The sequence below is a fragment of the Motacilla alba genome, chromosome 10 (genome assembly GCF_015832195.1).
Source record: "Motacilla alba alba isolate MOTALB_02 chromosome 10, Motacilla_alba_V1.0_pri, whole genome shotgun sequence".
Lineage (NCBI taxonomy): Eukaryota > Metazoa > Chordata > Aves > Passeriformes > Motacillidae > Motacilla > Motacilla alba.
In genome coordinates this window covers 1412459-1534354 of record NC_052025.1, presented here as the reverse complement: position 1 = coordinate 1534354, position 121896 = coordinate 1412459, and the positions used below count along the sequence as shown (strand labels likewise).

General features: G+C 38.9%; 1 protein-coding gene across 3 annotated transcripts; it reads left to right on the top strand.

The window, feature by feature from the left end:
- The first annotated feature begins 1885 nt into the window (after positions 1-1885).
- Positions 1886-76546, top strand: VPS13C (vacuolar protein sorting 13 homolog C). 3 transcript variants are annotated; one of them, XM_038146791.1, is made up of 85 exons: positions 1886-2183; positions 3490-3533; positions 4468-4510; positions 5273-5368; positions 6089-6190; positions 8558-8620; positions 10255-10320; positions 12044-12153; positions 12955-13014; positions 13577-13636; positions 14390-14470; positions 15105-15162; positions 15445-15572; positions 16442-16548; positions 17191-17362; positions 17860-17922; positions 18585-18720; positions 19243-19337; positions 19943-20085; positions 21256-21448; positions 21604-21718; positions 22077-22213; positions 22909-23035; positions 23625-23742; positions 24092-24221; positions 24481-24559; positions 25280-25419; positions 25972-26125; positions 26528-26604; positions 26782-26841; positions 27454-27607; positions 27764-27880; positions 28831-28934; positions 29235-29402; positions 30161-30465; positions 30713-30860; positions 31557-31665; positions 32110-32243; positions 32535-32691; positions 33344-33423; positions 34229-34288; positions 35343-35508; positions 36597-36713; positions 37226-37329; positions 37751-37918; positions 38364-38668; positions 39061-39205; positions 40341-40497; positions 41291-41421; positions 42399-42568; positions 43120-43358; positions 43573-43802; positions 44556-44648; positions 45194-45559; positions 46711-46800; positions 47217-47372; positions 48390-48654; positions 49463-49620; positions 50030-50151; positions 50396-50690; positions 52079-52468; positions 53171-53275; positions 53798-53962; positions 54312-54440; positions 55011-55144; positions 55420-55546; positions 56484-56719; positions 57040-57190; positions 58240-58380; positions 59869-59950; positions 60040-60109; positions 60532-60643; positions 60967-61080; positions 61529-61665; positions 61934-62015; positions 62228-62341; positions 62593-62668; positions 63229-63392; positions 64210-64255; positions 65276-65399; positions 66023-66137; positions 72010-72101; positions 73062-73185; positions 73435-73521; positions 74889-76546. In XM_038146791.1, the coding sequence occupies exons 1-85, from the start codon at positions 2084-2086 to the stop codon at positions 74976-74978; spliced, it is 11277 nt and encodes a 3758-aa protein (XP_038002719.1). In that variant the 5' UTR covers positions 1886-2083; the 3' UTR covers positions 74979-76546. The 3 variants fall into 3 exon arrangements, with proteins under 3 accessions (XP_038002719.1, XP_038002720.1, XP_038002721.1); XM_038146792.1 differs by lacking the exons at positions 8558-8620; positions 10255-10320; XM_038146793.1 differs by lacking the exons at positions 72010-72101; positions 73062-73185; positions 73435-73521; positions 74889-76546 and adding an exon at positions 67013-71335.
- The last annotated feature ends 45350 nt before the right edge of the window (positions 76547-121896 follow it).

The window sequence follows — 121896 nt, the reverse complement described above, 5'->3', positions numbered from 1 at the left end:
CACAATCTTGTATTTATATTTTTTTTAGTAAATTAGTGCAGTGATGGAATCATCAGATCCTCTTATTTAACAGAGCGCTGCAATAGTATAAAAGAAGCCTTTATACAGCAACTAAAACATGTTTTTGATGACTTTCACCTGAGTAAAACTAATTACTCAATTCTATTGATCAAGCCAATCATTAGGAAAAGGCAAGTAGAGTGCCTGGGGTTTTCCCCAGGCAGAATTAACATTATCTGTGTGTTCAATGAATGGTGGGCAAATACTGATACTTCTGTTTGTCCTGGATCTGTTCTCCTAGATACAGAATCCTTACGTCATACAACTGTGGATGAGGGGGCTTTGGGGTTTTTAAAAATCACAAATGAAAATTCATTACCTAATAGAATGGCAGCAGAAGGTTTATTCCAAATTTCCTGACTTGTTTTCTTCCATTGTCTCTTCCCTGTGGTGGGAAAAGCCAAGACTGTACAAAACAAATAAACAAATAAATTGAACATAAAGGTAGGCATATATATATATATATACATATACACACACACACACACACACACACACATATATATATGTGTATATATATAGTAATAAGGTATGCCCTTTGCCTCTTAACACTGTAAAAAGTGATAAAACCATTTGTGCTGCTTGCATGCTCTGGACTGCACTCTGTGGCTTACCACATATGGTTTGGTAAACTGAAAATGCATTTGATACATGCATTTTGATGAGGCTGAGTGTCCACAATTCAAATAAAGTCAAAAGGGTTCCTAGCCAAGCTCTCTGGATTTACCTTAGCTGCAGCAAGAGGGAGCTTGCTGAAACTCAGGCTGTAACTGAACCTGAGTGGTAACAACTGCTGATTGACCTTTCCTTTGTCAAATATTTTCCTTCAGCTTTGTGGTTTTGTAAATTCTGCTTGCACTAAGGTCCACAATATATTTGAATGCTGTTTAAAGCAATATTTGTCCGACCGTGATCATATTTGTGCGATGTTGATGTATTTTCACATACATTTGAGGGCGAATCCTATTGCTAATATTGTTTTCTGCTCTCTGGAATACATTTTTAGACTGAATGTCGAGCTACAAAGTGCTGTGTTTCCATGAATAATTGAGCTCCTATGAGTTCAGAATGACTTTATGGAACAGTTTGAGATTTGCACCCCAGAGACTTAAAAATTTGTTCCAGGGTTGATATTGCTACCTGCAGGCTCACCGCATGGAGTAGCCTGTTCTTACGAACATTCTCTGCAGTGCTGTTACCTCTAAAACATCTGGGCTTTGAGGTTTTTTTTCCCTCATTTGTTTACTTCCCCTGTGAGCTTCCTGCACTGCTAGATTAACCGTTTGAGCAGTTTTAAAATCAGAAATAGATTTCTAAGGCACTGTAAGCACACCCAGGTTCCGTCAATCCCAGGTGAACTGACGTGAACAACTCGCCCTGGGATGGCACCGGCAGCGGCAGGGCCCCGAACGCGGCGCCGCTGCCCCACACAGGCGGACGGGCGGCACCCGCCTGAGGGGGACCTGAGGGCCGCCGGGCCGCCCGCCTTCCCCGCACCCCGCCAGTCTAACCCGCACGGCTCCCCGGGGCTGCTGAGGAGCCGAGGCGCGATGCCGGTGACGGGACGGTGCCTGCGGGCGAGAAGCTGGGGCGCGGTGCCAGTGACAGGACGGCGCCCGCCGCCGCCGCCGCCGCCTGACGCGGTCTCTTCGCCCCGCGAAGCGCCGGGCGAGCCGCGCCCGCAGCCACGGGTGCGCGCCGCACGGGGGCGCCACGTGCCGCCGCCTCGACCCCGCCCCGCTCCGCGCGCTCGTTGGGCGCCGCGGCTCCGAGCGCCGGCGGCGGGCTCGGGCTCCCCCACGGCCGCCCGGGGTCCGCCCGCGCCCGGCGCTGCCGCCGCCCGCCGCTCCGAGTCCCCCCGCGCCCCCCACCTCCGCACCCCGGCAGGCGCCGGGCTGCGCCCCGCCCCGTCAGCTGACTGCCGGGGGCGCGCCCGCGCTGGGTCACGCCGCGCTCGCCGCCCCCTCCCCTGCGCTCCGCTCCCCTCCCAGCCGGCGGCCGCGGCTGAGGGGCCGCCTACGCCATGGTGCTGGAATCAGTGGTGGCGGATCTGCTGAACCGCTTCCTGGGCGACTATGTGGAGAACCTGAACAAGTCTCAGCTCAAGCTGGGCATATGGGGGGGTAAGGAGCCCCTGCTTTCCGCCGTTCCCGGTCCGCCAGGCCGCGGAGTCACCGGGGATAGGGTCTCGCTGGCCGCGGTTACCCTGTGAGGGGTTCGCGGGCCGCGGGACCGCCGACCCCTCTGAGGGGCGGGCGGTGGGTCTGCGGTCCCCTGAGAGCAGAAGGCGAGTTCCGGGGCCGCGGCCCTCCGAGACGGCCGGTCGGTGTGTGGCTCCCGTGGAGGAGCGGCGGTCCTCGTGTGCCCGTCGTCCCTGGCGCCCCCTCCCTCGCGTCGGTCTGTGGGGCCGGGGCATGGGCGCGCTGGCCTCGGAGCGCTTCGAGGGAGGAAACCGCCGGCACCGATAAACCCCCTGTGTTTTCTCCTGTTCCTTCTCCGGGTGCTGGGTGGAAGCACGATGGTGCTGTGGGATCTGTGGGCGGGCTCATGGCGCAGTGCCCCGGGTGGCGGGGGCGCTGGGTGCCGGTGCAGCTGATGGGGTGCTTGGGGAGCTGTGTATTTCAGTTATCGGTGTAAATAATGTGTGTTAAGCAGCCGGGATAGTGCAGGTGCGTGGAACAGCTGTTCTTGGTGAATGTATCGAAACATTTCCGTTCGCTACGCTGTAGTCATGCAGAAAACCAGCTGAAGTGCTGCCTAGGGAAGCTGGCTGGTTTAGGTACCTTCCGTAGCTAGCTCATCACCTTATTTTTGCTCGTCATGGTTGTACGTATTTTAGCATTTATGCAATATTAATACCTATGCTTCTAATGGAATGTAGCTCTAAGGAATCTGACATTAAAGCACAAGGAGGTATATTATATGGGCTTTCCTCGGGTATAATTCTGTGCCAGTGTTTCATTTGGAAATCCTATTAGGTTGTCTGCATCAGGAAAAGTTAATGTGTTTGTGAAAACAGGCATGTGTTTTTGTGGCTCTGTAATTCATGATTTTTCTTTGATGTGAAATCATGAAAAACAATATACCATTTTCCAAGTCTACCCTACGTTGATAGAACTGCAGTTGTCATTCACACTAAGTGAGTAATAAGAAAGACTTCCAGTTCTTGTGGGTGTATTTAACAGAGTAGAAACATGTTGACATCTAAGATGGTGATGTTTTTATCATCTCTTCCAACTGAAATTTCTTTCTATAACCCATGTTTAGTGGCTCTTACAAATTACATGTTTATCGTGCTATTCTGTAACTGGAATAAGGTTTTCAGGTTTTATTCGTAAGTACTTGGTAGGATTGTGGTTGTGTTCCTTTTTCTAACATAAGTAATACTTGAAGTAATCTTTTCTGTACTTCTCACTTTCTTCTAAACAGGTAATGTGGCACTTGACAATTTACAGATAAAGGAGAATGCATTAGTAAGTATCCTAATAACTTTGAATTGGTTTTGTGGGTTTAAAGACTGAGATTTAGGATAAAATGTTGCTCACTGTAATCTCACAAAAGGATGCACTTAGTTCTTTTTTACTGGTTCTTGGAAGTAAGTTCTTGGTTAACTGCTTCTAATTTTGCTCATTTTACTGGGACAGAGAAGGAAAAGCTGGGGTTGAACAACAAGAAGTAACTTGCATTAAGTTCCCCTACTCTTCCATGGAAAAACAAATGACGTGGCTAATTTTCATGTTCTTTAATTTGGCTAATGAACATCTGTACTGCTGAGAGAATCTTGCTCCAAAATTTAGTGTTTCAGCTTCACTAAAGAGAAGTGTTACTCTTCTGTGCATGGGAAACACATTGGATCTTTATACATTCCTGATGGCTTTGTTGTACTTCAAATCTATTGCTACAAATATCTTCATGTCTAGTAGATAAGAAAGGAAAGAAGGGTTACTTTGTACTCACCTTTCCTCCTTAAGGGGATTGGTTCAGATTCCGGCATTTCTGATGTAGAAGAATGCAAAGTCATGTATGTGACTGACCAGAGCCGAGGGTGAGCTGAGACCAGCCTAGAACATAAAGTGAGGGATGGTTCTGACAGCCTTACAATTGCAGTGTGTTAGATTTCCATGCAAAAGTAATTACGAGAAGGTCAGTATTGAACACCACTTTTAGAGAAGTAGCCTACACTTGCTTGAAAAAGAAGGGATCAAAGAAATATTATATGGTCCAGTTCTTCTTTTTTCCTCCAGCTGGCCTGTCTACTGCTGTCTTGTTTTCCTTCTAAGATTTTCCTGTAGAAAAGAAGTAATTTTTAATTTCTGTATGTAAATATAGTACTTTGCAAATGCAATTCAAATTTATTTGATTTTTACTACTTCTTTTGTTTAATACTTTATTTTTTGTCATTTACAGAGTGAACTGGATGTACCTTTTAGAATAAAAGTTGGTCAGATAGGTAAGTTTTAGTTCCAACACAACTATTGCAATGGAAATTTTAATATAGGCTGTAAGGTCAGTCTTGTCCCTGAATTTCTTTTATCAAGCTTTCTTAAGTGTAATTATACACACTGTTGAAACTGGCATAGAAATTCAACATGACTGCCATCGATGCTACCTGGCAAACCCTGTTTGTGTAACTTTACAGATTGATGTGAAAAGCACGTCTGAGAGGTTCTTCCTGGAGACATGAATGATCAAGGGAGCTGTTCAGTGTAGACAGACTATGTGTTGTTCTTTAAAGGACTGATTAGGACTATGAAGAATTTAAGTTAAATTCCTGAAACTGAGGAATATGCCAAAGGTTTAGGAACTCTTAGATTTTTTTTTTTTGTAAATTCCTTTCCCTGGTAGTCAGCATTTCTTTTTCACATGAAACATTTGTTGAAGATATATATATATGTGTATATTTTTTCTTCTACTTCCTGGGAAAATCATATTCATCCCAGTGAATTGAACTTCAGTCATGATCTCAGGTTTTGATTTGAAGTATTCTGACCCAGAGTGACTTTTTGCTTAAAATCATGGCTTATGTTTCCTGTGTATGTATTTTATCACTTCAAGGGCTTTATAAAATGTTCATGCCCGTGTGGTTTCTCCTAACCTTCCATTAGGTGTTTAGGACATCAAGATATAGGACTAGTGCTCTTTAATGCTGGAGGTGTTCTTTGGAGCACTGTGGAGATGTTTGTTTTGATGTAACTGTATCTGCTTTGTTTAGATAAACTTACTCTGAAGATTCCTTGGAAGAATCTCTATGGGGAGGCAGTTGTTGCAACTCTAGAAGGCTTGTATCTTCTGATAGTTCCAGGAGCAAGTATGTAAGCTTCTCAGCAACAGTTAAATAATGGAAGAGAAAAATATCCGATGAGTCTATAATAGCAACTAGTTCATGTGAGCCACCATTTTTACATTCTGCTCCCTCAGGGAAGTTTCTGCACATATGCTGGAAAGTTAGTAGAAGAAGGGTGGGAGAAAACAGCACCTGTTCCTTTTATGGTGGTCCTTGGTTGTATGCATTCCAAGTTCAATTAAAAAGCCAGGTTTCCTCTAAAATGTGCTTATCCTGAACATAGGTTTGTGGCGTGGTTTAGATCTTTAGCTGTTTATCTGCTGCTAAATGATAACAGTCAAAGGTAATAATTCCATTTGTACTGTTTGTAGGGAGAGGGAAGAGGGTCAAAGAACTTTATTAGTTTTCTCTGAAATCAGAACCTCTGGTATGATGAGAAAACTTAAAAGTTCCTGGAGCATGAAATATATGTATAGAAGAACTTAAAAAAATCTGTCTTATATTGCACAGACCACTCTTAGGAGTCTGAATTTCCATGGAAAAATTCTTCCTGTGAAATAGTGCATAACTGTGTAAAAAGAGCAGTTTTGAAGGCTGGCTGCAGTGTTCAGCAATGAAAAAAGAATAGCCTTTCTCTCAAACAAAGTGTTTTGCAACATGATATTGTATATGGTGTACATTGCTTGGTAATGCATTTATGTAACTTGAGATTTAGGATTAATGCTCTCCCAACTTGGCTTACAGGTGTTAAGTATGATGCAGAGAAGGAAGAAAAATACTTGCAGGATAACAAACAAAAGGAGCTGGCAAGAATCGAGGAAGCCTTGCAGAAAGCAGCAGAAAAAGGTACTGAGTTAATAATGCAAATATCCATTGGAATTTGAGGACTTAAGCTGTGCTGTGAAGGAAAAGTCCTGGTTTCAATTGACTTAACAAATTTTGTTTCTTTCAAGAGTCTAGCTGATCTTACTACAGTGCTTTGAAAAGTCTTTTTACTCTAAAGCTTGAAAGAAATGTTATTTGTTTGTTTACCATTCATTTATGCAGTCAGCTTCCATGGGAAATGGGAATTTATTCATCTGGTATGTCCTTTTTTTTTTTTTTCCCTTGGTGCTTTAGGGGAACAGGACCATACAGAACAATAGAAAGTAGATTGCATGGGGGTAACGTTATCTTGCTTTAGCACCATAATAATAGCTGTTTAACTGTGTGTTTTGGAGGTGCATGTGGTAGGTTGTTCTTTGATGAAAGGAACCTTTAAGGGGAAAGGTAAGGCTTGTAAACTTTTACTGCAATGATAATGCTTTTGTTCCAGTTTCTGCTGTGCTTTTATGATGTACTGAGTTTGGATTGGTTTGGGAAATGAAACTTGTGAGCAGGAAATAATTCATGACACAACCAAACAACTGAGCACAAACATAGGAACCTTAAACTTTTACTCTAGGTCATAAAAAGTGGTAAGCTCAAGTGTAACTCAAGAATTAAGCTCTCAATTAAGTCCTGTTAACTTGTTCCGTGGTGGTGATTTTTTTTTTTTTTTTTTTGCTGTTTGCTTGTATTGTTGTAACCCCTACCTTTAATAAAATTATGGTATGGGTTGGGCTTGTTTGGACAGAAACCAAGCTCAGAACCAGGGACAGGTAACTACATGTGTTGGAGGAAAAAGTTATCACTGAAGATCTTGTCTGAATTGAGACCTATTTGTTGGCTTGTTTAGTGGTTCTTAAGATGCATTTCTATGACACTTGTAATGCTGCAAGTCATGGAAAAGTTACTGGGAAAGAGATGATGCTTTCAACACTTGGAAAAAAGGTAGTTTGGTTGTAATGCCTTTGCTCATTTAATTCTCCAGTTACTGGAGAGTCTGTGGCCTTTTTCCTGCTCTGCTGGTTTGAGAGGTAAATGTGCAGTTTCCTTCAAATGGCAATCTGGCTGCAATGAAGAAAGGAGCTCTGCTTTATTTCTTGTCTTTAATATGCCAGAAGATATATGAGGGCTAAGACAACTCCAGTGAATGAATTTTGCAGCCATTACTTGATCCTGGGGTGAAGGACTGTTGGTAGAGGTTTAACCTCAGTGATGTAGCACGTGGATCCTGTACAGCAGCAGTGTTTCAGCCAATGCTCCTTGCACCGGTAGCAATAGGATGAAAGGATAGTGTCATAAGATGAACTTAACCTAATGGGTACTGCTTGAGGAGTTCCAGTTCTGGAGCTTCATGTATTTAAGAATGCGTCTGTGTGCCACTGGCAGTTTTCTTTTTCAGTATAAACTTACTACATCCAGTGTTTGTAATGCTTTTGAAAAAAAAGCATCAGAGAAAAATGATACTTCAGTAGCTCAGCTGGTTATATAAAGAATGAGAATTAGATTTAGTCGTATTTTGCAGTTTTAAACTTTAGGCCTTGAGAAGGAAAAGCAAGAGGAACATTTAAATTGGACTATTTTCTACTCTAACTTGAGAAGTTCTGTTATCCTATGATCATATTTCAGTGGTAGCCGTTTGTGTTTGTGGTGATGTACTAGAATATTGTACTCAAGAGGACTTGTCTAAGTTCTGCATGAGCAGATCCTTTGCTTTTGCTAGATATAGAAATCTTGGAGCCCGTGTTGCCCTACTGAACCAAGAAAGTCCAAGAAATTCAGCTCTCTCTCTAGGCTTTTAAGAGCACACAATAGCTGCTGAAAAGCTAGGAAATATCTTGAACAGAAAGTTGTCAGGGTTCATGATTTTTTTTCTGATTAATACTTGATTTATATTAACATGTTTAGAATCTTAATTCAGTGCTTGGATTTAAGAGTATAAATAGGCCTAGAGATAATTTCTTTCGATGTGCTATTCAAACACTGAGCAAAATGGTCATGGCACTGTGTTGGTAGTGTGAGGGGGAAGTGGAAACTGCTGACACAAGCTGATGAAACTATTTTCTTTTTCTAAGCTGTTACAATCTGTCTCTGTCAGACCTCATAACATAGAGACCAGAGGCTGCAGGTCTTCTGCTGGTTACAAGAAATAATGTAAATTGCATGATTTCTCTATGTAGGTAATCACTGAAACTAGATATTCTGAAGTGAATTGGGCTGTCAGATATTGTAATGGAAATACTGCCGTGTCATACAGATTTGGTGAACTTTAATATTAAAATCACGAGTTGATTTCCTTCTTTTAAACCAAATGCATTTTTTTGGTTATTTGCTGCCATGTGGACCAAGGCACACATTCACAAGATTCCTTGTATGGGTTGGAGAGTCTGGTTTACAAGGACACCAAGCCTGGTGGGTATGCATGGTTAGTTACATTTTATACATGCATGATGAGCAGGCAGTTTAGGTTTTTAAAAGTCCCCCTCTCCAAAGCAGCCAAATGTAGAAGTGAGAAAACAATACTTGTTTGGTAGACATCCACACATTGGTGGTTATAGAAATCAGATTTTAATGAATGTGGATTCAAGTGGAATCTTGCAATTACTTAGTCCCCTTTTAATTGAGTGACTGTTTCAGAAGATTAGGAGACCACTTAGATTTCCATCAGTCATGTTGAGCTCAAGAATGTTATAAAATGCTGACAATATTCTGCTATAATTTTACAACACCATCTTTAGCTGTTTGGAGACCCTTACCCTTACTTAATGTGTCTGGGCTTAAGATAAAGGAAGTCCAGGCTGTCTTGAAGCCCCATGGACAGACAAAATGAACTATAGCAGATTGAAGGCATTAGCATGCTTTCCCCTGCTTCTCTTTATTTGCATTGCTCTCAAGTTAGGCAAGGAAACATCTTCCCTTGAAATTCAGGGGAACTATTGTTTTTTGGACATGCTTTATTTTTGACTTCTGAAACCTGATTTTCAGGAATTTACACTTGGCCAAAGTTTCTTGCTTGAGCTGTTATCTGAGCACAGGTTTAAAGTGAGCTTAAAAACAGACATTTAGTTTCCCCATAGTAGTGGATGTGGGTGAGGAAGAGGAACATTGTGTTTCCTTAGTTTTGTCATACATGGGAGTGAAAGCCTGAGACCTACGAATTCAGTAGTGAGTGAAGGAAGCCGTCCTTTTAAAGTAACCTTGACAAAGGATTACTCATAGTGTTAAAAGGAACTATGCAAAATAAAATGTTTCTATTTGTCTAGTTTTCCCTTTTTATTATTTTTATAGTGACCACCCTATCACCTTACCTGCAAGACAGGTTGAAATCTTGGCAGGCAATTTCCCTCCTCTGTTTGAACAGGCTTGCAAATGAGATCACGGTGTTCCCCATGGTTAGGTTAGGTACACTGTTATACTTGCTTCCTTCTTGCTTTGTGGGATACACCCTTCTCATGCTCCAACCCCATAAAGATAAGCACAGGCAGCACTATTGCTGAATTATTTTTACTGGGATGGCCAGAGGAGGAAAAGAAACAGTGCAGCTCACCAAACTGGTTTTCTTCAGAATTGTGGAAAAGTACGAGCATCATTTAAATAATGAAATGGTTGTGATTGTGTGGGTTGTAAAATGTGTGTAAATAATGGAATTTCATTTCATGTACAGCTTTTAGAATCATCATTTTTGTATGCCTAGTTTTGTGGTTACTGGATTTGTTCTTTCAGAGTGCTTTCATACCATCCTGTTGATTATCGTGAGAATGCTATTGAAAAGTGCTCTTTGGGTTTCCACATACATCTGTATCTTAAATTGAAAACTATGTCCTTGTGTGGTAGAAGCCTCTTCTAGGTGTATATTTTATGCTATGAGAAGTAGCTGATTGCTTAACACAGCTGCAATCCTTGAAAAGCTTTTAATGAGACCTTCTAAGCCATTATGCTTTAAGACATGCTAAACCTTCTTCCATATTTTCTTATGCTTTCTTGCATTTCTGCTTTACTAACTTGAATTTTATCCTTTTTCCAAAAAATTGCTTGCATTACAAAAGGACGTAAGCGTAAAAAGTACAAAAAGCATTTTAAGAGACCCTTTAGAGGTCGTGATCACTCAAAAGGTGGGTAACAGTTATGGCTTTTAACTTAAAGGCTTGTTTTTGCTTTCAGTTTGGATTAGTTTTTAATAGCCTTGGCTGTCCATCCCATGAGACCCTTTTCCTCCTTTTTGAAAGAGCGGTTGTAAATTGGAGAGAGCTCTTTTTGCTGTTTAACTGTTCTCTGGGTTCAGTGAGACTGAAGAGAGTCTTTGTTCCTCTTTACTTGGAGAGTTGTGCTTGTTCCTTTAATTTGAGCTATCTGTAGTATTTACAGCAGAACTGTAAACTAGTGGCCCTTCATGGTGACTGTTGGAAAAACTGCATGTGCAAGTTACATCTGTCTGAGTTTTGTAAGATTCCAGTAATAGGTAAAGAAATCCTGAAACTGGTGCTATAGCAGTAAACAGTCTTTTTTATCACCTTCTAGCTCTGTTCTAAGTAGCTGATTTGTGCTATGACATATTTAAACAAGAATTAAGTTGATGTTGTTCCTCAAGGGGATAATCATTGTCTATAAACGCCAAGCCAAGCAGGATTCAGCTTTAGCATGTGTCTAAGGGTTGCCATGCCCCAGTGGTTGTATTGTTGTGTATTTGGTCTTGGAGGAAGCTGCAGCTGTACAGACTTGCAGTTGGAGAGGAAACCTTGTGGGCACCCAAGATAAGCTCTGCAAGGTGTCACTCAAATTGCTGCTGGTAGCTGCATCTGGCTGCAAAAGTGTTAAGGGGTTCCTTGCACTTAAAGGTCATGAAGCTTTGATAAGGACTTCTCCCTTTTTTTTCTTGTCAGTTAATCGGAGGAAATGTGTGTTGCATGTGAAAGTGATACAGTGTTTCTGTTTTTTCTGAGTTCCTGATGAATTTTTTTCAATTGAAATCTGATGCTCTCATGACTGAAACTGTTATATCATGTTCAATAGTGAAGTCTTCATTTTTTAAGCAGATTTCCTGAACCTCTGAAAGCTTTTAAGGAAAATTCCTCATTCTTTTAGCAGGATGTACAAAGTTAGATACCTGCTTTGCTCGCTGTGCATTGCATGTGTAAAAAGTTAGAAACAGTTCAAGTAAGCTGAGTCAAAACCTGTAGTCCTTATTTTTCTCTATAGCCGTGACTATTTCTTCAACTTGAGCCGTCTGTAGCATTTCCAACAAAAATGTAAGAGCTTGGTAGGCTGGTCAGTGGCATTTGCTGGAATAGCCACGTTGTAGGGACAGTACTGGACACAGCAGTAAAGGCAGCTAGAGGACAAGCAGCTCACTGATCCAGCCATACTTTAAATGCTGAAACACAGCCTGAGGTGGTAGAGCCATATCACTCTAGTGAAATAATGAGGGATTGTAAATATTACTCCTTGCATGTATTATTCGAGGGTATTTTGTGTTAAATTAGTCTGTGTTACACATTTGCTTCTTGAAACCCCTCACTGAGGGTACTTTTAAGAGAGAAGCTTTTACTGTAGAAGGAGTATGTTAATCCAGAACTTGCTGTGTGCCAAACTGTTTTGACTGAAACTTAGACATGTATTTTCTTGTGGTTAAGTTGTGCACAGGCAGCTAATATCACATCTTCAGAATATAAATGTGCAGAAAAGGAAAAAAATACAAATATGAAATCTGAATAAGTGAAAATTGTAATGTTAATTTAGAGGAAATATTAAATTTACATTGCTGTAGTTGTTGGTGTAATGAAATTCCAGATGCAATTATTTCGCTAAATACTGACTTTTTAAAAATTCTTGTTCTAGACAAACCAAAGGAGGAGAAGAAGGATACTTTCTTAGAAAAGCTTGCAACTCAAGTTATAAAAAATGTGCAAGTCAAAATCACAGGCATTCATGTTAAATACGAAGATGATGTAAGTAACTGGGACATCTTGTCTTCATTTTAAATTGACTTCAATGCAGTTCTGATTCTCTTGTCCATAGAGAAACTGTATTTGCCACCTTAAAAAAGCTGCTGTGGTTTCTTCTGCACCTCTTCAGATAACTTGCCCCAGATATGACTGAATGCCAGAAATATGTATAAATGATGAAACAGATGTTGTCTTTCCCCTTGTCCAGTGCTGCCTTGCTCACTAAATGTGGGCAGTGTCTGTTCTCACAAATCGCTGCGTGCAGTGGATCCACAGTTTTTCAGTGTCCTGGGGAGAGTCCAGAATGGCAGAAGCTGAAGGGTTTACAGAGGGTCTGAAGACAAACTGTTGAAAACACCTAACTGTTAAACAAGAATGTTTGTTTATATGAGCCAAACTGGTATTTCTAGTTTTACCTTCCTTTAGTAAAACAATTAAGCAGTTTGTTGTGAGACAGCTGAGTTTAAAAGAAAAGCACTGGATAACAGGGTATTTCTCAAACTTTTCTTTGGGACTGTTCTCAGAGACACTAAAGTTAAAGAGGTCTTAGAAGTGCATATCGTGAGGTGATATAGCTGACTGAGATGTGGTACTGTAATTTTTTTTTCCTGTATGATGATGTTAGAATCCAAAAGAAAATTTTCAGTTAGTTTTGCTCTATCTTAGTGGGTTCCAGTAATGTTTCAGTTAGATTTACTAAGCAAATTAAGTTGCTCAGAGCAGGTTAGGATTTCAGTCAACTTTAAAGGCTACATTTGTCTGCAGCAAGAGAAATAAATACCTGTTATTTTTCTATTTTTGTAGATCACAGACCCACAGTGCCCGATTTCCTTGGGAATGACGTTGGGCGAGCTTAGTTTACTGGTAATGTGTGTGTGAATGCATGTTCTTGTGTGTTCAGTTTGCTTGTCTTTGGAGTAGCAGAAAGGAAAAGGAACATAGTAGGAGGATACAGTGACAATGTGAATACAGCTGGAGCTGAAGACAATCTTTTCATGCAGATAGACTGCAGTTTGAGCAAGCAGAAGGGAAGAGGATTGAGGAACATAACACTTTCTGAGACTTGGTGATTTGTTCTCATGATCTGAGTGACCTTTGAAACTGGGCAGGTTATATCCAAGCATAGTAAATGAGGGCAAACATTGCATCATGATGATCAGGAATTTGGTGTTTTGCCAGGCCTTTTGAGAAATGGGGAGTGAAAATTTCAGCTAACCTCTCTTTGCTTTAGCTGTTAAGCATTTTATGGGGAGGATGAGGAGTTGAATATAAAAGTACGAAAGTAAACTGACAGATTTTTCCATGTTATCTTGATGTGTGTGTATGCAGAAAAACTGGATGCATTTGTTGCTTGGAAGCATAGGATAAACCCACAAATATGTTAGCTAAGATGCACAAAAATGCTTTTATCACTTTGAACTTTTAGACAACAAACGAGAACTGGACACCTTCCATTCTGAATGAAGCTGCAAAAATAATATACAAGGTAATGTGTTGTGGGTTTTTTTCCTACACAAGTGAAGGAAGCAACTGATCTTGGAGACTAGTAAACCTGGGGCTCTAAATAAAGTTGGAAAAATAGTTTGCTTTTTGAATTCTCCTGCTTTTCTTTATTTTTGATGTATGTTTATGCACAAGTAGAGCACAATTAACTGTTTTTATGTAAGGCATAAAGTTAAACATACTCCATAGTTTAAATAATTTATCCTAAATGTGAATGCTGATCCCCTTGTTCAATGCACTATACAGCAAGCCTGCGTGGAAACTGTGATTTCAAACAGGTTGTCAAATTGCCATTTCCTGATCTAATTTGTACTCCTAGTGTAACTGGGATTCTGGGAGCTGAGCAGTCTCTCTGTTCTCCCTGCCCACCTCCTGAACCACCCCCAAGCCTGTGCAGAAAGGAGTACACAGAGATCTAAGGAATTATAGGAACATTCTAAGAAGGGTTTAATAGTCTTGGCTTCTTCATTAGGCCAAATATCAGCTTTTTGCACTCTTGCCCCTGTAATCTAGGGTCGTGTTTAACAGATGTGCATAAACGTGTGCTTCAAGAACTTGCAATTCAACTATCATTTCAAAATAGTATTGTCAGATTAAATACATCTCAATCCTAATGGTTCATTTGCTGTCTTATCTGCTTTCATATGTTTTGTGTTTTGACAAATGGAAAGCTAAATTTGTGGAATGGGTTGAATACAGAGTATGCAGTTTGTTGCATGTTTTCTTTTCTGTGCAGCTTTTGTGCCTGGACAGCCTCAGTGCTTATTGGAACATACACAGCAAAATGTATTATCATGGCTCCCGTGAACAAATACTGGTAATGTAGAAGAAGAAAATGCATTGATACTATATTCTCTGGCTCTTGTAGTATTCAAAGCTACACCACACTGATTTCTACCCCACTCCTCACACTTACGGCTACTGTATTCAGGGTCACATGTTAATCCATTGCACTATTGTTAATAGTATTTTCTGAACCTCATTTGTTATCAACCCCTGTAGGGTTTAGATATTATATATTTTTCAGCTATTATGTTTATAAAGGTGTTCTGTGTGTCCTTGTACAATACTACTATTTCCCTTTTTTTGTGCTCATCTTTTTTGGATACCTTTGTTTTTGTTTCATTTTGCCCTTAACAAATAATGTACTTAACCCAGTGAGCTTGGTTCTAACATCAAAGATCGAATCAAAACTGTGAAGTGCTTAAAACCATCCAGCTGTCTAAGAACAGCCAAGTTCATTTGGCATTGCCTGTCTGTGGATGTTTTCCTTTTTTTTTTTTTCTCTGAATCTCAGTCTGAAGTGAAAACACAAATTGATACACAGCTTGAATTAACTGCAAAAGTCTGCAAAGTACACATAAACTTAAGTTAGTCTACTCCAAATTTTGAGAACTCTAAACAAGTGATGCTCTTCAGCAATTGTTAGACAGTATCGTATGCTTTTACAGGACCAGCTGAAAAGAGGAATTCCCTGTCATGGTCACCAGCCTGAAGACTACCAGTACAGTAAGTGAGCTAGGAATGAGTGAATCTAAACTGGTCTGAGCATGTTAGTTTACAACAGCCTGATCTGATTAGGCCATACTATCTTCATTTTAGAAAACCGTAATGTAATAGAACATATTAGGGCTTGTATGCTTTTTGACTATTGCAGCACTGTCTTAATTGTCACTGGTAAGAATTGCATCCTGATTCTGTGGGACTTGAGCATGCATGTTATCTATTGATGTGGTTGATCTATTCCTTGTTATATTCAAGTAAAAGATCTCTCATTTTTTTATCTTCAAGTTTTCAGACCAGTGTCAGCCTCTGCAAGACTCTATATCAACCCATATGCAGAAGTAGAACTGAAAACTCCTAAGATTGATTGTAATGTAGAAGTACAGAGAATTGTCATTGAATTTACTAAGCCACAGGCAAGTTGGTTTGGTATTTATCACCCATTTCACTTTGTGATGAACTATAGTGTTTTTTCACTGGAAAACATTCTTAGGGATTTGTGTGCTTATATGCCTGTAGAATTTCTAACCTGTTTAGCAGTATCTGTGGGAGAAGTGTCGGATCTTTTCGCCTCTGTGTCACAATCACTATCTGATGATTGTTGTACTCTGACACTCTTATCTGTGGACCCTCTCGGAGCCACCTGATCTGTATTCAGCCTTTCCAGCAGTATTCTTTTCACCTAGAGAATGCAATCATGAGTAGCCCTTATTTTATTAAACTATAATCCAGTGTTACAACTGCAGAGATGCCAAAGTATGAGCAAGGGTGGGATTAATGGAGTGTCCTGTTTTTGGTAACAAAGCCTGCTGAAGTATCAAGGAACTAATTTAGATGGCTCCCCAGCATTTTTGTGCTTTCATTTATTGAGAGATAACTTGCAGTTAGTTGGCTGAAGAGCTTTTTAGCTCTTACTGATGTCTAAGTGTATATATATATTGAATTCAGAACTGTGCTGGTAAGGTGCACTAATGTAAATGCAGCTCTAAAATGAGGGCAATTGCATTGACAAACAAATAAGGTTGGTTTGAGAAAGCCTGGGAGTTTGTGCTGAGCAGGCCGGTAAAACTACAAACTTGTTCTTGGAGGGAAGCAGGGGTTCAAAGTGGTGTCCTTTGAGAAGAATGGGTGCAGTTGGTCCACTTTCAGGTACTAATGATAATGCATGGACTTAAATTTCTGTGCAGTTTGAGGAACACTGAAGGCCATGGTATACATGCAGTTGGAGTAGTGCTTGCAAACAAAACCTGAACCTCTGCTAAGAAACTTGTTTTCCTGTGTTTAGTACCTCAGCATGATAGACCTGCTGGAGTCCATAGATTACATGGTTCGCAATGCACCGTACAGAAGATTTAGGCCAAATGTATCTCTCCATAAAAATGCCAGGGAATGGTAAGCTGTGTACATTCATGCATTCTTTGGGAGATGCTGGAGTCTTCTCCAGTCTCTTCATTCTCCTTTGTGATTAAAAGTAGTTTTAAAACTAGATCACGTGCTGATATAACTTCCACAGAGCTTTGCTTAGCCCTTAGATTCAAGTGATAAAAGAACCAGTGATGAAAATCTCATTTGCTAAGCTGAAGTCCCCAAAATTCGAACAAAATGCCAATGCTCTCACTAGAGGTTTAAATGTAGCTTTAAAAAGGCTGAAGAAAAAACTTGGCAGATTTTATACAAGGGAAACATGTATGTCAGCTCTAGATTTGAACTGATACGCTTTTTGTTGGCTTTTTTCAAAGTACTAACTGATGCTGATTATCAAAGTGCTTAAGTGCACTTAGTGCTGTAACAGCCCAAATTTGCAAATGTGCAGAAGTCAATAATGAAGGTTTGTAGCTCTTCACTCATTAAATGTAAGCCCTCTGTCCATTTATCAAAAGTGATGTTGAGAACATTGAAATTATTATAAGCCAAATTACTCAAATCACAAGTGGTGAACAAAGTGTTTGCATACTAATAAACTGCCTCTGCAACCTGTAAGTTGTAACGCGCAAGTTAAATGGGAAGATCTTCACAAATATGGAATTATTGTAGGTGGAAATATGCGGGTAACAGTGTTCTCGAAGTTCACATCAGAAGACGTACTCGAATGTGGTCATGGAGTAACATAAAACAGCACAGGCAGCTTCTGAAGAGTTACAAAAATGTGTACAAGAACAAGCTAACACAGAGTAAACTGTCAGAAGAAACACAGAGGCAAATCCAGGTATGAGTCTTTTCTCTTTGGAGGAATTATGTTTTGGTCCCTCTATGAAATAATTCTTTAGCTATAATTGAGAGTGATCCAGATTGATGGTTTAACAAGAATACAAGAGGTCTGTGAAAATACCTTCTTAATCTGAAGTTCTGTGTAACCTATTGTGGAAAACAAAATAAAATACTAGTGCCATTTAATTGAGTTTTAACTTTAGTTAAACTTTAGTGCCATTAAAAACAATCTATCTTTGGTTGAGGATTAATGAGCATGGATACTTTTAATGAAGTGCAAGAATAATCTAGTTAAGAAAAAAAACTAGACTGTCTAACATCAGTTTTATCTTTTGGTGAACTTTGCAGCTGGGGGTGGAATATACCTGTGATAGAAATGAACAGACATAGAAATCATTCGGAGTGTAAATATAAAGGAGCTGGTAGAACATTTATAGTGGAGAGCCTTTCCTACATGTGTTTAGCAGGAAATAATTTGATCATACATTTTTGTAGGACCTAGAAAGAAAACTTGATGTCTTCAATACAATCTTAGCAAGACAACAAGCACAAGTTGAGGTAAGGAGTAATTTCTGTTCAGTAATATTGTAGCACTTCAAACAGGATGGTTTTGTCATGATAGTATTTTTAAAAAATTGTGCTGATGTGTATGGTAGGATAGGTAGGTTGGAAGACAAGTTTCCTGTCCCTCCAGGACATGAGTAAACTGATTTCCAAATTGGAAACCAGTTCAAAAACAAGTTCAAAAGTTTTAAATGGTACAAGATTGGTCCTCAGGTTTGTTACTACTAGGTTAAGAAATCTACTAGATTTAGGAATGTAAATGCTTTTTGTACTCTCTTAAATACTGTCTTTTTGTATGGTTCCTACCTTTTTGTAGTCTAAATGCTGGTGAAATGTGTAGAAAAAACTGTCCAAAGTAAAAATAAGGCTTCCTTGTGTCTGTGCATGCACAGATACACAGAGACATGTCCCTCACCCTGGTTCTCTTTTTGGCTCTGTCTGGTGAGTCAAAGAGCTCTTAATTCCTTGTGGTGTGGTGTTGCTGTCTCTCAGTTAAATGCATGTTCAACATGCACACATACATGGATTATTTACAGAAAAATAGTAATACTATAAACTATGTACTAAATTATATAAATTATAAGTATACTATAAATAGTAATACTATAAATTATAAATTATGTATTGTCCAATTTGTTTTAATTTTTGGTTTGTAGACAATAAGGTCAGGACAAAAACTACTGAAGAAGAAGGGCACTGAAGCAGAAAAGAAAAGTGGAGGATGGTTTAGTGGTTTCTGGGGTAAAAGAGAATCTAGGATTAAAGAAGATGAAGAATCACTCGTACCTGAAAGTAAGTGTAGATTGTAATGCACTAGAGAGATTTACATCTTCTTATACATTAAAATCTGTGCAGGAGAGGCTATGGCATAAGCAGTGCATTTTATGGCACCTCTTACTGAATATTGAGCTGGCAAATAAGGCATTCTTCTAAATTGGCCATAAGCTTTTCAGAACCTTGGTGAGGAGAAAAACATGGCACTTAAGAGCTATAGTGATAATTGGCAACAATTGGAATACTCTGTTTCTGGTGATTTGCTGTCTGGATCAGAGGTTTGATCTACTAAAATTCCTGGAATCTGTTTTCATCATGAGGTGCTATGGATACTTTTGTAATAAAAATCGAATTGATTTCTGTGCCACATCTGTACCACCATATATGAAGACTCTTTTGTGAATTATTTCACAATCTGGAATTGAGTGCAATATGAAGAATCAATGGAAAGTCACCACAGCTGAAGCAGGAGGAGACAGATGTGAAGAGAAGTAATTATTATTTACTAAGGTGCAAATTATGTGGGTTTTTTGTTTTCAGCTATTGATGAACTAATGACACCAGAGGAGAAAGCTAAACTTTATACTGCTATTGGATATAGTGACAGCTCCCATCACCTTTCATTACCAAAGCAGGTAAGCAACCTACGGGATGGTTTAAAAAAACAAACCACACAACAAATTAAAGATGCCTTCAGCTCTCTCACTACCCTGAAGAAAGATGAAGGCTTCAAATTCAGGTAGGAAATATTATTTGATCCTTCTGAAGTTGCTGATGTATGCAGTCATAAAATGGTACATATATTGGGAAGTCAGAACCCTCTCTTGGCAAGGCCAAGACTTGACATTTAGCAGAAAGAAAATAAAGGCATAAAAGCCATGTTTTCTGAAATGTAGTTATTTATTTGGGTTATTATGATTTTGGTTCATCTAGTGAGTCCTCTTCTGAATGTAGTTTAGCTATGCTTGCTTCAGGGTTTTAAAAAAAAATCCTTAATGCTGACAAGAATGAGACTATATTTGTTCTGCATTTATTGAACAACACTATTTTATGTTAAGAAATGATTGGTAAACATTAAATAAAGTAAAGAATCTGTACTTTGCTTTCTGCATAGAGATGAGTTTCTAATCTTAGTTGACTGGAAAAACTTAGACACATTTTAGTTTGTTAAAATGAGGAGTTCTGAATTTTTTTTCTTATTGAGATGACTAACTTCCGTTTCCTCTGTTCTTCTCACTAGTATGTTGCCCATGTTGTGACACTGAAGCTGTTAAGCACTTCTCTTACAATTAAAGAAGACAAGAATGTGGCAGAAACTCTAAAAGTACAGATAATTGATCTGAGTACCAAAATATCACAGCGCCCAGGAGCACAAGCCCTTAAGTAATTGGATTGGTATTTTCTTTTTGTAGAAACATCATTGCCCCCCTCACCCCACTCCCCAGCTTCTTAACCTTTCTTGGGTAGTGCTTGTTGTATATGGCCTTGTAAATTTGTTGGCATTCTGTAATTGTACTCTGTTGTAAATAATATAATTTGGTGAATAACATAGAATGGAAGGAAGAAGGGAATGCTGTCTGCTAGTCTTCATGAACAATGGCAACCTTGTTCTTGAATGTAAGTGTTGAAGTGCTGAATATGACTTTTGGGAAGTGATAGCTAAGCCATGTGAAATGTGTGGCCAACACACTCCAGCCATGCTAGTGAATGTGTTACTCCTACCTACAGAAATGAAAAATTATGTGTTTGTGCTGTAGGTAGGAGATCAGCTGGAGCCCAAGATACTGAGACCTTCCTGTGTTTTAAGAGAGGCCACACCAGAAATACTGAACAAAAATTATTGGATTACACAGTCAGTGACTAAGATTGCCAGTGTCTGGAAAATGAATCTGTGCACTTTTTACTTTCATTTGCAGTTCCTTCAGTTCAGGCTTGATACGTAAGATCACCAGCTCAGCCACTGACACTTGAAATATTTTTGCTGAAAACCATTCTGGGGGTTTTCAAGGTGCAGCTTGCATGCTGCACAGAAACAAAGAACTTTGACATTAATTTACATAAATGCATGCCATAAAATTTAGTTGTCAAGACTGAAGCAGTAGAACAGGTCGTCTTATAAGTGTTATGTTTCTGACAAAAAATATAGTTCAGTTATCTCAACAGAGCCAGGCACATGACACTGGTTATGGCCAAATACATTGCCTCCCAAAGTTAGGGATTTCAATGGTGGAGGCACAGAACCTGAAAATCAGTTTCTATTGTAGTAGGTACTTCTAAGGATGTGTGAAGCTGGTGTGGTTTGGTGGTGTTCAATGGCTTTCTTCAAAGGTGTTTTCCTACAGACTCCACTTAACACTACTGTCAGGGCAGTTCTCAGTACAGAATTTCCATTTGCACCAAAAGAAGTCTGTAACTGCTTTTTACATCCATACACAGTAGTAAACATTCCTACATGTTTTATTTATGTAACATAAATATTCTGCCTTTCTTTTCTCTTGCAGCCGATTCTGACCCTTGCCCAATTAAGTATTTTTAACTATTCATTTTCTTTAGGGTTGAAGCAAAGCTTGAAAACTGGTATGTTACAGGCCTGAGACAAGAAAACATTGTACCATCTCTTGTGGCTTCCATAGGGGATAGCAAATCTTCTCTGCTTAAGATTGAGTTTGATGTTAACCCAGAGGACAGTACAGCTGACCAGAGCCTTACTATTGAATCGCAGCCTGTGGAAGTAAAATATGATGCAGTGAGTAGTATCCAAAACTCTCAGGTGTTTCTGAGTCCTTTTTCTCTGCTCTTACTCTCTTGGCTCTGGCCAGATCTGATTTTGAGTTTTTGTTGAGTGACTTATATGTGTAATGATATATAATGCTAAATCTTGTCCTTTTTTTTTTTTTTAAGAGAACAATAAATGCAATGGTAGAATTCTTTCAGACAAGTAAGGGAATGGATCTTGAAAGATTAACGACAGCCACATTAATGAAACTGGAGGAAATCAAGGAAAGAACTGCTACAGGTGAGATAGTAACAAATCTCAGTGAAGGTGAACCCTTAAAACATTTCCATGTGATTGCCCAAACACTTGGCTTATGTTTTGATTGATGACTAAATAGTAGGATTGGCATTTTTCCTTGAGTTGGTGTCCTCATTTCAGCTGGGATAGTGTTAATTACTTCTCATTTCATTGCTTGGAGAGTCTGTGAGTGTTTTGTGGGAAGGAGCATTGAGTTTAGTAAGAGGCCAGTAGAATGCTATCAAAGTCTTGATTCAAGAGGCTTTATCTTTCAGGTAACATCTTTTTATATGCTGACTGCCCCAACTGTTTCACTTGTGAGTAGCATTGACATTTCCATGGCCTTTCCTTTTTGTTTAAGGATTAGCTCATATTATCGAAATGAGGAAAGTCCTCGACTTGAAGATCAATCTGAAACCTTCCTACCTTGTGGTTCCACGGACGGGTTTCTACCATGAAAATTCAGATTTGCTGATTTTGGACTTTGGTACATTTCAGGTATATAAATGGCATTTCTTATAACCTCAGGGGAAGCAAATATTCTCTTTTAACATAGCTGTCATCTGGAAGCATCTTGCTCTCAGAAGGCAGGGTGATCATCTGTGTCAAGATATTTTTATCTTAGCATATTTCTAACCAAATAGATTTGGGTCAGCAGTTTGATCAGAGTTGTTAGGGTATCTATGATGTACTTGTACTAGTTATTCCTCCCCAGGAAACATGTTCATGTTACAATCATGATTGTAATACCTTATCATTTAGTATCTTTCATTTCTTCAGCAGAATACATGAACTTTTATTTCCTTTTTTGTAAAATTATAGCTTTTTATTAATAAAAGAGAAGATAATTTTTCTCTTGAATTTTGAAAATTAATTCTTTCTCTAAAATGGAAAGATTGCAATCATTTTACTTGATTTAATGACTGATTAAATATTTATTTTAGTTCTATTCTCTAAGTGAAATTATAGATTAGTGAAAAAAGTTTTAATAGCTTGAATTAAGTGTAACAATTAAGAAGTAACAACAAAAAAATCTACTTAGCTAGAGTAAGTGAAATGATTTAATATATTTCTCTGTAAGAGTCCAAATGTATATTATTAACCCCTATGAATTATCTTTTCATCTTCGCTAGAATGAATAGCACATGTCTGTTTTAAAGATATAACTTTTATTTTGTTTTTCATGTGTTTAGCTGAACAGCATAAATCAAGACACTAGTGAAGCCTCTAACTTTTCATCTTTAGAGGAGATTATGGACAAAGCATATGACAAATTTGATGTGAAAATTAAAAATGTGCAACTTCTTTTTGGAAGAAAAGGTAACAAAACAACATAGCTGCTGTTTATGCAAAAGATTGTCAAAGGCTACCTACCTGTAATAAATAGATATGTTTTTCAAAGAAAAAAAGACAAACTAAAATCAGTAGTTAATGAAAAGATAGGTTATAATACACGTTGGGTGCCAAACTTTGAAAAAATTGGTTAGTTTCTGCTCATTTTTTGTTTGGACCTGTTCATCACTTCAATGGTAGCAATGAATGTATAAAAAGAACTATTATGTTTTCCATCATACACAGGAAAAGCACAGCTGTGATTTGCCTTAGTTCTTTACTTTAGTTTGTGTAATCAACAGAATGCTAGGTTGCTCTTCTATCTTTTATCAGTCTGTCCATTTGTTTTTCTAGAGGTCAATGTACATACATCTTTCATTGGGTTTAGTGCTGCTAAGGCAGTAGTGTTCACAAATGGGATTAAAAGCTCTTTAAATACTTGACCTTAGTTGTTTTAGGTTTCTTTAGTTGGTTTTTTGACCCTCCTAGTGATGCCATTTGATTACTTTAATGATACCTTAATTAAAGCAATTAGCAAGTGATTTTTTTTTAATCCAAATTTACTGGACATTTTCAGGTGAAGACTGGAAGAAGGCTCGTTTTCAACATCCATCAACTTTACACATTTTGCAGCCTATGGATATTCATGTACAGTTGGCAAAATCAATGGTGGAAAGAGATTCCAGGATGGCAAAGTAATGTATTAATGTTGAAAAGACTCGTTCAGAATTGCTTTGTACATAGAGAAAAGAAAGCTGCCTTTTCCCTAAAGGTTCAGTTGCACTTTGTAATTTGAATGTATTAACTAAGAACCCAAAAAAGGTTACTAGTGTTGGCAAAATCTTTTTAATCTTTTTTGGGTGGTGGTTCCCTGAAGCCTTTGCTGGTTACTGACTACTGCTTAAGTCCAAGTCCTGTTTTAATGCAGAATCCATGGCTTTACTGTGATGTCATCTATATATAGGAGTATCCATATTGTTAAGATTTAAATGAGGAATTGGTACCTTTTGTATAGGAGTTTAATCAGTTGGTCTTTTTAAAAAGGTTTAAAGTGTCAGGTGGACTTCCTTTGGTGCACGTCAGACTCTCTGACCAGAAAATCAAGGCAATCTCTGATCTGATTGATAGCATTCCACTGCCTCAGAAGTCATCTGTGTCAGTTCCAAGCACAAAGGTAAGCTGACTACAGCTAAAAAAACTTTAATAAAACCCCAAACAAGCAAAAAAACCATCATTAGTGTCTTCATTGAATTACCATCAGAACATTCTGGGCTTCCTTAAACAAAGGTGGAGCCTTTGTCATTGTCCTGACCTTGCCAGACAATGTGGGGAAGGCATTGGAACATTGACCATCAGTAAAAAATATGAACATACCAAGTTATATAAACTTTAAAGTACTGTGTTGGTTATTTTGCTCTTTTCTTTCCCTCCAGGTACCAGCTATTCCCACAATTCCTGTTGTTGGTAAAGGGCTGCTTAGTACCCCCCAGTTGTTAGCAGAAATAGTGTCAGGTAAGAGGCTACAGATGTGCCTTTCTAAAGGTAGCAGGCCATAACTTAGGGAATAGCTAATGTTTTCGTGCTGTTCTTGATGTTGAAACAGGTAAGGACAACAGAGATGAGCATGGTGGGTCATATCTACCCTCAAGTGCATAAGGAGAGTTAATTAAGATGCTGATATTACCTCAAAAGAATAAACTTACTTTTTCTAAAAAGCAAACCCACTTCTTAAAAAAAAATTGTTATTATGCATAAGCAACCTCTTCAAATGAGTGAACTGTAAATACTTACTGTATTAGGTTGTCCTGACTGTTTCACATTAGCAAAGCTCTCATTTTTCTGGAAAGGCAGATCTAGAATAACACATTACTGAGAAATTACTGTTTTGACTCTGGATTTGAGCATGTGTTTTCATGGCTGTTCTAGACAAAAACTTCCTATAGTGGAACCTGGACACTTGTTTCCTGGAGTTTCTCTTATTATTACTTTCTTATGTGTTCTTTAAAGTCTAATGATGCCTTTAGACTCTAGTGCTGTCTATAATGGGCCTTTAATTTTGCTCACTTCTCATCCAGTGAGTAACAGAGCAATATAGATCTAAAGTTTATTTTATCAAGTTAGATTTCGAGTGATCATGCTGTTAAAAATGCAGTTGGAATGGGAAAGAGAAGGCGGGATACTTAGCCCTGTTTCTGGGAAAAGTTTACTGACAAAGTCGTTTTGCTTCTGTAGACTCTGAAGAAGAATATTTTGATTTTGAGGAAAGCTCTGAACCAACTGAGAGTTCAGTAATTAAAGGAGCAGAAATAAGAAAAGAGGAGCCAGCTCAGGAGGAACTGACAGATCTTCACCTCAAGTTTGAAATTAAAGAAGTATGTCTGTAATTCTGTTTTCCCCTGCCTAAAGAATACTTAAAAAAATATCCAATATATTTTTACCAGTATTCTCCAGATTAGTGGATGCAGAAACATAATCACCAAGCAAAAAAACCCTCACATATGCACATACATATTTCTATGCATATGAGATATTTCTTGTCTGTATAGGATGCATATAAATAAAACATGATGCATACACACAGATGTATTAAAAAAAAGAAGAAAAAGTCCCTTATGGGAGTATTTTTACTAGAAAAAAATTAGTACCAACTCATAACTAGTGGGTAGGGAGTGGGAATTTTGCACTAGAGAAATAAAGTCAGTCCTAGGCAGGTCTCTTGCAAAGAGAAAATCCCCAAATATTTTTTTAATTTATATCTTTCACCATCAATCACTTCTCCTTTCTACTGTATACTCTAAAATCTGTAATAAAAACAGTGCTTCCAACAAAGCAGGGAGGGCATTAATCTTGCACTTGTGTTGTTGGTTCAAATGGTGAGAATACTGCATGTGAAAAGATGGCATAACTATTTCTTGTTCATCCAGGTTTTAGTAGAACTCACCAAACAAAAGAAAATTGAGGAAACAGTACTTGTATTTGATGTAATGCATCTTGGGACTGAAGCTACTGTCAAAACCTACAATTTAGCAGCTGTATCTTATTTGAAGAAAATAAGCTTGGATTACTATGGCATTGGAGGTAATAAGCAGTGGCAGAGAAGTGGACTTGTGTGTGTGTGTAGCAATTAGCTGGAGCTCTCCTGTGCCTTGTGCTCTCTGAAATGCAAATGTTGTTCCAGTTTCCCAGTTAATGTGCAGCTGTCCATTGCAGTCTAGTGCCACTGATGCAGTTGTAAGCTCTGGACTCTCACCAAAATGCTTATGGGATAAATAAATGGCTTAGAGCTCAGTCTTTGGATGGAGAAGGGATTTGCCATTTTGGATTTAGCAAAGAGAAACCAGTGACTCGTATTTAGTGGTGCAGTGTGTTGTAGCAAATGGTACTGAAAGTTAATCCCTACCTTTAAGGCACAAATTGTTTGGTTCTCTGAAAGAACAGAAATGATCCTTATTCTTATTTATCTCATGTGGTGTTTTACAGATAAAAAAGCACCCATTCATCTAATTAGTTCCTCAGACAAGCCTGGCTTAGACCTTCTGAAGGTGGAATATGTCAAGGTATACACAAAGCCTTTTAAAATTATTTTAAAAGCATTTCTACATCTTCTTAGTATATAGTCTATATATAGTCCTAAACCTACTATTTCAGACCTAGTTGGATTATTTTTTGTCATCTGAAGAGGACAGTGACTGGTTGAAATTAATATTAATCTTCATGCAAATCATTATTTTCAGGCTGACAGAAATGGGCCACAGTTTCAGACAATTTTTAACAACACTGAACAGATGATTCAAGTGAGTGTTTACAGATTTTATTGCTTATTTCCTTTTGGTTTGTTTGCTCAGAACAGAGGAATTAATAAGACTTGTTTTGGTTTCCTGTTTTCCTGCCTTCCAGCAGGAGATTTCAGGAGTTAAAACATCATTGAAAAGTTTTATGCCACTTTAGAGCAGAATGTTTGTCTGTTGAACTGCTGAAAAAGTGTCTGTCTAGCTCATGTGGCACGCACTTACCTTTTGGACTCCTTAGTGGATCTTTTGAGGATCACCCATATTCTAAATATCTAGATGTCAGCCACCTGCCATAGTACTGATATTGCAGGAGCATTCAAGCCCAAAGCTATGTTTGACAAAATTAATTTTGCATCGCTCTTTTTTTGTACTGTGGAGGTCATAGGTTAGCAGTTACAGCTGTAAGAGCTGGGTTGTTGCTGGGTTCCCCTATTTTCTAATCTTACCCCATTCTGCTTTACAGAAAGCTTTTTCCTTTATGAACTGTTGCTGGCCACACGTAGCTTTTTTGTTTCGAAGGAATGGTTCTGTTGCACTGGGTGCTTTTGCACCTCAGTCTGACTCTGAGACCTCTAAGTGACTGATTGATCATATGGAGTCTCATGTTTTCAACAGGTAACATTTTCATCACTCAACCTCCTGTTGCATACTGAGGCCCTTATGTCTGCTGTCAGTTTTCTAACAGCTGTTAGTCCATCAGGCAGTGAAAAAAGTGGAGAGACACCATCCAAAGAAAAAAAGCAAGAAGATGACTCTAGATTGAAGAAAGGTACAGTTATGACTATCCAAATGACAGTTCTAGAAGGATTTTTTGCATACTGGCAAAGCAAATCTAGAGAAACACTATTAGCTTTGTAGAAATAAAGATGAAAGTGAAAATATGAGTCATAGGTGCCTTGAAAATCCCACCTTCTCTTATTTCTAGTGTCTAAACCTTCCAAGGATAAGGATGTGTTTGACTTCAAGCTTTTTGCCAAGCTGGATGCCTTCTGTTTAAATATTTGTGATGAAAAAAAGAACATTGCAGAGATCAAGATACAAGGTATTACATTCTTTATTAGAAATCACTGCTCTGGTAATTTAGTTTCAAAGCAATTGCTAATCATTGGACTAAAGGAAAAGGTGTAAATATGCAGCATCTGTTTTTATTTGTTTGCTTATTTATTGTTATCTGTGCAAGAATGGCTTGTTGTCTTGTTTTCAAAGTCAGCCTTCAAGTCTGTCATAATGTTTTGGTCTCCAGCTAGAAAGATGTGCTATGTTATTACTCAAATGATTAGGTTCATTCTTTCAAGGAGTTTGATTATGGGTGGCTTTTCATGTTGTACTAAGATATTTTTATGGTATACCGTAAAGTTATTTAGGATAAATAATTCTGTAGGATAAGAAAACGCCTTCAAAATGTTTTCTTTAGTTTTTACCCTATGGGTTTGTTTGGGTTCCTTGTTTTAGTTTTGCTTTCTAAATTGGTTTTACCCCTTGGAAGGGCTATCAGTAATTCTTTGGGGGAGTTTCACTTCTGTCTGTCTTTAGCTGCCATCCTCATAGTTGCTAACACTCTCATGAATATTTAAGAGTGTGGGATATGCAAGATTAGCAGTGCAGTTCATGAAGTCTTTTGCTTGTGCCCATCTCTAAATCATATAATGTATTCACACAAGATTATGTATGCAAAAATATTGGATTCAAATAGTTCAGTACAGTAACATGTTTCCTGATAGAAAATCTCAATGCACTCACTCAATAGCTTGCTTACTAAAAAGTGGGTTATTGTTTGAGTATTTTTCTATGAATAGTAGCTCAATTATTTCCAGAGATGATTGGCATTGAGACATGTTTGTATTAGAAGTATTTCTATTTTGCTTTGGTTGAAGCTGTAGTACAGTCAGTAACTTAGTAACTTTTCCTCACTTCCTCTGCTGGTGTCCCCACCCTGAAAATAACTGTTACTTCTGCTGTGCAAGACTCTGTTTCTATTTTTGTACTTTGCAGGTCTTGACTCATCTCTTTGCCTTCAGCCAAGCCACACTGTATTCTTTGCCCGACTTAAGGACATAGTTGTCACAGACGTTGATTCCAGGACGCTCCATAAAAAAGTACTCAACTATAAGATTTTAACTTTTACTTGATTCTTGGTTAGGTTGATGTGTGTAAAAGTGAAATGTAATACACGTTCCACTCTTCTAAAAGTATTTGATTTGTCATGAATAAGTATTTTCAAATAAGATACATCATAAAGAAAAAATGTTCATTTTACAAGAAAGGATGTCTGAAAGGATTAGAAAAACTACTAATCTAACTTGTAGTCTGATAGGCTGATGGTATCTTTAGTTCTTTGTGTTATTACCTTTGTAGAAGCTGCTGATGGCTGATGGGTGCTGTTTCTCTCTTTCTAGGCTGTGTCTATAGTGGGAGATGAAGTTTTCAGTTTCAATCTGACATTAAATCCTCATGCAACTGAGGGAGAAGCCTACACTGACATGTCAAAAGTGGATGGTACTGTGTGCTTGAAAGTGGGCTGCATCCAGCTGGTGTATCTTCACAAATTTCTCATGTCTCTCCTGGTAAGTCTTATTTCCCTTTCTATGTTTCTGCAGCATTCTCAGATTAGTCTTCTGGGCTGGGCTGTCAGTGCAAGTGTTAGGTTTAATTTTCTGAAAGAGAAGGGATGGGTTTAATTTTTCCTGTGTACTGTTAAAAACTTTGGTAAGTAACTGATTTAAATTTCAATTGGGTTGCTTCCCACCCTCACTTTTGGAAATAGAGAAAAACTTGGTGTTCTTGGGGTAGTTTGGTGGTTTTATGTTTACTGCCCTTTCCACCCTAGCAAAATTCTGAGTTCATTGCAGACATATCAGAGCTAACACTAGAGGCAAATCTTTCTGCAAGGTAGGTGTCATGATGCCTGCAGATTAACCAGTGTTAAATATCAGTGTGTTTGAGTACCCTAATGATAGCTTTTTCAATAAAGCACCAGTGGGCTTTCACTCATTCAATAGGTTCTTTAATAGGAATTCAGTAGTATTCAGGGAGGGCAAGAAATGCTTTCAAAATTGTGTAGCTAAAAGCTAATGAGCTAAAGAGTCTTGTAGCTAAGGAAAGAAGGAAAAATAGAGATGAATTTAGAATAAGTGGATTGCACTGGTTAGTACTTCTTGGACCCTCCTTTAGAGGTCATGCAGAAGGCACTCCGTTGTCTTCTCCTGGGGAAAATTCAACAGACTAGCAGCATAATTGGTGGAAGATGGTGAAAAATGAGAAAGTAACCTACAGTAAAAACTATTCACAGACATTTCTCCATTTTCTTCAACTGCTTTTCTAGACCTTCTTGAACAACTTCCAGACAGCCAAGGAGACACTGAGTGCTGCTACAGTCCAAGCTGCAGAAAAGGCTGCTACCAGTGTGAAAGACCTGGCCCAAAGGAGTTTTCGGCTTGCAATGGACATTCACCTGAAAGCACCAGTTATAGTTATCCCCCAGTCCTCCATTTCTCCCAATGCAATAGTAATAGATCTTGGCTTGATTAAGGTTCAGAACCAGTTTGTCTTGGTGTCCTCAGAAGGCAGTTCACTCCCTCCAGTCATTGACAAAATGGATGTGCAGCTGACAAAGCTGAAACTATCGAGGTATGATGACTAATACTCTGTAGAACATTAATGTTCTTGCCTAGAAACCATGGTTGGTGCTAGTGTCAAAGATTTGGTATTAAAATGCCTTTTATCTTAGAGCAGTTAGATCAGTAATAAAATCAGAAACTGTTCTGCTTAGGGAAAGTGTTGGGTGCTGCATTTGAGATTTTAAGGTTTTTGAAAATCTAACATGTGACTTCCAACTTTCCAACTGGTTTCTTTTTTTTCCTTTCTGTGTTTCAAGGATCACTTTGGAGACAGATCTGTCACATCCAGATATTCAGATACTTCACCCTATTAATTTAAGCCTGTCTGTGAAACGGAATCTCTCTGCAGCTTGGTTTCACAAGTTACCAGTGTTGGAGGTCACAGGGTATCTGGATACAATGAATGTAAGTCTTGTGAGAAGGTGGTGATGATACTTACTGTGAGAGCAACCCTTAATGTTATTTCTGGGCACAAAGGGGCAACAAGCTGCTAATTTTTAGTAAGTGTGGAATGGATTCCAGCAAAGAAATAGGATTTAACCCCACCTAGATCAATGTAGTGGTTTGAGGGGATCACATAAATGTTTTTTTGTGACCAGTTCTCTGAACAAGAATTCTTTGAAGTGTTTTTGGTTTTTCTTCTTTAGAAACAGAATCTTCTTGAGAGGAGTTTAAATTAATGCAAACATTTGCTTTAGTAACTCCAGCTTCCTACCTTCGCATCACCCTTGAGTGGGATACTTGTTTCTTGTGGCATTTTATGTACTGTGAAAGAAAGTACCAGGGGCATCTCGGGTGAAACTGAAATGAAAATATTATGAAGGGGCATGTAATTTACAGGAATGTATTAAAAGCACAGGGGCATTAAATGCTGCAGTGTATATTGATCCAGTACTGGAGGTCAAAACCATTAATCTCCTCGGACTTTTACAATAAGTGGTTGAAAGAATTTAATTTTCTTATTGAAGGGATGATTCTGCTGGCAAAACAGCTGTAAATAAGCACTCTTCTTGCCAGGAAACATTGTTCTGCTTTGTTAGCAGGTGATAAGTTCAAGGAACAATGTGTTTTTCCTGAGAATTGTGATCTGCAACTTTTCAGGTTGTGTTAAGTCAAGAGGATTTGAATGTCTGTCTCAAAGTGTTGACGGAAAACCTGGGTGAAGCAGAAGAAACTCGAAAGGATGCAAAATCAGTACTGCAAAAGGAAGGTCAGAGATGGAATTTGTTGTGAATACTAAGTGTGTTTGCTTTAAGGAGTAAGGAAAAGCATTTATTATCTGTAAAAAAAGTTTAGATTTGAGAATATGGTAATAAGCTGGGTCTAATTGATAAACTCTTCAATTTTGCAAGGACAGTGTTCATACTTTGATACTCCAAAAAATTGGAAACATTACAAGACAAAATTTGGTAATTGTATTAGCTAAGTTATCAAGGAACTAGCAAGGTATTGAGATGTCAGAGTCATCTTGTTGCCAGAACATGTTTCTATTTCCTTTTCATGCTCTGAAGTTAAAGGCTCTGCTTATGGAAATATTACTAGCTTATCTTAGGTGAATGTAATCCATTTAAATGAATAAAAGAATTGGATGTGTTTCTTGAGCTAAACAAATGGTGGCAGTTTCAAAAGTTAAGCACTGTATTGAATGTTCCAGGTAAAATGAAAGAACTGGAGAGATCAGTTTTGATACAGGATAAGAGTGTTTCGGAAGGAATGCTGTCTGAAAAGATGAAAATAACATTAAATGAAGATGTAATCAATATGCTGCTTAATTTTGAAATTAAAGAGGTAAGTATCCATCTGTACAATTTAATCTGAACCCAGTACTCATCTGTTCCTTAGAATAGTGAGCTATGAAGTCCATTTTAACAGTTTGACTTGGCAACTAAAAGAAAACAAACGAGGAACAGAGCTGGGGCCAGGGGAAATCTTTAGCAAATTGGTTCTATATGGTCTGTTTATAAAAATGCAAAATGTCTAGCTTAATACTGTGTTTCACATTTAGCCTGTTTATAACTGCCTGCTGTGTCTGAACAGCTTCACTGAAATATTGAACTTATTTCCCTTTCCATATTCAAGGTTGTAATAACCTTGATGAAGCAGGTTCAGAAGGAGAGATATCCATTACATATTCTAACTGTGCTACAGCTTGGGACCAAAACCAAAATTAGAAATCATGAATTGGCTGCAGCAGCGTATCTGAAAAAAATTACAATGAGATGCACTGAAATACATGGTAAGTCTTCTAGGGAACTGAAACAGTCAGTAGAGTGTGTGCAACTGGATTTATAGCCCGAGGATAACATGTCCTAAACCAATAATGGTGGGGGGAAAGGGTAATTTTGATAGAATGAATCTGTTTTACTGCCATTGCTAGAGTTAGAGTTAATGTATTTGAGTGAGTTGAGTATTTTGAGCAGGAATGGTGTTCCTGAGAAGTATTCCAACTGCTCAGTGGGTTTTGATGAGCTTCTGATTCTGTGCTTTATGACCAGTTCTGGCAGCATTGGAAATGCTTCTTTGGTTGGTCAGGTAACAATTCCAAGTGGCAGTGAAGTGATGACTGAAATAGCCATTTAGCCAAAGTAGAAAAGTAAGGTTTTGAGTCTGAAAACATGAAGGTAGGAATGCAAAGAACTTTCAATTTTAAGTCATGCTTCAAGATCAAGATAAGTGAGTTTTTAGTAGTTTAATTGAGAATTACATTTTAGCATTTCACAAAATAATGCTTCATGTGTAGCTTCTCAGTGAAAATAGCTGTTTACTTTCACTGTTTCAACAAGAAAGATGTCTAATTAGTATGTAATAGAGAATTAGCATGGAGACATTGCATAGGTGGAGTAAAGCTTGAGTGGAAACACTTCACATTTTTGTTTCTTTGTTTGCAGACTCAAAAGGAGATCCTCTTTGCATTCTTAATTCCTCAAGCGAGACAGATGACCATCTTTTGAAAATGGAATATATTAAGGTTTCAATACGTTTTCAGTAAAATTACATGGGGAGTAAAGTAAGGCTTCCATACTCAGCCTGTAGATTTGTATCTAAAACTTAACTAGGCCTTCTCCCAAATACCTGTTTTTCAGTTTAATGTTTCATTTAATTCTCCACTGCTTCCATACAGCTCTAGCTTCATAAGTCAATGGTGTTATTGAAATCACTGGCAAGACAAATATTTGTTTGTGTTCTGTGTGTACAGCACAAATGAGTACCTGTGTGAAACTTAAGGTGTGATGGTCTTGGCCTGTGCAAGGGAACAGTGACCCTACAGGTGATAAAACTGACATTTGAAGAGTGATATGTTGGTAGCTTAAAAAAGCCTTTAAAAATTGCATGAATACTTGGGAATCTGATAGGCTGTAGAACCAGTGGGGTCTTCAATACTCTTACCTGGACTGGCATCATTTACATAGTGAAAAATAGATGAATTTGTGCTAGCAAAGTATTAAGCATAAATTGATCCAGTTTAAATAGATTCTGGATGAGACAAATTTTGTAACTAGCCAGTTGAATTTTCACAAAATATGTGCTGTGAAATGTCCCTGAGCAGAACATTGTGAGTAAACCATTCTGGTTACCTTGCTTGTGCATTTTTTGTAGAACTTGTTTGTTCAGGCTTCATCACTTTCCTTTGTTTTCTTTTGCAATTGGAATAATCCTTGTGTGTGGCCTAAATTAAAATAATTCAGTTAATAAAGTTATTCATAATTAATATTATTTATTGGCTAATTCAATCGAGACTGACTGTGTCCCTTTTCTTTTTTTTTCCCCTTTAGGCTGATCCTGATGGACCAGACTTTGTTACTACTTACCAAAGCACCAAGCAAAATATCAGTGTAAGTACTGGATGTACTAAATTTGTTTTCTTAAGCTTTTTGAATCATAGCAGCTGTGTATGTTACTCCCTTTTTTCTTCTCGTTGAGGAGGAAAAAAAAGGGAACAAAAGCAACCCCAAAACCAAAGCCCTGACTCTCATCATTAAAACCTACTGCTTTATAGTTAACTACTTCAAAGACAAATCCAGGTAGAAAAAAATATTTTTTTTACTGAAGTATTTATTATAATAATTTCTTTAAACTAAAAACAATACATTTTTTGCTGGTTAGAAAAATGTCCCCATGAATTTTAACTGAGGCCTTTAGCATGTGCTTTGTTTCTGGGGTGATCCACTTGGCTGAGGGATAAGCCAGGGCCTTGTTTCTGAGCTTGTAACAGTAACAGTGAAATTGAGATGTGAGCTGGAATATCTAAGTAGCATTCTCAGGGGTCTTGAGTGCAATTAGTCCTTTTACTTCTCCTGAAAGCAGCTATTCATGAGTAATTTTCTGTGGCTGCTGTGACTCCTGGAGTAAGCATGCCACTGTGCTTTTAAAATGTTTCCTTTAAAACAGTAGTGGTGGGTCAAGCTGCTTCTTGAGGGCCTTGTGTGGAATAAGTGACTGCTGCTGGGTTTCACTAAGTAATACTGGCAGCAGTAGCTGCTGCTCACACACTCCCTGTTCTGATTGCAAATTCTGAATCTCAGTGGGGTTTTTTTTGTTGTTGTTGTTTTACTATATCTCCTAAAACATCTTGACATGTGGTTCTGAAGTTGTCAGTCAAAGTGCTGAATTGCATCGCAGTGAAATACAGCAGAACTCGAGATAGTGTCCTGAAAAGGCATAACCACATGAGGCATCAGTTTCTAGATTGGCACAGATCCTCTGTAGCTGCTGTAAGCTTCCCTTCCCGAGCTCCCTCATATGTCCTGGAGCTTGTGGAGGTGAAGGGGATGGAGATAGAAGAGTGAAATACTTGTGAAATTGAGTAAGAGGCTTTTTCCTTGCTTCTGTGACAGCAACTCTGAGTTGTTAGGGTATAATGACTTTGCCTCCTTGCCTTCCTTTTAGGTCATCTTTTCATGTTTGGATATAGTACTTCACACAGAGGCTTTGCTTTCCATCATGAGTTTCCTCACCTTCAGTGTTCCATCAGGTGGTCTTCCCAGTACTGAGAAATCATCAGAGCACAAGCCTCAAATGAAAGAACAGGAAAAAGGAAGCACTCTTAGACCAGGTAATGTCATATTAAGCAGGCTGTACTTCTCTTGTTTAACAGCATCTCACCTTCAGTTTCAAAGAATATTATTTCCAATGAGAGCATTGCAGTCTATTTGGTGGAAAACAAAGCATGCACAACTGTAAATGGGGAGAAAATAATCTTATTTTAAAAATGCAAAAACACAGCAGACATTTTTCCTGTTGCTTAATTTTACAAGTTCTCCTTACTCAATATAACTTTTCCCTGGGTGGTGGTCTGATTTTTATAATGAAAGTTGAATAAATGATGTTGCAGTGTGCAGCCTTTCCAAAAGTTTAGTGTCACAACCATGTAGCTTTGCAATCTGAAGGCTCTAAAGAGTGCTTACATTGCTGAAAATAAATACTGCTCTGGGGAAGCAAAGAGAAGTTCTGAACTGAAGGGGTGGTGTGTTTATTTTAAGTATGGGTCTTGTAACCTTGAAGTAGTAAGAGTTTTTGAAAGGAAGCTCCTGAATATTTTGTCAGGTCCTGTGTTGTAGTGTTGTAGTGACATTCAAGGTTTTCTATTCTTAAAACTATTGGGATGACTACAGTGGCTGTTCCATTTTCTGTTTGTGCAGTGTTGCTGCAGCTAATTTGTAGTGGTGCTTGTAGTGTTGTAGTGAAATTCAAGGTTTTCTAATCCTAAAACTATCGGGATGACTACAGTGGCTGTTCCACTTTGTTTGTGCAGTGTTGCTGCAGCTAATTTGCCTAAATTGGCTTTGCTACTTGACACAGAGAGGAGCACTTCTCATGTGATGAGACAGTGTTTCAAATAATGTAGTGTGTACTGCATTCAGCAACTAATGCATGAAAACTAGGTGTTAGTAAGGAGAAAAAGACATCATCTTGATGGCTTTTTGCCTGTGTTGGTTAGTGACAGTTTGTGTGCCTGAAGGAAACTCTTAATAAATGACTTTTTTCATGTTTTGACCAAGGATTATCATATCTTTTAGGGAATGACTGTAGGTTGCTTTTGAATAGTTCATGTATTTACAAAACTACTGGTCTAATGTTTGTTTTAAACAGTGGGCTTGTAATATTTGAACTCCTTGTATGTCTCTTGTGTTTCCTATCCAGTGTCAGGTGATGCAGCCCATGATGATGTCTCTGAATTAAAGCTCACTGCAAAGCTAAATGCATTCAGTATTACAGTGTGTGATCAGACCTGTAGAATTGCAGACATTAGAATCCAAGGTAAGGTGGTTTTTATTTACATATTAGATGAAGCTGGCTGTAGCCAGAAATAGGCTGTTTGCCTCCATTCACTTCTGAAAGGCCAGTGTGTGCACTGCAGGTGTCTCTAACATGTGTTTAAATATATTTTGATTGTATGAAATGATCTGCAAGGAAAAAAATGTTTGACTCAAAACGAAGACGATTTCTAAGTGTAGTAAAATTAAAAGAAGTGAAGGCACTATGTTTTAGATAACACAGACTTCTATTTTTTTAATAGCTAGATCCTAGATAGTGTTGGGGAATTGTATTCTACTCTTAGAATCAAGTTATGTTGGCAACTTGGTCATGGGCAATAAGGCCCTGACTTCTCTCTCAGACTTACATAGCAGAAGGCTTGATTAAGATCTGTTATTTATATTCAGTAGTAAATCATTCTGGGGGCTGGTTTGTTTGTTTGCTTTTTAGCAGAAATGTTTACTTAAAAATTTGTTGAAGTGCATTTATTTCCTTCTTTCTTTTTTTTCATTCAGGAATGGATGCATCTGTGGCTATGAAGCCTAAAGAGATTAAAGTGTTCTCCAGACTTGAGGACATTGTAATTACAAATGTTGATCCAAAAACAATCCATAAAAAGGTAATGTGTTGAGCAGACTGTAAACAGCTGAAAAGACACAGTTTTCCAAGTGATTTAGTGACAGTACTGTAGTTTAATTTACTGTGCAACAGAATGAAATGTACAATGTAACACTGAGCAAAATTTATTGGTTAATTTCCTTCCCCTCAGAGAAGCAAAACATTCTTCCATTTAATGTTTAGTTCTTTTTAGTTATGTTTACACTGGTATGTTTAATTCTGAGTAGCAGGGGTTAAATATAAAATGGGCTCTAGATAAGCAAGTGAGAAGAGGCATGTACTCTAAGATAGATGATTCTGTTTCCTTTTGTGCCTACCACATGTCCAAGTACTGCTGATAAGTTGCTGTGGATCTTTTTGGGGAAATATTTTTTGTTTCAGAAATACCAGGTAGTATTAACTATGTGGACTTAATCTTCTAGGCTGTCTCCATCATGGGAGATGAAGTGTTTAGATTTCACATGTCACTTTATCCAGATGCCACTGCAGGGGAAGCCTATGCTGATATGTCAAGGGTGGATGGTAAAATGTCTCTGAAAGTGGGCTGCATCCAAATAATTTACCTACATAAGTTCTTTATGTCTCTCTTGGTAAGACATTAGTTTAAGTTCTTTTCTTGACATTAAAAGTTCTTTTTATTGAGATAAAATGCAGTTAGCTCTTTCTGACCTGTACCTGGTGGTGAGCTGATGTGTAAGCACATAGAAGTATTTTGCTGAAGAGTTACCACTTAAGTTGCACTGCTTTACAGAAGATTGCCAAGGAGAATGATGAATGGAGCTGATAGCTCCAGAAGTAATGAATGGAGCTGATAGCTTTAATAATATCTTAAAAATTACACAGTTAAACAATGTGTAAGCATATTCATGATTTTAACGTTTTTCTCTTTTGAAACAAGTGTGGTTGAATTAGGAATTTCATATTTAAACACAGGTGTTAATTTTTCTTAAATTTACATTTTGTCTGGAGCTTGCCTTTTTTTGAGAAACTTATGTTTTCTTGGAACTTTTACTTTTTCTCCCTACCTGTGAACAGAACTTCCTAAACAATTTCCAAGCAGCACAAGAAGCCCTGACTGCAGTCACTGTGCAGGCAGCAGAAATGGCTGCTTCCAGCATGAAGGACTTTGCTAAAAAGAGCTTCCGCCTGCTAATGGATGTCAACTTGAAAGCTCCAGTCATAGTTGTTCCTGAATCTTCAGCTTCATGTAATGCCTTGGTAGCTGATCTTGGCTTAATCAGAGTTCAGAATGAATTCAAGCTGGTGTCTTCAGATGAAGCTCCTCTTCCTCCAGTCATTGACAACATGGATGTGCAGCTGACTCACTTGAAATTGTCAAGGTAAATATGGAGCTTTTTCCTCAGTTGAAGTGTCTTTGTAAAGGATAAGTGTCCATGTTCTGTATGCAGCATTCTTCTCTTATTTGAACATGGAAGGCAATGAGAATATACAAAAACCAAGCAAAAAAACCTTGCCAAGCTAAGTTTAGGAGTGCTTTTAGATAGAGTCACAGGTATACAGTCTCTAAACCTTCTTGGGACGAAAGGAATGGTAGCACGGGAACTTGAGTTCATCTGGACTGCATACAAGGGTGTAAGTGCCTATGAACTTATTCTTGAATTAATTTCTTGAATTAATTATGCCTGTAATTTTGCTAGATTAATATGATATTATTTTGTCTTCTGCAACTAGCCAACATTTTTCCTCTGTTACTTCCATTGTCTTTTTTTAGGTGCACCATGTCCACAGATTCACAACCAGATTCTGAAATTCTGCGTCCTGTGAGTTTGACTTTACTGGTCCAGAGAAATTTAGCAGCAGCATGGTATCATAAATGCCCAACAATTGGTATCAAAGGAGACCTAAAACCAATGCAGGTAATATCATGAGTAATTAAAACTATATCAAAAGTTATACAGATTCTCAGAATAGTCCTCAGCTTAGTTAAGGAGCTTGTAGATTCATTTCAGTTTGTCTCCTTTACAGTATGTTGAAAGACTTCCAGCTGGATTGTCCAGTTTATAGATTTGTGAGAGTTTTGATGCTGTATAATGAATAATTTTGGTGTAGCTGCATGCAAATGGAATAAAATGTGGGTTTTTTTTTTCTGGAGGTCCGTTGGCACTATCCATGGACTCAACAGGCAGTAAAGTCATTGACATTATTTATTGAGTTACCATTTAAAAACAGAACTTGCCAATTCAACTTGTTTAATCTATAATTCAGGTTATTTGAATACTTTGTAGATGTATTAGGAATGAAAAGGTTATCTCTAATACACGACAGTTTAAAGTTATCTTTGCAGAGGGAGGGCTCTATTTTTCTTTTCTTGCATTAACCATGTGGATTTTAATGAGTAAAACCAAACTGGGGCACATTTTCCTTGTTCCTGAGCCCTTTTACTTGTTCGTTCCTGTATCTGTGCTGTGGCCAAATATCACACTGGTGAAGAACAGAGAAATAAGAGATTTAAAGGAGTACCAGCAAAATTAATCAAATGTAGGAAAAATATTCTTACACTGTGTGCTATGGGCTAAGTGACTGCATCTTGTCACTTAGTACTGCTTGCTTTTTTTGTGATTCTGTAATGTAATGATTGGATACTTATTCATTAAATTGAAGGCCTACTGAATGGCAGTTGCTTTAGTGTATACAATGCAAATCTAGGCTTTAATGTTTTCTGGTCATGTTTTTGGGTTATTGAATTGTTGAGAAGTGCTTATGTTTATCAATTACCCATATTTTAAATAGGCAAAGATCCTTTACATATCTAGAAAGTGTTTATCATATGGACTGTTACTTTTTGTTGTAACTCCTGTTTATAAAAAGTAAAAATTATATAGGAGAAATGGGCAAATAATTTTGATAGTTTTGGACAGGATGATTGTGGCAGGATGATTGATCCAGTTTGTTTCTGCTGGAAGCAGCCCATTGTTTCTCCTCAATGCTTGCATACTGTGTTGAAAGAAATGTTGTCAGCAAAAATGAACTTGTGGCTTTATCACTTCACAGATTGCACTCAGTGAAGATGATCTAACTGTTATCATGAAAATTTTACTTGAAAACCTTGGAGGGGCTTCTTCCCAGCCTAATACTGTGCAAGAGAATATTGAGGATATGCAGATAACTAAAAAAGGGAAAGCTCCACATGAATCTGGTGGCTCTGAGGGTATGTTCAATTCAAAGGCTGAATATGTCTAGGCAGAGGGCTGTTTGCAAATTCAAATATCATCTTTTTCTGAAGCACTAGAAATTGTTTTAACTGTTACAAATATATTGTATATGCGAAAAGTTATAAATAATAATGTGTGCACTTACATGGAGTGCGAGCTCCTGATGGTCAGAAGATTTTGTGGTGTGTTTTTTGTGATTAATTTCTCATATGATGGTATTCTTCATTTTATATCAATCACTCTTCTGACTGCATGTGGTTAAAAGAGAAAAAATAATCTACCCAAGAATGTCAGTGCACAATTATAACAATTGAGGAAAATATTAGCATTCAAATTGCTAAGTAGTGTGTCAGTGTAAACAGTGCGTGTCTCTGGATGAAATATTGTTAACACTTTGCCAAAATCTATTTCTTCCCCAAACTTAACATTTGCACTGTCAAAAAATTGCTCTTTAACCAATAGTTGAATTGGTACTTTGAATTGTTCTTCATTCAAGTGAACGAAGAACTTGACTAAACTAAGGACAGCTTCTTTTAAGGTTCTAAACCACTCTGTGCTAGATAATTTTAATATACATTGGATAGAACAAAATTAAAGTGTGAATTATTTTGAGTAGTCTTTTGGATTTAGAGCTTTCCCTCTTTTTGTGATTTTCTGATCTTAACTTAGAAAACACTAAACACCAAACTAACAAACCAAAAAAAAAAAAGGCAGCCAACAACAAAAAACCCCCAAACCAGCAAGCCCAGTGTTCAAAAGAAATGTAAAATATCTTCTTTTCACTGACAGGTACCCTTGTTGATTCTGGACAAAAATGTGTTTCTGCAGTTCAGTCTTCTGTGGAATGTTACACATTGCTTAAATTTGACTTCAATTTTGAGTCCCTTTCTGTAACTCTCTACAACAGTGACACAACTCAGGTTTGTGACAAAGCTTTTATCACACAGATGGGTGGGCAGCCAAGGCTTCTCACATGGACAGAACTCGGGTCAGAAAAATGAAGTGAAATCAGCTGCATTGGCTTTGTAATGCTTTCCTAACGGAGCTTTGAGCTTTCTTGGGCAGACAGTGTCCTTAAGAAGAACGTGTGTACATTTCTGAAAGTCACACTGAAAATATTACTAAACCACACAACCACCCAGCATTTGATTTGGTCATTCAAACTTTTATTCCAGTTACCCAAAATAAAAATGAATATTTCAAAAGCAGGAGTTATTAGTTCAGACAAAGCTAGTTCTATGCATGATGCCTCTAGAATTAGTAAGCAGATCCAAGCTGTATATGGCCCATAATTTCCTCTTGCATATCCCTGACTGTGAGCAATCATGGCCATCCTCTCTGTGCTGAAAACAGAAGAGAAAGATGTGAAATATTGTCTTGTTTTTATGACTTAATGAAGTCTGCTTTGTGTAGATGTGAAGGAGCTTGCTTTATACACCTTTATTCATACTGAATGTTATTTGTGTATAATTTTTAAGATGTTCTTGTGCAATGAGCATCACACATCACAGGGAAGAAGGACACTGTAATGGGATTTTATTTTAATTTCACTGTCATATAATTCCCACTTATTGCTGAGGCGCTCCTGCAGATGAGTTAGTGTTATGAGAGTGGAGGGATCCTTTGGTAAGGGATCTAGAGTTCAAACAGGTTATCCTTCAGTGAAGCATTCTGAGCAACTGCTGGCAGTGTGGTGCAGAAACAGCTCCACTGCAGCACAGCAGGTTTTTTGTTTCCTCAGTGAATTTCTTGAGCTCATTTGTATGAGTGGGGGACTGATGACAGCAAAAGGCTCGTCAGATCCTTCAGTTCATGATGATGCACATGGCTAGCAGCAAGGGAAGTGTCTCACTGTTTTGTTCTGTGGTAACTAACCCTGCACTCTATCCTTCTGTAGGAATCTCTGCTTTCAGTGCACAGTGACAAACTGCGCCTTGGTGAGCTCCGGCTGCATCTCATGGCATCAGCAGGGGAGATGTTCTCAGATGGCTCCATGGATATCACTGTTAAACTCAAAGCGTGTACCTTGGATGATCTCAGAGAAGGAATTCAGAATGTGACTGCAAGGTAGGTTTGAATGCATCAGAAATGAAAAAACTCCAGCTTATGAGGAAGGCTGTTTCCTTGTTTTATACTTTGCTTCACATGGAATTGATAAAACTCAGTAGTGCTGTCAGTTGTGGCCTGTAATACTCTGTGCTTAAGCAATTAACAATTTTAGTAATGTTCAAGAAGTTTCTACTCTTTTATGTTGATTTCTCAAGTTATCTAAAACAAAAAGAAATCTTGGAGGCTAGCATTTTACAGCTAGCTGGAGGACAGCTGAAGAGAGAGCACCCAGCCTCGTCCAGAGACTTGTGTGCACAGAAACTTCAGTGTGGTTGTTATTTGCTGCATGCATACTTTCAAAGTGTAGCACACTAGTCTTAAATTGAAATTACTCTTCTGCTACAAAAGCCTCTACCCTGTTATTTCTAGAAGAAATACTGCTTCCCTGTTGAGTAATTCTTCTTTATAAAGGGCATGGGGAGAAAAAATGGCAATACTTCTTCATTTTTGTTTTCCTAGATCTATGTGTTAGGATGTTTGAGATGTTTCTTTTTGAACTTGTTTTCCAGAATGATAGACAAGAAAGATGACACAAATGACATTTCTATGATTGATATAAGATATAAGCAGGATAAAAATGGAACTGAAGTTGTTGCTGTCCTCGACAAGCTGTACATATGTGCTAGTATGGAATTTTTGTTGACAGTAGCACATTTTTTCATTAAGTCAATGCCAGTATCTTCAACTGAAGGATCTGCACAATTCCAGTTAAAGCAAGTTGCTTCTGGGAAATCCAAGGCAGATACAGGTCTGTAAAACCAGTTTCCACGCACCTCCATTTCCCTCCTTTGCAGGTTTCATTCTGAAAATTGCCCATCCAAAAGTTTTCAAGATGCTGTCTTGGCATCAGATTTAAGAAATTATTTATTCTTCAGGATGTGTAGATTGTCCACAGTGAGAGTGAGAGAGTTCCTCTTTCTGGTTTTTTGTATTCAAGGTGGTTTTTTAACTTGTTTTCACAGAGATATCTGTACGGCCAAACATGACAGTAAAAGCTGTGATTATGGATCCAGAAATTGTATTTGTTGCTAATTTGACCAGTGCTGATGCCCCTGCCTTAAAAGTGTCCTTCCAGTGTGACTTTTCTCTGACATCAGACAAGCTTGCACAAAGGATGACTGCTCAAGTGAAGGCCTTCAAAGTGTTGGCCTGTGCTTTTCTCAAAGAAAAACAAGGCAAGAATGTTACTACGGTAAGGAAACCAGTGCTTCATGATGACAAAAATAATTAGAATGGGTGGCAGGCATGTCCCTTAGCTGGCATATCTACAGCACTCGCAACTCTCAGTTTTCATATCAATGATTATTCAGAAGAGACGAGGGGCCTGTGCCATTTAAAGGTGAATCTTTTATCAGTAGGTGCTGGACTTGAGCACTTAGAGCTCTGTCTAAAACCTGTGCTGTGCATTTTTAAATGACATTAAAATTTTCTTAGTGAAGAAACTGTATGGGGGGTTTAGAAGCCCAAGGCCTTTTGCAGTGTTTTTCACTGCCTGTTGGTTTCCTGTTGCAGTAGAGCCCTGAGCAGCCTTTTGTCTGGAACTTCATTGGCATGTTCCTGCCAAGGGAGCGCTGAGCCACAAAGGTGGCCTGTGTGCTTCATCTCACATGTACTTATCTTCCCTTACACATTTAGATTTTTTAAGGATTCAGGGTTTTTTTACCATTTTATCACTGTCTGTGTGCTGGGCTTTTGTTTTATCTGGTTTTTAAGCATTATGTCAGAAGCTTTTATTTCACTGGCTTTTAACCTTGTAGTACAAAACGGTGCTTGTGTGAATTGGGATGTGAGATTGTTGCACTATATGGAATGTTTTTACTCTGAAACGTGTTGTTGCTTCATGGGATCAATGCCCCTTTGGCCTGTGGAGTGAAAAAAATACAAGACCTTATGAAAAGGTTCGATTTAAGGAGTCACCTTAATAATCAAATTGTTTTTCACTCAGGTGTTACGACCATGCTCTCTGGTCATGGAAAATATGGTGCACACTTCGGGGTTACACACTGTGGCAGTTACAATAGAGGAACTAACTATTAAGGTAAGATTATTAAAATTGTCTTTGTTTCTCAAAGCAGCTATGTTTCTCAAGCTGTAGCTTGGTTTTTGTTGTTGTGTGGGGTTTTAAAAAAATTATTTTTAAATTGTTATTATTTTTTAAATTTTTAAATTTTTATTTCATTTGCATATTATTTCCCTTTTTTATTTCCCCATTAGTTTAATTCCAGAAATACGCATTTTAGAACTGCTCTGTGTTGGAAAAAGTCATTGTGTATTTGTCATTTTGACAGTCCCTTGACTAGCAAGGAATAAGTTAAATATTTCAGATTCTAGGATTCCTCCTACCACTTCCCTCCAAAGTTACAAAATAACTCTTCCCCCCTGCTGGTGCCACCACTTTTTTTGGGATATTTTGCAGGAAAGGAAAAGAAGAGGAGGTCCATGAACAGATTATTTTCTTTGGAAATTGAATTTGATTTGATTTGATATTTGGAAGTTGCGTGTCTTAAAAGACTTTTCATGTTTGCTATTTCCATTTATCATAGGTTTTGTATTTTAATTGAAGACTTCTTTTCTTTTTTCAAGATATCACCAATAATTTTGAATACTGTTGTGACCATTATGGCTGCCCTAAAACCCAAAACAACAGAGGAGGATTCTAGAGGAGCAACAGAAGTTTCTGAGAACTTGTGGCAAGTGAAGCCTGTGGATGAGTGCAATGCTTGGTTTCTTGGTGTTGACATAGCCACAGAAGCAACAGAAGCTTTCAAGGACCGTGAACAAATTCTGAAGCAAGAGAAATTTGATATTGTAGTGAAATCAGTTCAGATGACCTTGGAATGTGGCCTGGGCCATCGAACTGTCCCTTTATTGTTAGTGGAATCTACATTTTCAGGTGTTCTTAAAAACTGGTCCTCGCTGATGGAGGTCACAGCTGATATGTCACTGGAGGTATGTGGGATCAAACTCTTAGCAGTTTAAAACTCTTCTGCAGAGTCCCTGAGTTCAAGTAACTTTTAAATATACTTTATATGTGCTGAATTAATAATAGGTTTAAATTGAAATGCTCTCAGAAGTTCTTCAGTCAGGCAAGTAACCATAATGTGCTTTGTACAGAAAGTTGAATGTCAATAGATTTTAAAGGCAGTTTAAATGTGAAATAATCTAGTCCTGTGTTTCTGTATCATTTTTGCATATTCAAGTTCTGCTGTGTGAACAATGAGCTTGGCTTATTTGAATAGTCACATTTAACTCTTATTGCCCCCCATTTTGTTTGTTTCTCCAGCATTGTGTTTATTGGTAAGGTAGAAGTTACACTCTTTTTGCAAAATCAGATACCACTCTGAGATGGTAGAAGTCTCTTATGGAGACAGCATGTTAAAATTTCATACAACCAGATGTGCAGCTGCTCTATGCAATGCATTTACTACCCCTTGTCGTTTTACAAAATGCCTTCATTTTTCATTCTGTTCTTGGATATACAAGTAGCCTTCTTCCATTGCCATGTGTGCATATCACGGTGGAGTTTTGATGCTTAATTGTGTACCTCTGGGGGAAGTCACTGTGGTTCCAGCAGGGACGAGCAAAATAGCTGAAAGAAAGCATCCACGACTCTGGAGTCCACAGCTTCTATTCAGATTTGCAGTGATGGAAGCAAATGAAAAACTTGGTGTTGGCTATGAGTTAGAGGAATCATTCCTGCAGACCAGATTCAGACTATAATTGGCTCATACTAACTGTTATTTCAAAGCACTAAAAAGTACTTGTGGCATTGCAGTTCCTGGTCTCAAAGCCATTCTCTCAAACCATGTGAGGGCAGATAAGAGAGTTGATTATGTTAATTGGAAATGTTAAAAAGATAGGGTGTTACCAGGATGCTTGGTTGCTCTCAAAGCAAGCCAGGGAATGAACTCTTGAAAGATGGTGTAATTTGAGAAAAATATATTATATATTACACTTCTGTGTATTAGTTTTTAAAACTATTAAAAGTTAATAGTAGACCTCCAAAACATGAAATGAATATTTGTTGTTTTCTTATTAATGTTTTTCATAATAATTGCTTTGTATTTAAATACCTTATTTAATTTTGATTATTTCTTTAGGTTCATTATTACAATGAAACCTATGCGGTGTGGGAGCCGCTTATTGAACGAGTTGAAGGAGGAAGGAAGCAATGGAATTTAAAGCTGGAGGTATGTAAAGATACTTGACATTATGTGAAATGGTTTGAATAGGCAGCTGTTTTTAAATTTCTTTAAAGTTTTGTGGGGGATTGACCTTTTGAATGCTGTTGCTTGAAGGAGTTATGCAGTTTTACATGAGAAAAAAAAAAGTTTCTTTAGAGATCTTAAGGTTTTTCTGAATAATGTGAATTACCAGTGCATGGACACAATGAAGCATGTAACCATGCAGAGAAGAGAAAGTAACTTGCCTCCTGTGTTGGTATAAAATTTCCATGTTTGTGTAAAGCATCTGAGATTTACCAGGCAGAGTAGATATTACTTTACTTGCACAATTGTCACGTGTAAGTCAAGTGGTTTTTTCCTGTTTTAACACAGGAGAAGGTACCCTATAGGTTTGTAATTGTCTAATGGAATTTTTCTTTTAGATGAAGACTAACCCTGTCCAGGAGAGAAGTCTGCTGCCTGGGGATGATTTCATTGTTATTCCTGAGCCACAAACAGCAATTAACATCTCTTCAATGGACACAATGAATATAACAATATCCAAATGTTGTCTTGCTGTTTTCAGTAACTTAGCCAAGGTAACCCCAGCAGGCAGCAGGTGCTCAGTTATGTGCTTCCATAGGAAATTCTCAATTATCTTTATTTTAAGAACTATATTGACTGCCAGTCAATGGCTCTTCTGCAGCTCTGACAAATGTTGCTTGGAAGGGCTGAGGAGTTTTACTCAGCTCCTTTAGGCTCAGCAAAAAGGTGGGGTTATCTTTTGAAAGTAGCTTCTGTGTTAGAACAACAAATGTGCCTATGCAGGACTTAAAGAATTGTCATATGTGCAGGTTAAATGAACATGAAATGCTCTAATAAACCCAGCTGTTTCCTACAATGCTCCTTCTGAAATATTAAAACAGAAATTTACTTCCTTTCCCTATTTTCTGTTAAATTAAATACAAAGAAAATTGTGCATTTTAGGGTTGGCCTTTAAACTGCAGGAGTAGACTGTCCCATGTGTTAAAAATATTTTACCCCTATAGTTGGTGTGCTTATGAATAGTCGAGAATGCTTTTCCCTCCTGTTTTTTCTGGGGTGAGGAAATTTTGGTCACTAAATCAAGCTGTTTTTACAGAAACACTTGACTTTGACTTTTGCCCATTTATTTTTTAATTCTGAATGAACAGCAGTTCTCTAATTACTTGCTTACACTGTAAGTCTGTATTGGCAGTCAGTTACTGTGGCTTCTGTGTTACCAAACAAAAGTTTGTAAGTACAAGTTGTGATTGAATTTGGAGCTTGTACGTGTTCCATCTCCTTGTGACTGCTGTGTCCAGATCTTACAACCTAAGATTTGGAAAAATTCCCCGTGAGGAGCATGAAGGCTTACTGTAGCATGAACATTAGCTGCAAATCGCAGAATAAAATTAGATTTCCCTGGAAATAATCTGTACTTGCCTGAAATACTAGTATACAAAACATAGGTCTTGCTGTATATAATTCCTTCCCTCTTTAATAAGGTAGTTGCTGGGAACTGTCTTTTAACGCCCTTATAGGTATGTTGTTGTGGCTATTTATGTGTGACATATTGTCTATGTTTTTATTTACAGGCGTTTTCAGAAGCGACTGCATCCACCTTTGGCTATTCCTTTAAAGAGACAGCACCTATCATAGTGAAAAATGCCCTGGGTGTTTCTCTCAAAGTGCTTCCTAGCTCTAATTTTCGGATAGTGGGTTCAGTTGAGAAAGAAAATGTGAATGAAATAGAAACTGGTCAGAGCATGGAGCTGGAATACTCTGTTTTTGAAGCACCCCAGCGAGGAAGGTTGTCTGCATTGCACCGACAGGAAAGCTCTGTCTTCTCTTTAAATTTAGGTATTATGCCAAGGAGTGCTGTTTGTTTTGACAGGCTGTGCATGGGAAGATGGGAGTTAAATTCAATGTGGTAGAAATTCAGGTCAAGTGTGTTGTGTTGGAATTAACTTTGAATATTGATGCCAATTAAAAAAACACCACAAAACAGGTACTGGGCTTCTTAAAAAGACAGAAAATTCCTCTGCTCCAGTTTTTCAGTGAAAAGAGTGATATTTTTCTCCTGCTCCTTGGGAGAGCTGGAAGGAATTCTCGTGGAGTCATTGATAGACCATCTTAGAGGCTCCAGTGACATAGGCCTGTGTGTTCCAGCTCCTGTTAAACAGGATTGCCATTTCTCCTATCACTGCTTTTATTTGGCTTTCTGTAGTTACCCAGCTACTTGAGACCAGTTATGATTCTGTGTTTTTAGCTTTGCCAGGAACTATTCCTAAGAAAACAGGTTACAATAGCCACTGGTATGTAATCATCTGAATTTTTCCCATCCCATCACATGCCATATGAAGGTACTTGGCCGTGATACAAGGCTTGTTCTGTGTTCCTTAACTCAGCCAACAAATACCTATGATAACTGCTTGCAGTATTTCCCATGCTGTGTATAAATCATAATGTAAAGTTGTGGAGTTGAGGAGTGTTTGGACCCCGAAGTTTTCCTTCAGTGGTACTCGAGTACCTCTTAAGGGCCTTTTGCCAGAGGATACTTTGGTTCCGGATGTTGCTGAGTTTTGAGTAGCTTAAGCACTGATTAAATAGGAAGTGGTAGTGTGAATTGTGTTGCTAATAAAGACTTTTGTCTGTTTTTATGAATCAGAACTTCAGGGATACAAGGAGGCACTGAGCATTCCCGTGGCCAAGCCAGGCCGCCGCCTGTACAGCGTCAGAGACGGCGCCGACCGCCCGGACTCCGTCGTGGTGCAGATCGATGCCACGGAGGGAAATAAAGTCATTACTGTGCGCTCCCCTCTGCAGGTAAAATCCAACCCCCCAGCCCCTGAAAACACTGCTCTTCCATGAGTCACCTTCCTTTTCCTCCAAAATGTTACTTAATGGCCAGTTACTTAAGTATTTTACTCTGTTTGTTATGTGAATTTTCCTTTGGTTTTCCCTTTCCTGTTTGGCTTTCTAATATCCTCAGCATTGGGGATGCTTTTTATGCTACGTGACATTTTAAGTACGTTTTTTAATTTGTGGGACTTTAAAAGAGTTTTCTCATATAATTGTGTATTAAGACAGCTCGAGTCTGTTTCCTAGAGGAATATGGTTAAATCTACTAATGTTGGTTTTCCTTGTTGTTACTGATAATTTTTCCTTTAGAAATTTGCACCATAGGAATTTGTACCATAGAAATGTAATGAAAAATTACTCATTGTGATTTCAGATCAAGAACCATTTCTCAATTCCATTTGTGATCTACCAGCTGGCTAAAGGCTCCAAGTTGCTGAAGCCAATTGGCATATCCAAGCCAGAAGAAGAGTTTCATGTTCCTTTGCAATCATACAGGTACATTTTCTCTGCTCTGTAGGGCCAGTCTCTATGACATTGATGTGCAAATATAGCATTAGTTTTGAAACCTTAATTTGCATGTGGAAGTTGTCCTGACTGGACTAAAACTCCAAAGTGCTGTCTTTGTTAGGTGATTAGTGTGCTGCCAAAGCACTTCAGAATGTTAGCCATGACTTTAAAGTGGATGAAGTTAGGTGTCGGTGCAAAGCCATGGTGTACACCTCCTGCTGTTTTCCTACAGGTGCCATCTGTATGTCCAACCAACAGGAATATTTGAGGGTCAGTTCAAGGAGTCTACAACTTACATTGCCTGGAGGGAAGAGCTGCACAGGAGCAATGAAGTCAAGTGCTTGTTACAGTGCCCAGCCACTGAGACCAATTTCTTGCCTCTAATAATCAGCTCAACAGCTGTACCTGATCAACTAAATTTTATTTCAAGTTCTGTAGAGGAGTTGGATCCTGCCTACATTATCCACCTTTGCCCTACACTGACTGTGAGGAATCTTCTACCATACTCCTTGAAATTTTTACTTGAGGTAAGCTACTTTATGGTTTTCTTTGTAAGTCCTTTACTTGGTTTTGAGTAAGAATGCATTTACTTAGAAGTGAAGGTGAATGTAGTGTGGAAGATGCTGAATGTTGGGTTTTGTATGTTCTTTGGTAAATGAATGAGGAAGATACTTCATTCTAGATGTTCTGGGGCTTGTTTTAAATTTGTGTGTACCTGACCAGCTCTGCCTTGCTCCTTTAACAGGAATCCTGTACTGGATTAGTCTTTTTCTTGTACATACTTCTGAGATTCTGTTTGTGTTTTGCAAGCTGTTTTTTAGCTTCACAAGAAGAGATATAAGAGAAAGCACCTGTAATTTCTAGAGCTTTTTTTTCTATGTAGAAAATGCAAATTCTCTCCATTCTGACACTGATTCTTTCTCTTGACTGTTGTGAGGTCTTGCACAATTTGGAAGAATTCTTGAAGAATGCTACACTGACAGTTTTCCTCCTGTCTGTTCAGTATTTTCAGTATCTGGTATTTCTTCATCAAGGCTGAGTGATTTTAGTAAATACAACAGGTGTGAGCATTTAGAACCACCATCCTTGTTTGTTCTGTTTTGTCCTACTTGCATAACTGGCTGTGACCAGTTAGATCTTTCATTTAGATCCTTCTTTCACTTCTGTCCAACATCCCAGTGGCACTATTCCCAGTTTTCCTCCCCTCCATTGTACTTCAGTACTTGGAGTAACAGAATGTAGAACAGAGTGCTGTTGCCTTTACCGAGGAGCTAGAAACCAGTAATTCATATCTATTTCTGAAGTCACTGTACCTGTACAGGGGTTTGTGCTTATTGTCTCCATATCCCTGGACTAATCAAGCCTGGCTACTATTCCATAAGCAAAATATAGTGTTAATCAGTAAAAATATTTTATCATTAAAAATTAGGAAAGCTATTGTTGGATGCTACTGTGTGTGCCAAGTTGTGCTACCAAATAGTATGGCAGAACTGGCAGGTTTGTGCCTTGGGGCTTCTTTAGTGTGAAAAATCCTGGCTGTGTATCTGCAGCATAGTCCAGTGCAGTGTTACACCCAGTATTGTAAGAATATGAATAAGAAATCATTGCCAAAATCCTTTGGAAATCGTGGAGGAGAGAGGGAGGGAGTGGAAACAGGGGGTGTGTTAGAACTAGTTTGCCTTCCTGAGATCCAGAATTAAGCAGTCTGTACTGCTCTGCAAGTAAAGTGCTGTTGATCTCAAATTATTCACAGGATCAATCTCAAGTGAAAGTGATTGGAGATGAAGACATGGGTTACTGAGGTATCTGAGATGTACATCCTACAAGAGAATAAAATACTGCTTCTTGAACCAGCATTTAAAATCTAATTCTTATGTGTTGAAAACTTGATTTTCCTTGTCTAATTTTGCTACAGGGAACTGCAGAAGACGGTGAATTAACTGAAGGGAGTGCTGCAGATGTTTTTCATTCAAGAATCAGTGGAGAAATAATGGAGCTTGTGTTGTTAAAATATCAAGGCAAAGACTGGCATGGCCATCTTAAAATTTGTGATGGGATGTCTGAATTTTTTCCTGTACGTTTCGTATCTCATTGTGCCTTAGAGCTGACAGTGGATGTTTACATCCATTCAAGGCGGGTCGGGGGCCATATGGTCCTGTCTGTGTTCAGCCCCTACTGGATTATCAACAAGACTTCCCGAGTTCTGCAGTACCGAGCTGAAGACACTCATGTGAAGCATCCAGCGGACTACAGAGATATTGTTTTGTTCTCATTTAAAAAGAAAAATATTTTTAGTAAGAACAAGGTATGCTTACTTTAGATGGCAGTCTTTAGCCTATGCTCTGAGGGAGAAAACACACGCTTTTTATGCAAGGAATATTTTTATGTAGTTTTTAAGTATGAAGGTTTTAATTTGACTGCTGCTTTCTTTGGTACTTGGACATTTAAAATGTACACTGTAAATATTCCGTTTTGTGTTACACATATTCCTTTTGTTTTGATTTTGGTGTGATGTTTACATGGTAAAGTGAAGAGTACTGCAGTAGAAGTTTTTTTGGAATACTTTTGGATTTTGGAAAAAAATTGGATTCTTTTTGGAATTTAGAATTTTTAAAATTTTTTTTTACTTAATAATAGTTGAAGAAATGGTTGAAAAACTGTTCATTTGGTTATTTCCTTCCATCTCTTCAAGTTTGTGAAGCACCACAAAGTGGTGGGCTTTTTTCCCCATCTGTGTGTGCTGTCATGAGCATGAATCAACAAGAACTACTCTGCTTTGATACCTTTTACTGTAACATCTTTCCCAGAACTTGATCACAGATGAATAAATCAGAATATGAAAAGTGATACTGCATTATTAGGCTATCCTAATTTATGGGAGGTGTTAAAAGCACTGAAGTGTTATCTTTACATTGCTATATGTGATATAACTGCACTCCATAATGCATGAACCACAGAATGAAAATGAGTTTACTGAATTACTTTGCATGTTGTTTTTTGTGTGTAGATCCAGCTCTGTATTTCGACTAGCGCTTGGTCCAGCAGCTTTTCCCTTGATACTGTGGGAAGCTATGGGTGTGTCAGGTGTTCAGCTAATAACATGGACTACCTGGTAAGATCTGTTTGTGAAGCTCTGTGTTCTTTTGGCTTGACTTTTTACAAATGTATAGTACTCTGTTTGAAAACACAATGATGAACATGCATAGTGGAGATAATTGTTCACAATTGTTTGCGAGTGTTTGGATCTGCACTCCTTATCCAAGAATGCATTTCCGCAACAAGAGTACAGAGATGTGAGGAGTTGTGTTTTCGTGTACTCTTTAACTGTGTTCTGATGATAATGGTGATTTCAAGTTGTCAGGATTTATTCTAGAGGGATTTCTGGTGGATTTTCCCCACAAAAGCTACAGCTGCAAAATGCTACTGCTAAACCTGTCTGTTTACACTTGTGTTAGTTGTGTTGCATAATCTGCTGATTTTACTGCATGGTTGGTGCTTTTACTTTGGGTGGAAGGAACAGGAGTGTTGTGTTAGGATTTGTAATTACACTGATGTTAGCTTTTCTACTTTTCTATCCTGGCTTTTCTTCTTGGCTTGTTGTTGATTATTTGCTCAAATTCTCCTTGTTCAACAGGTTGGAGTTAGCATCAGAATGAGCAGTTTCAACCTTACCAGGATAGTTACCTTTACTCCATTCTACACAATAGCAAACAAGTCTTCTCTGGAACTTGAAGTTGGAGAAATTGGTCCTAATGGTTCTCTTCCAACTAATAAATGGAATTATATCTCAGCTTCAGAGGTAATGTTTCATGTTTTTTCCTTTTGATATCATTGTAGACAAACAACTGGTATTTAGGGGTCCCTTAAGGGAAGAGCAGTTCTCTTATGGAAGCTCTCTCTTCTGGTGGCATGACATGGATATTTCACATCCCAAGGGAACTTGAACAGTGCAGGCTGCATAAGCTGGTATGTTAATCAAGTCCTTCAGTTTAGGTAAGTTAGTAGACATGGATGTGTTCATCAGGAGATACTTGGATAAGAACTAAGGCATGTGAAATAGTCTTAAACAGGGTTGTGTGACTTACTGCTGCTTTACCTTATTGAACATATATGGAATGTTCAAGTCGTGTGTATTTCTTGTCTTACAGTGTCTTCCATTTTGGCCTGAAAACTCATCTGGTGAACTTTGTGTAAGAGTAGTTGGCTATGAAAGCTCATCCAAACCATTCCTGTTTAAAGCCCAGGATAATGGTACTCTGCTGAAACTGGAAGAATTGGTGAGACTGGTTTTGTGTAGTCTGTTGTTAATTCTCCATTTTATCCCTATGGTAGCTTGACTCAATGAAATCATCAAGATCAAAACCTTGTGCCTTAAGTTGTGGGTACACTGCACTTCATTCAGTTCTGTTGCATTAAAAAATTATGAATCAAGTTTGCAGTGTTATTAATGTTTTTATAGCTGTGTAGTCAAGTTGATTTACCTGTTACAAGCTTATAGGAAACTGAACAGCTCTATTGCTATTGAGTTACAATGGTATACTGCACCTCTGACATCTGGGCTTTTTGCAGAGGGTATGTCTTGGGTGCCTTCAGTTTGTTTAAATATATAACAAAAATAGATTCTATTTTAGGATTTTTGGTAAGCTATTACATGTTGGAGACACACAGTTCATGGTTAAATTAATTTGATTCAAATGAAGAATATTATAATTTGAGAACTCACCCTAGCCTAGCGTTTGGGAATGTGTTTATAAAGGTACCATGTTCAGTAACATAATGCTTATCATAGTTCTAACTTGAATTAATGCATAGAACAAATGTTGGGCTTTGTCTAACTTCCTTTCCAGAATGGGGGCTTGCTGGTAGATGTGAATGTCTCAGAGCATTCTACTGTGATAAGCTTCACGGATTACCACGAGGGAGCTGCCCCAGCCCTGATTGTGAACCACACTCCATGGGACTCCCTCAGATATAAGCAGAGGTATGTGAAAGAAACAATTCACCATTGCTTGTTTAACCAGGGGATATCCTGGTTAACCAGGGGATATCCTGGTTAGACATCACCAAGATGTTACACAGGTATCACCAAGAGCTGATGTACCTGCAGCTGGGCTTGTCTGGCGTGAATAGCTTAGGCCCTTCATGCCTCACTGCTGGACGGGTGCAGTAGTTAGTACTGGGGTTTGCTTGCACCACTTCCATCAGTGTTTTTAACCAGTGAATGCTGTTATTTTCTCCTTTTCTTTTCACCGGCAGCGGATTACAAGAGGAAATGGAGTTGAAACCAAGGCAAGTATGCCTCTTTGCCTGGACAGATCCAACCAAACCGAGAAAATTGACCTGGGGCTACTCTCAATGTTTTGGTGAACATGACCTACTTAAGGTAAATTTTGAAAAGGGAGAAGTAAATGCTGAACCAATTTAGGACTATTCCAAAATTAAAACTATCTGAGAAAAAGCTTCCTCAGTAACTTTGTCTCATCCTGTAGGAGACGTATAGCTACTGTCAAGAAGCAAGATTTTAGATGTTTTGATAGTCCACTGTGTCTGTCTTTAATTAGCTGCCCACTTGCACCCTACACTACAATGAACTCTTTGGAGGTGGCTTGGTTTTTCTGTTGAGTAGCACAGAGTTAAAAATATGAAAACTGAAAAATATTGCTAGCAAAAAGAAGGGATAGGAAAGCAAGCTTAAGTTTCAGTTGTACTGGAAAGGGGTTTAATTTCACACACCTGAACTCAGACAGAACCAGTTACAGTGTGCTTTACTGTATAAGCACTTCCTTGGGTCAAATTTTTCACATTTAAAACTTGTTTTAGTTTAAAACCAATTTCCTAACAATATAATTATGGTTACATTGATGGTTCTTTGGGGCTTTTGAGTAAAGAGCTTTAATTATCTCAGTTTTGCCTTACAAATTAAAAATAAGGAGTATGTGCTTTTGAAAAGCAGAGATCTTAGTAATTATCTAGTTTTATTTTTCATGGTATATGGTTTATTGCCTTCTTCTGCCATTACTAAGTTTCCAAGCCTTTTGCTTTGCTCTGAAGGCCTTTGTTCCCTAATGATTTCCAATATTATTCTAAACCACAGATATTGCTGGAATGTTTAGTTTACAAAAGTGGGAAAAAAATATCCCAACCTCAGCTTCTCTCCAGTGTTAGGGTATAAGGTGCAACCAAGTCAGGACGATGCAGTAAACTGAACAAACAGGAAAAAAATGGAGTTCTGGTTTGTGTTTGTCTGTAAACTTGTTTAGAAACATAGAGCAACATCAGGGATTTACTCATGTAATATGCTTTTCTTCCCCCTGCTACAGGATGACTGTGGCCAGTTCCCTTACAATGCAAATACTCAAATTCACTGGGTGTCTTTCCTGGATGGACGGCAGCGAGTGCTGCTTTTCACAGATGATGTGGCACTGGTTTCTAAAGCACGACAAGCAGAGGAGCTGGAACAGCCTGATCAAGAAATAAACTTGTCAATCCATAGTCTTGGACTTTCTCTAGTTAACAATGAAAATAAAAAAGAAATCTCTTACATAGGAATTACTAGGTACTGCCCATGGATGTGTAAATATTCCTTTGAATAATCAAAATTTGGCAGCGTATTATAATTTTAGCAGTAGAGTTGAAGGGGATATGTTTCAAGTTAAATTAAGTGAATCATTTTTAATTAAATTAAGTTTTGCATTTAGTCCTATTGTGGAATTAGAACCAGCAAGATTTAACTGCCTCCTTTTTTAGATTACATTAAAAAAGACAATTTTTGAGCCTGAGAAATTAGAAAAATATATTTTACATGGTTTGCATGCATAGGAAAAGTATAAGTACTCTAAAAGTGTTAACTTTGTGATTTGTCTTGTCATCATCTAGTTCTGATGTTGTTTGGGAACGGAAACCAAGGCAAAAGTGGAAACCATTTAATCAAAAGCAAATAAACCTATTGGAACAAGCATATCAAAAGTATCTCTCCAAGACTGCTTTCCAAGGTCCTGGTTGGCATAAACTGGACAGCAATACTGAGGTAGGTATTGAGTTTTAGTGTTTAAATGCTTGCAGAACAAGTGCAACAATTAAAACAGATTTCTGGTTTTCTAAGTTGGCATAGATGCTGTTTGAAGAGAAACAGAAACAAGAGGCAAGATTTTTATTTAAATAGTTACACATTTTACACAGTAAAATGTTTTTGTCTTGTGGTGATACTGAGGCAGTACTGAGGTATTATCCAGGCTTGTATTATGAAGTAAGAATTTCAAAGGATTTTTCTTTTGTGTGGTAAAAAAGATTGTTCAGTATCTGCATGTTAGTTGTGAACCTATATTTGCAGTGTGTACCCTAAATTCTTTGCAAAAATTTTGGTTTTAGCTTCTTAATAAAGTGCAGTTCCTATTACTTGATATGGTAAAGGAATCTATGGTAAAGGTCTCTTGAAATTAATCCACTTACCTGAGCTTGTTCAGACATGAATTATACATTCCTGTATTCCATGCATAAAGAGTGTATTCAAATGGCTAAGTCCAGTACAACCATTTTATAGTGCCATAGGTCAGGCTTGTTTCCTATATCATCCTTTCATTTGAAAAACATGTATATACCCTCAGCTCTTTGAATACTTGAGTTTTGACCATTGCAGTGGTGCATTTATAATACATGGCATCAAATCTACCTGTAGGTTATTGTATTTCACTCTCAATAAAGGAGAGCTTTATGCTTCTGCTTCTCATAACTTAAAAATTTCAGGATCAGGGGAAAATGTCAGTTGGGAAAGTAGTCAGCTGCATATAAATATCTTTAATTATGCCAGTGTAATATATAACTCATGAAGAAATAGCTACTTAGATGACAGAGATTCCTGCTTGGGACACCTAAAGCTGCAGTGTAATGTCCTTGTCAGACTAACTGGTGGTTTTCACTACTTTCCATGCAGTTAATTAGATGGAGAAATTCAGTAGCCTTGTGATCTGATAATAAGGAAAACCATGGGGTTTATTTGCTAGTCTGTCAACTAGTAATGTACCATTTGATTGTTTCCCAAATTAAACTGTATCTTAGCTCTTTCTTATACATTTGCAGGTGAATTTTAGCAAGTCTCCAATGGAAATGCGTCTCCCAGTCAGATGCAGCATCCGCCGTAACTTCCTGTCAGGAATTCAGGTTGAATTCAAGCAGTCACCTCACCAAAGGAGCCTACGGGCTCAGCTGTACTGGCTGCAGGTACCAGCCTTCCTCTGGTTTCAAAACTAAACAGACACATGAAGGCTTTGATTTCATTCATTTATGTGAAGTAGTATTGAAAAATCAGGGATGCCCCAACAAAGGCAGGAAATGATGCATCTGACTCCATGTTCTCAGAAGGCTAATTTATTACTTTATAATACTATATTATATTAAAGAATACTATACTAAACTATACTAAAGAATACAGAAAGGATATTTACAGAATGCTAAAAAGATAATAATAAAAACTCGTGACTCTTTCCAGAGTCTCGACACAGCTTGACCCTGATTGGCCAAAGAGTGAAAACAATTCACATGAAACCAATGAAACAATCACCTGTGGGTAAACAATCTCCAAACACATTCCACACGAGCAAAACACAGGAGAAGCAAATGAGATAAGAATTGTTTTCCTTTTCTCTGAGGCCTCTGTCACTGCCTTTCAGTTTCCCAGGAGAAAAACCCTGGGCGAAGGAATTTTTTCAGAGAATGTGAATGCCACAAAGAAGTATCTCCAAATCTTATGCATGTGGTGCTTTGCTTGCTACATCAGAGTAGCAGGGGTGCTGTGATGGTAAAGTATTGCAGAACTGTCATCCCAGAATTTTGAAGTAGTGTGGAAAGAATTCCACAAAACTTTGTGCTAATATAAAGCAGGATGCTACTATGGAGAGTTTATTTCTAAAGAGCTGTGTTTTGGTGTTTTAAAACCTCAAAGAGCTGTGTTTTGGTGTTTTAAAACCTCAACTTTTTTCAATATTTTACTGTAGTCTTTACACAGAAGTATAACATGACTCTACAGAGTATATCTAGGGGTTTAGAGACCTTTAGTACAAAAACTGCCTGTCTAAAGGGAAGTAGAGAACAGGCATTCAAATATGCTAAACTAGTATGCAGTAATGTATCTACACGTAATATAACACTGAATTAATGTGCAACACTTGTGTAGATCAGCATAGTCCTGTCAGTAGTGTTGTTAAATTTGCCAGTAGGGCACTTCAGCAGGTACTAGCAAGAAGTGTTCAGTGCTAGAGGGAAATAATGTTGAGTCATCATTGTTGCCATCTTCATCTCCATTTGCTGCCTTTCACTGAGGACCCTGGTGCTTTTTCTGACCGGCTGGTGGGGAAGTTTGCTCTCTCCTTTTATCTTTCATTTTGTTTTTACTTTTGCATGAAGGTGGTTTTCACTGTACAGTCAATGTATGCCATCAGCTGCAGACCTTGCAAATGAGTCTTGTGGGTGTGAACCTCTGTAAGCATCCCTTGTGCAGCACTTGGAACCATCTGCCCTTTTATAACTGAATGAGAAACGTTCCACCATGGTATCTGAGTCATCCTTTTGCTCTTTCCTCCTTCCACCCTAATAAGTGGGGCATTTCTCTTGAACACAATTTATAAACAAGTTAATCAGGCCTTCTGAAATGGGAACTGTGTTTGATTAACATGTCACTAAAATACTCCTGTAATTATGCAATAATTTTAGGTTGATAATCAATTACCAGGATCGATGTTTCCTGTTGTATTTCACCCTGTAGCTCCTCCCAAGTCCATTGCTTTGGATTCAGGTAAGAGAAAGCCTATAGCAATACCAGATTTATTCAGCCTTGAAAGTAGGAGCTTGGCAATTTATTTTTGAGTGTTTTTTTCTCTTTAGAACCAAAACCCTTCATTGACATCAGCATCATCACTAGATTCAATGAATACAGCCAAGTCCTGCAATTCAAGTGAGTGTAACAGTGAATTGTAATTTAATTTTAAACATGTAATATATTTTAGAAGGGAACTTCATTCTTATGCTTGTTCTCCTATCCAAACCACTCTTGACTTCAGACTGAGTTTTTAAATGTCTCCAATAAAAAAAAAAACATCATTCAAAAATAAGGACTGACCACGTGCAGGGACTGTTATGCAAATTCTTTAGTAATCAGAATAATTTCCTTCTTGTACTGCAGTATCAGAGTTGTGTGTCTGTTTGCTGTGCAATGCTGGCCAGCATTCTAAGCACATCCAACTATAAATTGAGAGTTCAAATTGTAGATTGTAAATCTTAATATGTGACACTGCACAGCAGGACTTCACTTGTGTAGGCTAAGCATGTAATATTTAAGTTAAATTTATACAGGTATACACTTTTTTCCCATTTTAGGTACTTCATGGTTCTTATCCAGGAAATGGCACTGAAAATTGATCAAGGATTTTTAGGAGCACTTAGTGAACTTTTCACTCCATCTACAGACCCAGAAGCTGAAAGACAAAGGGTAATGTATGAGAGAAACAGATTTTTGCTGGAATGGGACCATAAGTGATTGAAGTATTTAAGTGAAAATCAATATAATAAAAAAATTGAAAAATCTCCGAGAAATTTCGTGTCTGTTATGGGTTGTTTGGGGTTTTTTTGCTATCCCTGGATTCATTAGTACACTCATTTTTAAGTAGCTAGTTAACTGTATTTAACTATGATTATTTTTTCTACTGTTTATTTATCTACATATGAAAACACATTTAAATATAATATAATTAATTGTATTACATATGTGGATGAGATTAACTTCCTTTTTTTTCTTTTAAATATTGAAACCAGTCTAAATTAATTCAGCAAGATGTGGATGCACTTAACACTGAGCTGATGGAATCTTCCCTAACAGATGTGTCAATGCTCAGCTTCTTTGAACATTTCCATATTTCTCCAATTAAGGTATGCAATAGAGAGATTATTGGTTAATAAATCATCCAATTAATTCATTACAGTAAATATGTCCCTAGTGGGAATTTTGCATTCTCTAGAATTTAGTACTTGGTTGGAAAACTTCCTCTGTTGCCCATGACTACAAACAGACCTTAAACCATAACTAAGTGGGGAGAATCAATGGGTCTAATAATGCTGAAAGCCAGATAAAATACTGGATAAAGTAATGTATCATAAATTGTATTAAAATACACTTTAATGGCATTATATTCATGTCTCTCTTGAAGCAGTTAGATTTTTTTAGAGCAAGGGAAGAAGAATCATCAATAGATGAAATGATAGCTTTCTTCAACTTTCATCACTGATTTGTTTACATGGGCACCACATGACCTGTCTGCTCTGGTTTGGCTTTTCTTTGGTCTTGATTTGTCTTGTTTTACTGATTCTGCCTTGACAGCTGCATTTGAGTTTGTCTCTGGCTTCTGGTGGAGAAGCATCAGATAAGGGGGAAGAAATGATAGCCATCCATTCTCTGAATTTGCTGTTGAAAAGTATTGGAGCTACTCTGACAGATGTGGATGATGTTATTTTCAAGTAAGCAAATTCAGTTGGTTGGGGCTTTTTGTTTGGGGTTTTTTGTTTAATACTTTGACTGCTGTACACTTAATAATTGAATGAATGGAAAACCTTGCTGACTGACTCTAGTCTAAGTTTATACTTCCTTAGGGGAAAGGGAGGAATGGAGAAAAGTTGGAGTTTGAGATCCTTTTTAAGGCAATAGTCTTCAGGATTTTCTGAAGGAAAGCAGAGAAGTATTTGAATGTGGAAGGGTATCTTTAATGTATGATTACTTGTCTTTCAGACTTGCTTTCTTTGAAATTAAATACCAGTTCTACAAGAGAGATCAACTGAGGATGAGAGTTATTAGACATTACAGTGAACAAGTAAGCTTATTTAGTCAAGCCTTTGTGTAAAATTTTGAGTATATGTCTTGAAGAAGATTTTATTTTTCTTCACCAAATACTTAGTTGGGCCCTCTAATACCTTACTTGGGTGGTAAATTAAAAAATGAACCAGGCTGAGGTTCTGACATGCGTGACAACAGCTCATAACACTGCTTTTGTTGTTTGCCTTTTTCTTCCCTCTCATCATTTAGTTCCTGAAACAGATGTATGTTCTTGTACTTGGATTAGATGTTCTTGGAAATCCATTTGGTTTGATCAGAGGGCTGTCTGAGGGAGTGGAAGCTTTCTTCTATGAGCCATTCCAGGTATGAGTTCCTGATTCTTTAACTGTGGCTTTATAAAAGGTTGATTGAATATACTGGTAGGGTTATAGTTTGTTGTCACTGTACTCCACACCCTGAACAGGCAGGCAGCAGTAATATTTTCATGTGAATTTCAAAGAAATAACCCATTCAGATGGCCTTACTTGCATCAATGTAAAGGAATTGCTAGTTTTTCTTGAAACAGATGCATCATTGTGTAGTTTTCTGCTATTCCTAATAAATTTCATTTTTAGGGTGCTGTTCAAGGACCAGAAGAATTTGCTGAAGGCTTTGTAATTGGTGTTAGAAGTCTTCTTGGGCACACAGTGGGTATGTGTCATAGTGTTCTTGCTTGGTGAATTCCCACATTATTTTTCTAGTGAGTATTTAAGGTTGTCATACTGTTGCCAGTGTTTGTGGTACAGATCGTTCACACATAATTTACCTGAGACCATCTAAATAGCTGTTCATAGACTGAGCAGCCAATGTGAGAAACATTGCATATATAACTAAATTAGTAATATGCTCTGGATAAATAAGAAGCATAATTTTAATGGTCCTAAAATGTCTGGAGAAGCCTGAGAAGTGTTCTGTTACAATTACTTTAGGTTTTTATTTTGCTGTGTCTTGACAGCAATTGGAGAAAACACTATTTCATCCATTATGCTATATAACATGTAGTAAAGTGCTATAAGTGTTCCTATTGCTGTATGTATGGATATCAGACCAGATTCTGGAGCCTTCTCATGGATAACATGGCTCTGTGTGAATTCATCCTATCTGAACTGGATATGAATGGAAATTGCTATCAGCTTGCTGGCTTCCTGTGTGTTGTCTGCTGTTAAGCTGTGAAAGCACAGTAACTTCTGCTCTGTGCCCTGTTCCCTCAGGTGGGGCAGCAGGGATGGTGTCCAGGATCACTGGTACTGTTGGCAAAGGCTTGGCTGCCATTACTCTGGATGAAGAATTTCAGCAGAAAAGGAGAGAGGAGATGGGTCGGCAGCCAAAAGACTTTGGGGAGAGCCTGGCCAAAGGAGGCAAAGGCCTGCTACGGGTATGGTTTGGAGATGAGTGTTTCATGTGCCAACTTTCATGAAAATCACCTGCAGGAAGTTTGATATCTTTTTTGTTGGTTCATTACCTAAACAGAAGAGACCAATAGGCAGTGATTGGAGACTCAGTGTAGTGCATCAGCTGTAGTGTTTGAGGTCATGTTTCTGGTCACCTGAGCAATTGAAGTTAGGATCTTGAATGGAAAATAACACCCATTTCTCCTGTGTATTGTATAAATAAATAAATAGTTACTCATATAAAACAAATGTGTTAGGTAATTAAGGTAACTGGGCCCTTGTAGGCACACGGTTTGTGGTAATTTGGGATGGGCACAGCTGTGAGCAGCACTGACAGCAGTGAGCCATGGAGTGCCCAGGGGCACTGCCCAACCACCAAAAGGAGCAGAGGGCACACAGGTGCAGTGCATGGACATGAGGGGTATGAAAGGTTGGGCTACAGAACAAGAGGAGCAGATGCTTGCAGCCTTCTGCAGTGGTGTGGTGTTACTCTGTGTGGTGTCAAGCTTTCTGAAATTGTCTGGGGATACTCTGTGTATGGTGGCCCTGTTAGCTGTGACATGTCCTGTGACAGGCCCTTACTTGACCTTGCAGTCAATTCTGTCTTTCAAGTCTTTGCCTCAGTTATAGTTTTCTTAAAAATATAAAAGTAAGAGAAAAACAAACCCGAAACCGCCAGCCAAACAGTGTTTCTGATGCTGAACTTTACATTATGAAGTATTAAAATAAGGATGTGAGACAACAGGTTACCCAGTTGGACTGACAGTTTCTCATTGGGAACTTAAATTATCTTTGTTTTAGGGTGTTGTTGGAGGTGTGACAGGCATCATCACTAAACCAGTAGAAGGTAAGCACAAAGGCTGCATTGCACTGCTTAAGTGGTTTCTCAATACTTGACAATTTATTTTGTAATGCTAAGAAATAACAAGCCAAGTATGGTGATGCTAAGGCATAGCAAGTTTTTTATATTTCTTATTCAAATGTGAATTTACACGATGATTTCCTCAAATGTCTTTATATCTGTTGTTGGCTTTACCACCTTTTAAACATGTGTATGGTTAAGAATAGGTTATCTCTGTGATGTATTTTGTTAGGCCTGCTGTAGTACCCAATTTATTGTCTGAAGCCAGAATAAAGATAGTGAAAGTAGGAAAGCAAAAATCACCAGCTGAAGAAGTTTTTTGGGACTCCAAAGGTTAGAGAAATCTTAGAAAGCAAATTTGGTTTTATGCCTGAAGTCAGTATTTGTTCCTGTTACTTCATGAAAATGATAGATGATGAAAAATATCCAGGCTAAAATGCCTCTTACTAATGTTCGTGGCAATGATTTAAATGTTGGGAGTCAATTGTAACTGTGTGGTATTTTACAGCTTTTGTGTGGTACTTAGATATGTAGTCCTTGTCTCTTGGGTGGGTGACCTCACCTACTTTCTGAACACTCCTTTGGTTCTCTCATAGTTATATATGACCAGAACCATGTAATTTTGAGATAGAAATAGTTAACTTCTGTCATACTTGTGCATCTTAGTGTCTTCAGAGTATTTTGTTATTACTGACAACCTATTCAAAAACTCATCTATTGACCTATAGCACAGACTGAAAGTGGGAGAAGGAGAATCTTGATAACATCTCAGTTCAGGGCCCTTCAAAAGCTGATAAGGTATTAAGTGAACAGTGATGTGTCTGAGTGGACCAGGAAGCAGTGGGTGACTTTTCACAGACAGCTCTTTGTACAACAGGACTCTATGCAATCACTGGCTGTGGGCTGTTTCCAGCACGAAACAGCTGCCCTGTAGCAATAATGGTTTAATTCTGTGGTTAAGTAGGTCATGAAAACATTTATTTTTCTGTTTCTATTCTTTTCAAGGGGCTAAAAAAGAAGGTGCAGCTGGATTCTTTAAAGGAATTGGAAAGGGGCTTGTAGGAGTGGTAGCCCGCCCGACGGGAGGCATTGTAGATATGGCAAGCAGTACCTTCCAGGGAATTCAAAGGTACAGCACAAGAGGAAGTTCTCCTCCTATGTTGGATACCAGGTGGTAAAGTGCTCCAGTAGTGCCACACAACTATTGATGTTATGATATGTGAGGCTGAGGAATGTCCAGTGGCCTGTAACAAATGTATTTCATGATGACGAGGAAATTGCTGCTTCAGAGAACAGGCTGCAGTGTGGTAGTTCAGGTAGACAGTAACTAATCCATTTTTTCATTTTGCTCCTTCCACTGAGGAGAAATGTCTGTTAAATTTACTGCGAAAAACAAACCACTGAAATTTTCAGAGTAAAACTTCCCAATCTGAAATTTGTTTAGCAGTGCCCATCAGGGCCTCCTTGTGTTTTAATGGGACCTTTGGATAGTGTGTTAATAAACTTGAGAACCCTTAGTAAGTTATCTGCATTTGGGAATAAACTTCTCCAGCTTATTCTGTAGCTGTTTAATTGACTAAGTGCTACTTTTGGTTTATTATTAGCAGTGTGTCTTTACTATTTACATCTGCAGGATACCCAGGATGTGTAAGTGGGATGTGTGGCAAGTGAAAGGCTGACTTCTAAAGATGTACTGGTGAAACTCAGGCTTGTATTAAGCTTACCAGAATCATGTTGCTCTGTCTATGGCAGGGTGGCAGAATCGACTGAAGAAGTGTCAAATCTCCGTCCCCCACGCCTCATCCGTGAGGATGGCATCATCCGGCCCTACAACAGGGTGGAAGCTGAGGGCTATGATTTATTTGAGGTATGTTCTGCATTGTAAACACAGCTAAAATTCTCTTTAGAGAATTGATTGATTGCGACTTAATCCTTTATGGATTAAGATCCTTTATGGATCCTATATCCTTAATCTCTTGAGAGAATTTTAGGGTTTCATAAAGGATTAAGTTGCAATCAATCTGTAGCAGTCATTATCTGAAGTAAAAATTTGCCCCAGCCGATTTCATAAAGCAAGCCTGGATAGCAGGAAGGGCCCAGTGCTTGGAGTAAGCTGAATGCAAAATGGGAACTGCAGCATTCCTGTTCTGTGGTCTTCTCCATTTTATGTTCACTTCTCATACTCTGGAAGGAGGTAGTGGGATTAAAAATTATCAGGATTAAGATTTAAATATGTGGAAAAACCCCCCATTTTGCTAGTTCCAGATTTTTGTCTTTATAACAAAGCTAAGAATGGTTTACAGACTAAGCAACTAAGTGATGGATCTTGAATTGTTTGGTTGTATCAGCAATTAAAAAAACTGCATGGATTTTCATAATACTGCAGTTTGGTTTTTCCTTATGTTGTTCATAATAGCAATCTGTCATAGCTACAGGCACTGTGTGGACATTTAGCCTGCTTTCTCATGTGGATGTGCCTAACATATGGAAGATGAATAACATGAGTTTTCAAGTTCTTGATAGTCAGAATCTGGTTAATTTGTATTTTAGACTTTTGTTCTTAATACTTACCTTTAAATGCTTATTCTGTTGCTAAAAAGTTGCAGTAAAATAACTGTCCACATTAACATTTTAAGATCAAAACTTGGATATCTGCTACTTGTTTGTACATGGTCTTTTAATCCTTATACCCTGTTATATTTCTAACATTTCTTTTCTTTCTCCTTCTCTCCTGGCATGCAGCAAGAACTGGAATAATGGAGTAAACATTTTCCATATTTCTTGTCTGTTTTTCTCATGGTTTTTCATCTGCCTTAAGTATTTAGATAAAGGGCATGATTGCATTTACCATGTCCTCTCCCCTTCTTCTCAATCTTTTCTGTGTAGCAGTTGAAATAAATGGTGTTTCATGTTGTCCAGCTCAGAAAACCAACTTGAATAATCATGTTCAGTAGGATTAGATGAGAGAGACAGGGAGGGGTTGTTTCCTGTATATTTATTTTTCTGAGGATGCTTAGCTCCTTATGAATGGCAACAACAGAAGGCCCTTGGAAAAAAAGAATCATGGTAGGTTAGATCCTGAGTTCATTTATTTATTGGTGCTCTCCTAGAGGTGGAGCTGTGGACAGAGGGGCAGAGCAAATCTTGAGCAAAATTTAAAATAGTGATAGAGAATGGAATTTACTTTTGGGAAAATGCTTGTAATTTTAAGTTTTCATAGAAATGCTGAGAAAACCTCTACTTGTGGTTTCTGTGCTATGCCAAAGCCTTGACAGCTACACATCTGCTGACCCACTATGCCTTCAAGGTACTACTGCTGGCTTTATATGAATTTGTGCAGTTAAAACACACAGCTAGCTTAGTTGACTCTGGCTCTTTATTCACAGAATCTTCAGGGGCTTTGCTCTTCAACATAAAAAAAAATAAGTATAAACTTTCAGCTGTTAACAGGAATTTACACACACACACACATATATATATGTATTTCTATACTAAGCAATGCCATAAATTTCATTCCTAATAAAGCATCTTAGAAATTAGCCAGCTAAGCTTAATAAGCTGTTGTCAGAGCAAAGTTTTTGCCTATTATATGGGAAAAATGTTGAACAGAAGCATTTTTGCTGGTAATGCCTTTTAGAATGTAATGGTTAATTTAAAATGATTCAACAGAACATTTAGTGATTTTTTTTTTTTGAGGATTAAATGAAATTAAGTTGTGATATACTAAGCAGACCAAATTTTTTCTTCTTGAGTTTTTTGGTTTGCTTTTGTTGTTTTGTTTTTTTTTTTCTTTCTCCCTATGTTTTTTATATCTGGCTAAAAGGAAAAGGTGGTACAATCAACACAGAAAATTTGATACTATGCAGTTCCTCCACATCTGGTATTTGTATTTTTCTTAAGAAGTGTAGATTGGAATGGGAGGATACAAACCAGGAATAGAATCTCTGTACAGTTCACTAAATACAGTTGGTTTCTTTCAACAAGTACTTAATAGAATACAGGAGAGGTTTAATTAACTGTTCAACTGTTCTTGATTTTCTTGCTAGAGGTCAGTGTTGGGAAGGCTTTGTTTTCTAATGTAAGTTAGCAAGCAATGTAAAGCAAGACAGGACAGTGCCTTTACATGAAATTGGGTATTTAATGAAAAAAAAATGAGTCAGAAAGTCAGTCCTATGTGCATTTTCAAATTAAATCACAATAGGTACAAGTGCTACTTATTTTTGGATCCAGTTTTGATCCTATATTACAAGTTGTTCAACCAGGACCCACACCTTCTCATCCACTTTAACTACATTTAATGCGTATGTCCCTTTAAAATAAATATAGGCTGATGGAGTGGAAACCTTGTAAGGTTACCTTAAGGATCAGATGCCTCAATACCATCCAGCGATTGGATGGAAAAATGTTTTACTTAATTACTTTTGTGTGAAATGTAGGTATTAGAGCTTGTCTTAGAGCAGCAAACATGTAGGTTTTAAAAGAAAAGGTGCTTATTCCATAGGAAAGTGGGGTTTTGGTGCAAAATGAGGGCCACAGCCAGGTGGAGTAGGTCAGTTGAGTTGTGTAAACTCGTTTCTGCAGTTCCTTGTCCCAGCAGTGCCGGATCTGATGTTTGTGTGCTGTGCAGGGATGTGCTCAGTCAATGCAGAGCTGGGAGTGAGCTGTGCCATGGTGCAAGCTGTGCCTCGGCTCATGGGCCAGCCTGGGCAGCACATGTGGGTTTTGTCACTCCTAAATGCACAGCATGCCTGCAGAACTCAAAGGGCAAATAGGGCAGCTCTAGGATTGTTTTCCGAGGAATCAGTTCTCAAGGGTTAATCGTGGTCTGAGGAGTGTTGGAGCTGAGCTGTGCTGAAGCAGGTGCTGGGAGCCTTTGGTGTGGTGGGGCCGTGCCTGTGCTGGCAGGGCTGTGCCCAGCGGGGGCTGCTGCTGGCCCAGCTCCTCAGGGCTGCCGTGATGTCACTCATACATTATTCAATGCCTGTGGCATTACTTTGTTTCATTTCCCAGTTAAAGCATGGAGCTTTATAAAGAATGCAGAACACCTCATGAATAATTGAGGCAGGGTGGTGAGACGGTGTGTGTGGCAGAGCATAGACTGTGCTGCAAACTGCAGATTCTGTTTCTGCTTGACTCACTGTTCTGCTGTGTAAATTTGCATTGGTTCTTTCATTTCCATGTAAAATAAGAATGAGTTAACTTCTTCAAAGTGCTGTAGTATGCTCATAAAAATAACAGCTTTTGATTAAGATGTCTAAATTCTAAGAGTGTGCAGATCATGAAGTAATTGACATCAAGTGCAACCCCCTTTTTACATAATGCCACCACCATTGTGCTGACATCTATCAGGTGTATTGAGAATAGCTCAGAAATTCTGCATCTTTTTGGCACAGGCCTCAGTGGGAACTCTTACTTCGGTAACATATTGCATGTAAAATCTAAAAATACTATTGGGATTGTTTCTGAAGTTATGAGAAACAGGCTTTCTCTCCAAAGCTTTGAGTTTGAATAGAGAAATATGCTTATGAATAAATCTGTTTAAATATGTGGCATGTCTAATTTCTTCATATTCGACAAAAGGATTCAGAATATGGATTGCAGCCTTTGAATTACAGTCCTCACATGGTGGTGGGTTTTCTGTTTCTTCCGTTTTTTACTTGTTTTTGAAACAGCTAAGGTTCAGGTATAAAATGTGAGTTCATATTTTCATTTTAGTCATATGCTGCCATTTTTCTTCTAATGTTTTGAAGAGGCTTTGAGATAAGCAGTCTTTCTGGCATCTTTTTTTTTTCATGTACATTGTACAGTTTCAGAAATTTTTAAGATGGTCAGAAAGGGATATTTTTTATAGAAGATGTTGGTCGACCCTATGGTTTTGCTTACTGAAAAACACTGGATTAAAATGTATTTCAAAACATAACATCACTAGAGAGCAAGTCCAGGAAAACACTATGCTGTTGATTTCAGCTCTTGAATATTCATCCACTTTTGAGATTAAAGGATTTTTTGGAGTCAGTTGTGATGTATGATGATGCTTTAAGATATTTGTTGAACTTTTGAATATATGAAAATAAAATGCAAATAAAAAAATTCAAACGTTCTTTTAATTGATTCTTATGTAAGCTGATCTTTCAATTTTGGTTATTTAAACTGCATAGAATTAAACCTGTTAATCACAGACAGGCAAATGTGGAGTCAAGAGCAGCCTCTATTGTCATCTCATTGGTTCTTGGGTTCATCTAAGGAAATAAAAAAGAAATAGCTATTTACAAGAAATAACTAAAAACCTACTGAATTCTTAGTTGTCCTTCCTCTTTAGGTTCTTGTTACTAGTTTGTCAGAACCTTGTGGAATGAGGACTTGAGGAATTTTCTGTTAAAGAGGCTGAATTCCACAGTGACAGCTGTAAAATGAACTGAAAGTCATCCTACTTTGCTCTGAAGAATATCAGACCAATTTTGGGGCACCCGTTTGCTAAAAGTTGGTCTGAAGTATTTGCATTCTGCATCCAGGCATTCTTCCTTATATTTCCCCATGTTTCTACACAGGAGCTGCCCATTTTCCCTTAGAACAGATTATATCATAAAAAAGGTGCTTGCATTGACCTGGAAGGTACTAAGCTAATATGCTTTGACTTTATACTTATATATATTGACTTTATGCTTTATTTATATATTGTCTTGCTAATTTTTGCTAATTAAACACTGTTTATAAATGTCGTTTTAAAGACTTACTGCATATTTGGAAAACCAGTAGTTGATACAGATTTATTCTCATACCCACTTGGAGGCTGGGTTCCCACTGGTAGCAAGTTATTAATGTCATACTTTTATCTTTTTCTGCATGAAGTTTTGATGTGTATTCTTTTCCCACAAGCATGTTCAGGTATCACTCTGTGAGTTTAATCCAGTGCTGTTGGGAGCTTGATGTTGGGGCGACTGTGAGCCTGTCTTCTGTGCTGGTCTGTGTTGTTGATGGAATATTGTAATCCTGGTGATGTGCTCTAGGAACCATTATACTTTAGTCAAAAAGTATGTGCAGAATGGGAAATCTGAAAAAAAAAAACACCAACGAATAATTGCCAGAAAATCCTAGGAGTATCCTAGGATCCTGTCCTTCAGTAATTTATTCCAAAACTTTTTCTGTGTTTGTAGGTTGTCACTTGAGTTGTAGTTGTCTAATCAAAATGTGATGAGTAATTTAATCTGCACTTTCACACACCTTTGTATTTTGGTATTGAATAATCATATCTGCTCAGTGCTTCAGAAGCCTGATTTTGAGGTGCACTGTGAATTTGTATCTTGATAGTTTCTTTCTGGGGGTCTGAGTCATGTGCCTTACATAAAAATGCATGACCTTTGCAGGGTTTTCACTCTTGAATGAAGCCTGCAGCATGGTCTGTAGAATGAACATTATTAAACAATTGCTAGGACAGAAAGGAAATCAAAGCTGAAGAAATAGTCTGGTACAGCAGTGTCAGTGTTCTACCTTTGAGTGGAATGGATCAGACTTCTCAGTGACTCAGCTTCAGGACTGAGAGCACTGTGAGAACCTCCTTTAAAGAACTAACAGTGAGGTAACGTTTCAGAAGGCTTTTGAATTCACAAGACCTATTTGATTTGTGGTTTTTGATGTTTTGTGTTTGGTTTGTTTTAATTTGATTTTTTTGTTTTGGTTTGGGTTTTTTGTTTGTTTGTTTCTGTACAAAGCCCCAGAATTATTTTCTGTTTCTGTTTCAGAAGTTGCACATCAGGAAGTTGGAAAAAGAGGTTTATCGATACCACTGTGCAATTCCAAGAGGCAGAAGAGCAAATCTTATTGTTACCAACAGGTATTGAATTTTGAATGCTTTCTAAGGGCTTGGCATGATTTTAGCTAGGGGATTAGACATCTGGCTAAGTCTGGACTGATGGCTCTTCTCTGCCTATCTATTTTCCTTCTCTCTTTTCTTCTTTTGTTTTTTTAATATTTTATTTTGTTTCCTTAATGGAAAATGTGATTTAGTTGTGACGTCAGAGCTGGATACTAATTGGGTAAGATGGTTTACTCTGAGATCAGTGTCCCTTTCATCACAGCAGCGGGAAATAGTCTTTTTTCTCTTTGATTTGATTTTTCAAATTAGCTTGTTATAAGTGTTTGCAGTCAAGCTAACAGTTTGATAATACATGTTTATAATGTTGTTAATTAAAGAATATTCTAAATGAAGTCATAAGTCTACCAACATGAAAATTATTATTTAACTCGTCTGACAAGTTTTAGAGTTCAAGATGTTGGCAGTCCTGAGTTTGAGGACTCAAAACTTTCTACATCTGCTTAGATAATGAAAAGGATCATGATCTCCACATTGCCCAGGTCATCAGTTTGCAGCTTGCCTGAATGTTTGGGAGGGGCTCATCCATAATAAGACCATGGAGGCTTCCCAGTGTGTTTTTTTCGTAATGACCAGCCCAGCTTGGAATTCAGGCTGCAGATGGACAAGATTTCAAGGCCATGAATAGTAATTGGGCAGTTTAGTTGTTTGCAGCCTTAGCTAAATGTGCACTTCTCTCCTTATCCCAGTTCTTGGCCTGCTCCTACTGTGTGATGTCTTAGATCATCTGTGCCTTTCAAAGACCAAGTGATTGTCTCAGAGTGCATTAAGGAAATATGAGTGCACTGTGGCTGAGTAGATACTTGTAATCTGCACAGAAAATGCCTTCTTAAACAAATGCTTTCATTTTGTTTAGTTTTTATAGCAAAGTTCTAGTCCCAGGGAGAAATTGAGTATGAACTTTTTTCTTTTTTTGAATAGGAGAGTGATATATGTGAAAGAAGTGGAAATCTTAGGCCATTTAACAACAGAGTGGGACTACTTATTTGAAGAATTTACACGTTATCCCTCCTATGAAGCAAATATTTTAAAAATTACTGTTTGGGTAAGAATAGCATGTAAATTTTCTTCTCTTTAATTCTCACTAGAGGTCTATACATGCTTTTAACTTATTTATGGTTCTTACTGCTAATTAAGAGACTGTGTGACAGGATTTACTGAAAGTATGACAGTTGGGTTGGACAGAGACCGTGTTGAAATCTCACCTGAAGTTGGCATTCAAACCATTTATGTATGACATTCTGCATTCTTGTTTTGTGAGTCATCTGAAGCACAATTTTGTTCCCCTCTGCAGGAGGAACAAAAGATGTTCCAAAGAAAGGACAGTACAGGTCATGAATGTGTGAAGACTGTTCAGTTTTGGGATGAAGCTACAGCAAGGGTATATATATTTTTTTTTTAATTTAATCTTCTTTTCTTATGATATTGTTAACAGTTGTTGAAACTCAGCATGTAAAAAAAGATGGTAATGTTCAGACACTTGTTAGAGATTAGGCTGCTGTGCCTGAGGACCATTTACCATAGTTTTGTGTTGAAAACTGTGTTTTACCAAGAGTATGATGAGACCAGATCATCCAAAGCATTCAAGAGAGTTTATGCAATAATGATTTAATGTTGAAGCTGCATAGTCTTAGGATTTGTATGTTAAAGCTCATTAAAGGAAAGTAATGCCAATGTCTAAAGTACTATGTTGTCTTAAATTCCCTATAGTCTGTAGGATTCCACATACCTCCTCATTATTTCAAGATGACCTAATCCAGTACAAGTGGGCCTTGTATGCTCAGGCTTCTTTAGATTCCTCCCTCCTCTGTCCCCACACGTGTTTTTGCCACCATTTATCTCTAAATGTTTGTTCCTATTAGTGCCAGGGAGGCTGGAGTCTATTGTGAGCCTTCGTTCTGTGGATGCTTGGATCTTGTAGGTAACTTACCTAAAGTGATCCATCAGTTTGGGTAAATTCCAGAGTACTTCAAGAATAGAAAAATTAACTTAGGAAACCGTGTGTGTGACTGTAGTGTTGTATCAGGTGATGAGAGAGGAGGTGTTCTCCCTGATACCAAATGCGAAATCAATTAGGTCCACAGTGTCTTGGAATCACACTTGAAATTGTAGCTGCAGTAAATGGCAAGTCAGCAGATGGAATCAGAATCAGGGCCAAATTGCTGCTATTAAATTGATTGAGCCTCCTAAAATAATGGGTTAGACTGGGAAGGAAAAAAATTGCTATAATTTTGAGGCATTTTATATACTGGAAGAATCTTAGTTCTTCACTGTGTCTCGTCTAAAAATGTTCCTTCAGCTTTCTCTTCCAGCATGTTGTCCAAATCACACTTGGCATTAAGTAATTGAAATCCTTTTAGTTCCTCTGTATCTTAGTGGCATGGCCAAAGTTGAAGCATTGCACAGAACACACAGGTCACACTAGAAGGAGACTTCCATGTGTTTTATTACCTTTTTTTGGTATTATTTCCTAAGTGTACTTTGCTTTGCTATGTTTATGCTGGTATCTATACATTAAAAATCTATTTTTCTGCTCTCAACTGCAACACTGCCCATTTACTTTTTGTGGATTACCGTTTCTGTTCATCAGTTGAATGTTGTGCATATGAATCAGGAGCTAAGTACCTGACTTAGACCAGGCTGTGTGTGTGGATTTACATGTTTGTTGAATTTTTTTTAATAGCATCTTATGGAAGAAAGGTGCTACCTGCTTTAATTGTTGTTTGCTTTCACTGTGTTGTTTTGCAGAGGGTTTGTTGTGCCATTCAGGATGCCCTGGCAACACGAAAACAGGAGAAGCTGGTGAAGAGAGCATCCTTGCAGCTGAGGAAACCTTAAATGCTGTCTTGATAATGACAGGATTTGTCGGGTTTGACACTTGGTATGCAATTTTCTCCCTAAAATCGATTAGAAGCAACATGGAAACATTGGGCAAAAACCAAAAATAAAACGTCTGAGGTTTTCTTTCAAAGTTAGCAGCCATTAACACTTTAGTTTTAGAAGTTATGCATCTTTTGGAAACAATGGGTTTCTAAAGCCTGCATTTCAGTTTATAAATTACATTTTTTGCTAAAATGTTTTCCCACTCTAAAATTCTGTTTTCTACCCTTTTAATGTCAGAGAGTCTAAAATGAAGTGGTTATCTTATTTGCACTCTAATGTTATGGTTTACAGACCAGTGGTTGTGGTTCTGGTGTTTTTTCAGATAAGCACTTCTGTTAGTGATTGAAACAAATTAAGAACTCTATTTTAGACAACATTCTCCTTAAATTACTCTAGACAATTTAGCTAATATAATTTCATCTCTGAATGTTTAGTATTAGAAAATACTGCATCGAAGCAATGTAATAATCACTATATATGAAAGAAGCAGGCTATTGTTGTCTGGAAATGTTTACTTTGAAATGCTGTCACATTGTAAATGAAAATCTGCACTTTAAAAATGGAAAATATTATTTACCTGTCATGTGCCTGTTTATGGTTTTGGTTGTGTCACTGTAGCCTAAAGAATTCTCCAGGAGGAACAGCACACACTGGGTTTAGCATTGCATGCCAAAATCTTAAATCTAAGAAATTAGCTCTCCATATTTCAGTGTACAGTTGCTCCACTGGAAGAATGCCATCTCATGGAGTTAAAACTCACTTCTGCTGCAACGTTTTTGTTGCAGTTTCTCTTCCTGAAGGCTGTTAGCATTCAGTTTAACACAACATTTAAACACAAAGTGTATGCCTGGTATGAAAAACCCCATCAACTTCCTTGAGAGAACTTCCATTCTTAACAGGAGGCCTATGCATAGGTAACAGAGTGGGGACAAGAGGAGCAAACACATTTGAGTTCAGTGATCAGTGAACTGGGAGCTTTTGCTGTCGGTCTTTGGCTGTCAGATCGGAAAATCAGTGTCCTTGCAAAAACTCATGAAAATTTGACCTTCCCAATTTCCTTTTCTTGGAAACAATATTTTCTATTTCTTACTTCTCTTTTGTGCTAGATAACAGCTGTAGATACAAACTTGATGAGCTAAAATGACAGTATTTTTTACAGATGCATACAATGCGCCAGGCCGGGATTTTTAAACTCTACACTTAAGGGCTGGTGCATTGCATAAATGCACTCTTAACCTGTACCTATGAGCTCCCAAAGTTAGAAAGCTGAAGATATTTGAAATTATGCTGCCAAACACAGAACATGTAGAGAGCATTGCACACGTGGTTTTATTGTTGTTGTATGCACATGGCTATTAATCCACTTTGCTGCAAGGGAAAAAATGTGGTACAGCCTTTAATTTTTGCTATCACCTGTTTTCTAGAAAGCTCTGCTCAAACAATAAATAAATTAGCTGTCCAGCTTGTATGTATATCAAGTTCATATTTTAAAAGAAAAGACAATAAATTTTTATATGCAAGAATTTGTGCTATGATTTAAAGTTTTGTTTCTTCTCAAGTGCATCGGTTTGCCTCATATCACTGACACTGTAAGAAAACCATCAGAGTACCAAGGTACTGCAGAAGAGCTTTCTACATACAGCTCAGCAGTATCTGCATCTTGTTTTCTGACATGTAGGGACAGTTGTATGAGTACTGCCTCGTAATTCATACTTGAAAATAGATGTCACTTGAGTCTACTTGGTGCATGTTCAGACAGTATCATGTGCCTGTTTTTAGGTGAATTGGAGCCTAAACCGATTCTGAAGACTTTCTGACTCCAGTCTTCTTCTTGATTCCCTTATACACTTCATGTTTTTTATAAACTTTCTGGCTTGAATTGTAAACAGGAGATATTTAATTTTCTCACTTTATATGTGATTAGGTTCAATGAAGAAACTTCCTATTTGAAACAGTCTGAAGAAGCAGTAATTTTTATTTTGAAATGCACATCTTTGCAGTTTGGGTTGCTAGCTGAATTTGAGCTGGTAGATGACCTCCAGCTGGAGTGATGAATGACCTTCTTTACCACTTGGACTTTAGCAAGAGGACATGAGAAGCGAATTCCATTTCTTGCTTAAATGAAGATGGATGTTTGGGATGAATAGGTTTCCAGTGCTTGTCCTGGGCTTGCCTCTAGTGTTCCATTCCACTTTACATGACTCCTTCTGTCTCTGCTTTGTTTTCAAAGTGGCCTTTGGCATAGCTGCATCCTCTGCAGCTGCAGATGCTGTTGACTCTACCTTTGCTCTCTGACTTTGGGAACTTTCTTGTCCCGTTCCCTGTCAATTCTTTTCCTTAAGCTGGTGCATTTCCTTGAAGTGCTGGCTGAGGAAGTTAAGGGACAAGGAGAGTCTCTTCTAGTCCCTGTCTGTGTGCCTGCCAGAAGAACAAGTGCAGAATTCAATCCTGTTTGTATGATCTGTTGGGGTCAGAGGGTAACAGAATGTTTTCAGACAGTCTTGAGTGATGAATTTCAACCAGGCGCTTCCGATGCTGAAAAGCTTTTTCAAAGATTTGGGTGGGGTTGGTTTGTTAGTTTTGTTGTTGTTAGTTTTGTTTTTTAAGTATCTGGCAACAGAATGTTTTTCCATACTTTGAAGATTTTATGCCTCTGTGAAGCTGTTGAGTTTTTCAGTATTACTGAGCACACCAGGCTGCCAAGCTGTTGACATCTTCCTACCTTTTCCTGTCAGTGAGTGCCCAGAAGCTTTTGGCTGTCTCAAAGGCAATTTTTTACTGAATATTAAGACAGTAAAATTAGTGTTAATTAGAACTCCAAGCATTTAGGTCAGGCCTGGGTCCTTGCTTTGCTTATCAATTCCACTTAACCATGAGCTTTAAGGAACATTTTACTTTGATAATTTTCCTTGAGTTTCTCCCCAGTCTGGAGACAATAAATATTCACATGCTGAAATGCTGTATTTAAAAAATACAATCAGCTTCTTTACTAATTTCTTACATGAGCTTGGTCCATTTTGCTGTTAACTGTTCAAGGGGATTTTAGGCTCTCTTTCAATGAGAATTTTTATTGCATTTTATTTAGACTTACTCCTCTCAAAGTGACCCTAGATTCATTGACTACTGCCAGTCATTTTCTACAGAATTACAATAAGCCAACCACTTAAAAGTACTTGTGTGGAATTTTAAAGAAACAGATAGCATCACACCATTCTCCAAACCCCTCAGATTGTGGGATAGCATTGCAGATGTTGGCAGCCTGAGTCCACGTGCTCGTGGACAGCACTGTCTGCCTGACTGTGCCTGGACTCTGCAGTCTCAGGAGGTGCCTTCAAAGCCCTGCTGCTCTGGGATTCTGTCACAATAGGAAATCTAAAATACCCCCTCTCTCCCCAACACCAAAGAAAATTACCCAGGAGAATCTGGAAAATTACCTAAAGTTACCCATTTGTGTTTCCAGTGATAAAGTCTATGCATCAAAAGAACTCATACCTCTCACCATCACATTTAACCTTTTTCTCAAAATTTGCAGAGCCTGGAAGTTTGTTTGGTTTTTTTATAGGCACAGACTAGGGAGTAGTTTACTAGTAAGAGAATAAATAGTTTTGAGGGGGATAAATTGTGAAGTTGAAGGAGGGGATAAGTAATTCAGCTTAACAATCAAGTACCAATGTTCTTATTTCATAGGTGGCAGTAAATAAGCTTTTGTTGTAGTGTAATAACACAGAGATTACAGTAGGTGTATCCTAATCTTGGGCTATGCTTGGCAACAAGGATTATTTCGATGAGGGTACCTTGGGTCACTCAGAAGATTTAAAAATAAAATTAAAAAGATTTAATTTTAAAAGTGTAAACTGACTTGTGAAACCTTTTGAAACTAGCTAACATTTGTTTGAAAAAATAATTGTTTCAACAGTTTAAAAGTTGCATTTTCTCAAACCTGAGTGTGAAGACTTAATTTGGAATAGATGCCCCAGTAGACTGACCGGAGAAGTTTTATCATATGAAACAAGTGGAAGGATTTGAGAATTAACACATACAGCTTCAAGTTTCTTTGGAAAAATCAAAGCTTTTTTATTAAGCTTTGTTTACAAGCTGTTAAGCTTATATATTAAGATTTCCTGGACGAAGGTATGCTTTGGAGGGAGAGGGCAGTTCCCAGGTAAGCCTGTGATGCCACATAGCAGGAGAAGGACAGATGGGGAAAAGCTGTTTGACAACTAGATGTCTAATTTAAATTGGTTCCAGGTATATGAATATTTGTTTAGTTTACTAATGATCCTAATGCAATTCCACCCCTTGGATTATGGATCTTATTTGCACAATCACTAAGTAACAGTGAGGCAAATACACAGATTTCCAGACCTTACTATTTATTATCTCTGTGCTGCAATTTGCTTCTGGTTTGGATTTTTCTAGATATTTGCCATCAACTAAGGTGATAGCTTAATTTAGTTACCTCAGTTGTCTGAGGGAGAAAAGCTGAAACATAAAAGCAGAAGTAACTCCTAAAAGGAAAAAACTGACCTGTTGAAAGGAACATGTGGATTTAGAACTTGATTCAGTTCACTGTATCTTCACCCTTCCTGTAAGTCAACAAGTAAACCTCTAGTTTGACAACATTTTATATTACTTTACATGAAATAAGATTGTTAATTGTTTATCCTGATCTGGTCTTTAGATTGCATGGAGGCCAGGGGAACAAGGGAGATGGGAGGAACCCCATAATATTGACATGGTAGGTTGGGAGTGCAGGAAGGTGAAAGCAAGATAGTGATAAATCCATGGGATGGCTAGGCCTGCTGAGGTAAAACCAAATTATTAAAAAGCTGATTTGGTATCCTGCCACAAACTCCTTTTACATCAGTAATTGGGAAAATAGCTAGTTGTGAAGACCAACAGCAGTATTGAAAGCAGTAACTTTGTTAGATTTTAACAAGGAAAAGAAATTTTTCCTTGGATTTCATTCAGAGAGATAGAGCCATTCCCAGGTACTTCTCTGGAGTGAGCAGATAGAGCACTGAAAATGCACTTCATTGCAAAAATGACAACACTCAAATTCCAGTGCTGGTCTTGTGTGTGTGTCCACATTGTTTTTAGACTCTGCTGTTTGGCAGAGGCACAGTAAAGATGTACAAGTCTGCAAAACACTTGTCCAAAACAAAAGGCTTGAAAAGTAGGGAAACAGTTTGTGCACTAAATAATGGAGCAAGTTTCCAGGGATTTGAAACATCTCCCCACCAGGTGTGACATACATTCCTCTCACATAGGATAAAAGCTTTATAGCTAAATCACTGAGCTGTACAGGTCTAGTCTCTGCACTGATAAATGTGGCCCTGAATCTGCCCTTGGTTTCGTTGATGTATGAGGACTGGGTTGTGCTTATAAAGCTTCCTCTTGTGTTTGTCATCTTCACCTCTGGCTGTGCTTTCCCTTTCCCTGCTGGAAAGAAATTTGTTGTTGACTTTTCAAGAGTTATGACATTACACTAAGGTGCTCCTAAGGAATCCAAAAAGACTTCTGTAACTGATCCCATAGAATTGTTGCAGGTTAATTGTCACTGAAAGCAGCACAAAGGGATATAATCAAATAACAAGGAAATTCAGATTTAGTACAATGAGAAACTTTGAACAGTTGAACAGCTAACTCTTAAGGACCTTCTCCACACTTTAACAGAGTGCACCAACCTTGAGTAACTGATGCTGATAAACATCCAGAGAAGACATTCTCTAAGTTGCTGTGAAATTTAAAAAACAAAACAGCATATTACTTAAAACAACTTGGAGTTAATCACAACGATGTTTGAAAGTTGGACACTCGCTGTAGCAGAGCAGAAATCTGTGTGGAGTGGCACAGATGAGTGTGGCAGGGTTGCAAGTGAAGGGATGCTGCTGTAAATTGTTGTTCCAGTCGTTACCCACAAGGTGGGGGAATGGACCTTTGTATTTCACTGCTGTTGTCTTGTATCTTTCCTGCCCCCCCTCCTCCTGCGTGGATTTTAAAATCACCTGCTTGATGTGGTCAGTGCAGAGCATGGAGCAGTAAATCAGAGCCTGTCAGGAGCTTGAAGATCCAAATCTGGAGTTTTGCAAGTGTTGAAAAAACATACTACAGTGATCATTCACAAGTTTTTTCATAGTTGTACACAGTGTAATAAAGAATCTGAGTTGGTGCAGATTTCTATGGGTACAGATTTCTTTGGTGGGGAATGTTTCAGTGTAAAAGCTTTTCTGTGTGTTTTTTACTTACATGTTCATTCTGTTAATGGTATTATTGATCTGTAGGTGGCTGTGTAAAAGGGAATGTCCTGTTTTCCCTCTCTGTATCTGATAAACTCAGAGAGACCTAAGGCAGCCCGAGAAGCCATCAGAAGACTCTTTAACAGGGTTGTGTACTTTGTGCTGTTTAGCTAAAGTTAATAAAAATCTAATTTTTCTTAGTACTTTATGGTAGATACTACAGCTGTTTCAAATAGTATTTAAAAATCTAAGAGTAATGCAAATAAAACAAAAATTAGAAATCAGAAATATTATTCTGTATTGTGGTCATGACTTCTGCTTCTTTCTTTAGAGACTGCCACAAAGAGCTGCTGATAAAGAGAATGAGTCCTCACTCAGCTTGTGTGGTTCAGTTGTAGGAGCCCTTCTCACACCCCTGAGCTTCCAGGGCTCAGGGTCATGGATGTTCCTTTGCAGCATGCAAGAGCTTAAGATGTATAAGCTCATGTGCCCTTTTTGTGTCTGTATTGTCTGTTGCAAGTCTCTTTCTTTGCCTGGTTTTAGGATCCTTTCCAGTTCTTCTTTCTAAAGATCTCTTCCCAGTTCTTTGCAAAGTAAGGCTACCTAAATATTTCATAATTTGGCTGAATTTTTTACAGGCCAAAACATACTTAATGAGAGAAAATATTCCTGGGAGGGCATATGGGAGAAAAGACAGTCTTGATTGTATGAGATTTACACATTCTAAACCAGGTTACTTCTGGTATTATCAGCCAAAGAGTGCTCTCTGTGCTGGATTTTGAGGGCTGCTCAGATCCTCCTGCCATCACTCACGATTTCCTAAATTTGTAGCATTTAGGGCTTGCAGGCCAGGGCTGAGAACTGAGGAGAAGGCAGAAAAGAGGGAGATGAGGCACTTGCAGTGAGATTTCTGCTTTACTCCCTTTGTTGACTCTGCCCGGCTGCTCTCATCCTAGGCAGGAGGAGAAAGTACCTTGGGACTTTGTGGTCCAATTAATGTATCCTGGGTAGCCAGCAAGTAACAAAGATTGTATTTTAGTTCCCAGTTTGGCCTTTTTATTCATGGAATTCTGCTGGACACTGTTTCTGAGTTAATATCTGCCCTGTTTGGGGGAAGGGTTAAGGCTTCCATTGGCACAAACTGAGCTAGCTGTGGTGGCACTGACACACTTGGGATAAGCTGACTAACAAATTCTGGATGGCCTCTCATTTCTTTCTAATAATTTCTGTGGCCCATTCCTGACTAATCTGGTGACATTTGAAGGATTTGAGAGCTTAGAACAAAGGAAGAATGGATAATGAAAAGTGGAGAAACCTGGATAGGCCGAGAGACTTGAGAATCATGTTCTGACTCCAGTACTTGCTCTCTGTGATCTGTAATCACAAAGTTTAAACCTTAATATAACCTAGATGGCAGAAACATTTATACTTTAAAATGTTATTTAAAACTTTGCTTTAGATAGAGATAAGACTTTTTTTTTGGTTATACATAAAAGTCAATGGAGGAATTCTTCAGGTTTGCTCTGTAGATTATTACTTGTTCTACCTCTAGCTCTTATGTTGCTGTTTCATTGTAAAAGTTAGAAATGCTAAAGAATTAGTACATGTTTTTTAACTCAAGTTTCCTGCTAAAATGGGGACTTTCATTTGAATGAAGTTTTAATTGAAAAGTGACTCCTTTTTACAGTGTTTCCATTTTTGTTGACACTGAAGAATTGAGTACTGAAGAATTGAGAATTTAAATTGAATTTAAAAGAAATTTAATTTTTTTGTCTGGAAGCTGAAATAGTCTGGTTTTGAAGTGTTCCAGTGTTGTCTGACACAAGGTTCAGAGGCTTCATTGGTTCTGTTCTTTTCTGTGTGCTGAGGTCTGTGAGCAGCTTCTAGGGCAGATCAATAATGCTCCCACTGGCAGAGTGGACTCAACAAAATGCTCCAAAAGCAGAGGCAGGACGCAAAGAGAGGAGCGTGAAATTCTAGCGGGGAGGCTGTTGGCAGGCAGGCTGTTGATCAACCCACCAGCTGATACTCAAGTGTGGCATTTTCAAAGGCCCTGCCAGATGAGCACCAAGTAGGCAGTGAAAGCTCCCAGCCCTTGCAATGGCATTAGTCAAGCAGATGCCAGTGGGCAGTAAATAGGCCATGATTTAGGATCCAGTCACCAGTGCAGCTAGTGAAGATAAATTGATACAAAAGCTTTCCAGGATGAAGTCTGTCCAAGGCGTGAGCATACCTATGCACTTGGGAGCAGGGCAGCTATCCAGTGGCTTTCTGAGGAGATTCAGGAACAAAGACCTCTTCACATTTCATGTTTATAAATATATAAAGAAAATGGTGTGAGAGCACAGCGTGTATCTGAACTGGGGCCACCTGAATTTCTAGCAGTTCAGTTAAGAGACTTACTGTGCATTTTCAGTGGAACCTGAAATAGATTCAGTTCGTGAGATACAAAGCAATACAGGACAGAGAATGGCATTGTCCTTGCAACACAGGTGAATGCTTTTATTACCAGCTTTTCTTGAGAAAATATGCTTCTCTTTAAGCATCCAGGTGGAGATCATAGCATAAGTGATTGCCTGCATAATATTTTATTCAGCTGTTCCACCAGGCCTACGCTGTTACAGGTGGTAAGGGCTTGGGAAAAACCTCTTAGAATTAAGACAATTATGAACCCCCTTTTTAGCATTCATTCTGGACTAAAATGGGGAGGGGAAAGCACAGTGTAGTCTCACATTTCTTTCATAAAAGTTACAGTAAATGTTGGAAGTGTGGATCATAGGGAAAATGACTTCTGTATTGAAACTTGTAAATACTAAAAGATTTGTGTGAATGATGAAGGGGCCTTGTGCTAGTGAGTACTAATTCATATGGTCTGTATTAGAATATAGTGGTGATGTTAGAATATGAAATTAAGAGAGCTTTATGTCTTGTGCAGTCCTGTCAGCTTATAGAAACTAAGTGACATACAAGATGAGGTTGCTGAGACCAAAGAAGTTGTGACAAGAATAGTATGTAATGAAGGATAAAAACCATTTTGAGCTTGGAACATTGGAAAGCTGTGATAGCAGCAGACTTCTGCAACAAGACATATGGAAGGTATCTTAGCCACTTGATAAGCAATGCTGTAGCCAGTGATCACAATAATTTAAAGTTTCCTTTCCCAGGTGGTTGACTTAGGCACTTGCTTTTCACTGGGAAAGGCAGAGCTGGGGATGACAGTGCTGCTTTGGGGTTGGTGTGCAGTTGCTAACATTGACTTTGAGGGTGTCTTACAGCAGAGTTCATATGTGCTTTTTAAAGCCTCACCCTTAAACACTCTGGCTTCCCATCTGGCAAGCAGGATTGCAATGCTTTTGTAACTGACTGGTATTTGATGTTTAAAATTGTCAAGTAATCAAATGTAATTAATGTAGATACTGTTAACTCCAGTTAAATCTCTCTTCAAGTGATTCTGTGCATTGACAGAGCACATATGTCAGTAACAAGGGATGATAGATGTTTGTTGGTCCTTTGATGTTTTATAAACATCAGAAATATTAATCACTTTACACATGCTTATTTTGGCTGATGCTTGTAAACTAAAACGTGCCAAATACATCTATCTCTTCATACACCTTGCCCCTCACTTCTGTAACAATTAGAGTTCCCATGGGGCACTTTAAAATACAATAATAATTGCTGCTCAATATTGTAATAAAAACATTCCCTGAAATCTTATCAGCTGAATTATGTAAAACTGGATTTTTTTAAGAAATAGGTTTAAAGACAAAGTGGTTCTTTGCTATTCAGACCTCCTACTCACTGCTTGATCAGATCTACTTCCCTACTAGAGCAGCACATAAAAATTGGAATAGTTGTTTTTTGAAATGTTGCTTTTTCAATCCTAGTAAAAGCAAAAGTTTAAAACTTAAGAATTTTTTGCAAAGCTGATTTGATCTCTTGAGCCAGACCTCTAAGGGATGGCACAAAAATTAAACACAGTGGCTTGTTAGCCTTCCAAATAATGTATGCAAAAACTTAGGAAAGAGTGTTCTTGTTCAATTTTCATAAATGAAATATTGTGTTAGGATTTTGTAAATGGGTGGGAAAGGAGATTAGTTAAAAGGGTAAATATGCTGACACATTGATTTGACGAAGAGTTGCTTGGGTTCACTTAAGAAGTGAAATCAAAACAAGAGACTTCTGTCCCTCTTCCCTCAATGAAGAACAGTGACACATCGATCAGAGCAGCAGGCTCCCACATTCCAGGTAACCATATGCTGATGAAACTTTTCTTTCTTTGATTGTATCATGAAACCTCCAAAACTTAATGGTTTTGTCCTAGTGGATGCTGAAGGAAAAAGTGAAAAAGGTATTACTGGAACAGGAAATTAGATTTTTTTCATAGCTGGATTTTAGATTCAACCTGCTCCTCTTACATTTTCCTATTAAGCCTTAGGAAAAAAATTGTCTGCTGAGTATATCTGTCTTTGCATGATACTGTGGAGTGCAGAACATGAGGCAATGCTGAATTCTCCTCAAGACACCAGTATTCTAGAGAGGCTGGAGCTATATTTCTCCTGTGTGGGTGTTTGAGCATTTGAATTGGCCATCTGTAGGGACAGCAAACTGCTTAAACTTTGTTTTCTTCTTTGTGAGATATTTCTGTAACAGTCTGAGAATTGAAACAGGGTTCTGATCTGTAGAGGAAATGGAGATGGCTAGCTCTTTCTGTTTAGAAAAGATACAATGCTTATCTGGAGAATTTTCCTAAGAACTTTAGAAGCATAGTAAATAAAAACATGAGTGTTTTTAGGTTATATTTAACATCAGAACTCTTTATTTTGTGCATTTGGAAGTCTACATTGAGTTAGCTGAAATCATATCTCTGTGATAATAAGTAAATTCCTCCAAAGATTTTTCACAAGGTTTAAAAAAAGCCTTAAACTTTTAAACTCCACAAATTAGGTACATGTGTTTTACTTGTTTCTGTCTTCACCACTGTCAGCGCTAAACCAGTGAGCACTGTTTATTATACCTTCAATCTGACTGAACGTGCTGAAATTCACTTTCTAAGCCATTTATTTCATATATGCTATAAGAAAACTGGCTTCTGCTCTGATTATGCATAGTTTTCCCCAGACCTGTTTCTAGTTCACAATGAAGCTCCCAGCATTTCTCCTGCGTAGAGTTTCTACAGCTACATGTCCATTAGTGAGCCATCATGATGTGTAAAAGCTCCATGGCCTGCCCAGCCACTGCTTAAGTTGAAAAGTTTTCATGAAAAGCCCTCAATTACAGAGCTTTCTGCTTGTGACAGTTCCTTATCTATCTCAATTGTCTTTCTTTCCAAAGAGACAATGATTTAAGATTTGCTCTAAACATAATGCAAATGATGGATGGTAGCTGACAGTTGCCATTGTTTGTCCAAACAGAACATGATGTGCAGGAAGGTCTGAACAGTCAGGCTGGGGTTCAGTTCTGTTTTGGGCTGAAGCTAGTTTTGCACACTGTGTGCATTTTTCCTCTTGACCACCAAGAAAGGTGTTTTTCAGTGGTGTTCCTTTTCAGTAGGATGTCAACACTGGCAGTTCTAAGAAAGAAGTTCTGATACCAAACTTTAACTACCTTGCAAGAACTTTGTTGCTGAAAACAAGCCTATGGAGGGGCTGATGCTATTAAGGAAACCTGATGATAAAATTACTTTAAAAGCAAGTTTTCCATGGATTGGTAATAAATTCCTCCTCACAATAACCTTGTATTCGGTGTTCTGTGTTAGACCACAATTCTTGGCAGTGGCTCATTTAAGGAAATCCAGAAACACTGAGAAAGAACCAAGTTGTCTTTTCTTCTGGTCATATTTATTTGAAATTTAAGTACCACAGAGAGACAACTGCTGAGCAGTTATTTTTGTGAAGGTCTGCATTTCAGTTGCACATAGGCAGCAAGAGTGGAGGCTGTCTTAGGGAGACATTGTTCCACGTGGAACAATCTGTTTGTAGAAAATATCTTCCAGGCTGGATCCTGCACTAGCCTGAGGAGAGAAGCTAGCAATCAGGTGCCATTTAGAGGGATTAAGGAATTAAATTCTGGTTTGTTTGCTTTGTTTTTGTTGAATGTTCATGTTTATTTCATGAAGTTCAATTAGCAGACTGTAGCAATTCGATCTTGGTTAATTTTCTATCAAATCTGTGAAAACAGGAGTACATAGTGACTGGGTTTGTAGAAATATGAGCTTTTGAAAACATGTCAAGAATTTCCTTATTTCAAGAGAACATTTGTTACAGTGATGGCAGCTGAGTTTTGTATAATGGGGACAGTGCACTGGTTTGGAGATTTCATTACTCAAAATGGAGGTGAACTTCAAAACCACTTTTGTTTGTGAATAATTGCTGTGTTTCTGGTGATCAAAATACACTAACAGGTTAAAAAAAAAAAAAGAAAAAGAAAAGGGCAAAAAGGGCAGTATCTTTTTATGAAGACAGCAAGTCCTACATGCACACGAAGCATATCAGAGAAGTGACACTGCCACAATAAAGCAAATACACCACTAAAATTTCACAAAAGGTTTCAGCATTAGCTGATGCTTAATCTGTTACAGAAAGAACCTTTGAATTTTCTGCTGCTGTGCATCTGAGAAAAGCATGGTCAGAATTTTTATTGATTTTGAATAACTCCAAACTGCTGTAGGGGAGACACTAAAATGCCAGGTTCCACATTTGTGACATGTTGGGCTCCCACCCAGTATGTTTACAGCTGGATGTGAAAAATGTTCTTTGGTTTTGATAGGAGTAAAAAGGAGTGCTATAGCTTCAATGCAGCTTTCAGAATGATCTCATTAATTATGAAGGCATGTGTAGCCATATGCTCAAATGGCTGACTAGGCTTGAACACCTCCCAGTCCTGCTGGAGCCCTTGAAGATTGTTAAACTAAATGTAAACTTCTTTATTTCCACCATACTGTCCCCCCAGCATTTGAGCTACATAAGCTGATCCAAATCTGAGATCTGACACTGCACTTCCAGTGCTGTTTTCACAGTAAAGAGCAAGAACCCAAGTGAGGTGTGATGTTTGAGTTGGAATCTGATTGCATCATTATAGTTGAGGCCTTCCTGAACCTGAATCTCAGAATTTACAACAGTTTTAGTGTTATTAACAGTTCAGTATGAGCTGGGTCAGCAGGTACTTTGTACCTTATTTGATTATAAAGAGTTATCTTTCATCCGTCCTTACAGGCTGCTTTTGCTGCACAGTTCTGCTTTCTACTCATAGTTTTTGCCTCCTCTTTCCTTCCAGCTGTCCACTTTGGACATGGCTTCCTTCTCAGTGTTACAGGTATCCAGTAGCTATTTTGCCAGTTGTCAGGATCAGTGATATACTCAACCAGCACCAAGAACGTGGCGTTGCAGTTGGAGTTGATAGCAGGTACCTGGCAATTCCCCGGGTAGCAGCCAGTGCCATGTGAGTAAATGCTGATTGCCTCAGTGAGTAATCACCCTGCTGCTGCTGGAGCTCCGTGTGTGCCCTGTTGGGCTATCACCGCTCTTCATGCAGCTGTGTGTAGGGATGTGCCCCCTGTTGACGGGGTGACAAAACTATCCTCTGTCCCCTTAGAAAGGAAAGAAGCCCAGAAGTTTCTCTCCTCAATTAGGTGAAAAAGGCATCTCATAGGCCTGGGGGACTTCACCTCAAACTTAAGGATAGCTAATTGGACAGGAGCCAAAAAGTCCCACCTGGGCAATTTACTAGAAAAAGAAGAGAACAAAGAAACTAAAGGCGTTTGTGAGGTGTTCTACCAGGAGCAAGAACCTCTTGCACCTGGCTGGGTTCTTCTCTCTTTGTTATTTTACCTTTTATTAAACCTTTTTGTTTCCATCACTACAATAAAAGCCATCCTGCTGATTTTATGCCTACTAAAGTAGCTGAGCTATCTTGGGTGTGAAATAGATCTCCAAGAGCTTACGAGACCTGGCTCGGGGAGACCATGTATCAGCTATGCTTGTGAGCAAAGCAAGGAAATGTTTCAAAAGTACTTCTTCACCTGGTTCAGTTTTCTTGTCCAAGGCACAGTCTGGCCCTGCAGACGGAGGGACTGGCACAGCCACATGGGCAGCCTGGGGGCAGCAGGAGGCAGCCAGGTGGAATCCCTCCTGGGGATATTCATGTTCTTACTCAACATGAATATGAAGGTACTATCTGGAAGCATGTCCTAAGCAAGACAAGTTAAAATGGTCTGGTCTGGGAACAAAGGTTCTCTCTGGTATGTGATGGGGTGTTTTCCTAATCAGCCATGATTAGGAATACAGGAACTGTATGTTCTCTTTATAAGTGATGTCATATATCAAAGAAAAACCAGAGTACCTCTTGTTCTCTCCTAGTGGAAACCAAATACAAGAACCCCAAAATTAATTAAAGTAAGAAGCTGGAGAACATAACTAAAACTATATATCTGGAAATTAGGGATCTAGCCAGTGAACTAAAAGTCTTTTAGTAGATACAGACACACCAGGGTAGCCAAAACATAATGATTCTACCCACAAAAAATACTGCATTTTGCAGTGTGAAAATGTGCAATATGCTATACCTTTTGTGGCAAAGAAATACAAATTTTGCCCCTGTAAATTGATGCATTCCAGTACAAATTGAAATGAATATGCATTAATGTAAATAATAAAATAGGCAGAACTTGCCATGATTTTTTTTTTCTTGCATAAACTTCAAATGTGCCATAAATATCATATTCAATAGTGTTGACAATTCCAATAAGTTCAGAGCCGCTGTAAGGCAAAGCTGAAGAGCACCAAAGCTGAGTGTTTCCTAACTGTTCTGTAAGGTAAGCTGAAAGATAATGTCACTGCTTCAGGGTGGGGGAACATGAGGTGACAGTAGGATGAAGATTAATCAGCTGTGGCCATAGCACACCCAATGCCCATCCAGCACACCTTTTGTTGTAGGAAACTTGCCAAAGATGATTTATAGGAGTGGTTTGCATGCTCTGATGTGGGAACTGGCAAGGGATAGGTCTGATTTCTGATTAAAACAAAAGACATATTTGAAATGTAAATTAGGCTGGTAAGACAATCTGGAAAATAACTTGGAAATAGTATAATTTGTACCTGTGGTAATCTATGGCATAGCTCATATTCCAGCTGCTTGAGCAGCTATTTGTGAGTATGCAGAGTTGATGCAGGTAGTGAAGGTGTTATGCAGTGTATGATCCCAGTGACTTCCAGCCTTGCTGACTTGTAGTGTGGTCATACCTGAGCCATAATTCATGTTTGGCTTTCTACTGAAAAAGCAACTCTGAAGCTTTTGTTCGTGTTCAGCAGCAAATCCAACTCAGTTGGTTCCACAGTTGCTGTCATCAGTCCTCTGCTCTGCTGTCCTCTCCTCTTTTTCTGCTTGCCAACATGCACACCAAAAAGGGCTGCTGAAGATACAGTGCAGCCTTCTATTCTCTCTGTTTAAAAACTATTTTATTGATGGCTATTTTATACTAATATGTCAAATGCTAAGTATCTGTTCAGCTGACAGGGGCTGTTTTCAGCTGTCCTGATGGTGCCTGTGGTGTAGATGCTGGTGGCAAAGCAGGCAAAGTGACACAAGCTGTCTTCCAGAGGGAAGATTTTGGTAAGTGCTATTTTACTAAATGAATCTTGATTTTGTTACTGTAGCTGCCACAGGAACCCGTGGCAGAGCTGCTCTTTCAGTCACCCCATCTTATTCCACCCACAGTGTCAGTCATCACCCCACAGGGAAAGGAAATGAGTTTGTCCTGATGACTAGAGACAATTAGAAAGAAGAACAAGGAAGAACCATCCCTTCACAGAAGTTATTGAAGGGACTGACTAGTTTCACAGCCAATACCCTGTAAATTAGGGGATGCAAAGCTTGCTGGAGATGCTAGTTATAGAGGATAACCTTGTAAAGATTACAAGGTGTTGGTGGTGTTAAAAATGTGAGACCAAGTAGATTCCTGAGCACAGAGCTGGTAATCTATTTATCCTCTAAGTGTGAATAAATCAAGCAACACCAAGATGAAACCTCAGCTAGCCACAGTGCTTCAGCAGCTTGTCTACATACATGCATGCACTCTGTTACTGCTGATAGCAACTCAGTGAAAACATCAAGGAAGGCTGAAAAAAAGTTTTCCAAGTGTCTTAGTGCTCATCCCACAAGCTCATCTTCTGAACCTGGTTTGGAGCCTGAAGTCAAATCTGTGTCTCTGTATGTGCATGAAGGAAGCACACTGGGCTCTGGAGAGTCTGGGGAAGGAGCTGGTCTGTCCTTGCATTTGTGCTCCTTGTAGATTTAGAAAATGTTCCTTTTTCCAAAAAGAAACAGGGACATGGAGCACAAGGGGAAGCTGCTTTGTGCAGCTTTGAGGTGTCACGAGGCTTCTCCTTCTTCCTGTCCCCTGTCCCCAAAAGGGAGAAAAAAATGCAAAATGCAGAGTTTCTCTTGGTGTTACTGATGTGCAAGACAAATGTGCAATGTGGTCTGGCATTTCTTTGATGATGTGTGTGATCTACTTCCTTGAGCAAAGGAGTCCAGTTCAGTAAGGACTGCGTGCTCTATCAACAGGTATAAAAAGATATAAATGAGAATTAACCAAGAAAGTAATATTTAGAAGTCCTGAAATATCACTGCTTTCAGGGAAGGTCCCTAGTAGGATTTTTTTTCCCAATTCTATATTAAAAAATATGTATAAAAATGCAGTTACTTATTTTATGATATTTTAAATAAAAATTCTTCCTTGAGAATTTAAATAAAAATTCTGTAGGGTAGCAGTGGCACAAAGAGTTTCTACTGTAAAACTTCAACAGTGACTTGAAATGCATCCTTGCATTGTAGGTCAAACATTGATGTGATGTGGTCATGTGTGTGTTGGTCACATTCATTAGCTTGCAAGGCCCCTCAAATACTATGATTCTGAAAGGAATCTCTTCACAGGTAAACTACCTGTAGGATATTTTATTATGAAAAGATCTCAGACTGAACATAGATCTAAAAATCACCATAATACATGAATATTGTTATCATCTAGCAGTGTATTCCTTGGAATTCTGGGGTCTTGGTTAAACTGACAATTCACTGTATAAATCTGTCTTTATATTTTAAAACTGAATGAAAATATGATCAGAGATCAAAATTGAGGAAGCTTGAATCCTTACTTGACCATTTTTTAAAATAATCCTAGCAATACAGTTCTTAAAAGCATTGATTTGTCCTGGATTCAAACTGGATTAATAATCTTAAATGTCATTCTTTAATATGAGGGAGCAGTGGTGTAAAAATGGAGGAAAATGGAAAAAAAAATAATATGTGGCTTCAGTTTTTTAACTTGCAAGTATCCCAATTTTCTAAGGAAGTGTTATCACTGGTTTGTCTCCAGAAAAATTGTTAACAAGTGGAAATATACAAGATATATGAGGAGTTTACAAGCCTTCATTTTCTTATCTCAGTTGCTTCCTCATGTAGATTGTCCAGAGGCCTTTTCTCTACTGTGTGATGCAGTATATTAAATTGCATGGAAAAGAGAAAAAGCTTACCTAAACTTAATGCTTTATGATTCAGAATCTTGGGTAAAAAAGCTCTTGGTGACTTCAGTCATTCTTTCCTGATTTTTGCTTTGCAGTGTTCTCCCGTATACATTCCAAATTTTCAGCTGCAATAAATTAAACATCTGCTATACTCTGTTTTTAAGAAAAGCTGAAAATCTGTATTAAATAATGCCCACAGCAAATGTGTTTGCCTTTGGCTTAGCCTCCAGCTTGAAGATTGTCCAAAATTTGATGTAACTCAAGGAACATGATTTCCATGGTTTTGCCTTGTTGATGCTAAAACATTTATATACACTGTGTTTTGGGCTTAATAATAAACTCTACTTGTGTGTGACTATCCCAAACGGGGAATTTTCCTGGTAAGGCTGCAATGGATTTCCCAGTCAATGAGGCTGCACAGTCCCTCTAAGAGATGCAGGGCCTGACTGCTGTGTCATTTGCACAGTTATTTCTGACTCGGGATATTTTATCTCCGTCTGTGCCAGCTGAGTGGCAATAGTTGATCTGAGGGGGAGTTTCCTGTCTGGAAAAGTCACTTAGGAGCAATTGTCCTGTGGTGTTGGCCAAAAGAAGCCAAAACAAAATCCAGCTCCACAAAAAAAACCCAGAAGCAACACTGATTGCCTGGCCTGGGCTGTTGTGTTGGCTTTGGCCATTTTGAGTCATCCTACATCTGCCTTTTAATCAGTGTCTGGGCTGTGCCTCCCACTATTTTTGCAGTGGTTGCTAAGTGAGATACTGGGATGACATTTCGTCCTAGCTTTGGTGTATTAGGATTAAGTCATGAATCTCTCTGCCCCAGCTACTTTCATTTATCTAAGATTTGGCTTATTCTCACAAATGGGCATAATGGTAGCCATCAGTATTGGCAAGACTTGGCAGCTGCAGGTTTCCTCAGAGCTAAGTCCCTGGCTATTTTTCCAGCAGATTGTGATCATCATTAATGCAAGGTCATTCCCACTTCCTTCTTTCATTTCTCCCCATCCCAGCAGATCAACTTGAATAAATAAACCGAAATTAATAAATGATCTTTCCTTTTCAGTTGCACTTGATATGCCATGATGCTGCATAACTTTTAAAGGGCCTTTTCTAAGAGATGACTGCAAACAGCAGGGAACCCAAATGCAAGGGCATGTCTGTCCACATTTCTTTTAAAAACTCCCGTCCTGGAGTCTGTTCTCTTCCAGCCTAATACCCCAAGGCTCCTTTGCAGGGGAGCTGGAGAAGGGGTGTGCCTGTTGCAGTGTGTTCTTCAGGCTGACAAATACAGTTTCCATTGAGCCAACGCAAAGATATTTGGTGCCTGAACTACTTTGAGCACTGGTGGACCATGGCAAAATACCCTTCCAGCCCTTTTTGAGGAATACAGGACCAGGCTCATTTTAGCAATGACAGTAATGGCATGCAAACATCAGCCCAGGTGTGCCCAGGTGGCCAGGAAGGCCAATGGCACCTGGCCTGGAGCAGCCATGGTGTGTCTGGCAGTGACCATCCCCTGGGCTGGGCACTGGTGAGGCCACACCTCAAGTGCTGTGTCCAGTTCTGGAAGCTGAGGGGCTGGAGCAAGGGCAGCAGAGCTGGGAAGGGTCTGGAGCACAGGTCTGATAAGGAGCAGGTGGGGGAGTTGGGGGTGTTAACCTGGAGAAAGGGAGGCTGGGGGACCTCGTCCCTCTCTACAGCTACTGGAAGGAGAGTGTGGCGATGTGGGGGGTGGTCTCTTCTGCCTGGTGACAAGTGACAGAATGAGAGGAAATGGCCTCAAGTTGCACCAGAGGAGTTTTAGTTGGATATTATGAACACTTTCTTCAGGGCAGGGGTTGTTGAGCATTTGAACAGGCTGCCCAGGGAGGAGCTGGAGTCACCATTCCTGGAGATGTTTAAAAGCCACGTAAATGTGGTGCGTCGGGACATGGTTTAGTGGTGGGTTTAGCAGTGCTGAGTTAAAGATGGAACTCTGTGACCTTAGGGGGCTTTTCCAATCTAAACAACACTGTCCTGCCATGGTTCTAAATGACTCTGTGATGCTGTATGCTCTTCTCCTCTCCTGCTGGTTGGAGTATGAGAAAAGGTAGTACTGGCAGTGGTGGGTACCAGGGATGTCAGCTGGTTTGCAGCCTCCTGATGCTTCCATACACTGCTTAAGCCAGCGAGGGGACTCAAACAGACTTGGGTCACCTCCAGCCTGGGACAGGCTTTATTGCAGAAGGCCAGTTGGCCAGGTTAATCCATCCACGGTCTCACTGCAGCTCTCAAGTCTCCCCTGTGTTTTTCCTGCTGAGCAGTACAGGTTTAGCAGTCAAGTGGTCATGAACAGTGATCTCAGAAACGGCTTACAGAGCTTCTGGAGATGGAATGATACATTCCTTTTCTTCTCAAGATAGTAGCAAATTGTATGATTTAGATGAAAGCAATAATTATTTCAGAAAATGTTTTTATCTCAAAATATAGCTTTTCTACTGCTTTCTGAAGTCTGAAACCAAGTGATAAGAGGTCAAGGAAATACCTGCACCAGGGATTCTAGCTATCTAAAGTTCTTTGTTGAAATCATTGAAACAAGTCCTGGTAAAAATGAAAAGTTAGCATCAGTATGAGAACATATCTTTCTTAGGAAGTGACAAAATAAATGGCTGCTAATTCTTCCATCTAAGCAGGAAATGGTAGTGTCACTTCATGTAGCGTATTTCTTCTGTGTTCACAGGGCATTTGGTTAAAATAGGAAACCTGGTTAAAAGGACACAGTTTAGTTTTGACTTGAAGTTAAACTAGTTTAGCAACTTTTGCAGGAAACTAAGATAACTTTAATGCCCTGTTCAGGCATTGTTTACTTGACAGGCTTGTAACAGCTACACTGCTTGAGCTCCTAGAAGACAAAATTTGTTTCATACCTTGAGGGTGCAAAGTCCCAGGGCAGCAGATGGCCCTATGATTATTATTTCCAACCTGTCTTACCTGACCATTCCTTCCCTGTATGAACAGCTGTTTCACTCACTTCAGTGCAGCCCAGCCTGAGTGGCTATTTTTCTTCTGCCCTTTTCTTTGCACACAACATAAATCTCTTCTTTCCTTTGACCTGGCCTGCAGTTTCATCCACCTGTGCATGCCTTCAGCAATGTCAAACTCTTGCCAGATCTGCTTCCCTTTTTCTAGATAAATTCTTTTGAAACTAAACTTTTTTTTTTCAGCAGTGCTGAATAGATAGTCTTCACTTCTTAGATCCTCACCCTGGGAGTGCTCAGTGGGTGTGAATTTAGTCCACTTACTCTGTTTTAGTGGACTCAGCCCAGTTATTGAGTGGCATCAGGCCGTGAGTGTTAACCACTGAAATGGGCCCACATTCTGAAACTTGCAAGTTTTCAGCTGTGCAAAGCACTTCATATAAACCAGTGAAGTTAATTTTTTTCTCTGATATCATAAAGGTAAATGTTCAAAGTAGAACACGTCAAAATCAAGATGTTCCCAGACAACCTCAGGTTGGCCTCCTTATGAGAAAAGGCGCTTATAAGGTGATTTTTAATTCTGTAATTACACACCTTTTCTGCAGGACCTCATTTCATTTACTATGCAGGATACTCAGAGCTCAACAAATGAGCAGTTTTTAGTGTTTGATTTTATCCTTATTGCATAGGCTCATGTCCTATTTACTGTGCAGTACCCACACTGTACTGAATATGGAAATAATGATTTCCATGAGGAAATTCATCATTCACCGTTAAGAATTCGTTTTTGGAATACCACTTTTAGACAAGGTGGAGGCATTCCTTTCTGTTTTGGAATGGACAGCTGGGGCAGACAAAAGTCAGGGGCAGCTCTTGTAGTGATTAGCAGTGCTCAGATTCTGCAGATCACATTACTCAAGATGGACCCCCATAAAATGAAAAATAAACAGAAACCACAGAGTTTCTGCTTGTGTAATTTCCACAGCATCACAGATTCCTGGGGACAGAGCCAGCAGCAAAAGCCAGAGTAGGAAACATGACAGGAAGTTTGTTCTTTTGTGTATGATCTTTTTGTCCTCAAGCTTTCAAGATTCTCTCAGAAAGGAAGACAGGGCAAGGGGATGCTACAGGCACCAGCTGTCTTCCTTTTTCTCTCCAGTATACCTCCTGGACACTATAATTTTATTCCCTGAGTTATCATTTCTTTCCCTGCTCCCGTCACAAATTTAAGGACTTGCAGATAATGCACACAGGCAAAGAAAACTTGCTGAAGTTGCACAGTGGATCTGAGCCTCTTTCCATTTGGTTTTTTAAGAAAAAAACCTGAATTTCCAGTGGAAATTTCCCTGTTTTCATCTCCTTCAGTAGGTAAGAAGAGTCATGCCATGGTGTAACAGAGTAACTTGTAGCACAGCAAATCTCTGTTGTTGTTGTTGTGACTGTGTCTTTCTTTTATTATGTGGATATTTCTTCCCCTCAATCAAATGTCTTGATTCACAACCCAGTGTCTGGCTTTATCCACTTTGCAACGCTGATAGCAGTTTCTTTTAGGTAACTTGAAATGCAAATAAGGATATATTTGAAACAAACTAATCCCTAAAAAGACTTGATGAAGTACTTGTAAGCTTATTTTTCTGAAAGCTGAGTCAAGTCCCACTTAAAGATCAAACTGTCTTCCTGCACACAAAATAATGAGTAAGTGATGCTCTGAAAAAGCATCACCAGACACACTGCTGATTATGTTCTGTGGGTTTTATTTTTACAGTAGAAACAGTGTTTTACTAGATCTAATTCTCTGTTGCAAGTAAAAATATGTGTTCCCAAAATAGGAATATTGCATGGCAATTTGAAGATCTAAAAGATAGTAGCTTTGAAAAAAGGAGAAGTTGCTCCTGAAGAAGTGTGCAGGCCAGCTACCTTAAGCTAAAATCTAGATGTTATAGGTATGTTCTACCTGGAGATCTGCTTCTCTTTGAATGCAGAAATATTTACCAGGAGTCTTAAACAGCTGTAGAACTGAGGAGGTTTATGCAAATTTGTAATATAAATGCAGTCTTATTCGTTTCTCTGGAGGAAAACCCATACTTTTTGCAGAGAAAATTGGGGAAGAACAGATGAATTTGCCTTTAGGTTCTAAACAGAAGATCTGGAAATCATTCAGTGTCTATTCTTCAGAATCTCTGGAAGACATAGTGAAGAGGGTGATTAATTGCACATATATGTTTGAAAGTTAGCAGGATCAAATTGCTTGTTTTTGATAAACATGGTGAATTGAAAAGTCAAAGATGATGCACAAAGGTGATAGACACATTTTAGTAGTGGGTCTGTCATTTTAGTAATAGATTGGGTGGCATGCTGTGTTCCTTTATCTTTCTAAATATACAAATTTATATTGCTAGAAATAAAAGGTTGTTTCCTGTAACGACCAGGATTTAATTTCCTGTATAGTAGCATACTTGTCTTCCATCTGCAAGCCCCTCTAAACCCTTGCAGGTTACTTAAAGGTGAAAGGCATCTGGTTCAGACCTGTGAACATGAGAGAACAACTTTCATGTTGTTTGAGCTCTGCTGCTGTTTCTAGGAAGACAAAGTTAATTTTCTCTGTACTATCATACTGTGAAATCATAAATGAAAGAGCCATAAATGGTGAAGAGGTATTAAAATTAAATAATTTTAAAAACCCATAACTTTTAAAAAGAACTAAGTTAGGAAAACAGAACTAAACTTAAAATGTTTCACTGCATGTATAAAGTTGGTTTTTCAGGCTTAGTTATTGAAATTCAAGTGCCTGTTGAAATTCAGTTCAGCACAGATCTTTATTAAGGACATGTGAAAAAATTACAATTACAAATATTTTTTAACATAAACACAGATTTATTTTTTTTCCCAGGAAGGACAAAGAGGGCTAAAAAGGCCATGTTAGGTTTTAATACCCTGCCTGAACTTACTGCCTTGAGGTGATGGCAGATAATACTGTTCTTACTTGTAGAAATAGCTATGGAAATGTTACAGAAACCATCAAAAGTGGGAATAAGAACTACATTTAGAGTATTTCTCTTACTCCTTAAGAATTATCAATTAATTTTCACATTAAGCTTCATCCAGACTATAATTAATTTTCTTTTTAGGACCACAGATCAAAAATTGCTTTTGCTTTTCTTAGGAAGTTACAATATCAGAACAGCAAATCCTGGGGGCCTGATATCCTTCCTAACATACTAATTCAGTCTGCTTATCTTAGGTTTTGAGGTAACTGTCCTTAAGCCACTACAGGCACAAAACCTGAGAATTCCTTAGCATGAAGGGTATTCCTGAAGTCAGACATTTCAGCAGATAATAGGGTATTTATTTGGCAAAACTTGATATAACTTTGTAGGTATTTCTAGTAGTCAAATGTCTATTACCAGTGTGCTTCTTCTGTAAGCAGGTGGCAAAGTGCATGGGCAGGGAACTCCTAGTGTATGGACAACAGCAAAAGTTGGGTGATAGATTCTGGCTATGTGTGTTGTCAGAAACAGAGTTCCTCCTCCGAATACCATGTGCAGTGGAGCAACCCTTCCTGACTGGGATCCCCTGATCCATAGGAAGATTAATTGTGGAATCTCACTTGTAACCCTTTACAAAGAGGGTGGATAGATCCATATGCTTTGTGAAGAGCATGTGATGAGTTTTTCATGCGTTCTTCATGCAACAAAAGAACTAGAGTGGTTTCAGAGTGTGAAAAAAATTGATTATCCTAAATGAAATCAGTTCAGAATTCATTCACATCCTTCCCAAGGTCAGGTTTATGGGCAGAACTGACAAAGAGGGGTTTTCTGCTCACCTGCTGAGCTGAACTGCCTGTCAGGTATTGGTGGCTCCCAGAGGAATAAATTCTGTCCTTTTTGTGGGCAGAATCATGTCCGACAGCTTTATTTCATACCTGCATTGTTATGGGACAGCAAGCAGGGAAAAGAGAAATGCCTGATTAAGGCTTACACATGGAATGTCCTCTTGAGATGCTGCTGTACTGAGGTCCATTGAAACTGAGCTCATCAGATGCCTCTTACCTTGACTTTCATCAAATTGTTCTCCTAGGACTTTGCTAATTTGTGTTATAAGAATAATGAGCTATGTAGACTTTACAATAATCATACCAGTGTGTTTTACATGTCTGTCCTGACAAACACTGAGCCAACTTTGTCTTTTCAAGGTGCAGAAAACAGAGGACTGAGTTAACAGGGAAACTCCAAGTAGAAATTCAATTCAACAGAGATCTTTATTAAGCACACATAAAAAAAATAAAAATTAGAAATATTTTTTTAACTTATAATTTTATAAACTTTTTTAACTTATAGAAATATTTAATTTTTTTTTTGTTTAAATCCAAATGGATTATTTCTTAGTGGCTTAAAAGTGTCAACTTAAACCTCTCTCGTATTGCATCTGTACTGTATCAATATGGTAGTGTAAGGTTGAGATAAGAATTAAGAAGGAAAACTTTAACATTAGAAGTAATACAAAATGTAAAATGCTAATTAATATAAATAGGAATTAGGGAAAGAATAATAAACCAGGACATAGAATTTGTAAAATTAGGGTTGTAAACTATTAAAAATAATTGATGTTAATGGAATAATGTGTGTTCTCAGTTTTTTGAGGGAAAAGTTCTCCTTCTGAATGGGAGGTCAGAGTGCTTGCCCTTTAAAATGCCAGCTCTGCTACTGTTGTACCATTTCAATCTTTCATTAAGTGGTGAAAATGTATTTAGGAAGACTTCTAGTTCCACAATTTAGAACTTTTAAATTTCACAGGAGTGAAATTTAAAAGTTAAAGGGGAAAAATACTAGCAAAGCTACTTTTGCAACTTAGACCTGGAGCCTGTGTTGCCTTGAACAAATCTGTTTTTAGGGGTAATTACTTATCCTGGAGTACCTGTTACAATCACAGCATGGAGGTTATAGAAAAGGGCAGGGGATGAAATACAAAAGCTATTAAAAACTGTCCTCTTAGCAATGCCAAACCAGTATTTGGTCTTGTGTATGCTGTTAAACTCAGAGATAAACTTGTCTTCTGGAGAAACCTCTCTATGAGACACCATATGTAAACTGCCTACAAGTTTTTTCCAAAGAATACCTCAAATAACAAGTCATAGCTTAATCCTCCCCTCAGCTTCCTTCTTAAACCAGTGTTTCCCTTTACAATATTATAGCAAATTTTGCTAGACCTGAATTCAAGCAAGATGCAGCCTTGCCTTCTCCTACTTGCAGTAAAACATGTTTGTAGCTCTGTGTTGGCTGCATCTGTGGAAGGAGTTAATGCTGCTCGGAGAAGCTGTGCTGCCTGGTGGGTAGCCCTGTCACCCTGTTATCCTGATGTACTTGAACTGATACTGTTGACAACGGAGAAATGTGTGTTACAAAACACACAAAACATTTCCTACCATAGATTATTCTTCTAGATGCAGCTCTCTCCAATTAGCCTGTCTTCTTTCCTTGTCTGAAAATACAAAGGCACACAGAACATCAGAGGCTGATAAACTGTGATAACAGTTGCATAATGACTTTCATAAAATAACTTTTGCCATAAAAATAGCTGTTCATAATTGCTTTTGGGATATTTGAGTTTCTGATTCTTCTTGGAGCCTTCTAATTACTTGAGGTACTTTTTGGAGAGGTTTTTTTTTTTTATTTCCTTTGGGCACGCTGATAAACAGTTTGATACTCAAATGTGCAGATAAAACACAATTGATTACACAGTATTTTGTTGTTCAGCTGGATGCATATCACTCATGGCTGCAGGACAAGACAGCTTTGAATCTCCTGGGAGTTACTGAACAAGATTAGTGTTTTTATTTTAATATTAAAGAAAATTACAGTCCCAAAGAAATCCATGTAGCTGTAATAGCCATGAGCTGTGAGACTTTAAATGTCATCCTGTTCCAGCCCTTTAAGAGGGGAGTGTAGTGAACATCCTGACTGCAGGGTGATTGGGATCAGGCAGGTTTAGCTGTGTCTGCCTTGACTGTGGGAAGGGCTTTGCAGAACCTTATCTCTTCCAGTAAACCCAGTGCCATCAAACAAAAAATATAGAATTATATCATGATTTTCTGTTATCAGTTGTTGACATGCTGATATAGATTAGAACTTGTGTAACCCAAACTGTTGAGGGTTTCAGATGTCTCTGTGTCTGTTCATAACAAGTCAGTTCTGGCAGTACATTCCTTTTGCTTTTTGTATCTTCCCATGGGAAATGTACCATTTCCCTTTCTGAAGTTTTGGTTTATAATCCTGGCTTGGCCTTTTGTGATTACTGCTTGAATATTGCACCTCCATGCAGAAGGGAGCTGCTGAGTGCATTTGATTTATAGGTGGTATATGAGGATATGAGGTTTTGGCTGAAGTCTACACTTTCTTTCTTTTTTTTTTTTTTTCTTTAACACAGTTCTTACTTTTAATATACAGGAGGTCAGCTTATCTACTGGTAGCCATATAGCATCTTGTATTTGGGAGATTTTAACAGTTTCTGTGGGATGTACACGAAAGTATTGCCAGCTTCTGGAAGTCTTCAGCACTGAACAATGCTGTTCTTTTACAGACTTTCTTTTTGTTCTTTTCCTGCTTCCTTTAACAGACTTGTCTCTGTGTATCAGTTTGATGCTACAGAAACTTTCATGTTGCCAGACATCATGAAAATTACTGCACTGCCAAAATCACAGAAACACAGAATTGATAGGGTTGGAAAGGACTTCTGGAGATCATCCAGTCCAACCCCAATATAAAATAATCTAATTCCAGGCATAAAGTATGAATGCCTTTCTTTTGCTGGTCTCCTAAAGTACTGTGTCATATCTACAGCAAAAAGTGCTTTTTGGTTAATGAATTATTAAGCTTTCTGATTTTTTATGAGCAGCTAGCTACTGGGATTGTGCTAGTGGAGTAAGCAAATAAAGTGTGTTCACTTGTAGCTTGCACTGACAGCTGTTTTGGGAGCAATAGAACAATGTATTTTGTGCTGAAAATAGGAAATAGGAACAGCAAAGACTGGCTGATTCTACCAGGCTTCTTGGAAGTTTAACTACAACTAGTAAGTGCATTTGCAAAGGTAATTTCCCTTCCTTGACAGGAAGGAAGCATGCAGCATATTTACAAAACCCCCTTTTCTAACAAAGTGTACCTACTTTTGAAATCTTACAGTAAGTGCCAGCGCAATTGCCATCTGCTCTTATTCTGCCTGCCTTTTCCATCTGCATACAAACATACTGCTCTGGATAAACCGAGCTCCTTGTGATGCCTGAGGTTTTAGCTTTTATAGTTTTCAGATTCTGTTCTGCCTCAGTGGGTGGGTCTGGGCTTCATGTTAGGGGATGGTGAGCTCTCCTCACAGAGTAGGGAGACAAAACAATTCCTTCTCCAGCTGGGGACCCAAGGACAGCTGATGCAGATCTCAGGCCCAAGAGCACAAACAACATGGACCAAAGAGAGAAAACAAGCAGGATGGGACTGCATGGGCTGAAGCTGTAATTGCACAATTAACTCAAACATGCAAATGGACCAAAACTTATAAAAGTGTGAGACTCCATGACCTGTGGTCCATTTTGTGCCCATTTTTGGTTGTGCTGCCCAAGGTGGATCCATTGAGGCCTCTTAATAAACCCCTACTTTATTCTTGAGCTCTGTCTAGTCTCTGTTCTAGGTCAGCCTTCACAAGGCATCCCTTGGTCCTCCAGCCCACCTCATCTGTGGTGGCACTTGCATGATGCTGTGAGCTGTCAGGAGTTTGATCAGGAGGGGGCTGTGGCCCTGCTCCATTTCTGGCTGCAGTAGGAGGAAGTGCTGAGCAGGCGCTGGGTGGGATTCCAGTGGAGCTGTGTCCATTTAGAAAGGATGCAGTGGATGGTTTGGTGAAATGAGTTTCCACACCCAAAGCTGTTTGTAATGCCTGCATTGGCATATTGTCATAATCCTGAGCCTCTGCTATGGGGAAAATAAATGTACTGAGGAGCTTGTCTTTATGCCTTTATGTTTCTAATGCTGATTAGATTGCTGAGAAGTTATTAAATATGGACTGTATTTGAGCTTTGCAAGTTTCTGTTGCCTTTTCCTCTTTCTTATTTAAGGGAAGTTAGTTTGAGCTCTTCAATTTCATATTTTTTTTAAGTATTAAATTGATTTACTTTATACTCTCTGTCACAGTGATTGGAAATAAGGGTTCATTTTAGAATGCAAATTGCACCAGGGTTATGAGTTGCTCACTCGTAGCAGAGGGTTCACAAACTGGTGCTCGACAGTGAGCCAGTAATTTATGTGACCAAGGAACCTGGCTGCTCATTCCTTAATCCTTCCAGCATTCATGTTTCATATCTAGATGGTCTTGCTCCACTGTAGCACAAAGGAACATCATTTGTAGGAGAGGTGTCACTATTTTTCTAAGGAGAAGGTTGGGGAGGGGTACAGCAGGTGCATGATGTACTCAGATCTGCTCTGACCCACTGGTGTTTTCAGTAACAGATATCCTAATATATATATAACATATATCATAAATATATATATATATATATATATCTAACAGAAATCCTAATGCTGTTTGTACCTCTGGATGTGGGGCTGGAAAGTCTGACCATAGCCATGTCTCACTGGGGGGGGCAATTTCAGGATGGCACTTGGGCATCCATAGTGGACTGAAGCCTTAGCAGAGCACTCTGAAGTAGATTCTTCTCCTTCCTCTAGCTCACTGGGACTCCATCTCTCTGAAGGGCTGAGCCTTTGTTGGTATCAAACACATGAATAAAAACTATTGCAGGAGCCATGTAAAGAGCCATTGAATCATCTCTGTGTTTTTCAATGAATACCTGCTTGAGTAAATCACTCTCTGACCAAACAAATTTCTCCTGTATCTTTTCCTTCTGATGTAATATGTGGTGCAGTTTCCAAAAGCCTGGCACCATCCAGTTCAATGTGAGAGTAAGAGAATGGAATCTGCTGGTTCAAATCAATCACACCAGGTTAATTTTATACATAAAATGCTATATAAATAATTTGTATGAGGATATACCCCTCCTCCACCTCCACTCTTCCATTGATTCCCTTAGTTTCCTTCTCTTTTTCTTTAAGGTAATGGTCCCAGTCTCTTCCTCCAGTTCAATCTGGTCAGTTTTGTCCTGTGATTGAATAAGAGACAGGCTAGCCAAAAGACTGGGCTAGTGCATCCAGAATCATTAATTCAGTCAGTCAAACAAATGGGAGGCAAGAGAACAAGAAGCAGTGACCAATTGGTCACATGGCAGGGGATCTGCCCTGGAGCATGGAACACACTGAGCTCAGCCCCTGAGCTGCATGGTCACAAATGCCATAATGATTTCTTAGCATGGCCCTGGCTGTGGTAGCTCATGCCAGCCTGCTGAGCAAGCTTGGCCAGGCTTCTTGAGATTCACAGATAAGATTTATTCCTGAAGCCTGACCTACATGAGTGTGTATCTAAATGTGTGAAAGCTGTGATTTGATGGCAAGCAATGAAAGGTCATAGAAAAAGCAGGCAATGCATTTAAATCAAAATGATGAAGCTGGGTAATTTCATTAGCAACAGTTGTATTTACTGGAAGTCACAGATGGTGCAGTTTAGCTTATGGCCAATTTGTTAAGACAAAATAAGTATAAAGAAAGAAATATTCCAAGTGAGAGGTGGTTAAAAATTAAATAGGCACCAGATGGCTCAAGATTGTCCTTCATAGAAATTTGGTGAAAGAAGACATAAACAATCCAAAAGCATTTCTGAATGGGACACTTAGAGGCTGCTGGCTGGTCCTTTATTAGAACTAGGTTGAAAAGCAGAGCAATTAAACTTCCCTCATGTGTTAATGTTTGACATAACCAGCAAAATGTTCTACGTGAACTTTCAAATCATTTTATGTCTGATATGTTCTTCAAACTGAAAAACAAGATAAATGGAATAACCAGTAAATGTTTCAGCCTTCAGCTACCTTTAAAATAACCTCAGCTTTTATTTAAGATGAGGAGACATCTCACTGTGCAGTGTATGTTTATACACCTAGATGTATGATGCCAATACAGGAGCCTTTATGCTCAGAGAAATGGCAATGTTTTAGTTCTTGCTTGCTCTGGAGAAATGCTAGCAATTGTTACAGTTCCCTGATGATAGGTTACAGCCCTAGAGTGTATTCCAGGGGATACAAGTTCCTTTTCTGAGTTGCAGTGCAATTATTTTCCTGGCCCTGGAAAAATTCATTTTCCACATTTATACACTTTATTTATTCACCGGCACGTACAGTGAGTTTTGGGAGTCAAAAGCTATTTTTTGCTTAGTGTCCAGGGCTGCTAAAGCTAGTTGTTAGCATTGATGCCTTTGAACTCTCTTGTAAAACAAATAACAATACTGATTCTCCATGTTTCTGAGTGGATAACATGATTTTATTTTATAGAGTGCCTTGATTCTGTTTCCCACTCACGGGCACATTTTGTCCATAATGAAGAACATCCCTGTGCAATACCAGTAAATTCAGCAGTTAAAAAAAGAAAAAAAAAAAGGAGTAAAAACATTACAAATGATTCCAAGGAAAAGGAGTCAGCATGTGCTCTCTGCTTTTATATGGAGCACTAGATATAGGTGATATCAGACACACAGCAGAAATCCCTTTAAAGCAAGCTGCATATATGGAACTGGTTTTCCCAGGAGTGGGAGTGGGGGTGGAAAAAAAGGAAAAGCAAAGAAAAACAGCCTTGAATGAGAGAGGCAGCTGGAGACTGTGTTGACTAATTAATGAGCAACATACACTTAAGAGCTTTTACTCATCCTGCACTAGCTTTGCACATTTTCTACTGCGTGTTACAGTCTCGGGTATGAAAGCTCAGCAAGAGGTGCCTGCTTGCAAGGAAAAGGCTACACTTGAAAAAGATGGCTGTACTCACTGAAGGGAAATGAAAGCATTTACAAATGTCCTGGAAAAGCCTGGAACAGTCCAGATGGGGAACATGATTTGAAGAATTTCATAATTAAATGAACTTAAAAGAAAAATCAGAAATGATCCAGGAATAATTTTCCCATGTGCCAAGGTAACAGTAAAGGACATGCACCAACCACGGCCTTGCCAGAGAAATACATTGTTCCACAAGAAAAATGTTTGTTTGGTTGTTTGGTTTTGGGTTTTTTTGGTTTTTGTTTCAGTTGCCAGAGCTGCACCTATAAACAGGATGGTGATTTACAAGCATGGCTTTGTGTTGAAAAAGACCATTCATGTAAGGGTAATAATGATTTTTAAAAGTTATTCTTTAAAGACAAAAATACAAAAAAAGGATTTTGCTAACCTTGACTAGAAATAACATAGACTTTTTATTTTGTGTATCTGCAGGGCTTTCTGTGGGAAGGAGAAAGGGGGAAGGGTGGAAAGGCAGGCTAGGAGGAAATCAGGATCTTTAAAGTGTGCACTCTGAAAACTTTGTATTCAGCTGCTGCCTTTAAGTTATTGCTGCTCTTTGCAAAATGGTTCAATCTCAGTGCCCAGGCAGTGAGTCTTCTGCTGTGTTTCTGAAAATCTGTCCCTTTCTGCCTGAGTTAAACCTGCTCTGATTGTACTCAGCAGTGGTGAACCCCAGCAATCCCTGCTCTGCTAAATTCTGCACCTGTCACCCCATCCAGCACACCTCCCGTCACCCTTACTGCTCCAGCAGGCGATCCTGGTTCATAAACATGGTTCTCTTTCATGCTTACAGGCAAACCCAAGTGCTCCTGACCTCACAATTGCCTTGGTTTTGGGGCTGGAGACTAACCCCAGCTACAGAAACTGTGCTGTGTGTGATTTGTCGTTACCTGTTTGAAGCTGATCATGTTCCATAGTCAGGTAGCCCCTTGTTGCCAATATCCTTTGCTAGCCAAGTGTAGGGACAGTAGCACAGGGGGTGGAAAAAGAAAAAAAATACTTATGGATGAACAACAAGAAGAGTTGGGCCCTTGTAGGTAGTTGAACAAATGCAGATGCTCTGAAATTTCTGTCAACTGCTTGTTAAATGTGGTAGAAGCACTACAGCAGAGGAAGTGTAAAGCTGGCAAATTACGTAGCAAGAAATTTGTAAGTGGAATGAATTTTCAACTCCTCATCCAATTAGCTACCGTAGCTGTTTCATGATTAAGCAGATCAGATGCTTGTAAGTTTAAGACAAAAAGTTGGAGGTGAATTCAAACTAATTGAAAACTCTGATACATTCTGCATATCAGTAGAGAACAATTGAGGCTTAGCTGTAACCAGCTGCTAAATGCTGTTACCCACTGTGTATGGAAGGGGTGTTAGAGGTGGTGTTCCTGTCCTGGTGCTCATCTGTGGTTACTTTCTGGTTTTGAAATCCTCTATTATTTAGACCAGGTGTGGGTTGTTCGTCCTTGGTATCCAGAATAGTGCAGGACAATTATTGACTCTCCTGTTTTTCTTACTGCATGTTTGAGTATTCAACAAATTTCTTTAGCTGACTAGTTTTGTTGTGCTGTCTTGTTGGATGAATATGGACTTTTGTAGCAAGCCTAGGCCTTTAAATGCTTTTATTATGGAGATTTTGTTTTCATATTTCTGTCTTCTGCCCCACAATGGTAACATAAGGTAGAACTCTTCTTATGAAGACCAAAGGAAAAGATAATTTCAGAACTTTGTGTAAGGCATTGACCAACTTCTTCACAGTTAGTGGATTTGCCTGCTAATGGTAGTGTTTAGCTTGTGCAGTCAAAACTGAAGGAAAAAAAAGCATCCTTCTGGTAGTTATTCAGACTGTCTTGTGGGTAGTATCATAACAAGTCCCATTCTGTGCCAGCAGAATAAAACTCTATTTAAATCTGTTAAATTGAAAGCACCTGAAAGGAATTATTGGTCCAATTCATCATTCCCAGAGGTGCTTACAAGCAGCATGCTGTGGCAGGAACTCTCTGTTTATAGCCAGAAGAAGGTTCAGGAGCCTGACTGAGGAGCTCAATTTAGGTGAGTTATATGAAAGGTTTTTTCTGATTACTTTGCTAGTGTGTGGGATATGTGCATGTAGCTGAAAACAACAGGGGATTTCATAGACATCTCATTTAGCTGGTGCTGGGTGGATTCTTGTGCAAGGAAAGCCTTTCCTGGCTGATGTTTAGTCCTGCAATAATTGTTCTGCCCAAAACTCACTTTGAAGAGTTCTTAACTTTGCATTACTGACTCTATTAATACCCATTAGAGCCAAGATTGTAAAGCTTTTCTTCTTAGGGCACAGATTTACAAAAAGGTTTTTTCTCCTTTTTCTCAACAGGTTAGTTATGATTCTGTCCTTTGTGGTTTACGAGTATCACCTTTGATCAGTAGGAAATTGTGTTTCTCTAGGTTTGTGTGTCTGGAGTCTGCTCAGTTTCACTGACCTGAAGCCTGTAGCTTCGTTCTGTCACTGAAGCTGTGCCTGTGTGCACGTCAGCAGGGATCTGTAAAATGGAGCAGTTATCCTAAACGTCCATGGTTTGGAGTTTTGCGTTAACTGGCTGATGTTCACTAGCTTTGTGTTCAGCCTGTGCTGATACCTGTAAAACCAGTACCAGGCTTAGGGTCAGACAAGCATACGGGACCTGGAAACCACAGCATGAAAAGCTTGCAGTTCAGCCTTTGCTCTCTCAGAGGCTGGCTCAAGGGCAGTTATAGCCCCCCCCAATCATTCCTCAAAATTCATCATCCTAGTAACCAGCTCAGAACTGTAACATTGTTTAGGAACATAAATGCTTGGGATGGAAAACCTTGATAAAAGAAAAGTCACAATACATTTCATGAATAGAAGTACATAACAACATAGGTTTTCCAAAGTCCCTATCCATTCTATTCCATATTCCATTCTCTTCCAGTGTTTGAGAAATTACAGCAACTCTTGGATGGAGCTAGATTGATCCAGAAAAATAAAATTTGTAGCAGTTGAAACCAGGTGGGAAATTATAGGCAGGCAGAACAGGAAGGCAGTTCATGTTCTTAGATTGTATTGGCACATTCTTGCTCCTGCCCATATCTCAGGAAGGTTGGTGGGTTAAAGGAGAAGAGTTCATGAAGAAGCACCTGGATCCAAACTCTCTCCAGGACAGACCTGGTTTGCTCCAGGGGATTGTGAAGCCACACAACTTGGAGCTCAGCACGAGCTGCCAGGTTTCCTTTAGCCCTCCTGCGCAACAGAAGGGGACATTTCTTTTACTTCTCTGGGGGTGTGTGCATTTCAATAGTGCACCATCATTTGATTTGATTAGTTTTCTTTTCTTCAGTTACTTCTCTTTCAAGGTGAGAAGATGAAATTCATAATGGCATGTAGTTATACAGGAGGAGTTGTGTGGAGATGTGTGAGCTGGTAGATACAACAGCAACTAAGAGCTGTCAGCCAGCCATAAAAACTGACATGTGATACTTAGTACTTTAAGAGCAATTTACATCTTCTAAGGACCATACTATATAAACACTAATTAATCTCTAATTAACTTATCTATATGTATTAGCCAATTAATCTCTAATTAGTTTATTTGCAGATTCTTTCACATTGGGAACTAATTTAGGTGAGGCGTAAAGCTCCTGGGACTAGTTCTGATCTCTCAAAGAGGTGTAAGTCAGGAGGATGTATGAATCCATTCTAATGCAGTCATAGGGATACAGCAGTGAAGATCTGCTCCAAGGAATGTATAAATAAGGCTCTTTGTGAGTTCAGAGAGAGATGCTATGCAGTGGTGAGAAGCAACATCAAAATGCTCAGCATTAATTAGCCAATGTTGATGGGGTTTGATTACAGAGTTTGATTATTTTTAAAATTTGTTTCTTCACAGGGTGACAGGTTACTAGAGGATTAAAAGGAGTGTACAAAAGTGACTACCAAGCCTGAGCTGGCAAACTCATTGCTAATGCACCTGTTATGTGTAGAACTCAGGGATGGGAGGAGAGTGGGGAAGGAAAAAACATCATGGCTGAAAATACCCTTCAGAGTGATACTTCCAATGCACCTTTGGCCTAATGATCCCAGGTGTTAAACTCAGCTGTATTTTAGAATTATAGAAACAAAACCATGTCTGGTTTTCAGGGCTGGCAAAGGCACTGTGTGTTTTGCAGTTATCCTGTCTCTAGACTGCTGCGTGGATAAATGTGAGCAGCTCATTTCTCCAGCACTTGAAGGGGTTGTAACTGATTTGGCTGGGTCCATGGTGTCCATTTGCAGTTTTCTTTGCTGTGCACAGGGTAGTCTAACTATTCACAGCTCACCACAGTGGTGGCACTGCAAGGACAGCCTGGCTTTGCCCTGGATGTGTCCCCTTTGGAGCAGGCAGGAGCCAGTGTGCAGGCAGAAGGGAGGAAAGGTGCTCCAGCTCCTGAGGGTTCCCAGAAATTCATTGATTTGTGTCTTTGGGTCACAAAATATAAATGCAAAGTCTGAGCTTGGGCAGAACTGATATGTGCCATTTTATTTGCTACACCATTAGGAGAGAAAAATCTGTTAGTTCCTCGAGAGTTCAAAAGGTCCTCAGTTTAAAAGCTCCTCCTATCACTCTGTTGAATTAGTTAAATCAGCTGGAGCAGCTGGACTGCTCCTTACCAAGGCTGCAGGAAGGAGACTGCCAAATGCTGACACTGGTCATGAAACTGCTATTTTATTTAGATGTCCTTGCAGCACAGAGCTGTCTGACATCGTGTTTATAGCCTGCATGCTAGAGAAATAGAAGAAATCCTATACATTTTTGGAGGTACTGTTCAGATTCAGTTGTAATAATTCACTGTGTTGCTTCAGGGCTTCCATATTGCTGTGGGCATAAAGCTGTATTATAAATTACAGCACACAAAGCTGAGTTTGACCTACCAGTTGATGCATAATAAACTGACTTAATTCTGAATATTAACTACATACTGTGGCCTAGAGGTTTTTTTGTCTCTAAGTGTAGTACTGAATTATACAAGAATCTTTTTCTCATGGGTGAAACCTAAATATAAATACATTCCTGGTATTAATACCACACAGAAAGGTGCCAATGGCAGAATATTTTCATCCTAAATATTTCTTATGGCAGCAGAAAATAATTTCTGAATATTGCCAAGTACAGGACGTAATTATTGAGACTTTTCAATAAGCAAGCATCAGGAAAAGCTGAAGGATTTTGTTAGTTGTCACTGGGCACAGAGAAATACTCTGGCTGCAGTGGCATATTGTTCCTTGGGGTGTCCAGACCTGACTTTCCAACATGTATTTTAATGGATCCTAGCTCAGGTCTAGAATTTTGCCTTAGGCTGAAGCTTATGATAAACAATTTTGGCCCTGGTGAAGATGTCTAAAATAAAAAAAGATATAAAAAACCATCTGAGAATTTAAATTCCACTCACAGAATCAATAATACATGATACTGTAATCTGTAATATACTTGCCCACCAATACAGCCAGAGATATGTCTTAAGAGACTGAATGGAAATGTGCTCATTTTATGTGGAAACATTGCTGCAGAAAGCTACAGACTAGTTCTTCTGATTACTTCATAAGTATTTAACAATACAAATGGTTGTGGAAAATCCTGGGCTCCTATGTTTTTTATTTAAAAAAGTGCTCACATTATACTAGAGATAAATGTGTGTAGATAATATATAGGATTTTCTGTATAGTTCTTAGGCATTGGGAGGATTTTTCCAAAAGAAGTACAATAGCAATGTGAGGTGCAGGTATTTTATATTCTCTATGAATTTTATCTCCTACATTGCCAGTTATTGTTATTTTTTTACTTTCAAATATTCATCAATGCAATCAGACTTCTAAGAACTGTTTAGAACTCCACAGACTTCTAAGAACTGTGGCTACAACAGTATAATTTCAGGTTTGGGTGTTGTTTTTATCATTTCTGGGGTGGTGTTAGCTGCTGTGCCTCTCTGCCAGCAGGAGGCACGGGCTGAGCTCTGAAGTTCATTGAGTGTCAGGGTCTATCTCATTTTACAGGACGCTCCCCAGGGAAGCTGTGACCTCTGCACGTGCCCAGATCTACCAGGTGCTGGATCCTCCCTGGGGATCTCTTCAAATCTGAAAACTATTCTTAAAAAACCTCCACATTGAGGCAGTATAAAAGTCTCCAAAATGCTGGATGGAAGATAAAAGAATTTGAGTGGATGTTCCTCATTATGGCAACTCCAAAGAAGACTAGTTTTACCTCTGCTACCCTCCTGCCTTGGAGGAAGTGGAGAAGAAGAATGTGGAGCTGCTCTGTGTGGCATCTTCCTCTCCCCTGTCCTCGTTGCTGAGGAAGGAGGACCCAAAATACCAGATTGCCAAGCTCTGCCCTCTAGCAAGGTGCAAAGCTGTGGGGTCAGTCTGGGTGGGCAGTAACAGCTTTAGCAATTTGATCTGAGGCAATGTGGCCATCATCTCTCTTCAGGTACCATAGTGGTCACTAAAACCACCCAGCTCGTTGGTTTTCCTTCCTTTCAACAGTTCAGGTGGAACACAGGTGATGCAAATTCCTGCTGAACACTAAAAAGCATTTAAAAAGTTGTGATTCAAGAGGACACCAAATAGCAAGTCATCAGAAAATTGTTTTTAAGGAAAAAAAGCTAATTTCAAAATATTCTGAAAATAGTCTTGGGTTAGCTTTTAGCTACTTAGATTTCACACACATACAGTGTTTCTGTCTGTACAATTTCTTACAGTATTTTATCCTGGAATTAAACCCAGTGACACGATCTCATTTTCAGCTGAGTCTTGGTGAGAAGCATACAACAAACAGCAGTACCCCCAAACATTTCCAGATAAGACACTTCATCCATCATAAATGTTTAAAATTCAATCATCAATCAAAACAACTGCACACTTCCTTTGAGTGATCAGCCACTTAGCTTAAGAACTCTGTTTTTTAAGAAAAAACAAAACAACTCAACAAGTGGTTTTTACAGATTTCCCAGTGATCAAGCTCTCCTCTCTGTTTTGCAGAAGGGAGAATCACAAGATAGCTCCATCTTCTAACAATCCTCCAAGCAGCAGCCAAGTCAGCTTGACATCTGGGACTTCTTTCTAGGGGTTGTTTCCAGTTGCAGCTATGTTTTGGAGGCAGGATCTGGGTTTTCAGCTAGGTACTTGACTGTAAGAAATGATAATATGAATGATTTTATGGTTTTTCTTGTCAAGGAATATAAATATTCCCACACACAGGAAAAATATTTTGCTATGTATATGTAACCATGAGAGCAGAAAAGCTGAAAAACTGATGTAGACAAAGTTAAAAAAAAAAACCCAAACCCAAACAAACTTCTTTCATTTTTTAGACTGAAAATTGAAAATCTGTTTTGAAAAAATCCCAAACTGCCCATTTGAGTAACTCAAACTCAGTGCAGTTACTTTGCAGGAATGAAAGGTTCTTGGCTTTGCTTTTAATTCTAGCTCACAGTCACTGTTGCTCTAAACCTGAAGCTTTTGCCTGGCAAATTTGGAGTGAAGCTCATCAGTGGAAGCAGGATAAAACTGTAGTGATGAGTTCTTGTCTTGGCTCCCTCCTGCCTGGCACAGTAGAGTGTTGGTTTGTTCTTTTATTTATTACATGTTGGCAATTGCATTTATAAGAAAATAACAGCTGATATTTATGTGGTATCTGAATATATGTAGCTTGTTACAGTCAGATTTCATCTGTTTGTGCATTTATTTAAAATTGTGTGTGTGAAGCATCTGATGTGTGGCTGTATCTACTCTTGAGTGCATTCCAGGAGGGTTGGGAATTCTTCAAAGCCTGGATGGTAAGAGACAGAGAGACTCTCCTAGAGTGTATGAGGCCGTATCTTTCAGCCATAACTCCTTATTTTTGCACAGTTCCAATCCAAAGCTCACACTGAGTCCCGAGATTCTGTGGTTTCCAGGCATCTGATGGAGTCAGCGAGGCACAAAGTGAGCTCACGTCCTCATCTTCTGCCTCCTCTCTTGCCAGAGAGGAATTCAGCAAGTTCCTGACACTGAGCAAGTCTGCACAAATAAAGGGAACTTGCTGTTTGCAGAGCAGTAAAGGCTCGTTGCTTGCTGTTGTCTTTCCCCCATGCTTTGGCACTGTGGTGGCCCTGGCAGGTGTGTGTCTGCCCCTGGCTGTGCTCCTCACAGGCACAGGGCTCTCCCAGAGTTACGGGGTGCCAGCTCTGTGCAGGATACACACACTGGGGGTACTCTCTGGAGATGGTCCTGCTGGGAGCCATTCATGAGTACTGGCACTCGCAGATGTTTACAAGTCATGCCCTAAAAACCAGCAGACATGTGTCTGTGTATGTATATATATATATGGCATGAAAGACAGAATCAGAAGTTAATCCAAGTGCAATTGGATTAATGACTTCCCAAAAAGCAATAGGAGGCATTAGCTCTCCATTCTTTCATGAGGTTCTGAAGTTTTGGGAACTTCTCGTTTGTGAATTATCAAGAACTAGATCTGCATTTGTTAAATTAAGTTAATCTCTGTTTCCCGTTCCAGAGCACCCAGAACAATTTGCTGTGAGACATTCTGTGTACAGGTGGCCTTGAAGGCAGCCCTGTTCCATCTGAATCCTTTATATAATAGAATAATTGAGGCAGTGGAGAGGGCAGGCACAGATTGAGCCCTCTCAGCACACAGTTGGACTTTGGGAAGTTTGCTTTAAACCCCAGGCAAGTTCTCTGCCCACTGGATGGCACAGACCTACTCCTAAGAATTGGCAACTGTGAAAAGATATGTGTTGGCCCTTCATGTGAGGGCTTTTCTGTCTGTATCGATGCAAGTGTGAAGTGAAATTTGGATTAGATTTTATCTAACTGACAGGTTGTAAGCCCCCAGGAGAGCTGTTAGAATGCTTTGGGACCAGGGTGAAGCCCACCAGTACTGGTGTAAGGAGCCTTAACTTCTCCATTCCATATGAGCTGTAACTACCTAACTGGGGAAATGACTTCCACTGGTGCTCTTTAAATGGAGCTGATGATGTAGAAAGTGGGGAAAAAATCAGAATTAAGGAGAGCCTGGCACTGGAAGAAAGGCAACTGTAGTTGACTCAGATATTTCTGGGGCTAAAACATTGCTGAGGGGACTAGCTAAGGTGAAAGAAAGGTGCTCTGAAAGAAGAAAGAGTCCTCCATTTCCTTCCTGATCAACAAAATCCTGATCCTTCTTTACTTGCACAAGGATCTGTATGACTCCTGTAGGTGCTCGACCTAAGAAGATTTGCAAAAAGCTGTGCAGTGCCCTCCACTTTGGCAGAAGGGGCTGCTGGAATAGAAGCCAGGATAAATGTTACAGCAGGATAACAAAACCAGTGGCATTCCTTAAGAAAATCAAGGGGTTTTTCCCCTCATGAATTGAAGCAAAATCCTGTAGCAGTCAGTTGGTAAAATATTTGCTGCCTTGTGTTGCCTATAAAGTAAAATATTTATAACATTTATAATGTATTAGATGAAAATTGTGTGTCGAGTGGCACTGCAGTTTCCACAACTGCTGACTCCAGTACTTGTCCAATAGGTCTGATTTGCACTCTGGTGGGCTGGTGCAGAAGACAAACAAATTCCTTGTGGAATTTCATTTTAGACTCCATGCTGCTCTGGTCTATACCTTCATACTTTATTTTCTTCATCATGTAGATCTTTGTAAAATGGCAGCCACTGGATGTAGGCACACAGGTTGTGGTAATTTGGGATGGGCTGCAGCTGTGAGGAGCAGGTGAGCAGCACTGACAGCAGTGAGCCATGGAGTGCCCAGGGGCACTGCCCAGCCACCACAGGGAGCAGAGGGCACACAGGTGCAGTGCATGGACATGAGGGGGATAAAAGGCTGGGCTACAGAACAAGAGGAGCAGATGCTTGCAGCCTTCTGCAGTGGTGTGGTGTTACTCTGTGTGGGGTGAAGCTTTCTGAGCTTGTCTGGGGATGCTCTGTGTATGGTGGCCCTGTCAGCTGTGACATGTCCTGTGACAACTGGACGGGTGGGGAGGCCTCAGGTATGTGTCTAAATATCATCTACTACAATTCTAAGTAGCACCATTTGCACATTTTTCTGAAAGACAACAGAGAATGTCCAAGAGCTTTAGATGTGCCAGAATGTGGATAACTGAGATTTCACATAATTATGAAATTAACATTCCTTCATTTAAAATTTCTTTAGCAGAGGTTCAAAGGTGGCCCATAAATTCTCCAGATATAACCCTCCCAGTGGTGATAATTCCCACCTATCTTCATCCTTCAAGGCAATGCTCAAAATCAGCATTTGGTTTTGAAGTATAATCTCATAGCAGGAACTGGAATTAACTTGTCCCTGAACCTCTTCTTGTTTGTCTTGTGGTGCTGTGACAGAAACACTCAGTGGTGAATATTGACTGTTCTGCCAGCTGGAGGCTGACACTGAACTTCATCAGGGTAGAAAATATGGGGGAAGAGGAGATGGTGAGAGTGCTCATGATGCCCAGCCCCCTGTTTAGTGTGGGTGACAGCTGAACGTGAGGCAGAGCTTGCCCTACCAGAATTGTTGACTATTTCTCAGCATGCCATCGGCAGAGAGATTCCCATGTATTTTTAATGATGTCTCTCAGCTGTTTTGCATGCAGCTGCTGACACAATGCTTTGGAAAAGGCCACAGGCACAAGGAGAGATGTGCTCCATGGAAGGGACTTGGCTGGTGGCAGAATCGGGATCTAGAGCTGGGTTATGGGTGTGTGGTTGGAAGTCCTCAGGCATTCTCCTGTGAGGCACTCTGCTCTCTGTCGGGGGGCTCTCCTGCTGTCCATAAGGCAGGCAAAGCTTCACTTGGGTTCACTGCTCTAGGTAAGCCTTGGGAGGGTTACAGCAAAATCAAAAATGCATATTAAGTTGAATTTGCTTTTTAAATACTGTGTGTAAGCAGCTCAGTGAATGAGTTTGCACTGTGATTAAACAGTGTTTGAAGAGGAAAAGATGCTGAAAACAGCAAATATCCTGTTGAATCTGATCTACTAATGGTAAAATAGTGATGTCTTATCAATTCCTCAAGACATTAAATGTAGGCTAAAAATCTTTCGCTCTAAAGGCTGTGAAATCAAAACTTGCCATATTTATTTTGCAATATTATCTGTTTATTCAGAACAAGATTGTTATATGGAATATTTGTGAATGTAAATGTTAGCTTTAAAAGACACTTCATGATTTGGGTAGAGGTAGTCTGCCTACACAGAGAAAAAATTATCTCATGAATGATCTCCACAGAGATTTAAATGGTAAACTGGTATTTCTGAACTTTAAGAAAACAGATTAGGTAAGGAATTCAAGGCTATGAAATATATTAGATGCATTACACCTCTAATTAAAAAATAATAGTGACAAAATTTGTTCCATAACAATGAAATGTTCCTTGTAGGAGGGAAAGAAATACCTTTTCCTTTTAGTTGCACAGCATGGATCCAGACCTGTAAGCCAGACTGCTGAAATACAAATTTAGATGCACAGACATTGACAGAGATGACAGATTCTCACATCTGGAAAACTGGATAACAACAATTCAGTTCATGTAGAAGGATAAAAATTATGCTTTTGCTTGTGATGCATGGCATGAACTCTAGATGAGCAGATACAAATTTCAGCTTGTAGGAGTCAACTATTAAAAAAAAAAAAGAAAAATACTGGCACAGAGAAAGTGCCTTTTGGTGAATTCTAAAAGAATTCTCATGACATGTTTAGATTTTTTTCCCATGCTGCTTGCAATGTTGATCATCTATGGTGGAGTAAGTGATAAAGTACCATCTGACTGAATGCTAATGTTTTTGAGCTGTCAAGCAGTAGATTATCCAGTTTGTTGTACACTGTGCACATGTGCACCTGCTAATTTGAAATGCTGATCCACCAGAGAGAATCTAGGCTGCCCGAGGAGTCAGCTCTGACCCATTTCTTTGATCTATGACTTGGTCTGTCTTTGATATTAGCAAAGAGCTTTTCTAGCCACTTGTAGTTGGAGCGATAATAGCTTAAGGCCTGAACACTGTCTGTGCCTTCCACTCTATTGTGAGAATTGTATACCACACAAACCCAAAAACAGGGAATGTAGAAACTTCAAAGGAAAAAGAAGTAAGGAGATAGGAGAAGCATCTTTTCTCCAATCCTCCGAGGTTAGAACAAAAAGCCATGTACTAAAGATGAGCTCACAAAAAATGTCAGACTTCATAGATTTAAAATAGAAAAATGTGACATTTTTCCCAGATTAAAACATGTTAATGGGGAAAAATTGCAGCCATAATAAATATTGTATGAAAAGCTGCCAAGTAACAAAGCCTTGACAAACTCAGGAGAACAAGGAACTTCAGTTGATGCTGCCACTTTATTTTTGCATTATATTCTGTCTACTCTTTTTGTGTATGCAGAACTCTTCAATGTCAATAGGAGTTTGGCATAAAGGGCAGATTAATTTAGACATCACATTGATACCTGTCTTCTAGAGCAGTGTGTGGGCCCCATGTTGCTGTTACCATCAGATATTACAGTCTTTGTGGCCTCCTGTAGAACGTATATCCTGTGTGATGCCTCCACACATCTGAATAATTTTCCCCTGGCATTTACTGTCAATAATGATTAATCTCTTGAGAAGCAGTTTAGAAGAATGTATCAATTTTGAAATAAAAAGATGTTAACATACAGGAAATGAAGCAATATTATCGAGAGTCAGACTTTGTAGAAAGATTTAAAAACCAAATCCTTTGAATAGTATCAGTTAAACTTCAACGGTGTCTCATAAAAGCAGTAGATCAGGACTAATGCTTTGGACATTTAAGAGTGGATATGGGTAATTGGCATCCTAGATGTGGAGTTTCAAGCTGCTTCCCCTTCCCTGGACGTGAGGATCTATCACTGGTGGAGCGCAGCTGGCTGAGCATGTGGTCTGAAGAGGGAATTTCTAGTCTGTTTATGATTTGGGCATGTGCAGGTTAGTTAAATAACCTGGGGTGTGTGCAGAAAACAGCCTTGCTAAAGGTTCAAACACAGATGTTTTGCAAGCATCCAGAATGCCCCAGCTGCAGAACCTGGAGGGTCCCTGACTGGTTTGTCCACCCTTGCTTGAATGGCTTTTTTGCCAGGTGATGACCCTCTGCCAGGGTGTGACTCCGTATGTCAGAATGCTTTGCTCAGGTCTGAAAACTTAAAACTTACCTGGGATTTGTTTTCCCTGGCCACGGAGATGGCAGCTTTCCCTCTTCCCTTGTACCTCTTCCCTAGCAGATGCAGTGGTGATCCCTCACACCGTCCCCGCTCAAGTGTCAGTGTGGAGCACCCAGATGTTTCAGCAGCACAAAATTGTGCTTTCACTTCTATGTACGGCATGAACTTGAAATAAGCAGATACAAATTTCATCTGGAAGAGGCTACAGGTTCCTCATGTACTCTTTAGGCCGTGCCTCCCTGTCGGAATCCAGGACTTCCCTCTGGGTGCCCTGGATGGCCAGAGCCGCTGGCAGGGGGCTCTGAGACCCTGGCATGCAGCCAAAGACACACGTGGGGTTTGGATCTTAGCCCGTGGAGCAAATTACCAGCTCTGTATGAAGAATTACAAGCCACACACACAAGTTTAGGTATTGCAGTAGAAGTAGTCACGAAGTGAAAGGAAGGATTTCTGAGTGCTGTGCAGGGGGGTTTTAAGCCTTGTACACAGGGGTCCAAGTTTTGTACATGGGGGTCAGGAGTTCTAAGATGGAGGGATTTGGGTGTGCCCTGTCCTCTTTCTTTCTCCTTCCTAGCCTCCATGTCTTTGGTGATGTTGGCACTCACAGATTGGTTTAGAGTAGAAAGTCACCATTCAATATAGATGATGGGCATTGGGGGAAAAGTATAAACATGTAGTATGTAATATATGATATAAAAGATGGCAGCAGCCCCCTGGGAGGGCAGAGTGCCTTTGTCTGAGCTGCTGAACGGGCCACAGCAGTTCAGGAGAAGAATCTTGTAGATAACCAACAATAAACAACCTTGAGAACAGACAACAGAAGACTGCTGAGTCTTTCTTCGAAGGCACGGGTTGGAGGAGGGACTTTTCCATCTTTTGGGGTCACCCCAATGCGGGGGTGAAACCCCACATCTGGTGTCCCTGGGTGGGCAGGAGACCCGACACCTCCCCTCTTTCTGTAGATTCTTGGCTGGAAAACTGCTTTGTATTTATTTGTGAAACACCTCTGTGTAAGTCCAGCAGAGCTGTCGTCGAGGAGCCTGCACAAGTTTGTGGAAGAGAAATCCTTGAAGGATGTTAAACACACAGAAACTGCTCTAGCTCAGGAAACTGCTGCGCTGCAGACCCCTGGGGGCTCAGCTGCAGTCAGTGCTCCAAAGAAGCAGCATTTCTGCCTGTTCTGCATTTCTGCTCTGCCCTGGGGACCTGCTTTTGGTCTCCACTGAAAGCAGCACTCTGGCATGGGCCTTTGCACTGGGTGCAGTTGCCTTGGATCAGTTCCTCTGCTGAAGGAATCCCTCTGGCATTTTCCACCAGGGTCCAGCTGGTTCCAAGGCCAAACGTGAGGAAGGCAAACCAACTATTCAAAAGGGAATTTTCAGGAAGACACAAATGTAGCTGTCCAAATGTAAAAAATTACTTGTAAGCTGGACAGAAGCAGCTTTGTGATGATGGCAAGAAGCAGTGCTTTGAATCAAAATAAATATAAGGCTATCCTTTCTATTCTGTGCCTTATTATTTTAAAATATACTGTGCTGTTTTTACCTGAATACTGCTTACGTGTGCAGTATTTTGTTAAAAGCTCTCAGATATAGGTGTGTCTTAGGAAGTTTTCTTTCTCTTCAGTAATTTACCTTTTGCTTTTCTGGTGTTGGGCTCTAACCATAAAAGCAAATGAAAATTTTGTATTTCTGAAGCAGTGAAGTACAAAATGCAGTAATCCACTGATTAGAAAATAATAAAGATATGGAGGTTAAGTTTGAAGGGATAAAGAAATGGTGAACAAACAATGAGTATATTAGGGTAGAGCAGTAAGATACAGAAATTAAATTTCATATATATTAAAGGCCAGATAATTTTTCTTTTTTTTTCCTTAATGTAGGATAGGGGAGTTGAAGGGAACAAAATAAGTCGTATAAAGACTATTTATTCTTCCCAGAAATGTGTTGGTATCATTCCTCACCAAGCGTGTGTAAATGCTGTACATATTTTACTAGAAATACTTGGTTTTGTCCTGATACTTGGTAAGAGATGATATCCACAGAGGTCTGAACTGT

Coding starts and splice junctions, on each gene's coding strand:
- VPS13C (XM_038146791.1), top strand. CDS start 2,084: ATGGTGCTGGAATCAGTGGTGGCGGATCTGCTGAACCGCTTCCTGGGC. Junction 32,244..32,534: donor TTAATTTTGAAATTAAAGAG/GTAAGTATCCAT, acceptor TCCATATTCAAG/GTTGTAATAACCTTGATGAA. Junction 34,289..35,342: donor GCACCAAGCAAAATATCAGT/GTAAGTACTGGA, acceptor CCTTCCTTTTAG/GTCATCTTTTCATGTTTGGA.